Source organism: Diospyros lotus, chromosome 10, assembly GCF_014633365.1.
Source record: "Diospyros lotus cultivar Yz01 chromosome 10, ASM1463336v1, whole genome shotgun sequence".
NCBI lineage: Eukaryota > Viridiplantae > Streptophyta > Magnoliopsida > Ericales > Ebenaceae > Diospyros > Diospyros lotus.
Genome location: NC_068347.1, coordinates 22,599,704 through 22,736,943, shown reverse-complemented (window position 1 = coordinate 22,736,943; position 137,240 = coordinate 22,599,704). Strand labels below are relative to the sequence as shown.

General features: G+C 38.6%; 4 protein-coding genes across 4 annotated transcripts; 3 read left to right on the top strand and 1 right to left on the bottom strand.

Annotated features, from left to right (window-relative positions):
• The first annotated feature begins 8,312 nt into the window (after positions 1-8,312).
• On the top strand, positions 8,313-9,217 carry LOC127811183 (uncharacterized). Its single transcript, XM_052350889.1, has 2 exons — positions 8,313-8,690; positions 8,762-9,217. The coding sequence occupies exons 1-2, from the start codon at positions 8,328-8,330 to the stop codon at positions 9,215-9,217; spliced, it is 819 nt and encodes a 272-aa protein (XP_052206849.1). The 5' UTR covers positions 8,313-8,327.
• Positions 9,218-42,849: 33,632 nt separating this feature from the next.
• LOC127811455 (protein disulfide isomerase-like 5-4) lies at positions 42,850-101,756 on the top strand. Its single transcript, XM_052351340.1, has 15 exons — positions 42,850-43,031; positions 51,960-52,050; positions 52,364-52,458; positions 53,167-53,224; positions 77,617-77,801; positions 77,910-77,967; positions 78,943-78,983; positions 79,083-79,157; positions 93,782-93,838; positions 99,815-99,881; positions 100,010-100,156; positions 100,331-100,555; positions 101,057-101,218; positions 101,314-101,391; positions 101,514-101,756. Exons 1-15 carry the CDS (start codon positions 42,991-42,993, stop codon positions 101,589-101,591), a joined length of 1,458 nt encoding a protein of 485 aa, XP_052207300.1. The 5' UTR covers positions 42,850-42,990; the 3' UTR covers positions 101,592-101,756.
• Positions 101,757-101,801: 45 nt separating this feature from the next.
• On the bottom strand, positions 101,802-103,369 carry LOC127811456 (mavicyanin-like). Its single transcript, XM_052351341.1, has 2 exons — positions 103,105-103,369; positions 101,802-102,418 (listed from the first exon to the last, which is right to left on the bottom strand). The coding sequence occupies exons 1-2, from the start codon at positions 103,298-103,300 to the stop codon at positions 102,102-102,104; spliced, it is 513 nt and encodes a 170-aa protein (XP_052207301.1). The 5' UTR covers positions 103,301-103,369; the 3' UTR covers positions 101,802-102,101.
• A 13,311-nt stretch (positions 103,370-116,680) lies between these two features.
• Positions 116,681-117,271, top strand: LOC127811182 (uncharacterized). Its single transcript, XM_052350888.1, has one exon. It carries the CDS (start codon positions 116,681-116,683, stop codon positions 117,269-117,271), a length of 591 nt encoding a protein of 196 aa, XP_052206848.1.
• Positions 117,272-137,240: the final 19,969 nt, after the last annotated feature.

Genomic DNA, 137,240 nt, shown 5'->3' with positions numbered 1-137,240 from the left:
TTTTCTTCTCTTTCCTTTTCCTTTTTTTTTTCTTTTCTTTCTTCTTCTTATTCTTCCTTTTCTTTTCTTCTTCTTTTCTCTTCTTCTTCCCGCGCACAATTGTCTCAGCGCACCAGCATGGCCGCACGCACCAGCGGCCACCTGCTGCTGCCTCCTCCGGCCAGCAGCACCGCTGGCCAGCCCCGTTTCCAGCTCCGCCTCCCACGGCCACGTGCGCTGCTGCTGCTGCCCGCGTCGCCCCCCCTGGCTGCTGCTTCCTGGCTCGGCTACCATGGCCGAGTGAAGCTTGGCCAGCTTCCATGGTTGTTGCGCCTCTCTCCCTCTTTCTATCTCTCAATCTCTTTCCCTTTCCCTTCATCTCCCCCTCCCTCAATCTCTCGGCTCATTGCTCTTTCTCTCGTTCTCTCACTTTCCTCAGCTTTCTATTTTAATTCTTGAGAAAGGCCACTGTGCCATACTTGGCCCCCAAGCACACGCACACAGCCACACAAATTTAACATATTAATTAATTTAATTTAATTTAAATTAATTTGATTTACTTATTATTATTATTATTATTATTATTATTATTATTATTATTATTATTATTATTATTATTATTATTATTATTATCTTGATACCTTAAATCCTCAAATACCGAAATTAATATTTATTATTATTTCCAAAATTTTGGGATATTATAGCTTTCCTATTTTTTTTGGCATTTTATTTGTTAAAATTTTTGTTTTTTTATTTTGTGTGATTAAATTTAGTTCAATTTTATTTAATTAATTTAATTTAACTTAATTATGGTTTAAGTGACTAAGTTAGTAAAGGAGAGGGTAAGGAAAGAAATATAAACCATAAGCACATTTAAAAACATTTTTGACCACGGGGGTCTCCTTAAATAACTGAAACTACAGGGGATATTGCAATTTACCATTTTTTTAAATGTTCTCAATTCTCTAATTTTTAATGAAATTTTGTAAAAAAATTACTTCGTTAGTTTGAATCTAACAGTATTGTGTAATTGTTACAATTATAAAAATTTAAGTATATATTTGATAAAGATTAAAATTCATTATATAAATAATAAATGGAACAAAATTCAAGAATTTATGATTATCTAACTTTGATATAATAATTGTATATTACTAATACTATCATTTTCATAAATTATTTTGGAATTTTAATTCCCTTGTTGTCTTGTTGTAAAATTTATTTAGCGAAATTATTTAAAATAATGCTATGAGTTATGACTAATGATAGTGTCATCATTCATGTGTTATATCGTCATTGGAGGAAGTGTTAGGCAAAGAAAACAAGATACATGGTCTCCTTAATCTCCTCCAATAAGGAGGCGTCAAATAATTGATGACATTGTCATCAATCATAACTTATAATATTATTTATATAGGGGGCATTTGTTAATCAAGATATGGGGTGAAAAAGCCAAGATATGGGATGCATTCCGAATTTCTATTATTTTCAACATGTTTGTTAAATTTTTCTGACAATTCTTGAAAAAATCATTAATGACCTCTTATATTGATTGTTCAAGATATGCTTATATCCCTCTCCTTAAGATAAGCATATTTTGGTCTTTATAGATAAGAAAAAAATGATGATTTGTGTTCTCTAATATATTTTAAAATATTTAACAAATAGTTTGATAAAAATCTTGCAATGCTTCACAACTTTATCTTAACTATTCTATATCTTAGTCCGAAAAACATTCCGACCTTATCTTGATATTCTCTTATTTTGCCTATTTTAACAAATATTACCTTAAAAAAAATAATACTAACCATTAACTTAAGATACAATAAATGTACCTTAGTTTGAACAAAAACATTAAGGTGCATTTATAATTGATTAATAAGAAAGGTTTGAGATTAAAAACAAAATATAATAAATATATCTTATATAAAAATTATATATATTATACTTTAATCATTATTCTTAAGACAATAAATATTAAAAATTTATCCAAATACAATTACTTTAAAATGCTTGGTGTTTGGGTATGTCATTAATATCAACTATTTTACAATGCCTTAATGTTTAGGTGTGTATTAATAAATGGATAATGATATATAATCTAGTAATTTAAACACGCCCCAACTCCCCAACATAACATTGTCAATAAAATAAAATTAAGACATGTAATTAGAATGATGCATAGAATTGAGTCTAAATAGTAGCCTAATGAAAGGTATATAATTTTAATATGTATTCATTTAAAATATAGCTTTAAAGATATAAAATGTAGGCGTTCAAAATTATATCATCTAAGAAAACACAAATTATATCTAAATAATATAAAATTACAAAAATGCCCTCGCTAACAAGCTAGTCATGAATCTTCTCCTTGTTCTTGCTATTACTAACTTACTAGTCAGCTAGCACTTTTGAGTATGCCATATTAAATGTTAAATTATTTAGTAATGACTCAAAAATATTTTTGTACATGATGTCACTCAACCTAGTCACGCTGATTCAACATATAATATATTAACTTTGATCATGATGTAGTTACGATGATTATCTTATTAATTGTCACTTTGAAAATAATGTAAATAACCTTATAAACTAACTTCATTTTCTTATCATGGTCAAACAATAATATACATGCAATTTAGTCACATTCTTAATGCAAATAACATACATTTTGATGTATCACAACTATTAATAAATACAATAATTAATAATACATAATAAATAAATTGAGTTTTTGAGAAGAGTTACTTAAGTTAATTCGTTAATAAGTAAATAAATCTCACTTTCTTGATTTGTGTCATTCTCAAATGATGTGCCTAAAATACTTCTTGAACCTCAAACTTGCTTGACGCGTCACTTTACTTCAAAAAATTTTTAAGATTTTTTTTATTTCTCATCTTTTTTCTTTATTTTTTTATTTTTTTCTTTTCTATTTTCCTTTTTCTATTCTACATGTGTGCTACATGCGCCAGACCCAACCGTGTTGGCTAGGTGCATCTGATACATGTGCCTAAGAATTGATTATCTTTTATAGTTGTTTTTTCATTGTCGGTTGGTTAATGTTACATTTTTTTTTTGCTTTCTTCTATTTTCATCATCTCTTTATTTATTTCCTATTCTTTATTCTCATTCTTCTAGTTCTGCCCAGAATTTGATCAACCATTGTTGAATTGGCTCAAAGGTCGAGGACTGATAATTTTCCAACAATGATGCAAAAATCACCTAAATCATCACCAAGACTTCCCAAACCTCCCAAATTTCTCCTTATGCTCTCAACTCAAAACCTTCAATTTAATACATAGATGGCTTGATTGAGTCATTTTTCCTTGGTAAACCCATGCCCTATTAATAAGCAAAAATTGATCGACCAACTTCCTTAAATAGTCAAATCAAAGGCTTTGTTTGCTAATCAAGATGTCTAGCCTATCGATGGCCTCGTTCGTAACTATCGTAGGCTTGTCGAATGGCCTTGTTCATAGTTGTTGTAGGCCTATTGAATGAGGTGACTAATGTTGTAGTGTGACAATGACTTATGTTTTGTATTCACACTCCAAATGTTTCAAGTATTTGCATTTTGCCCTTATTCTATTTAATTTGAGTAAGGCCATTTTTTTTATGTTCTTAATTTCTATAAATTTCATAAAAACACAATTTCCCCTAGATTGTTTTTTTTTTTTTTTTTTTGTTGTGCTTGGCTTTTAGAAAAAGTCACTCGCACCCACAAAATATTTTTAAAATTTCATTAATGCCCTAATTTCAAAATTATTGAAATACCTACAAGAGCCTTGTAGACCATTTTTTTTAGATACATCACTATCTCTATTTTTTTTTTTTTGAATTTTTTAAAATCTAGGATATTACATCCAATCCCTTTCAAAAAAAATTTGTCTTCAAATTTTTTTTAAATAAAGCTTCAAATAAATACACCAAAGTTTCTCTATAATTTATTTTAAATTTAAAATATTATAAAGGTAGTTTCAAATAAGATCTCTCTTCTCCCACACCTTTGAAATGTGATTGGACTTTCTAATAATTGATAAGGGATGTGAGATTTGGGCATAATAGTTGAATGTAATTCTTTATAAAGATCGCTGTGTGTGTAAGAGAAAAATGAGAAGAGAACTCAAATCAACAACAATAGTAACAAAAAGAAAAACAAACAAAAAAAGAATAGATAAATAAATAAAAAATTGGAGAGAAAAAAAAAAGAGAACTCAAATCAACAAGAAGAAAAAGACCAAAAAAAATGGATAAATGAAAAAATTATCCATTTTGAACTTTTTATAACAATCTCTCGAACTTAGTTCTTTAATCAATAGTGATGGTAACATTTGCCTTTTTTGGTAGATTTGTAATAGAGGTCAATAGCTATAAAAACTAAAAAACCCACCGAACAAAGACCAAACCTCAAATAATCAAGATATTCAACTAAGATAAGATGATAGAATATAGTGGTATTCCATGAGCTTCTAGGGAAAATGGAAAGGACATGAGTAGTGGAAAGAGAGGATGACGATTGTCCATAATAGAGATAGAAGGATAGAGAACATTATGGAAGTGTTTGAGATGGTGCCATTGGCTATCAAAACCAATAGGATAAGAGTTTTGAATAAAAAAAGAAAAAGAAAACAATGAATGCTATCTAGAGATGGCAAAGACACAATTGGTTGTAGATTTGTGACTTTACTAGCACAAGTATATCTTATTTCTCTCATTTAACTTTACTTTTTTGCGACAAAAGAGAAGTGCAAAAAGATTACCAAAGCACTTACCAAAAAAAAAAAAGATTAATGCAGTAGTGATCTAAAGATAAGAGATAATAGGAGCAAACTATGGTAACACAGGTTTCCCTTGTGTAGCACCCCTACCCCCCAATGGTTAAAAGGGAAAGCTGACCATCATTCTTAAGCAACAACCATAAATAATGTAAATTAACATGTTGAAATGTAACAAACCTGCATCCCCAACCAATATATATCAACATTTGACAAGAATATGGACACCATTCTCTATGCACAGTTGGCCCATGACATATTTCCTTACCCAAACTCGTAACAGTGTCATTACAAATGAAACTTGGTTTGCTTATGTCCTTGGCTATGCTCCTCAATGACGATAAAACATTTTTGAGTGCCCATTATCTACTCAATCTAGAAGCTCTTAGCATTGAATGCCTCCAAACCATAACACTTTCTTATGTTTATCCTTCAAAGACGCAAATTTGCCTTTGTCGAACCCTATGACCACCCAATCCTCACCCCTGTGAGACCACCGAGTTGCCTTTGATACCACTTATCAAGAGATACTAAATTCCCTTGTGTGATACCCCTATCTTCGAGCGTCCAAGAAGAAGGTCGACCATCCTTCTCCAGTAATAAGCACAAATAATGTAAATCAATATCTTGAATGGCTATATACCTCCATCCATAACCAAAATACCAGCACACAATAAGAATATGGAGCCATCCTTGATGGACCCACATTAGGGAATCATGGTCCATGACATAAGAAATAGGTGGACAAGAAGCAGTGCATGGTGCAGTTTCAAATTGAAGATATTGTCATGGTGAAGTCGATACCACTCTAATTTAAAGTCCGTTGAAATATTCATAAAGTGTGGATTTGGAAATATAAAGTTTCATATCCAGTCTTGGCAATGGTGGGTAAGGTTGCTTACCAGCGTGATGATGGTTTTTGGGACCGACCACCACGTGCCACCTCTGCGACTGGACCTCGGGAATGGAACCTCGGACTTGGGGATGTCGGACCTCGGGTGTAGGACCTGCAAGACAATGGAGGGCCGGGGCTTGGATCCCCCGGGGTGGACTCCGACGCTCAAATCAGTAGAGTGAAGCAAGTAGTAGTAAGTGAGAGAGCTATAGAGCTTGTCTATACCTGGCGAGAGTCCTTGTCTTTTATAGGCGAAACCGTTTTGGGGTACCCGAGATGAGCGGGCACGACCCCCGAGAATCCCGGTCAAGCTGGAACGGGTCTTGCGGTTCGGCCCGGATTTCCCGGGCTCCGCTCCGGTGTGTTGAATTGCCACGTGTCGGTCTCTCAGGTGGTCCGCGTGGCAGGTGAGACTATCAGAGCGTAAGGGTATTCTAGTAATTTCAGTTGATGCCACATCACTTGCCCCCCACTCCTTGGACCGAGCTGAAAACCATGCTGGGTCGAGGAGTAGGTTGCCTGACTGTTGATTTTTACCAAGGCGCACGAGAGTATTTTTAAAATTGAGATTAGTGCTTTAAAACCTCATTTACTACCCTGAAATTATAGGGATGAGTTTTGGTTGGAGGGAAGAATTCGTTTGGAGGGAAACATTGTCATTTTGAATTTTTCTTCCTTTGGGTCCCCTCTATATAAGCCCTAAGGCCCCACCCCACACTTATTATTTCAAGACAAGCATTCATCTCCTTGAGGTTAGTCTTTCCCATCCTCCTTTGCTTTTATTTTTTCTTATTTGTTATTTATTTATTTTTTATCTTTTCTTCTCTTTGTTTTTTTTGCTTTTTTTTTTTTTTTTTTTTTTTTTAAAAATTGGGTTTTCCCTCGGCCAGGCGCCCCTGCCTGGCCGAGGTCGACCTGGCCAGGCCGCCTCGGCCATGGCCGAGGTCGGCCTGGCCTGGTCTGGCCCGACCTCGGCCGCGGCCGAGGTCGGCCGCTCTCGGCCTCGCCAAGGCGAGGCCGAGCTTGCTCGGCCATGGCCGAGCTGGCCGAGCTCGGCCATGGCCGACATGGCCGAGCCAGGCCGAGCTCTGGCTCGGCCTCGCCAGATCTCGGCGAGGCCGAGCCCCTCGGCCACGGCCGAGCGCTTGGCTCGGCCTGGCCGAGGTCGGCCAGGGCCGAGGGGTTCGGCCCTGGCCGAATCGGCCATGGCCGAGGTCGGCCATGGCCGCCCCCCTCCTGCTCTCCTTCAGCAGATTTTTTCTTTTTTTTTTTTTTTTTTTTTTTTATAATATATATATATACATATACATATATAATATATATATGTTAGGGGTGTCCTTGGGTCGGCCATGGCCGACCCTTGAGACTTTTCCCCTTTTTTTTTTTTTTTTAATTTAATATATGTATATACATATACATATATAATATATATATGTTAGGGGTGCCCTTGAGTCGGCCATGGCCGACCCTTGAGACTTTGACAAAGTCCTCGGGCTTTTCCTTTGTTAATAATAACAAAAACGATCTTTAAAACAAGACAACTTTACTAACCTGTTTCCTTGGCTCTTCTTTTTTTTGCAGGTGTGACTCAAGGTTTTCCCAAGCTAAATCGCGTCTACTGAGCTCTCCGAGGCTCTAGCCCAGTCGTGGTTGTTTTTTCTTGACCTCGGCCTTTATTCTCCTGGTCAGTGACCTTCTCTTAACTACTTCTGCTCGTTTTTTAGCATGTCTTCTTCTTCTTCTTCTTCCTCCGATTCCGAGAGCTCTAGTACCTGCTCAAGTAGTGAGGAATCACACACCGAGTTATCCAGCCCCCCTCACGGCCCCCTTCGTAGGCCTGGGAAACTTAGGAGGCCTGAGAGAGTTTCACCTCATCCCACTTTGGAGTCTCATGTGAGTAGTGATCCCAACTTAGAAAGCTTACCCGAGGATCTAACCACGGACCATTCTACCATAACCGAGAGGGAGTTGTTTCCCCTCCTCCGAAAATACCGTCTCATTCATGATGAGTATTGGTATAGTGAACCCCGAGGTCTGAAAGCTCACCAGGCCCCCTATGGCTGTATCACCGTCTACGAGCAGGCCTTGGCTGCCGGCCTTAGATTTCCTCTCGCGACTCCTGTAGTTGAGGTGTTTGCTATCGTTGGGTTATGCCCCTCTCAGTTGACTCCCAATGGCTGGAGGTGCCTATCTACCTTCATTCTCTGTTGTCGAGCTCGGGACATTGAGCCCACTGCTCAACTTTTCTTTAGGATGTTCAAAGTAATTTCCATTAGCAAAACTGAACCTCGATTTGCTTTTTCCCCCCTCAACCAGCGTCAGTTCGTAGTCGATAACCCCACATCGGTAAAACGATGGAAGAGTAGATTTTTCTTTGCTGGCTTGAAAGACCGGGGGGTCAGCTTCGGGGTGCCAGTTGAGTGGGCTTTCCAGCCCTCAAAGGTCCGTAGTCGCAAGATCACGCAGGACGAGCTTCACAATATTCAGATTTTGAGAGAGCTGAACCCTATCAGCGCTCGGGTCCTGATATGTGATCGCACCTTGTACTTGGGGGGTTTATCCACTCACACTTGCTTCGAGCCTGATGTCACTTTGGGTAGTCATTTTCCCACTATCTTCATACTTTTCTACCTCGCTTTTCTTGCCCTTAATATCTTGTTTGCACATTTGCAGCTGAAATGGTGAGCACAGCTTTTATCTGGGGGAAGAACAAACGGAGACCCGTGGAGGACGAGGGCGCCCCAGCTCTTACGGGGGGAAAGGCTGCCTTGAATGCTCCTCCTGCTGAGGAAGGAGAGCCTAGTCGTGCTAAAAGGAAGAGGACTTCCCATCCTCCGAGAGAGCTCATGCCAGCCCCGGAGTCTCCTCCCCATAGTCCAGACCATGTTCCCGATTGGGGAGTGAAGGCAAGTGATCTCAGCCGGAACACTCAGGTGGCCAGACGTATGATTCATCACTTTGCCACTCCCGCCGATCGTCAGGTGTTGGCCGAGCAGTCCTCGGAGGCCGTAGAAGCCACATTGTGCAAGTATCTGGCCCAGGTAATCATCTATACTTTATCAACATCCTCCAGTCTCATCTATGTTGTCCTTACTTGCCTTGCCTATTGTAGGTGGTCACACTCGTTTCGGACTTTTCCGGACGTTTCTCTCAAGCTTCCAAGAAGACCTTGGAACTAGACACCCAGCTGCAGGAAAGAGACGAGTTACTGGAGAGCCACAGGAAAAACTTGGATGAGTTGTCCTCCCAGCGGCAGGCTTCAGACCTACGTATTCAGGGGCTAGAGGCAGAGCTGTCTCGGATGAGCTCCAAGCTATCTCGGGCGAACTCAGTCATTCGCCAATACGAGCGCAAGTATGCCGAGCCCATCAAGCTTCCTGAGGTAGAGGAGTTCCTCCAGAAGAACCTACAGGACGCTTGGACAAAGGGATTCCAAGCTCATGAGACAGAGGTATTACGAGCTCATCCAGACTTGGACATGTCCACTGTTCGGTCTGTTGCGGAAATTGTGGCCGGGATGGAGGACTCGGAGATGGCTGACGATGGTGATGCGCCTCCTGATGCTTGAGCTCTTCTTCTTCTTCTTTTTTTTTTAGCTAGGGCCTTTTTGTACTTCCCCTATTATCATGTATTGGATCCTCTGGTTTTTATATAGTACTTCACTTTGACTGTTCATCTTTTGCTTGCGAACATATGGACTGAGACTTGTTGAGCCTCGATCCCTTCCATAGTTGACGAGGGTGAATTTGACTCTTGGTTCTCCCTTGGTCGACTATCATGGGGGTGCTGTGTTGTAATTTTTCCTTGGCCATTAGTCCACCATTGGGGACAGCCTAGGGCTCGTGACCCTTGGATTCTAGAGACTCCCACGCGAAGGAGGGTGTTAGCCAGAGTTTTTCCCTGGCCCTTAGTCCTCTTTTGAGAACGGCCTAGGGCTCGTGACCCTTGGTTTTTAGCCACTCCCACGCGAAGGAGGGTGTTAGCTAGGGTTTTTCCATGGCCCTTAGTCCTCTTTTGAGAACGGCCTAGGGCTCGTGACCCTTGGTTTTTAGCCACTCCCACGCGAAGGAGGGTGTTAGCTAGGGTTTCTCCATGGCCCTTAGTCCTCTTTTGAGAACGGCCTAGGGCTCGTGACCCTTGGTTTTTAGCCACTCCCACGCGAAGGAGGGTGTTAGCTAGGGTTTTTTCCATGGCCCTTAGTCCTCTTTTGAGAACGGCCTAGGGCTCGTGACCCTTGGATTTTTCTTCGACGAAGTATGATCCTTTGGACAATTGCTATTAGATGAAGAGAAGCCTTGCCATTAGTCGTAAAGAAAAAGAGTACAAAGAGATTCAGGGAATTCCCCTACTCATTGATAAAACTTCCTTAAGTTCTGCACATTCCAAGTATGCTTCAGGGGCTTGCCTTCCATGTCTTCTAGTCGATATGCCCCCGGACTTAGGGATTCCACCACCCGGTACGGCCCTTCCCAATTCGGAGTTAGTTTATTCATGTCCCGAGGATGGCTCACGTCGAACCGTCGTAGGACAAGGTCTCCTGGCATGAAGCTCCTAGCGTGGACTCGTCGATTGTAGTACCTAGCAATGCGCCGGTTATATGCGGCTTGTCGAATTCGTGCCAGATCTCGGAGCTCATCCATCAAATCCAAGTTGCACCTTAGCCCTTGCTCGTTAATCTCGGGATCGAAATGCTCCACTCGATAGCTCCTTACCCCAATCTCGACAGGGATGAGAGCCTCCGAGCCATAACACAATGTAAAAGGGCATTCTCCTGTAGCCGTTCGCGGTGTGGTTCGATAAGACCATAGAATACTGGGGAGCTCATCTACCCATTGGCCGTCTGCCTTTTCAACCCGAGCTCGGAGCCCTTGTAGAATGGTCCTGTTCGTAAGCTCTACTTGCCCATTAGCTTGAGGATGGGCGACCGAGGTAAAATGTTGCTTAATCCCCAACTCTCGGCACCATTCTTGCACGGATCGGTCTTCGAATTGGGTGCCGTTGTCAGTTATTAGTACCCTTGGAATACCAAACCGGCAGACGATGGATTTCCAAAGGAACTGTTTTACCCTCCGACCTGTAATAGTCGCCACAGGCTCGGCCTCCACCCACTTAGTGAAGTAGTCGATGGCTGCTATCAAGTATTTGTTCTGTCCAGCCGCTAGTGGAAAAGGCCCGAGGATATCGACTCCCCACCTGGCAAACGGACAAGGTGAAGCCAGGTGGGTGAGTTCGGCTGCCGGGGTGTGAACCAGGTTGGAGGTTTTTTGGCATCTCTCACAAGTCTGGACCAAATGCCCAGCGTCGCTCATCATTGTCGGCCAGTAATACCCCTGCCGAAGTGCCTTCTGGGAGAGAGACCGAGCTCCGATGTGACTGCCGCAAATCCCCTCGTGGATTTCCCTTAGGATGTAGTCGGCTTCGACCGGCCCCACACACTTCAGTAGCGGCTGAGTGAAGGATTTCTTATAAAGGTCTGATCCCACCAGTAGAAACTTGGCAGCCTGGCGCTTGAGTTTTCGACTTTCCAGTTCCTCCTCAGGTAGCCATCCCTTGGTCAGATGTGCTACGATGGGATCCATCCAACTTTCAACCCCTTCTACGCAAAGCTGCTCTGCCTCAGTCTCTATGCTCTTCTGGGGCAACGACTCCATGTAAACAGCTCGGGAATTCCTAGGGAAGGAAGAAGCAGCTATCCTCGAGAGAGCATCCGCCACTGCATTCTGCGCTCGTGGGACATGATTGATTTTCACTATCCGAAATCGTGCCATAAGATCCTTGGCTATCGCCAAGTATTGGGCCATGACGTCCTCTCGAGCCTCGAACTCTCCTGTGACCTGCTGCACAATCAAATTTGAGTCAGAATATACCTCCAGATCCCTAACTCCCATCTGTTCCGCTAGTCTGAGCCCGGCAATGAGCGCCTCATACTCGGCCTCATTGTTAGAGGCATTGAACTCGAAGTGGAGGGCATACGGCCAAGCCTGGCCATCGGGGCCCTGCAGTAGTAATCCAGCGCCACTGCCTCCGACACTTGAGCTGCCATCTACAGAGAGAGTCCAAGTCTGGGAAATCCCCTCGTTTGCTTCATCTGGTAGGGTGCCTTCCACGATAAAGTCGGCAAGAGCCTGTGCCTTGATGGCCGGCCGAGGTCGATAGTCGATGTCGAAAGCACTCAGCTCTACCGCCCATTTGAGCATCCTCCCCGACAAGTCCGGCTTTCCCAGCACATGCCTCAGCGGCTGACTTGATAGGACGATAATGTGGTGTGCCTCAAAGTAGGGTCTCAACTTTCGAGCAGAGATGACTAGGGCATAGGCCAACTTTTCTGTTGGAGTGTAACGAATCTCAGCGCCAGCCAACCTTTTGCTCACATAATAGACCGGCTTTTGGATTTTGTCTTCCTCCCGTACCAAAACCGAACTGACAGCTTCATCTGAAGCAGCTAGGTAAATATATAGTGACTCTCCTGGCTGTGGTTTTGCCAGGACTGGGGGGGAGACTAGACATCGTTTCAGCTGCTCAAATGCCTCCTGGCATTCCTCTGTCCATGCAAAATTCTGGACTCGAGTCAAGGCCTTAAAGAATGGCAACTGTCTTTCCGCAGATCTTGACAAGAACCTCCCTAAAGCTGCTATCCTCCCGGTTAGCCTCTGCACTTCTTTGATACTTCGAGGGGGAGGCATCTCGAGTATGGCTTTTATCTTCGAAGGGTTAGCCTCAATTCCCCGGTAATGCACCATGAACCCCAAGAATTTACCAGCTGTAACCCCGAAGGCACACTTGGCCGGGTTGAGCTTCATCTGATACTGGCGTAAGGTTCTGAGGCACTCCTCCAAGTCGTCCGGATGTTGTTCAGCCAATAGACTCTTGACTAACATGTCATCCACGTAAGCCTCCATGTTTCGACCGAGTTGAGCTTTGAACAATTTGTTGACTAACCTCTGATATGTAGCTCCAGCGTTCTTCAGCCCAAAGGGCATAACTCGGTAACAATAGGTAGCCTTATCCGTGATGAAGGCCGTCTTTTCCTGATCTTCAGGGTGTAGTGGGATTTGGTGGTACCCCTGGAATGCATCCAGGAAGCTCATTAGCTGACACCCCGCTGTTCCGTCAATCAACGCATCAATCCTGGGCAGGGGGTAACTGTCTTTCGGGCAAGCCTTGTTAAGATCTTTAAAATCAATACAAAGCCTCCATTTTCCCGATCCCTTGGAGACAAGAACCACGTTGGCTAACCACTCTGGGTAATTGACTTCCCGAATATGATTAGCCTCCATAAGCTTTTCCACCTCCGCCTCTATAGCTTTAGCCCGCTCCGAGGCAAACTTCCTCTTCCTTTGTCTTACCGGCACACAATCCGAATAGAGCCCCAAGCGGTGTGTCATGATCGCTGGATCTATCCCCGGCATATCTAGGGTAGACCATGCGAACACATCTTGATATCGGCGTAGGAGTGAAAGGATCTCGGACCTCAAGGGCTCTTGTAACTTGGCACTGATTCGCACCGTCCGACCGAGCTCTTCCCCCAGTGGGACTTCCTCGAGCTCATCCACTGGCTCTGAAGTCTTAGGCTCTTCCGGACCTTCCAAGATGAAACTAGTAACCACAGTGGGAGGGGCAGCGGAATTCTGTCCCTCCTCCCTTACTGACCTCTGACCTGCTCCAATACTCGGGTTTCTCACCTGTTCCGTCTCCATCTGACCCTGACCAGCTTGAGGGACCGCCTCCCGATTCGGTCTTGAGTCTAACTCTGACCCCTTGGCCATAGTGGCACTCAAGGAGGCCACGTAGCATTCCCTAGCCTGCCGCTGGTCTCCTCTTACCTTGCCAATCCCTCCCGAAGTAGGGAATTTCAACACCATGTGATACGTACTCGGTACTGCCCTCAGAGCACTAAGCCCAGACCTACCAAGGATCATATTGTACGCCGAGGGCACATCTGCCACTAAAAAATCCAACGTCACTCGGGATTTATGAGAACCACTACCGACCGTCAGGGGCAACCGGATCAAACCTTCAGAATGGATCACCATTCCATCAAAACCCACCAATGGGACACGGACTGGCCTTAGTTGATCGAGTGTGAACCCCATCCCTAGGAATGCCCTCTTGTAGAGAATCTCTGAAGAGCTACCTGGGTCCACGAGGATTCGCCTCATCTCCCACTCTCCCACTTGAGCAGTGATCACCAGAGGATCCGAATAGCTGGGATAACTCGGAAGATCCTCCTCAGAGAATGTGATGACCACCCCTTCCTTTACCGTGCTCTTGGGAGCAGTTGAGTGGGACCCTGGAACTGTCCCTGCCGCCAGCGTGTACAAGATAAACTTCTGTCCTCCCTCCTCGGCGGGCTGCTTTCCTTCTCTCCGGGGGGGCGTTCGACTTCGCTCTCGAAAGCGATCTCGAGTAGGAGACCTCCCTCGATGCTCCGACTTGGGTTCTACCTTGCCCGAACTCGTACCTCCTCGACCCACGAAATCCCGAAGGTATCCTCGGTTGATAAGCTCTTGTATTTCTTCTTTCAGTTGGATGCAATCCTCAGTATCATGGCCGTGGTCGCGGTGAAAACGACAATACTTCTTTTTACTTCGAGTGTTGGGTGGAGATTTCAGCGGGGGAGGACGCCGTAAATAATTCTTATCCTCCAATGCCAGGAGAATCTCTGCTCGACTTGTATTCAGGGGAGTGTAATTCACCGGGCTTCCACGTGCACCCCCAAAACTCGGGCGATCGGGAGCTCGGGAGGGACGATAGTCCGTCTTCTGCTCTGGGGCCGGTTTTTTCTTCTCTTTTTCTCTTTCTTTCCTGTCAGGTTGTTCCGCCCGCTTCACCTTCATCACCTCTTCGGCGTTGATGTACTTATTAGCCCGGGCTAAGGCCTCTGTGAAAGTACGAGGTGGAGTTTTAGCTAAGGACTGAGCAAATGGCCCAGCTCTCAAGCCATTCTGAAGAGCCACCATTGCGATTCGCTGGTCAAACTCATCGATACTTAATGCCTCTTCGTTGAACCTAGCCACGAAATCTCTTAGGGATTCACCCTGGTTCTGCTTGATGTTCACCAGAGCCATGGAAGACTTCCGGTGGCGCTTCAAGGGAGCGTAGTGGGCTAAGAAACAGGTCTTCAACTCTTCCCAGCGGTTGATGGAACGATGGGGAAGGCAGGAGTACCAGGTCCGGGCATGTCCTCCCAGAGTGGCCGAAAATGCCCGGCACCACATCGCGTCCGACCCCGATTGCACCAGCATGTGGGAGGAGAAAAGCTCGACGTGATCATAGGGATCTGTGCTTCCATCATAGAGCTTGATGGAGGGGATACGAAACCTTTCCGGTGGAACCTCTGCCATGATGCCCTTACTCAAGGGTTGGTTAGAGCCGGGGTGGAGCAACTCTTCCTTTCCCTTCTTGAGTTCGTGGACTTGCTTCTCTAAGAAACGCAATCGTCTCTCCTGCGAAGTCCCTCTTTCTCATGGTTTTTGGGACCGACCACCACGTGCCACCTCTGCGACTGGACCTCGGGAATGGAACCTCGGACTTGGGGATGTCGGACCTCGGGTGTAGGACCTGCAAGACAATGGAGGGCCGGGGCTTGGATCCCCCGGGGTGGACTCCGACGCTCAAATCAGTAGAGTGAAGCAAGTAGTAGTAAGTGAGAGAGCTGTAGAGCTTGTCTATACCTGGCGAGAGTCCTTGTCTTTTATAGGCGAAACCGTTTTGGGGTACCCGAGATGAGCGGGCACGACCCCCGAGAATCCCGGTCAAGCTGGAACGGGTCTTGCGGTTCGGCCCGGATTTCCCGGGCTCCGCTCCGGTGTGTTGAATTGCCACGTGTCGGTCTCTCAGGTGGTCCGCGTGGCAGGTGAGACTATCAGAGCGTAAGGGTATTCTAGTAATTTCAGTTGATGCCACATCACAGCGTACCTTATCACTTTCTATAGCACCTTGTTTTTTCAAACGTGTTATAATTTAAGAATTCAAATTTTTTATAATTAAATTTCTAACAAAAAAATTTTCAAAACTCTTTTTTCACCCATTAATGTAAACACTTCAGTAGTAAAATTAAATAAGTCGATACAGTTTTAGCACAAGATATGGTGTAGATCGAACATAAATTTATGGAATAATTACCTTAAATAAAATTCATTATTTTCTCAAATAAACTTGAATGAGTACCAAATTGATTATTTCTCATATAAAACAAAATTCTCAACTTCAAACATAAATTTTATGACGTGAAAGGCTATAACAATTCATAACTAATTCACCTAAATTGGAAATAAATAGTGAAAATCAAACAATAACAATCGTAAAATTGAAATTCCACCACTCGCTCACTTTCTATTAGTACAGCTCAGTTACCTAGCATGTTTAAATATGCTATTTTAAGATATGACCATCTTAATAAAAGTTAGAATAGATTCTTATGCAAATATACAAGAAAATATGATGTGTTTATGTGCTACTAATTATCACTATATGTGATATAAGAGTTCCATCACATGGGTTTTGTTACACAAACAATTATTAGGGTTCCACCACCCAAGTTGTTCCCCTTCATTACCACGCAAGTAACAAATTAACTTAAAAGCTGTCATTAATTAGTACATGTTATCATGTATGGATTTATCACCAAATACAGTTAATTATAAAAAATGATAGAAATTACAATATAAAAAAGAAATATGTTATAAAAACTATCACATAAGGATGATGCATGTTAATTTGTTACTTGCGTGCTAATAAGTTCAACATGAAATAATAAGAAAAGGACAATCGCTCAATTGATTCTTATTTAATTTGGCATCTTGATATGCATGTTATGCCTTGTTTTGCATTCCAGAATATCTCTGAAATCTTGAATTTGATTTTGGTACGAGTCCCAAGTTACAAGATAATTTTATGGAATTTTCTATAATCTTTTTGCATTTTTTGCTATTATTTCTTTATTTTCTTCTCTTTTTTGTTTCTTTTTTATTTATTTTTTTTGTTTGGCATGTGAGAGACACACCCCCGCATGCCTGCCTCCATGCATACTAGCTTGGCATGTTTTCTACATACACTCGTTTTCTTCGGCATTTCCTTGCCATCGACGACCTCGGTTCTCCATTTATTCTTTTTCATTTTTCCTCATTTATTCTTTTTTTTTTTTTCTATTTTTTCTTCACTTTTTTTCAACCAAAAGAAGTTTGAAATTGCTGGTTTTGAGCCCTTATCGATTTTTTTCCCCAGTGAGTGGTTGATTTTCGGATAACCCAAAAATCAATCCAACTCTTATCAAAATCTCCCCTTGAAGCCACCATCAGCATATTTTCGATCTCGTCTACCTTAACATTCCTTTTAAATAACCCCAAATACACCCGAATTTTAGTTGAAAATCAAAGAGAAGTACCAAATTTTTGGCCAAGCCTAAAACTTTTTCACACCTATACCAAACTCTCTCAAACATACCAAAAGAACCCTCTTAAACCCATGAACAATAACCCCATAATCGAAACTCTCAGAAACTATCAAATCCTCATTATAGGGCCTCAAAAACTTGAATTTGTGTCATAAACTCTTGACAAAACACCTTAATTTATAACCAAAATTGAGCCTAATCCACCAATCAAGTCACCAAAGTTTTCTTACTCATTTTTCTTGGAAGAATTTATGACACAAAGTTTTCTTCCTCATTTTGTCATCTACATGAACTAGATGACAAAATCCTAGAATTCGACGTTGTTTTTGGTGGCTTTCAATTTTCAAGCAAGGCTTGAAACTCACCAAAATCCCATAAAAAATCTCTCATAAATCCCTCAATCTTCATTTGACACTCTTAGGAAAAAAAAATTCTCTACTCATAGTTATTGAATCAATTTGAAAATGCGTCAATCGTGTGCTTCAACCTTGGCTTATTTGTAACAAAGATAGATCAACCAACAACCTTAAATTGTCAAATTAAAGGCTTTGTTTGTCAACCAAGTTGCCTAGGCTATCTGTGGCCTTGCTTGTAACCGTTATAGGCCTACCAGAAGAGCTAATTAGTGTTGCAGTATGGTTATAGCTCTTTTGTCACATTCACGTTACAAATATTTCAAACTTGCATTTTAGCCCTTAGTTCTTCTTAATTATATTTTATCACATTTCACTTTTTAAGTCTTAAGGTTTAAGCTTTAGTTCTTATGATAGGCTTTCGTTTGGTGGGCGACTCTAGCTTGCTTATTTAGTGCTCTCTACCATCTATGTGTATTGGGCTTGAATATTTATTCTTCCAAAGCGAGTGACTAAGGACATTGAGCAATTGGTGCAACTTCCTTTGGAATGGCAATGAAGTAGGTTCTCATAAATCTAAAGTAGCTTGGCGGGGGATTTGCTATCCAAATGAGTAAAGGGGTTTGAATCTAAAACCTTTGTATGTTTGGAATCAAACCGTTGTAGCTAACCTGATTTGGGGCCTACTCTTGGGAGAGAATGAGTTTATCTGGGTTAAGTGGGTCCATACCTATTGTGTTAAAGATAAATGTTTTTAATTGCTTCTAATACCATATGCAGTACTAGAGGAAGTTGTTTTCTCTTCTGTGTTTGGTTAAATCCTATTTTGGTTGGCGAATTAGGAATAGTCAAAGTGTATTCCTATGGCATGATCAGTGGCATTCTCTTAGAGTGCTTACAGATCATTTCTCTCTCCAATTACCTCATCAATTAGGCATTTATAGTTTGGCTAGAGTCTTAGATATATATAATCTCAAATGGTTCATGATTTTGGCTTGAGATGGGTCACTTTTTCTCTTTAGACCTTATTCTAGACAATATGCCTACCCTGCTTAGGATCGGGCGGCGTGATGAGCTTTGTTAGCTCCTTACCTCGAGTGGGGTTTTTGTTGTTTGTTTTGCTTATTAGGCTTTTCTGGCACAACAACCCTGCATTCCATGGCATCATCTAGTCTGGTCCCACTATGGTATTCCAGCCCATATGTTCATTTTTTGGTTGGTGATTTAGGAAATGTTATATACTCTTGATCATATTAACTTGTACTTATCTTTTTTGAATAGATGTTTTCTTTGAGGGCGGAGGCAGAGAATCTCAGGCACTTGTTCTTTGATTGCTTCTTTTCTCGTCAGGTGTTGCAGCGCTTCCATAGATAGAAAAAATTCGGATGGCCCTAACATTGCTGGGAGACTGGGGTGGCGGCTAGATGGAGAAGGAAGGGTCCTTAACAAGTGGCTAACCAGTTGACTCTCCATGCATTGGTGTAACACCCTGTGTTACCAGTGTTAGAAAATAAGATAAAATTTCAAAAATGCTCTTTGAGATAGAGGCGAGAAATGAAATGATGGGCCTTGGAGAGGGGCATTTTGGTAATTTTATAGTGAGCGGTCTGGTGGGCCCTAAGGGCAGTTTTGAGAAGTAAAGTAACAAATTGTCAAATCAATGGCAAGAAACGTCTTAAGACTTGGATGTCCAGGAAATTGGGCAAAGAATTATTGAGCGTTTTGAGACGAGACTAATATAATATTGAAAAGAAGTCAGATCGAGAATAGTTTTCAATACAGCTGCTGTATAAGCTTAAATAATTGGCTAAACCGAATGTTCGCAAGGGGCAACCGAGAAATTATCGGTAAGTGAGAGGGGCCTGAAGGGTGGCCCGATTTTATAAATAAGTCAACTCTAAAGTGTTTTCAGGCTGAGAAAAGATCTTGTGTAGGCACAAGGGCAAAAATCAACCTTTATCGAGTAAGCGTTGATAATTAATTTTTTTATAAATCAAGAATTTATATGGCTTGATGGTATTTAAATTAAAGTGGAAGAGGTCCAAGTGTAACTACAAAATCCCCAAATGCAATTATAATTTTATAAGTAGAATTAATGGAGATTTTGAGGATTTAATGAATAATAATTATATATACATAATTATGGCTTGGGACCTAGCTGCATTGGATGCGAAATTGGGTTCTCTCATTTGAGAGACTGGCCGTGAAGCAGAGAGAGCAGAGGAGAATGAGAGATTGCGAGAGTGAGATCGTGAGAGAGAAGTGAGATCGAGAGAAGTATGAGGCCGTGAGGGTGGCCGGCTGAGGTCGAGCAGCAAGCAGCGGCGTCGATCGTGGCCGTGCAGCGGCCATGGCCGATGGAGGCAGTAGCAAGGGAAGCTAGAACGACTGCGATGATGTCATCCGTGGAGGCGCGAGAGGCTGCGGTGGCGCGCGGAGACTTGCAGCGAGGCAGGCGGCCATGGCTGCGGTGGCCGAAGGTGATGCAGGGCGACCGGAAGCGCGGGCGAGCAGTGGTGGCTGCAGCTGATGGAGGCGGTCGCGTGGCGACGGTCGACGACGGCAGTGGCCTAGCGGAGTGGCTGGCGGCGCTGGTGCACGAAGGCAGCTCGTGCGCAGGTGAACAGTGGCCGCGCGGGAGAAGAAGGCAGATGAGGAAGAAGTGAGGAAGGAAGAAAATAAGAAAAGAAAAAAAAAAGAAAAAGAAAATTAAAGAAAATAAGAAATTTTGGAAAAAGGAGAAAATAAGGAAAAAAAATATTAGAAAATTCCAGAAAAATAAGAGAAAATTCTGGAAATTACATTGGGACTCGAGAAGAGTGTCGAAAACTTGAAAAAGAGGTTTTGAGCGTAAGGTGACATCTCATAAGGCGACGCCGGTGCGAGCGTTTAATCGATTTTCTCCTCCAAATTTGATGAGGTAAAATAATTAATTTTATCTAGTTATTTGTATTATGTGAGAGGATGTAATGTGAATTGTTGGTCGGATTAGACCCTCGGTTGGGGTTATTTGAAGTTATTAATGAGTAATTTTGTGGTGTATAGCAAAACTATAGACCCTGGTTTAATTTTTGTTGTTGGGTTTGTGATTGCATCTAGAGTCGACCGATGAGGCGGTCATCCCAGAAGAGTTTGAAGTTCGGGCTAGCATTCTCGCTCGTGGCAGAAATAAGGCTTCGAGCCAGGTAAGGGACGACCTCAATGGTGGCGGCCATGCGAATGTTTGGTAATATGGTTAAATATATGTTGTGTGTTGTGCATGTTCTATAGGTAGTGTAATGGAGTCCTATGGCCATGGGAGAGACTAGATGCAAACTAGGGGTAATATAGGAGGTAAGTGTCTCGAACAAGTAGGTTCGGAGAGCAATGATGCCTCGTCATTCATGCATAATTATTTGTCATTGCATTGCATATATTATCTTGTTTACATTCATTTACACCCTTACTGAGTCTTTATGACTCATGAGATTTTATCTCGTGTTGTAGATGTTGCAAATCCAGATGCAAGCAGGGATTATGTCGGGAGGTTGAAGTGGTGACTAGCGTTGTTGCCGGCATTGTGAATTGTGTTATCTCCTATATGTATTCATGTGGTGGTATGTATATATATATATATATATCCTTGTAGATGAATGTGTATGTTATTGGGCACTGGATTGTATTCAGTTTGTTGTAATCGGTATAATGTAGTATACGATTGTGTAGACTTCTAGTTGATAGTGGCTTGTTTGGTGGAGCCAAATTGAGGATCAGGTAAAGGATCAACGAGGTACTTCCCATAAATCCCAATACTCAGTAGATATTTAATGTGTTAGTTTTGTGCCTGGGTCACCTTTGGTTTATTGTGAGGCGAGCTGAAGAAAGGTGAAGTTCACTCGGGTTTCGGGTCCCGTCCGCTATGTTTCTTTTTATGTTTTGGGACCCACTCCTCGAGTGGAGCAAAGGGAAGGACGAAACCTAACCCTACCTAGGACGTTTCCCGATGAAACATAGTTCATCTCTTCATTAGTTTGGTGTTGAGCATGAGTAATCCGAACGATTATTCACCGATAACGCCTGTAGGTGGGAGCGGGTAGTTACAGTTGGTATCAGAGCATAGCTAGCAATATTAGTGGGGGAAAGCTAGCATGATAACGGTGTCATGTATGGTTGGTTAAGTGATTGATGTGAGTGATTGCCAGAATTTGGAATTGAGGATATCTTGCATGATTTGAATGTAAGTCAGAATGTCCTAGCAGCTGAATTAGGGACGGGAACAGTTTGTTTGTGACTTCAAGATTGCTATGCGTGATTGATCCGATGACCTTGAAAATTGGACATGTGGCCCGAGGACCCTAGGGATTAGGTTGAAATGATGTACCCGTAAGAGATATACAAGTCGAGGCAATGAAGAACCAAAGACCTAAGTATGGGTGTGGTGTTAAAAAAGAAAAAAAATAATTTGGACACGTGTTTCGAGGTAGTACACAAAAATTGAGATGGTGCGCAAGGATTGAGGTGATGCCCGAGAATCGAGGATTTGTATGCATTTCGAGGTGAATTTGGAAGTTGACATGCAAATCGAGATGATGCATGTATTTCAAGGCAAGACGCGAATATCGAGGTAGCCCGATAAGTTTGAGTATATGGAGATTGAAGCATAAACAAAGATAATTGAGGCTAGGTTGGTAATCTTGGCTAAAAAGTTGTTACAATGATGTTGGTGTAACCATGATAGCTTGAGGTGATAGATATGGGACCAAAGGCTATAGCCATGCTGTTGGGAATTAGTGTTGGGACCGAGTGTGTCCTTGTGGGAGCAGCCCAGTTGTGAGACTAGGTGACAACCCACAGGGTGCACAAGGGCAACACAGTGATTGTGCAGGTGGACAGGGACCGAAGACCTGTAGTAAGCACGATAGACATGACGAGGGCTGTGGTTAAAGGTTCCACAACCAGATGGCGAAATGGTGGGACCACTTACTCATTATAGGGCTTGACAACCAAGAAAAAGCCTAGCAAAGTAGAAATGGTGGACCGGATGCAACCTATTTAAGAGGGGTTGCCCAATGGGAATTCTTAGGTAAGGGTAAGTGACCCCAGTTGGCAAGTGGCATCAGCCGATAGAAAAAGCCTTAGTATCTTTGTCAAGCATGGAAAGAATTCCTAGTTAGGAGAGTGGTATGGTATGTACTTCGTTAAGCTCGAGGTGTGGATTCGGATAGTGCACCTTATTAGTTAAAACGTGAAATTACCCATTATGATGAAATATGGGTATGTGGGTTTATGCTTAAGTCATGGCAATAAACAGAGGTCGACTAGTCAAGGTAGCAGACTATGAGTAAAATGGTTGAGTATGGCTAAAGGAGCCAAATGATTGCTTCCCATATAGTACTAGTATAGTGATAGTCAATCGGCAATGAGATGTTGCCATGAGAATCGACTTTAGCTATACATGCATATGATTGATGACAAAATACCATGGGTGAATGGGTGTTAGTGTGCCTAGTGGGGACTAGAAGTAACACTGTTGTGATTGATCAGTGCTAAGACGTTGCCGTGTGTGTGATTGGCGTAAAAATTGTGGCCGTGTGGTTCGGCAAGGGAAACGTTGCCGTGTGCGATCGGTGTAAAATCGTTGCTGACTGATCAGTAATGCAGTGCTGACAAGAATGATTGGTATTATCGTGTTATGGTTTTGGTTTGATGTGGAAAAAAAAAATGGGAAGCTGACTACAAGGTGATGCAAGGAGACAGTTAAAATCCATTAAGAAGATGGGTATTAGTTTAGTAGTCAGTTGTTATGACTAACAGCTAGTTGTGGGTTTCAACAGAAGGCCAAAATGGCATCAGCAGATGAATATCCTTGGGAATTAAAGGATTGGTAACTTAAGCAGAAGCTTGAGTGGTGGTAACTTGAGCGAATGATGAAGCTGTGAGATTCTTAAGTGTAGGAATGAGATAGCAGCTTGAGAACGAGATTGTCTTAGGTAGATGAATTGTGAAAGAGAATTTTGAGGACGAAATTCTTTTTAAGGGGGGTGGAATGTAACACCCTGTGTTACCGGTGTTAGAAAATAAGATAAAATTCCAAAAATGCTCTTTGAGAGAGAGGCGAGAAATGAAATGATGGGGGCCCTAGAGAGGGGCATTTTGATAATTTGGATAGTGAGCGGTCTGATGGCCCTAAGGGCTGTTTTAAGAAGTAAAGTAACAAATTGTCAAATTAATGGCAGGAAACGCCTTAAGACTTGGATGTCCAGGAAATTGGGTAAAGAATTATTGAGCGTTTTGAGACGAGACTAATAATGTTGAAAAGAAGTCAGATCGGGAATAGTTTTCAATACAGCTGATGCATTAGCTTAAATAACTGGCTAAACTGAACGTTCATGAGGGGCAACCGAGAAATTATCGGTAAGTCAGAGAGGCCCGAATGGTGGCCCGGTTTTATAAATAAGTCAACCCTAAAGTGTTTTCAGGCTGAGAAAAGATCCCGTGTAGGTGCAGGGGCAAAAATCAACCTTTATCGAGTAAGCGTCGATAATTAATTTTTTTATAAATCAAGAATTTATATAACTTGATGGTATTTAAATTAAAGTGAAAGAGGTCCGAGTGTAACTACAAAATCCCCGAGTGCAATTATAATTTCATAAGTGGAATTAATGGAGATTTTGAGGATTTAATGAATAATAATTATATATACATAATTATGGCTTGGGACCTAGCTGCATTGGATGCGAAATTGGGTTCTCTAATTTGAGAGAATGGCCGTGAAGAAGAGAGAGCAGAGCAGAATGAGAGATTGCGAGAGTGAGATCGTGAGAGAGAAGTGAGATCGAGAGAAGTGTGAGGCCATGAGGGTGGCCGGCTGAGGTCGAGCAGCAAGCAGCGGCGTCGGTCGCGGCCATGCAGCGACCATGGCCGATGGAGGCAGTAGCAAGGGAAGCTAGAACGACTGCGATGGTGTCATCTGTGGAGGCGCGAGAGGCTGCGGTGGCGTGCGGAGGCGTGCGGAGGCTCGGTGACGGCCAGTGGTGGCCGTGGAGACTTGCAGCGAGGCAGGCAGCCATGGCTGCGGTTGCCGAAGGTGAAGCAGGGCGACCGGAAGCCCGGGCGAGCAGTTGTGGCTGTAGCTGATGGAGGCGGCCGCGTGGCAACGGTCGACGGCGGCAGAGGCCTAGCGGAGTGGCTGGCAGCGTTGGTGCACGAAGGCAGCTCGTGCGCAGGTGAATAGTGGTCGCGCGGGAGAAGAAGGCAAATGAAGAAGAAGAAGAAAATAAGAAAAGAAAAAAAAAAGAAAAAGAAAAATATAGAAAATAAGAAATTTTGGAAAAAGGAGAAAATAAGGAAAAAAATATCAGAAAATTCCAGAAAAATGAGAGAAAATTCTAGAAATTACATTGGGACTCGAGAAGAGTGTCGGAAACTCGAAAAAGAGGTTTTGAGCGTAAGGTGACGCCGGTGCGAGCGTTTGATCGATTTTCTCTTCCAGATTTGATGAGGTAAAATAATTAATTTTATCTAGTTATTTGTATTATGTGAGAAGATGTAATGTGAATTGTTGGTTGGATTAGACCATCGGTTGGGGTTATTCAAAGTTATTAATGGGTAATTTTGTGGTGTATAGCAAAAATATAAACCCTGGTTTAATTTTTGTTGTTGGGTTTGTGATTGCATCTAGAGTCGACCGATGAGGCAGTGATCCCAGAAGAGTTTGAAGTTCGGGCTAGCGTTCTCACTCGTGGTAGAGATAAGACTTCAAGCCAGGTAAGGGACAACCTCAATGGTGGCGGCCATGCAAATGTTTGGTAATATGGTTAAATATATGTTGTGTGCAGTTGTGTGTTGTGCATGTTCTATAGGTAGTCTAGTGGAGTCCTATGGCCATAGGAGAGACTAGATGCATACTAGGGGTAATATGGGAGGTAAGTGCCTCGAAAAAGTAGGTTCGGAGAGCAGTGATGCCTCGTCATTCATGCATAATTATTTGTCATTGCATTACATATATTATCTTGTTTACCTTCATTTGCACCCTTATTGAGTCTTTATGACTCATGAGGTTTTACCTCGTGTTGTAGATGTTGCAAGTCTAGATGCAAGTAGGAATTATGTCGGGAGGTTGAAGTGGTGACTAGCGTTGTTGCCCGCATTGTGAATTGTGTTATCTTTTATATATATTCATGTGGTGGTATGTATATAAATATCCTTGTAGATGAATGTGTATGTTATTGGGCACTGGATTGTATTCAGTTTGTTGTAATCGATATAATGTAGTATACGATTGTGTAGACTTTTAGTTGATAGTGGCTTGTTTGGTGGAGCCAAATTGAAGATTAGGTAAAGGATCAAAGAGGTTCTTCCCATAAATCCCAGTACTCAGTAGATATTTAATGTGTTAGTTTTGTGCTTGGGTCACCTTTGGCTTATTGTGAGGCGAGCTGAAGAAATGTGAAGCTCACTCGGGTTTCGGGTCCCGTCTGCTGTGTTTCTTTTTATGTTTTGGGACCCACTCCTCGAGTCGAGCAAAGGGAATGACGAAGTCTAGCCCCACCTAGGACGTTTCTCGATGAAACATAGTCTTTCTCTTCATTAGTTTGGTGTTGAGCGTGAGTAATCCGAACGATTATTCACCGATAATGCTCGTAGGTGGGAGCGGGCCGTTAAAATTGGTATACTTCATTTGGAGAGAGCGCAACAATAGATGTTTCAGTGATCAAGAGAGGTCTGCGTCACAATTGGAGTATCAGATCCAGTGTGCTGTATAGGCTCGTTTGGCAACTATTTGCTTCAAGCCATTTCTTCAAAGTAGTATTTGTTAGTTCTATATACGGGCAAGTATATCTCAAGAGGGGGGGTGAATTGGGATATAGGTAAATTTTTAATAACTTAAAAAACTTTTATTTGCAGGACACTATTTTTCGAAACCTGAGGGAGTATGTTTCGAAACTAACATTTCTGTTAAGTATGTTTCAAAATATAGATGAGTATGTTTCGAAATCAAACTTATTGTCAAGTATGTTTTAAAACCTACTATGGTGTGTTTCAAAACCTTACTTATTGATTTGCAAATTTTGAAACTCATTTAGATTTTCAAAAACAATTCTTTTTAAAAGCATGAACAAGGATAACAACAAGTAGAAATGAGAAATCAAGTACACATAGGATTTATAGTGGTTCAGCACTTTCCTACTCCACTACCTTCAAGCTTACCCACTTGAAGGATTTGCAAACCACAATCACTTTTCCTAGCCATCAACGACACTAAGAGTTTTACCACGGTTCACCCTAAAACCTTACAGAATGAGTTTTTACGGGCTCAACTCAAACCTTACAACAAGATAAATAACACTTATCTTTTACAACGCAACAATTTGAATGTAATTAAACACCCTACCAAATAGTTATCTCAAAATTATTGGTATGGATTTAGGAGAGCTTGAAAGAATGAGAGATTCGATTTCGGCTTTCTTTTCCTTTTTATACCATAATGCACACCAAGGAATGATTTAAAGGATCTTCTTTGAGAGTTTGTTAGAAGAGCTTCGCTCGCTTGTGCTTGTGGCAAATATCTCTTGTAGATGTGTAAACTTGTGTATGCTTGTGAGAGAGATGCTTCTTGTTTTCAAAGAACTGATATATATATATATCAAAGAGATAGATTTTTGGCTAATTATAACCGTTAGAAAGAAGATAATAAAGTAGGTTTCGAAACACACATTTTAGGTTTCGAAATAACACATTTTTACATAGATGTTTCGAAACATACATACCATGTTTCGAAATATACAACCTTTACAACTGGATATGGACCAAGAGACAGAATGAGTGGAGAATATCTTTTAAAAATAAAATGATTTGGTTTTATTCTTCACTTAAAATATATCTGAAATTTGAACATCAGGGTATGGGGATTATTTCAAAAATAAGCTTTTAAAAATAGCTTTTGAAATAAAGAGCAAAAGCATGATAGATTTTCAAATAGTCTTCTGACAGAGTCAGATGTTTCGAAACATGAAAAGAAAGTTTCGAAACATGTTTCAAAACATGTTAAACAAAGATTGTAAAAACACTACTAACAGAGGTTTCGAAACATACTATATAGGTTTCGAAATATAAGCTTAGATTTCAAACAAGTTTTGAAATACAACATATAGATTTAGCAAAACTCGAAACCTTATTAATATACATTTCGAAATATGTTTATAAACATGACAGACAGATGTTTCGAAACATGGAAACATTGTTTCGAAACATGATGCATAGAAAATTGAATTTATTCAAACATATCAAAGAGTATTTCGAATATGTATAGAAACATAACAGAACTATGTTTCGAAACATAGAAAGATGGTTTCGAAACATGACATAAGAATTTTGATTTTTCAAACATTGGAGCTTTAGCTCCAAAACACTAATCATGCATGTTTCGAAATATGAAAAACTTATTTCGAAATATGAGATTTGCATATAGCTTTTCATCAAACACATTTTCTCATATATTAAAAAATATAATACAATAATATTCTGCGTTATTTCTAGCAACTCCCAGCTGACTAGTCATCTATTTTTCATTGATCCTTTCATTTTATTTTTTTTTTGCTCTATTTTTTGACCCTCGGAGTTGGTGTTATTCTCTTTGTAGTCTTCTTTGAGTCCTGTTGCTTCTCATGTCATTTCATTGCCTTCTAATGCGTTCTGGTTGGTGTTTTATATTATATATTTTTGGTTGGGCTGAATTAGAAGGCATTTGTATTCGGGTGCTTGTGCTTTTATCCGATAGTTTTCTCTTAGTCCGGGGTATGCCTTGATCTTCAGTTGTAGACGATTTGGCGGGGTTTGTTTATATATTTTTCTTATTTATAAAAAAAAGTCTTTATCTTTTGCAAATTTCACAAAAGCCTAATTTACTTTAGATTGTTTCTTTGCACCCTAATCTTTGGAAAATTTATACTTGCATCTCAAAAACTTTTGAAGAATTTTATTACAACCTAGATTTCAACAAGGAAAATTCTATATGTAGCCACCACTTTTACTTTCCACGGCGAATTTCCACAATTGCTCTTCACAACAACCCTTAATTGCTCTTTACAGCTAATATTTTTTCAAAATATCCTCCGACGCATAAAGCCATCGCACAACTATTTTTTCCCTCAAAATACAACAAATTCACTGAGGAAGACGTTCATAAAAAAGGTAGGCATTCATCACAGAAGACAATAAAATCAGACGTAGGCATTCATTGCTGCTGCTGGCGACCGTTTTCATTAGGTGCGATGATGGGCGGTCGCCAAGCACCCGAACCTCAGGGTTCGAGTGTGATGATGGGTAACTACATTTGTCACAACCACCATCATTGATAGCACCCAAACCCTAGGGTTCGGGTGGATTTATCGCACTAGAACTCAATGCACGAACGACGAACTTGGACGCCCATCATCAAACTTGAACCCCGCCCATCATCACACCCAGTGACAGCGATGAACGTGGCCACTCATCAATTGTGTAAGTGGGTGTGGCTGTTGTCTTCTCTATATATTTTTGAATTTATTTTAGGATTTTTTTTGTTCGACCACCTCCAGCACCAATCATAGATCCACCACCTGTCGGTTTAGATCCACACCCACGGGCACCAGCTATTTAGTTAGACACAAGAAAAAGAAAGAACACATAATCATTTTTTTGTTGTCATATGAGAGATTGTATATATTTGGAATAGTTAGACATTTGGTTTTAATCATCACATTGATCTCTATATATCCTTATTACAAGACTACTTTTTCATGTCTATAACATTACTTAAGAATTCAATATGAAAAAAAAAAAAAAAACACAAATGACTTGTCAATTTGCAAAGGGGTTTCATTCTGTAAATTTTCCTGATGATTCCCATATTTAAAAAAATTATTACAAAGAGAAATAGGCAGAGGAACGCAATAGAAGAACCGTAATACGCAAAAAACATTAGAACGAGAGAAAGCATAGGATTTAAGAGTTTTGATATCTCCTGAATCCATGGGTTTGGGAATTTTGATTTCTGTCAAACCCATGGATTCGAGAGTTTTGAATTCTCCCAAATCCTTGGGTTCGGGAGAATTCAATTCTCAAGGTTCGGGTGAGATCAAAACTCCTGAGCCCTAGGATTCAGAAGTTTTGAATTCTCTCGAGTTTTGAGGTTCGGGAAAAGCTAAAACTCTCAAAACGTGTGGAAAGAAACAAACCTCGGATGTAACATTTTGGTATTTTGGGATTAAATAATACTTTTTAATTTATATATTTGAAGTGATTTATGATTTATCGGAGTTTTGTGAATCTGATTAATTTAATGAATGATATTAAATTTATTATATTTTTAAACAAAGATTAAATCGTTGTTAAGTGGTTACGGTTGATAAATAAAAATATTAATATAATAGTCGACATGCAATATATAATATATTAAATAATAATAATAATAATAATAAAGTAATTGAGAGCCCAGAGCATAAGTCAAGTGGCGGACAAGTGATATGCTAGAATTAGTACTAATAAGTTATGAGTTTGATATTCGATTTAGGGAAGAGTCAAAGATCCGCTTGTAATTTATCTCTTTTACTAAAATTGAGGGAACAAGCGATAGAAGAGTGTGCAAGGCCGATAAATTCCAATAAAGTAATTGAGGAATGAAATGGCTATTGGAGTTCAAATTGGGGTGGCTACAATTTGTGAATATATATAAATAATATATTGGTTATTGCAGATAAAATTGGAGACTTATAGTTTCCAAGGCTTCAATTGTATGTTATATACGTGAATATATATATATATATTGTGTCCCATATTATATTAGAAAAATTAAAGAGAAGGAATTGAGGTGTTGCTATAATGTATGTGCACACATGAATATTAAAATAAGAGTCATGCTATTTGTACATTATTTATGTACATTTTAGACTATACAAGGTATATAAATGATATAAATATTTATCGTTTCATTGCGTCTCCTCAACACCTCGGATGAGGGTATTTTAGACATTAATACATCATTATATAACTTAAGATGTATATAATGATATATTAATAATATATTTCTTAAAATAAAATACATATTATGCTAAGAAATTATTTTGTGGTATTGGCTTATATTTATATACAAGATAGTATAATATCATATTAATTTACAAAGGGGATGGAAGAAGCTAGTAGAATTTTCTGCATCATGGGACGTGCAAGGGGGCCTTCTTCTCCACTTTTTTTCTCACTTTCTCTCTCCCACCTACTACTAATCTCAAAATATATATAAATATATTTAAAGCTTCAAAGGTATATATATATATATATATATAAAATAGCAAAGCTGTCAATTGGAATTGGGTGGGGAAGAAAGGGTGAAAGTAATTGGCAGAATTTTGTGGGGATATTGGGCACATTTAAAGGGCTTTCTTCTTCCACTTGTATTTTCTCACCCATGTGTTGGCATGTGAACACACACACACACACACACACACACATATATATTAATGTAAGAGGAATGGGAAGAAGCAACATCGGCGAGGAAGCAACAGCAGCAGCGTGAGGCGGTGGAATCGACAAAAATTCGGCAGAAAAGAGGGAGAAGCAACAGGAGATTCTTGGTGCATGTGGCGTAAGGGGTTTTCCTCTCTTTCTTCTTCCTCTCCTTCTTCCTTTCCTCTCTCTGATTTTCGAAGGTAGCAGTGTGAGGTGGAGGAATTATCAGTAGCAGGGGAGCCGCAAGCAGGAAAAGTGGAAGCAGGCGCGCAACAGGGGTTTCTTCCTTTCTTTCTTTCTTTCTGCCTGAAAATCGAAGCCATGGAGAGTGAGAGGTGCAAACCGACGTTTTGGTTCCTCTGTTCCAGCGATTGTGCATCATCTTCCCTTGCTTTTGTTCTGTTTGCGCAAGCTCCGGTGTTGTTGTTTTTCAATTTCCAGCTGCAGCTTCAACCAATTTCTCCCTGCTGTTCAGGTGGCACTTTCGTTCTTTGTAACAGCTTAAATCAAGCAAGAATTAAAGGAAACCTAAACTGCGAGAGTTGGCCGTTCGTTCGCTCCATTTTCTCCCTTGCCGTTTGAGTAAATTTCTTGAAGGATCTTTATAGCAGCATGGTAGAGCTGCAAATCTTTTGTTTTGCTTCTCTTCTTGGCAGCAAGTTGTGGGATTGGTGGGTCTTCTCGTTGCAGATGGAAGCTTCTGCTCCTTTTATCTTTTCTTAACTGCAAGCTATTAAGTTGTGAATTAACTTCCAGTGAAACTAGTTCCAGCTTAGGGTACCATTGGTAAAAGGCAAGTGCTTCTTTCCTTCATACTTTGATGCAAACACCTATTATTTTTCTATAACTTGTGGGTCTCTTCAAGCTGCAAGATGTAAGCTTCTTTTGATTATCTGGAGTGGGTTTCATACCCCCTAGTTTGTTCGGCCAATTGATTTCTTGTTGGTTTGTGGTTTGCATTTGAATCCCCTTAGTTTCAAATAATTTGGCCATATCTAATTCTTTGGACTGCACATTATTGATTTTAGGGATTCTTGTAAATCATATTCCATCTAAATGCCTATTAGGTCTTGAATCACCCTAAAGTCTCTAAGAAATGATGCTGAACCCTTTTTTGAATTAATATCATATGGGTAGACCAGCTTTAAGTTATGTTTTGGGTATCTTGTATATGAGGTAAAGTGATGGGAATGCACTGGTTGTCGACCTTTTATTCCTATCTATGGATTATCTTTCGCTTTTGGCCTTATTTGTTGGTCGTTGGTGTCATGGCTTACGATCGCTAGATGTATGGGCACTAGCTGTCGACCGTTGTAACAAGTCTGTCGACTGATATTGAGTCTTAGGCTTTGATTGTCGATTGTTAAGGTTGTCTCTCGATAGTATTTGTTAACTCGCTGTTAAATATTTCGGTTAGGAATTGGGGTTTGTACTAACTATTATGGATAATTGTGTCACCAATTTATGAGATCTAGTCGAGAGGTTAACTTGTGAATGAACCGTGTATGGTTGATTATGCTTGGAACCGGCTATGTAATCAGATATGAGTAGGGCATCCAAAAATATAAGAGCATTTACATATACATGACATGGTGGTGTGAGTGGCATGTGTCCATGCATGACATTATAAAAATTATATATGTTATCAATTGAGTTTGTGTATACATGATAAATATGTTCGCACACTTATTATTTTGCACTGCGGCTAAGATCGCGTTGAGGGAAAACATATATCTATTCAATTGATAGGTGATGTGTGAGGGTATTGCTATTGTTGTTGCATGTGACGACTTGACAAGGTAGGTGTGTACTACACAGGCACCAGGACTCCACAATGAGATTGAGATGATTTATTTATAGATGTGATTTGTTATGTATTTGGAGGCCTAAAGACTGTATTCATGATTTGAGCATATTGATATTGTGTGAGCCTAAGGGCCATTTGTATATTGTTGAGTATACGCACATGGTTTACATGATATGGAACAAAACATGTGGCATTCGACATAAAGCATAACGGTTATGTGTATGATAATCTGTAACATGGTGTGGGGACATAGGTTGGGAGTCTTGTTATGGTTATGTTGATATACATGTAACGACCCGTAAATTGCAAATTAATTTAATTATTCGTTATTGGGGTAATTTAATTTAAAAGGAATATTAATATAACTTGTTGTTATAAATAATAATAAATTATGTGGTTTTAAGGAAATAAGAAATTAGGGTAATTAATTATTTATTTTAGAATATTTTCTGGAATAAGAAAAAAATTGAAATAAATTAAATTGTGTGATGTTTGGAAGTTCCGGGTGTTAATGTAAATATTATAGGGGGGTGTGTGTGTAAATTATGGAAGTTGGGAGGGGGCTGGTGTGATTGCCGTAAAAGGGACTAGGGATTCCTTTAAATTTAATGCAGTGCGGTATATGTATGAAGGCGAGTGTGGCGCTGGTGGTTGCGGGCGTGCGTGGGAGGCGGCCGGTCGCGGGTTCGAGCTCGTGGGTGCGCGCCCGAGGCAGGCGATTTTACTGATTTTTAATCAGCTATGGGAGTCCGAAACGACGCTGTTTCGTCAAGGGTGGTGGCCTCTAGCGCTGGCTCTGCGGTTGCCACGTGGTCGCGCGTCAGCCGCTCATTTTTGCTCCTATTTAAGCCCAAATTCAGGCGTTTTTCTTGCAACAGGACAACGATCAACAGCGAAAAAAAGAACAGCGTGCGCGGGAGAGAAATTGGGAAAAATTGGTGAAGAAATCAAGATTAAATCAAGTTTAATCGAAGTTTTAATTAGCCAGGTAAGTAGACAAGCTAGTAATTAATATTCTGCACAGTCAAAATTTCGTTTATAGTCCAATTTTGGCAAATTATTGGGGTGTTGCAGTTTTTATAATTTTTACCGCGTTGGGCCAAAATAACCCTAAGGATATCTTCGTAAAGGCAAGTTCTTTATACCCTCTACAACGTTCCTTTCATTGTCAATTTATTTGACCTCCCTTCGTTTGTTTCGGTCGTTAATCGATTATGGAATTTAGAATGGTTTACTTTAAAATTTAATTTATTAAACTGACCTTGTGGACTTTATTTGTTGGTTGCCTACGGGGGTTTGTGCCACCCCCTATGCCTGTGGGAATGATGTCGTACTTACCCGGGGATAGGTTCTTAGTTGTTCGGGTATTATTGTGAATTTTGGTTGTTCATAGGGCCGAGCGGTTGGGCAGTGGGGGTAAGGGTCGGCTGTTCGGTGACATTGGAGTGACTATTGTACGATCTTTCTTAAGCCATCGGCTGGACACTTCTAGTCACTGACCATTGACCGGTGCCAGGCACTGCTGATCAGCTTTGCCGTTATGTGGTTATAGCATGACTGGTTACATTTTATTCTTGTTGCATGGTTTGGTGTGCACATGGGTACGGGCTACATGTTGGGGTTTTCATGAACTGGTTATGCTTGGACACAGACATTCTAGCTTGGTTATGTTGCATCCAGCACGTGCATATGCATCGCGTGTGGCTTAGTATGTGGGTGGAGCATGGCTTGATGCCTGGATGTATGGGCGCCAGTATATCACGTTGATGCTCACTACGCTATTGCATCTTTATGTGCATTGCATGGTTACTGGTAGTTATCTATTCTCGGACAGAATGACTGTTCCGAGAGAGCCGTGCCGGCAGTGCGGGCAGAGACATTAGGGACAGTGTCGGGACGTGTGTTATCGTTGTGGTCAGCCAGGACATTTGAAGAGAGACTGTCCATAGGGGCCTAGACCAGTTATACCAGCCATACTGGCTACATGGTAGGATATCATTTGCTTTCGCTGTGGACAGAGAGGCTATCGGGCGGACGTGTGCACACAACTAGCGCAGATATGAGGGCTACGGACTGGAGGAGTAGGACCCAGGCCAGCTCAGAGGCAGTCTACTTCGAGGACACAGGGTCCAGTGGCACCATTACCCCTACCAGCAGCACAGCGCCCAGGGCCTACAAAGAGACCACAGATGCAGGGGAAGGCGTTTGCGGTGACAGCAGCCGAGGCAGCTGAGGGTAGCGACACTCTACAAGGTATACTTTCTCTCCATGGTCATGACGTGCGTGCCTTATTTGATACAGGTTCTACACACTCTTTTGTTGCACCCCACATATTGCATAAGATCCGAATCTCGTGCAGCCCCTTGCCATATGATTTGTCTGTTTCAACACCAGGGTGGATGGTATTGTTGGGGAGTGAGATGGTCAAGGATTGCGAGATAGGGATTCACGACCAAATATTTTTAGGGGATCCTATTATTTTGGCTATTCAGGATTTTGATTTATTATTGGGTATGGATTGGCTCTCACGGCACTATGCTCGAGTTGATTGTGGTGATTTCGTTTGAGTACTCGGGGAGATTAGTTGTTACATACCGGGGTGTGAAGCCAGTGGTGACTACGCCGATGATATCAGTTATGCACGTTGAGAGACTTATACAACGTGGGTGTGAAGCTTATTTTGCATTTGTGACCGTGATAGCTGGGGAGAAGAAGGAGTTGGCTGCCTATCCTGTGGTGTGAAACTTTCTAGATGTGTTCCCAAATGAGTTGCCAGGACTATCGCCGCACCGGGAGATTAATTTTGCAGTCGATTTGATACCAGGTACGCAATCCATTTTCAAGACTCCTTACCGTATGGTTGCTAATGAACTGAAGGAACTCAAGGTGCAGTTGCAAGACCTTTTGGATAGAGGTTTTATTCGACCAAGTACATCACCATGGGGGGCCCTAGTATTATTTGTGCGTAAGAAGGATGAATTTATACGATTATGTATCGACTACGGACAGTTTAATCAGGTAACAATTAAGAATAAGTACCCCCTACCTCGTGTGGATGATTTACTAGATCAGTTGCATGGTGCATCGATGTTCTCCAAGATAGACTTGCGGTCAGGTTATCATCAGGTGCGGGTCAGAGATGAGGATATTGCGAAGACCGCATTTCGTACACGTTACGGACATTATGAGTTTGTGGTCATGCCATTTGGGTTGAGCAATGCCCCTGCAGTGTTTATGGATTTGATGAACAAGGTGTTCAAGGAATATCTCGATTCCTTTGTCATAGTTTTCATTGACGACATCATAGTCTACTCACCGAGCCCTGAGATTCATGAGGCGCATCTGAGTATGGTTCTGCAGAAGCTCAGGGAAGAGTAGTTGTATACGAAGTTTTCTAAATGTGAGTTTTGGCAAACTCGAGTTGTATTCTTGGGACACGTAGTCTCAGGTGAGGGTATCTCAATAGATCTAGAGAAGACCAGAGCCGTGATGGATTGGTCGAGACCGATGACAGTGACAGAGATTCGGAGTTTTCTTGGCCTTGCCGGGTATTATCGACGGTTCATAGAAGGCTTTGCATAGCTAGCATCTCCTCTGACGAAGTTGACAAGGAAAGGTGCTAGATTTATTTGGGACGAGTCTTACAAGAGATCATTCCAGGAGTTGAAACAGCGTTTGACTTCGGCACCAGTACTGATGATACCCAAGAGTGGTGAGTTATTTATTATATACAGTGATGCCTCGCATGCAGGGCTAGGATGCGTTTTGATGCAGGATGGCCGAGTGCATGCTTATGCATCCAGACAGTTGAAGAGGCATGAAGAGAATTATCCTACCCATGATCTGAAGTTAGCGGCCGTAGTGCTTGCCTTGAAGATTTGAAGGCATTATCTTTATGGCGAGAGAGTCCAGATATACACTGACCATAAGAGTTTTAAGTACCTCTTTTCGTAGAAAGAACTCAATATGAGACAACGACGTTGGTTAGAGTTGCTCAAAGACTATGACTGTGAGATCCTCTATCACCTAGGTAAAGCTAATATGGTAGCAGATGCTTTAAGTCGCCATGGAGTGTCAGTTGCAGCTATGATGATGCAAGAGTGGTTTTTGCTAGAGCATATTAGTGATCTTACCATCTCAGTGGCACCAGATAATCTTACCCTCTATTGTGCTGTCATGAGTATCCATTTAGATCCAGAGGGTCAAATTCGCGATCGACAGCGATAGGATGTGGAGCTTGGCGAGATCATGGCTGATATAGAGAGATTTAGGCCATTGGGGTATAGCCAGAGAGATGACGGTTTGCTATTATTTCGTGGACGGATATGTGTGCCGAATGACAGTGATACCAGGCAGAGGATCCTAGAGGAAGCTCATCGTTCTCCCTATACTATCCATCATAGAGTGACGAAGATGTATCAAGGCTTACGACGTCAATATTGGTGGAGCGGCATGAAGATGAGCGTAGCAGAATTTGTATCACGATGTTTGGTGTGCCAGCAAGTCAAAGCTGAGCATCAGAGACCCGCGGGATTGTTACAACCTTTAGTTGTTCCAGAGTGGAAATGGGAACGCATAACTATGGATTTTGTCTCGGGATTGCCACAATCTAGTTAGGGATTTGATTCGATATGGGTGATTATCGACCGATTGACTAAATTAGCGCACTTCCTACCCGTCAAGAAGACCTATCCTATTCATCGACTAGCCAAGTTATATATTGACGAGGTGGTGAGACTGCACGGAGTACTAGCCAGTATTGTGTCAGACAGGGATCCTCGGTTCACTTCGCGATTTTGGGAGGCGTTACAGAGTGTTATGGGGACCCAGTTGACTTTTAGTACAGCTTTCCACCCTCAGACTGACGGGCAGTCGGAGCGGACCGTACGGACTTTGGAGGACATGTTCTGCGCTTGTGTATTGGACTTCCATGGGAGCTGGGATGACCATCTGTCGCTAGTAGAGTTTGCCTACAATAATAGCTTCCAAGATAGTATCGGGATGGCACCTTTTGAGGCGTTGTACGGGCGATCGTGTAAATCACCGCTTTCCTGGACTGAGATTGGGGAGCGAGCGTTACTTGGACCGGAGTTCGTAGAGCAGACGATAGAGAAGATCCAGTTGATTCGGGCTAGGATGAAGGCAGCTCAGGACCATCAAAAGAGTTATGTGGACAGACGACGCCGGGATTTGGAGTTTTCTATGGGTGATCATGTGTTCCTTCGAGTCATGCCAATGAGGGGTGTTCGACGCTTTGGAGTATCTGGCAAGTTGAGTCCCTGTTATGTGGGACCGTTCGAGATACTGGAGCGAGTTGGACCGTTGGCTTACCGGTTAGCTTTACCCCCTTAGCTAGCTCACGTACATGATGTCTTTCATGTCTCTATGCTTCGCAAGTATGTGGCAGATCCCGGGCATGTTATTGATTATCATCCGCTCGTGGTGCAAGAGGACGCGTCATACACTGAGTTGCCTATTAGTATTGTGGATCGGAAAGAAAAAGTGTTCCGCAACCGTACGATTCCCTATGTGAAGGTCCAGTGGCAACGACATACCCCTGAGGAGGCTACTTGGGAGCTAGAGGAGGAGATGAAGCAATTTCATCCTCAGTTATTTGCCTAGCCATGTACGAATTTCGAGGACGAAATTCTTTTAAAGGAGGAGGATTTGTAGAGACTCGTAAATTACAAATTAATTTAATTATTCGTTATTGGGGTAATTTAATTTAAAAGGAATATTAATATAATTTGTTGTTATAAATAATAATAAATCATGTGGTTTTAAGGAAATAAGAAATTAAGGTAATTAATTATTTATTTTAGAATATTTTTTAGAATAAGTAAAAAATTGAAATAAATTAAATTGTGTGATTTTTGGAAGTTCCGGGTGTTAATGTAAATATTATAGGGGGTCTGTGTGTAAATTATGGAAGTTGGGAGGGGGCTGGTGCGATTGCTGTAAAAGGGACCAGGGATCCCTTTAAATTTAATGCAGCGCGGTATATGTATGAAGGCGTGTGTGGCGCGGGTGGTTGCGGGCGTGCGTGGGAGGCGGTTGGTCGCGGGTTCGAGCCCGCGGGTGTGCGCGCGAGGCAGGGGATTTTGCTGATTTTTAATCAATTATGGGCGTTCAAAAGGATAACGTTTCGTCAAGGGCGGTGGCCTCCAGGGCTGGCTCCGCGGCTGCCACGTGGCCGCGCCTCAACCGCTCCTTTTTACTCCTATTTAAGCCCAAATTCGGGCGTTTTTCTTGCAATAGAACAGCGAGCGACAGCGGGAAAAAGAACAGCGTGCGTGGGAGAGAAACTGGAAAAAATTAGTGAAGAAATCAAGATTAAATCAAGTTTAATCGAAGTTTTAATTAGCTAGGTAAGTATACAAGCTAGTAATTAATATTGTGTACGGTCGAAATTTTGTTTAGAGTCCAATTTTGGCAAATTATTGGGGTGTTGCAGTTTGTATAATTTTTACCGCATTGGGCTAAAACAAGCCTAAGGATATCTTCGTAAAGGCAAGTTCTTTATACTCTCTACAACGTTTCTTTCGTTGTCAATTTATTTGACCTCCTTTCGTTTATTTCGGCCGTTAATCGATTATGGAATTTAGAATGGTTTACTTTAAAATTTAATTTATTAAACTGACCTTGTGGATTTTATTTGTTGGTTGTCTACGGTGGTTTGTGCCACCCCTTATGCCTGTGGGAATGATGCCGTACTCACCCGGGGATAGGTTCTTAGTTGTTCGAGTATTATTGTAGATTTTGGTTGTTCATAGGCTGGAGCGGTTGGGCAGTGGGGGCAAGGGTCGGCTGTTCGATGACATTGGAGTGATTATTGTACGATTTTTCTTAGGGCGTCGGCTGGACACTCCTAGTCACTGACCATTGACCGGTGCCAGGCACTACTGATCAACTTTGCTGTTATGTGGTTATAGCATGACTGGTTACATTTTATTCTTGTTACATGGTTTGGTGTGCATATGGGTATGGGCTGCATGTTGGGGTTTTCATGATCTGGTTATGCTTGGACATGAACATTCTAGTTTGGTTATGTTGCATCCAATACGGGCATATGCATCGCGTGTGGCTTACTATGTGGGCGGAGCATGGCCTGATGCCTGGATGTATGGGCGCCGGTGTATCACGTTGATGGTCACTATGCCATTGCATCTTTATGTGCATTGCATGGTTACTGGTAGTTATCTGTTCTCGGACAGGAGGACCGTTCTGAGGGAGCTTATGGTTTGGGTGTTGGGAGTACCGACATGGACACACGGGTGACAGGAGTACCGACCCGGGACAGCGCGAGCATGTTTGTTGGAGATTTATGTTGTCTCTTAGGGCAGCGGCAGGTTGGTATAGGACTTGGGTGCCCTATGTCTTGTGTGAGCTCCAAGGACCGGTATGTGCTTTTATTATACTGCACTATTGTATTGTTGCGTCTCATGGCTTGTGTGTACGTTCGGGACTGTGTTTGGGGTGATCTCCTCGTCTGTTTAATTTATAGCCTTCTTTTTCTTATAAACTTGCTGAGTCTTGCGACTCACCTTGTTTTCCATCATTCCAGATAAAGGCAAAGCAAAGTCCGAGAGCGAGGATCATTTTACCTAGCAGCCAGCCGTATCAGTAAGGAGTATAGTTATCTTGCCCCTGTTATTTATGATATTTTGATAGGATTTTTGTCTCTTATTTTTTACTGTGCCGGGTTGTTCCTTGTATCTTCTAGTTGTTGGCATAGGGTCTGTATATATTTATATACTCCGCGACCACTGTTCTAGCGGGGTACCTATATGCGTGCATGTATATAGTTTTGCTTCCATTGTTATATTTCTTATGTATGCATGTCAGGGTATTTTTGTCTTGTGTTTCATTCCTTTCTCCCTTCCGTAGGTGCACCCGTTCGGGTAGTCCGAGTGGTTGGGATATCAGGGCGGGGGTGCTTACAATACATGTGTATTTTATTTTGTGTCCATCTTTTATTATTGCGCCATATTTATTTCTACTATGATTGTTGAGTATCGTGACTCATTTTGCTTTAACATCATTTCAGGTAAGGGAGATGATGTTTGAGGATGAATGATATGGCATTTGTTGTTTTCTAAATAGCTATGTGTATGAGGTTCTTCTGACCGAAAAGATCTTTAGGAGTGAGTTGTGGATAAGAGTTCAAATATTATGTTTTGTTAGATTTAAATGATTGATGCTTTGTTATGTAGGAAAAAGCTCTTGAAATGCATATTTATAATTATTTAGCTTCCGTCGTTGTAAATTAAGTTATTTGTATTTAGAGGTTGGTCAATGTTAATAGAGTTGAAATTTCAAACCTTACATTGTGGTATCAGAGTTTGTATAAAAAAAATTGAAGAAATTTTGGACCTTATATTGCAAACTCTAGAGTTCAAGAGAAAGTGAAAAAACAAGTCTCGCGAAGTCTAGAGTTCGGAAAAAAGGTGAGTAAGCGAAAGAATAAATTGATACAAATGATTTTTTTCTTTAGGTTATTTTAGTCATATTTGAATATTGTTGTGTAGAAAAATGAGTAGTTGTATATAGAATTTTCGTTTCAACCATTACCAATATACCTTTTAGATATGAATCCAAATTATCAAAATGGCCTTATGCATTTTTTTTTAAGAAAAATCACTATTTCTTATTCTTTAAATTTTTGTTAAAAATCTCTTAGTATTACATTAAGATCTTTCAAAAAAAAAAAAAAAAAACCAAAGTTTTAAAGTTATGTGAATAAAAAGGCAAAACACTTAGGCTGCGTTCTATTTGCTTTTCAATTTTCAGTTTTGAGTTTTGAATTCATTTTCAGTTTTCTATTTTGATAGTCTGTTTTTAGAAAATTTAAAACACGTTTTATTTGTCATTTTAAAAAATTATTTCTCAATACAGAAAATTAGAAAACGTGTTTTCTTTGAAATTTTTGAAAATAATCTTTTAATGATATTTTATTCAATAAATTAAAAATATTTAATGTTAATATATTATTAAAAATATATATATATTTTAAAGTTAATGAACTTTGTAATATTTTTTCTATTACAATAATAAAATATGAATAAATAAATAAATATGTTTTAAGTTTAGAGTTCGTTTTGGATGAAAATACTCAAAAGTTGTTTTGAATTTTCTTTATAATTTTTTTTGTTTTCAAAAATACATTTTTAAAACACAACAAAGAGAACGTATTTTTATTATTTTAAAAAATTAAAAATTAAAAATGACTTAAAAATAGTAAAGAGAACGCAGTCTAAGGGTTTAAAATTTTTTGAGTTAAAGAATTGACATGTTGGATTCCTTATTTTATTCTTTTGTTAGAACTTCTATAATTGTTAGGATTTCAACAATTGAACCCTTCAATTATTATTAGGATTTCTTTACAATTTGACAATTAAGTTATGGTATTTTTAAAAATTTTATTGAAATGATAGAGATTGAGAAAAAAATTATAAAGATAAAATACTTACTTTAATTAATTTTTAATTTTAGGGAAGATTTCTATAATTTTTTAGATTAAAGGGGGGAATAGATGTAATTATACCAACTTCAACGCTAGTTAGCCTAATTTAAAAAAAAAAGACAAATAGAAAAAAAACTCATTTTTTTTATAAATTTACGATTTTATCTAATTATTTTAATTTTGATAATTATATCTTAATTGACTTAATTTTGTGTAATTTTATCTAATATTTAAAATTAATTTAGAAGATGTGTGTTAATTCTAATGTGACATGTCATATATCATTTAATAATAATATTTATGTGATTTATATATATACATAAATAAAAAAATGATATAAATAATTAATTGATTTTATGTCTGTAATCTATATAATTAATTATATATATATTATTTATTTATATATATATAAATTTTATAAATATTATTATTAAATAACACATAATATATGAGATCAACATTGATACATGTCTTTTAAATCGATATTACGATAAAATTATATTTAATTAAATTAATTAAAATATAATTATCAAAATTAAAATAATTAGATTAAATTACAACTTCACACAAATTATATTCAAAATTGCGAGGTCAACATTGACACATACCTAAAAAAAAAAAAAAAAAGCTGAGATTTTGGGCTCGCAAGGGTCCCACGCAATCTCTCTTTCTAAGCTTTAAATGGGCGATTTGTTCACTTCAAGGGTCGATTTATAATAAATAAATAAGAGCGAAGGGCAAGTAGTCTCTTCTCTTCTCTCTCACAGAGTCGATCTAGGCAGATCTGTTGAGTCCTCAAACCCTGGGGGTTTGAGCTGCGTTTCCCTCTTCGTTCGAAAATCCCCTTCTCTTCGCAACGATGATATCGACGCACAAGCTCAAATCCGTGGATTTCTACAGGTCAGATCTATGTTTCCGTTTCCAATTTTCATTCTAGTCGGTTTCTAGTAGGAATTGCGCGTTGATAGTGCATTTGTTTATGGGATCGAGAAAGGTAGTCGTGGGTTTATTCATGGACGCGTCTGAAATGTTATCTTTTGATTTATACTTAATGTCTCGGTTGATGTCGAAGTGTTTTGGTTTGGCATGAACATACATAATGCGATTTTACTGAAGCTTTTACGACAAATTTAGATGTTTGTGCAAGGTTTTGCTGGTATTTATTATGTATGAAGTCGAATGAGAAGGTCATTTCTAAAATGGTTCTCGAAATGGGGGTGCCAAGGGGGACAGAGTGAATCCATACCTGACATTTGGTATTTACGCACACGACGTGGCTGCTCTCAAATTTGTAACAGGCCGAGCTTTGGATTACATTGAATATGTACCTAATTTGTTAATTCATCGTGCGATTTTGTTTAAAATATTAGTTCCTATGATGATCAACGTATGAAAGAGACAAAGACTTATGTACCATAGGTAAGAATTTAATAAAGTTCGGATAATTGAATGGTAGAGTGCTTCCAAGTTCACCATCAGTTTCTTTAGTTTTATTTGTTTTTATTTTTTATTAAATGCATAACTTTCAATTTGAATTTGAAAATATTGAAGTTTGGTCTCTTTGTTTGTTTAATCAATCTTTGATGGGAAGTAATTCTGGGGTATGCTTATGATGGATATGTTTTGTACAAACCTTGTGGATGCTAAGCTTAAAGAATCTAGGAGTAGCTAGAGCAAGGATGATGTGGTATGTTTTCATATGGAGTTGGCCTCTTGAATGTATTTCTATGGTGGCAGACTATTGTATGATGATGGTTGTCAATGATGATAAGTATGTGATGGTGGTATACTGTCTTTTGACCTATAGTGATAGGATGGGTGGGAGTAAGTGCCTGCACTGGAGGTTTCTAGGGTTGCTAAGCAGTACCAATTTGAAATTCGCAAAATTCATTTTCTGTTTTGGCATACTCTTAGAGAGAAGGAGGGGGGAAGTTAGTAGGGGCAGAAGTATATAAATCCATCAAAAAATGCTTCTATTGATGCACAACCTATCAAGCAATCACCAATCAGACTGAAATGAGTGGAGGGAAGGGGGGAGTGACTAGGCAAAATGATTTTCTGGGTTCCAGCCTATTGTGAGAGAGAGGGAGAGGGAGGAGGAAGGAAAGGAGTTTGAGGTGGCAGTCAGTTGAGTTTCTTCTACTTCTTCTTCTTCTTGGATGGACCAACATATCTCTTTCTCTCTTGCAAGCTTATATAATACACCATGCCATCTGATGAGAATCATGGAGGGCCAACTAACAATGATGCAATCAAATCAGTCAATCCAATCAACCGTGTTGGAATTGGATGAATACTAATTCCTTTTTGACTAAGATTCTTATTTAACAAGATATTTACTTATTTCCTATATAGTTTAGGATTGAGTTAGTTTTATTATTCCAACTTATAGTTGGATTTGGATTAGCTTAGTTTTATTAATCCAACTTGTAGTTGGATTGGGTTACTATTGTTATTCCTACTTCTATTTGGAGTGGGCTAACTAAAACCCATTATATTTAGGATTTGGATTTTTATTAGTTTTCAAGTAGAATTAGGATTTAATTATTTTGGCCTATTTAAAGGCTTTACCATTGTGAAAAAGGGGAGAGAAGATTATGAATTGAATTTGAGATATTTCTCTTTTCTATATTGTTCTTCAATGAACATAGTTTCGAACTTATCAAAGGAGTGATTTCTTTGTGGCGTTCAAATTTTGAACTTATCAAAGATCTGGGCAGTCTTTGTGGCGTTCAACAACACAATTCTTGGTTCTTGTTTTCGCATATCAACGGGTCTAGATTTTAACATAATCTAGGTTCTTGATTCGTGAATCAACGGGTCGAGAATTATTTGCTTTATATCTGATTTTGGCTTTTCTGGGGTTCGTTTCAATCTTTTGTGGGTTCCTTTGGCTTCATTCCATCGCGGGTTCGCATCAGTTGCTGTCAGAGTTCTGAAGCGCGTATCACCATCCTTCATGTCCACATAGGTAGTCCATGTCATTACTTAACGGTGAAAATGAATAGGAGGTAATGACATTGTAAAATTGAAACACCTTACAAAGATTGGCTTGCAGATCTCTCCTATTCAATCATAGTTTGCTGGAGCATCAGATATCTTAAAGGAGCACAGGAGTTCTAAGTTAGATGGGAGCTCTCAATTGAGGAAAAATGTTGGAGAAAATAACAATAGATAGTATTTTGTGTTGCTGTGTGTTTACTTTGATTAAATTGTTGTTAACTAATATATTTATGTTTGTTAAATTTGTTATCCTTTCTGTTAGTGAGGCTCGGCCTCTTTGTATTAATAGCTGAGTATAAATACCAACTATCTTATGTTTTATCATTCATTTCATAAGCAACTTGATTGAGGCATTCTTCTATCGCTTTCTTTTCCTATTGTTTTCTAATCTTTGAATCTCACATGGTATTAGAGCCTGCTATGGCTTTTAATCCGAATTGTAGTGCTTTATCTTTCTCTCGATCTTCTGCATCTTCTCTTTTTGATTCACAACTAGAATTCTCCTCGGTTGCTAAAGTACTTAATTATAGCCCAACCAAGTTAAGTACAAGTAATTACCTGTTCTAGAAGGCGCAAGTTCTCGCCATAGTTAGGGTGTACGACTTGTCGCAATATCTTAAGAAACATCCGCCTCCTCCTAAGTATCTTTCGAATCCTGAATTGAATTTGAATTCTGAGTTGAATTCAAATGCAGAAGGCTCAGATGTCTCGATTCTTAATCCAACTTACATAAACTAGATCAGATCAGACCAGCTTCTCCTTGGATGGCTGTTTTCAACAATGGAGCAGGAAGTACTCGCTCAGGTGATTCATTGCAAGTCTTCATTGGAGGTATGGATTTCAGTTGAGAATTTGTATTCTTAGGGGGTGTTTGTTAACCAAGATAAGAGGGAGAAAATGTTAGATATGGGAAGCATTCCGGATGTTTGGTCTTTCCAACGTGTTTGTTAACCTTATCTGACCATTTTCGGAAAAGGCCTCACGTGACCTCTTATCTCCCCCTTTCAAGATAAATTTATCCGACCTCCCCCCTCGGATAAATTTATCTGGCTCTTTCAAGATAAGGGTGAATTACTTATCTGCCCCTTGTAAGATAATTAATGCCATTTAGTGCATTTTAAAGAGTTAAATTTATTAAAAAACCTTATTTATTTAACTCTTATAATTAATATTTTTTAATATATTTTTAAATTATTATATGTTTTGACAATTTTTAAAATTTAATGACATTATTCATTTCATTGATTTTTAAAATTTAAATTTCTCTCTCTCTCTATATTTTATTTAACTCTTTTCAACTTTTTTTAAATTTATTTTTGAACATGAATTTGAAAAATAAAATATTATTTTTAATTTTAATCTTAATTTTTTTGACAATTCATATTAATCATAAAATACTATTTTAATTATAAATTTGATAATAGGGATATTTTGGTAAAAAACCCTTATCTTGGTGCTTATCATATGTATTAACAAACACATGGAAAGAAAAAATACAATTATCAGTGAATTCTAAAAAGTTTAACAAACAGTCTGATAGAAATCTTGAAATGTTTCCCGGCCTTATCTTGATCATTCCATATCTTGGTCCGGAAAACATCCCAATCTTATCTTGATACCACCTTATCTTGCTCATTTTAACAAACGCCCCCTTAGCAAATAGTGGCGAAATCCTTTCAGTTGAAACAACAGTTGAGGTCAGTAAAGAAAGACTTTCTTTCTGTTAATGACTACATTTTGAAAATAAAGACAATTGGATATGCTTTGGTTGCTATTGGTGAACCCCTAGTTGATAAAGACCTATTGTTAATTATATTGAATGGATTGGATCATGAGTATGAAACTGTTGTTAGCTTGATTACTTATCAAATGGATGAGATTAATATTGAGAAGGTTCAATATCTCTTGCTTATGCATGAGCAATGACTAGCTACCAAGAATCAATCTGTTCTTTCTTTTGTTAATTTTGATATGGCTAGTTTAATGAATGTTAATGTTGCTTTGTATGTATCAAGATCTGGATTTGGTGATAGATTAGCTAATAGTAGAGGCAATTTTGGTTCTCGAGGGGGTGGTTATATGAATAGAGGGAGTTGTGGTTGTGGTGGCCGGTCTGGTGGTCGATGTGTGTACTGCCAACTTTGTGGGAAACCTGGTCATTTGGTTGACATGTATTATCATCGGTTTGATAGGAGTTTTCAGAGATTATCTCCTCAGAATCAGACTGCTGCTAGATCTAACAATCAATTTCAGCTAGATTATCAAGCCTTTTTGACTAGTCCTAATGAATCTAATGAGACTTACATGGCTGAGGTAGGTTCTTTGTCACCTTATGGACAAACTTTTGAAACTCAGTTCTTTCCTTCTTCTTCTCGTGGAGATGCTCCATGGTTTGTTGACTCTGGAGCAACCAACCATATTACTACCAGTCTCAACAACCTATCTCTTCACTCTCCATATCACGGTAGTGACGAAGTAGTTGTTGGTGATGGTAAGAAATTGCCTATATCTCATGTTGGTTACAACAATCTATATACTAATACTACACCTGTTTCAATTCTTGACCTGCCTAATGTCTTACATGTTCCACATATGAACAAAAATCTGCTTAGTGTTTCTCAATTAGCCAAAGACAATAATGTTGTTGCTGAGTTTAACTCTACTTCATGTGTGATTAAGGATAAGGACTCAGGACTAGTGTTGAATACTTAAGGAAGGTTTATATCAATTGACATCAGCTTTTGGTTCTGCTGAGTCCAAGCTTGTTGTTTCGTTTCATCAATGTCTCCCAAGTCTTTGAGTGTTGCTGTTACAAGTTCTTATTCTTTACACAAATGTAAACAACAGAATCATTTTATTCCTGATCTGTTGTCTAGTAGTGTTGATGTAGCTCAGACTACTTCAAATAATCTTGTACAACAGTGGCATGCCAGGTTGGGGCACCCTGCTTCTCATGTACTGAAATGTGTTTTGAATAAAATTCAAGTTTCTTGTTCAAACTCAGATTTTGCATTTTGTGATTCTTGTAAACTTGGTAAGCTGCATCAGTTACCTTTTTCTCGTTGTCCAATAACAACACATCCTTTAGAGTTGATTTATGTTGATGTATGGGGTCCAGCACCCATTGTTTCCACTGAAGGGTTTAGATACTACCTTATTCTTGTTGATGCTTATTCTTGATATTCTTGGTTGTACCCTTTGAAACTAAAGTTTGATATTCTCTCAACCTTCATTGCTTTTCATAAATTAGCTAAGTTGCAATATAACTTAAAACTTAAAAGTCTACAAACTGACAATGGTGGGGAATTTAAAGCCTTCTTGCCTTATCTTTAATCATGTGGTATATAATCTAGATTTACATGTCCTTATACACACCAACAAAATGGTGTTACTGAAAGAAAACATAGACATGTTGATGAAATGGGGCTTACCCTTCTATCTCACGCACATATGCCTCTTAAATTCTGGGCAGAAGCCTTTCAAGTAGCTGTTTACACCATCAACCTATTACCTTCAGCTCATTTGAAACTTAAATCTCCATTTGAATTGCTACTTCATAAAGAACCTAACTATTTGCACCTTCAACCTTTTGGATGTTCATGCTTTCCCTACCTAAGACCTTACAATCGACATAAGTTTGATTTGCACTTAGCTAAGTGTGTCTTTATTGGACACAGTTCAATTCATACAGGGTACAAGTGTCTACATCCTTCGGGTAGGATTTATGTTTCTAGACATGTTCAGTTTAATCCTATTGAATTTCCTTATCTACTTTTGTTTGCTTCCTCAACAGCTAGTCCTGTCCAATCTTCTTCTTTGTGTCCTTCTATTGCTATTTTTCATTCATTTCCTTCTTTTTAGTTTAAGGTTCCTAAAGTAGCACAATCCTTAGTACCTTCTCCTCAAGTAACTCAGTCTTCATTGCCCTCACCTTCCTTTGATAATTCAATGACTTCCTTTTTACCTGTCTCTCCAAACCAGCAACCATGTACCACTTCTCATTCACATTCCTCTCGACCTAAAATTATACCCTCACCCTCTGTTCTTTCTATGATCACCCAATCTAAATCTAAACGGCTTCTTTCATCTCCTCATGCTCTAATAAGTAACCTAGAACCTAGCTCAGTCAATGAAGCTCTCTCAGATCCTCATTGGACTCTGGCTATAGAGGAAGAGTTTTCTGCTCTTCAACGTAATAACACCTGGGAATTGGTTCCTTTCTCCCAAGATATGAATTTAATTGGCTGTAAATGGGTGTTTCGGACTAAATACAAGTTTGATGGTTCTATCCTTAAACACAAGGCACGTTTGGTTGCTAAAGGGTTTCTTCAAACACCTTGAATAGATTATATGGAAACATTCAGTCTAGTAGTTAAGGTTCCAACCATTAGAGTATTATTTTCTTTGGCAGTTCACTTTGGTTGGGATATTTAGCAAGTGGACATTAATAATGCCTTTTTGAATAGGGAGCTTATGGAGGATGTTTATATGTCTCAACCAGGTAGTTTTGTTGATTCTAGATTTCCTTCTTATCTGTGTAAGTTGAAGAAATCACTGTATGGATTGAAACAAGCTCCACGAGCTTGGTACACTAAATTGAGGTTAGCATTACAAGGTTGGGGTTTTTCAAGAGCTGTTTTTGATGCATCTCTTTTCATTAAATGCACTGATGCTGCAATGCTCTTTCTTTTGGTGTATGTTGATGACATACTTGTCACGGGTTTTGACCCTATTGCTTTAAAGGCACGTATTCAGGATTTGGATGATCATTTTTCTCTCAAAACCTTAGGTTTAATAAGTTATTTTCTAGGTTTTGAAGCATATAGAGATGCTGAAGGTATGTACCTTACACAGTCGAAATATATCTTAGATCTTTTGAAGAAGGCTTCTATGCAAAATTGTAAGCCTTGTGATACACCTCTGACTTCTGGGTTTTCATTTACTGATGAGGGAGAGTTGTTTTCAGATCCTTCGCTATATTGAACTATAATTGGTTCTCTTCAATATTTGACTCATACTCGGCTTGATATTTCCTTTGTGGTGAATAGACTGAGTCAGTTCTTATTTTCCCCTAAAATGGAGCATTGGTTAGCTTGTAAACGTCTACTTCGATATCTTAAGGGCACAATTAGTTTGGGGCTAATGTTTAGACCTATGGTAGGTGCTCTTTCTTTAACTGTGTTCACAGATGTTGACCATGCTGTGTGTAAGATTACACGACAGTCAACTAGTGGTGTTTGTGTGTTTCTTGGTCCAAATTTGATAGCTTGGAGTTCTAGGAAGCAGTCGGTGGTGGCTCAGTCTATTGGTGAAGCAGAATACCGAGCCATGGCTCAGGGAGTTATTGAAATATTGTGGTTACAATCCTTGTTTTCTGAATTGGGGTATCCCCTATGTCATACTCCTGTTTTGTAGTGTGACAATATGGCAACTAAAAGCATAGCAGAAAACCCTATTTTCCATTCCCCACTAGGCACATAGAGGTAGATGTGCATTTTATTCGAGAAAAGTTTAAAAAAGGTGCAGTTGAGATTAGATATGTGCCTACTTTGCATTAGGTGGCTGACATTTTTACTAAGAGTTTGCCTCGTGATCGTCTACATTATCTATGTAACAAGATTGGTCTGCAGATCTCTCCTATTCAGTCACAGTTTGCTGGAGCATCAGATATCTTAAAGGATCACAGGAGTTCTAAGTCAGATGGGAGGTCTAAATTGAGGGGAAATGTTGGAGAAAGTAACAACAGATAGTATTTTGTGTTTTTGTTTGTTTACTTTGATTAAACTGCTGTTAACTGATGTATCTATGTTTGTTAAGTTTGTTATCCTTTGTGTTAGTGAGGCTCGGCCTCTTTATGTTAATAGCTGAGTATAAATACCAGGTATCTTATGTTTTATCATTCATTTCAATAAACAACTTGATCGAGGCATTCTTCTATCGCTTTCTTCTCCTATTGTTTTCTAATCTTTGAATCTCACAGCTCTCACCTACCTTATGCACTCCTCTTTTATCTGAGCTTGGGACCGATTCATTTTGGTAAATGAAGATAAATTATAACTCTAGTTTGTTATGAAAAATGCCATTCAATATAATAATCAAAGTCAACAATCTTATCAAATGTATTAACATTTTGTGGCACATTAAACAAAAGTTAAATAATTAATGAACCTTCTATCAAACAAGTCTTAGGTTGTCATCATCTGATACATAATCACAATGTTAAAAATATCAGCAATGCAAGAAAAAATCTTTGATGTCTTCCAACTTTCAAGTGGCTTGTCCTAAACAAATTCTAGAGTGTTTGATGAGTATCCAAGTTTGATATCATTTCAGTCTGATTGCCTCATAGGTTGTGCATCTATGGAGGCATTTTTGGATGGATTTATATACTTCTGCCTCGCTCGAATACATGTTTGTACAAATTAGCATGCATGTACTTGAGACACCTGACTCCTTGGTCCTTTATTTCTTCATGCATGCCTTATAAAATGAAGATACCTCTTGTATGAAAGAAGAAATATCAAAATGAAATATAAATCCAAGTTTCTTTCCTGTTATCTGCCATCATTTCCCTTTCAGCAGGAAGAATTGTTCTACTTCTAGTTTCATTCTGAAATTAGTAACTGAAGAAAGGAAACAAGGATATTTTACCTGTTATTGCCTTCATCTATCCTTTTCTTCTCTTTTTGTTTTGATGTACTGTTGCAAGTGTAAGTTGTGCTTAACATATTGCATCTTCTTATACTTATCTACTATCTTCTATATCAGTCATTACATTCTTTTGGTGTATCACTTTATATTTACCTATCTATTTTCTTTTCTCAGGAAAATTCCCAGAGATTTGACAGAGGCATCATTATCTGGTGCTGGTCTGTCTATCATAGCTGCCTTATCAATGTTGTTTTTATTTGGAATGGTAGGGAGCTCATTTCTATTTGATTAGAGATTTAGGGAGTTGATATGTTGATCATGATTCATGACTGATCATCCTTTTGGCTATTCAGATATATGTTCATTTGAGTCCTATTTTAAATTCTATTTTTATAATTTTGTTTCTTATTTTCTCCCTACTCTGATTCCTTGACTATCATAATTATTTCTAGGAATTCAGAATGTTTCCTAGATGCATTACATGCACACATGCATTCTCTTTTAGCAAAATATCATGCTTAATTGTTTTGTGATTTTGTTTTCATTAGAGAATTAAGTTTTAATTTTTTATTTGGCAGGAACTAAATGATTATTTGACAGTGAGCACATCTACCTCAGTTATTGTTGACAGGAGTCCAGATGGGGAATTCTTGCGCATAGATTTTAATATCAGGTGTGTCTTTATAATTGCAGCTCTATTCTCATAAGAAAATACATTCTAGTTTTCTCATTTTCATTGGTTGGTTCTTTTCTTGGATAAAGGAAAAAAAAAAAAATGCTAGAAGCAGCTGTAAAAACCTAACTAGTCTTGCTTTGGTAAATAAAGGGATGTAAAGTCATGTTCTTTGACTTGAATGGAGGGTTCTGTGAGCTGCATCCCTTCTAATACATAGCACATCCCTACCCCTTGGGAGGTGAGACCACTTCCTCAATATACAGGACATGTCATAAATGCAGTGAGTGATTGGATTGGACTGGGGAAGACTGAAACTTCTGTTTTTTGGGCTATTACTGATCCCCTCATGAACCCAGTGACGTGTGCAGGCATGGGCTTATGGGTATGGTGATAGTGCCTAACAAACTCGTGCAAATTTAGTTTGTAGCAGCTGTGCCCCATGCTCTTAGTTGATGCTATTTTCTAAATTTTATAAATTTATTTCTAAGTATTTTCTTTGTATGTCATACATTGAATTTCCTACTTGCCTGTATGTTTGATTGCCGGAGAAAAAAATAAAAAAAATATCCGTTGTAGCTCATTCTATAGGGGCTGGGACTGTGTGCTGTGTGTATCATTTTTAGTAAAAATGCTTTACTTTCTTTTCAGCCACGTGAATCCACTTTGGTGTGTCTGCAACTAACATTCCTTAAATTGTTTTTGTAGCTTTCCTGTACTGTCCTGTGAATTTGCATCTGTTGATGTGAGTGATGTCCTGGGAACAGTAAGTTCACTGACCCATTACTTTTTTTCTAATTAGTACTCCTTGAACAATATATTTAGATGATTAAACATGTTCAACCGATTGATTTTAGCAATTGGTCATTTTTCTTATTTAATCTACAAGAATTATTATATTTAAATCACAATATAGATGTTTGTTTAAATTTTAGTATTATTATTATTTCCTTTAGTAGGCTGGAGGTCTAGAGTTCATATAGCCAAACCGGCCTAGTGGGATTAAAACTTATGATTGCTGCTATTGTTATTTTATTCCTTTAGCAGCAAATAAAAAATTTGTTACATTCTTCTATTGTTTATTTCTCTTATAAACCTGCTTTTAATGACAATATATTCACACTACAAATTCAGTTGTACAATGTTTTCATATCCCTAAAAGTTTCTTTGATTGTACACCATTTAATAAAAATCAAGACAACTGGGTAGTTCTCTCCTAACCAAAAAGATGTAGTTTGAGAGAACACAGCACAATCGAAAACTGCATGGTGGCAACATGACAGTGTGTTAAGTGAGAGAAAATGCAGAAACAGAACAGGAGAATTGCAGCAATAACAGAGAGGAAGAAAAGACATAGGAGATAGATAGGGAGGTGAAGCTGCACAAATTAAAGAAAAATATGCAGCAGAGCAGGAGGCAGAGAAGTGAATGGCAAGGAAGAGGGCATTCTGGAACAGGGGCAGCATTGAGATACAAGAACAAAGAAGAAAGAGGATGAACTAGGGAAGAATATGCAGGCACAGAGACCCTACTGTCATGATCCTAGGGTTTGCCTAGGGTTTGAGTAGGAATTTGGAAGAAATCGTGGGAGAATTAGATTGAAAGAGAGGGAGATAACAGCAAGAATTGGGAGAGAATTATAGACAGAATAGAGATAGAGAGAGAATCAGAGGGAAACAAGAGAGATCAGAAAGTTGAGAGAGAAACAAGAAGTTCAATTATCATTCAAAAACATGACTACTACTTGTCATGATCCTAGGGCTTAACCTAGGATCAGTTTGGGAATCAGAAGAATCCGATTCAGCTAAAGCTAGGAATAGAAGGAAATTGAGGAAATTGGAAGCATGAGGGAGAGATTAGAAGAAGTGTTAGGGGGATTAGAAGAACAGAAAAGAGGGAGATGAAGATCAAGAAAGGGGAGAGAATTTGGAAGAGGAGAAAAACAGATTTCAATTCATTAATTTCTTGGATAAGGAAACAAACCATTACAACAACCTTTTATAGGCATATTTGCCTTCTAACAGCCTAGCACATGCTCCATGTGCTTCTAACCACTTGCTAAAATATCCCTAACCAACTATTCTATCCTATTACAATAATACCCTTTTATTGTTCATAGGGTCATGACACTACTCTAGATTACAACCTATTTATAGGCTTTCTAGGTAAAGGTACAAAGTAGCAAAGCAGTAAGTACAACACCTAACAATACATGTAATCTACTATTACTAATATGCCCTTGCAGTTGTGACAATTTCCCCCCTCCTTGAAAGAGTTTTTGTTCCCGAGAACTCACAGCTTCTGGCCCTACTCTTCATCCATTCCCTGTCTTCGCTATTTGATTTATCATTTTTTCTTTCTCCTTCTAGGTCTCTTCCTCCTCATGTTTATGTTCCTTCTCTTTTCTTTTTCCTGCAAATGTAAAATGTAGTCCTCAAAGATATCCATGATAAAGCTCTCTTCTTCTCCAGATGATCTATAAGTGCTAGTAATTTCCTGGACCTTCACACAGAAACTAGCCTTTCCTCAGCCTCCTGCCTCTTTCTTTGGTCTAGCTTCATGCAGTCATATATGGCTTTGGACCTCCTATAATAATTTTTTGGAATGCAAGAGGTCCAAAACTCCTAATCTTAAGACTACGTAAGCCTTATTATCGGTTTCCCTGGGGCCAATGTGAGATTGTGCATGTTCGAATTGGTTAATCAGAACTTTTGTAACTGCATGCGGGCCATCACAAACTAGACCCATCCTAGGGCAGGTGTCATAGGCATAAGAAAGCTATCTTCACTGCAATCCTCCTTTTCCAATGCTATTCCACTAGCTTCTTGCAAATATAAAACGTGATTGTCACCAATCTCCTTGCTCAAACTCTCTTTCTCGTCAGGGTATTGAGTTGCAATTGATGGGTCTACTTTTGATTCTTCCTCAGATTCCTGCACTATGTGATTGGCAGCCATAGAAATACCTTCATTCTGTTGGTTGCTCTTAAACTAACCTTTAGGTGGTAGTCCATGCTTTTTGTAAATGGCTTCCAGTGCTAATTTTTGCAGCCTCCCTTTCGCCGCAACCTGTTTTACAGTGATAGGATGCATCATCTTCATTACAGGCCGCAGCGCATCAAGTCCACTAATGAAACTCGTTACAAAATAAGACTCGGTCAAGGTTGGATGAGAATTGAGCACAAGTGCTTTCAATTTCTCAAATTTGACCATGTACTCCATAACTGAGCCCTCTTGTTTCAGCTTGTTGAGATCCTCTTTGTAACTCTCATCTCCGATCTGATTTAAGGAAACATAATATTTATTAGAAAAACATTCAGTCGGAATATTATCTTGATTTAAGGAAGAATGTGTTGCAATAAGGAAAGAAATCAAGGACCTATTGACGACTTTTTGATACTGTTTTCCCAAATGACTGTGCACTTTCAAGAAGTCATTCGGCCATCTCCACAATTCAATTCTTTGAAAATTCACTGTTGTAATAGCCTCTTGATCAGCTTCTAAGAACCTTTTCGGAAACTTATTTCGACACTCAAATTTAGTAAACTTAAATTCATTGAAACCTAATTTAACAAACCCAAACTGCCGCAATTGTTGCTTCTAGTTCAACAAACCTAATCTACTTTAGAAATTGCCACTAACAGTCACCTAGATCTAAATCATCCTTTAAATTCTAATTGGAATTACGGCTAGGCTATTGAATTGATTCTGTTGGCGAGATTAAGGAAGTTTTGAAGTTAATAAAGATAAGTGACATGGAAGATAAAGAGAAGATTTAAAGAAGTGGATAGTAGGGACAAATAATCCAAAGAGGGCTCGAGAATAAGCCGAAATTTATTCCTACTATTTAGGAGATAAACACTCCTAATTTATAGGAGGTATATAGTCTAACATTTCTCCTATTTTCTAGGAGAAAAGATAGCATGTATTGTATATATATTGATACCCTAGATCATTAAATTATCTAAGTAAGCTTTTGAGATTTTCAAAGCTTGTTTCAGATTCAAACTGAATCGCTTGTTGCAATCAAAATTAGTGCTAGGTTATCGAACTGATTCAACTTCTTGGAATCCGTTCTCCAGCAATTTACTTCAGAATTACCATTTCAATTCAACTGTAAGTATCGCATCTAGATAATTGCCTAAATTAAAACACCTCTAATATGAGTCGCCTTCCTAGATCGCACTCTCTGTTGTTCAGCAATTGTTCAAGATCCGTTTCCGATTGCGCCTTCCTTTTTGCCTCTATCACATGTAGCGACCTAGATTAGTTCCAAGAATTGCTTGCTTGTCACGTAACTAGACTATGAATTCTTATTTTTTACAAGTACAATGGTATTTGTATTTTGGAGGGAATTTGCTTGCTGGAGGAATGTTCTAGCAATGCAAGTTGTATGCAAGTTGATGGCAAGTTGGACAGTTTCTAGAAGGGACTTGGCAATTGCTTTAGCGCCAACTTCCCAGCTGGGGCAGTATAAAAGAGACTGACCCAGCTCATTGTTAGACATGATTTGATACTTGAATCAGTTTATTTTCCCTCCTAATTCTCTCTCTCTCTCTCTCAATTTCCCTCTTAGCTCTCTATCCTTACCCTCTTCTCTTCTTCATTATGCGTAATTCTCTCTCAATTGGAGAGAATTTCCCTTGTCAAATTTTGTATCTGACATCTTGGTATTAGAGCAAGTTCTTGGCCTGTGCATCGAAGGAGACTTCATATTTTTTTTCATGTAAAAAGACGGCAGATGCAGTAGCCACAACCAAACTGTTTTTCAGGGAGGTTGTTAGACTACATGGAGTCCCTAAAACCATTATTTCGGATCATGATACAAGATTCTTGAGTCACTTCTGGATTACTTTGTGGAGGATGTTCGATTTGTCTTTGAATTTCAGTAGCACAGCGCGTCCCCAGACTGATAGACAGATGGAGGTGGTGAATCGTATCTTGGGAAATTTGATTTGTAGCGTTTGCAAAGACAAGCCATGACAATGAGATCTAGTCATCGCTCAAGCGGTGTTTGCCTACAACAACGCTGTGCATAGTTCAACAGGAAGATCACCATTCTCCATCGTATACATGAAAATACCTTATTACTCGTTGGATTTGGTGAAATTGCCAAAGGTACTTGGTTTTAGTGTTGTAGTTAGCGACTTAGCCGAACAAGTTCAAGTGGTTTAGGAAGATGTCAAGCAAAAGTTGCACAAAGTGAATGAGAAGTACAAGGCGACAACTGACAAGTATCGGAAGCACAAAGTATTTGAGGTTGGTGATGAGGTCATGGTATTCTTGAAGAAGGAAAGGATTCCAGCAGGGAAGCAAAACAAGTTCAAGCTAAAGAAGTATGGTCCTTACAAGATTACAAAGAAGATCAATAACAATGCTTATGTTGTGGATTTGCCTACTCATATTGGCATTCCAAAACCTTCAATGTTGCTGATCTCTCTTTGTATTTGCCGGATGTGGAGTTATCATACCCAAATCATAATTTGAGGACAAATTCTTCTCAATTAGAGGTGAATGATGCAGTCACTATTTGAAGATGGAGAGAACTGGCCCGAAAGCATTCAAGACCCGGTCCAAACCGACCCATTCAAGAACCGGCCTAACAAGGGTCGAGACTTCATATTTTTTTTCCATATTCTTTTAGGGTTTTAATTTTCTTCATATCTTCTAGGTTTTTACTTCTATTAGGATTCTAATTAGTTTTATTTACCATAAAGGCATGGGTTGGCTGAACACTATAAATAGTCCTTAGCTAGGGTTTGTAAAGAGTTTTTTTCATTATTCAATATCAGTAGCCTATTTGGTTTTTCTCAGCAAAATAGGTTTGGTTTTGCGCCTACTTGAGGATCAAGTTTTAGCCATTGAATCTTGTTCTTTCAAGAGTCTCCTTCGTGTGTTTATTCTCTACAAACGCGCTAGAGTCTCCTTCATGTGTTTATTCTCTACAGATGTGCTACATGCTGCATCAGTATCAAACCTTGCCCCCAGCACCCCAAAACCAACAATATAGGGACAGGCTAATCGAACAAAGGAGGCAAGCAGGATTGTGCTTCAAGTGCGGTGACAAGGGTATCCTAGGACATTAGTGTAGAAAACAATTGCTATTATTGGAGGGAAAAGAAGAGGAAGATGAAACAATGTTTGGTGATATGGGGGAAGAAGATAATTGGGCCATCTCATTACATGCCATTAAAGGGGTGGCTAGCAGCAAGATAATTAAAGTGGAAGGGAGAGCACAAGAAGGCACTCTAATGGTACTAAGTGATAGTGGGAGTACCCATAGTTTCATTAATGTGGGTACGACCAAGAAGATGAAGTACCCATTGTCCAACACACAACCATTCTCAGTGACTGTGGCTAATGGGAACAAGGTGATAAGCAAGTCAACTTGCTTAGGGTTTTGCTAGGAGATGCAGGTTGAAGTATTTGAAGTAGACTTCAAATACTAGTCCCATAGTATTTGAGATTATTCAAGTTGGGAGGATGTCAATTAGTCCTTGGGGTAGATTGGATGAGGGGGGTGAGTCCCATTAGTTTTGACTTCAATAAGATGGAAGTGTCCCTAGACAAAGAAGGGAGGAGAGTGGTTCTCCAGGGAAATATGGAGATGGGATCTTGTAAAATGATGAAAGGGTAGAAGTTACACCAACTAATTTGAAGGAAAATGTCTTAAGTGGCCTAATTATTCTCAGTTGAGGCTATAGAAGAGTGGGAGGAACAGGAGGAAGCAGAGGGGAATGATTCTAAAATTGGCCACAATCAGTTGTAAGCTACATGGTAGGTATTTGACTTAGCCTTACTTGATTTATTATTGGTTGAACATCAAGACTTATTTGTAGAACCTAGTCTCTACCACCCGAGAGACCCTTCAACCATTCTATACCACTAAAACCAAACACTGAACCTATTAATATCAGATCATATAGATACTCACCTAAACTGAAAAACGAGATTGAGAGATTGGTTAAGGACATGCTCTCTCTATCAATCATCAAGCCTAGCCATAGCCCTTTTGCCTCCCCTGTTCTATTAGTCAGAAAGAGAGATGGGACTTGGCGTTTTTTTGTTGATTATAGATAACTAAATGCCATTGCCATTAAAGATAAATTTCCCATACCTATCATTAAAGACCTATGTGGAAGTATAAATGTTTTGTATTGTTGTACTTGCTGTGCTTAGTTTGTTTCTATTGTGTTTCTGGTAACTTATAGTTATTGTTAGTTAGGTGCTGTTTATTAATAAGAGTGTCGCGCTATATGTATAAATAGCCACGCCTCTTGTTTGTTTGGCATTCCTTAGATCAGTAAAGTTATCGAGAGACTTTTTTTCCCTTCTTCCTCTTGTGTTCTTTGTTCTTTTGTGCCCTAGAATTTCATTACATGGTATCAGAGCCAATGGCTTGCAATTCGAACTCCTCTTCGTCTCCTTGTAATTCCTCTTCCTCAATAGCATTGCAGTTTGATTTTTCTGCGGTGGCTAAAGCGTTTAGTTTCATCCCAATTAAGCTCGACTCGAGCAACTACATCTTTTGAAAAGCACAGATCCTTGCAACTCTTCATGCATTTGATCTCGTGCCATTCGTTAATAAGGTGTCACTGCCACCGAAGTATCTGTCAAGTCCAGATTCAGTGTCAGCGGATGGTGTAGTTGTTGATGCGATCAATCCCGATTATCTGGCCTGGATGCAGTCAGATCAATTATTGCTCAGGTGGCTATTTTCCCCGATTAACAAGGAGGTTTTCGCACAGGTGATTCATTCTGAATCATCTGCTGAGGTATGGAATTCCTTAAAAAATCTTTATTCGCAACAAATGATTGTTAAGTCATTCCAGTTAAAACAACAACTAAGGTCTCTTAAGAAAGGTGCATTGTCAGTGAATGATTATGTCTTGAAGATTAAGACTATAGGCCATTCGTTAACAGCAATTGGAGAACCTCTAGATGATAAGGAATTGCTTCTTGCTATTCTAAATGGACTTGATCATGACTATGAAACAATTGTCAGTTTGATAACCTATCAAATGGATGAGATTAATATAGAAAAGGTGCAATACTTGTTGTTAATGTAACATCCCACATCGAGTGATCGGAAGGATCGTAACAACTTACCCTGATGGACCTACGCGAAGTTCTCAGGAGTTACCCATCCTTGAGCTTACTCAGCTTAAACATGCTTAATCCGGGAGTTCCTTGCCTACATTCAACTCAAAAGGTACCCAGCTGGTGTTGTTTCCTTCTTTACTTATCCTCGATATATACTGCCTTTTTCTGGGCTCTTGGGGTATTACATTCTCCCCCCTCCTTGAGCACATGACATCCTCGTCATGCGACCTTATAACTGATCCCGGATCTTCTCCCCTTTAGAGTTGGGCTCTTAGAAGTCTGCCAGGAACCGCTCCTTGCTCAGGCCCTCGTGCCCGGTGCCACTCCTCACCCTCATCGGACTGCCTTCTCCAAGGGTTGGCACTGATATCACCTGTAACATCCCGCATCGAGTGATAGGAAGGACAGAAACAACTTACCCTAATAGACTTACGCAAACTTCCCAGGGGTCACCCATCCTTGAGCTTTCCCAGCTTAAGCACTTTTAATCCGGGAGTTCCTTGCCTACATTCAGCCCAAAAGGTATCCAGCTGGTGTTGTTTCCTTCCTTATTTATCCTTGATATATACTATCCTTCTCTGGGCTCTTGGGGTATTACAGTTAATGCATGAACAAAGGCTGTCATCTAAGAATTTGCCATCGGTTGCTTCTACTTTTGATTCAGAGTTACATATGTCCCTTGGCATGACTGTTAATATGGCATAGTCAGCAAGAAATGGATTTGGTGATTTTGTTGCTAATAGAGGAAGTTACATGACTAGAGGAGGAAATTTTGTTAATAGAGGAGGAAGAGGACAAGGTAAATCTTCGAATAGAAGAGTTTATTGTCAGCTCTGTGGCAAATCGGGACACTTTGCTGACAAGTGTTACCATAGGTTTGACAAAAATTCTCAAAGAACTACTAATCCAGGGTTTGGTAGTTTTAATAATGGTGGTGGTCAGTCAGAATCCAAGGCATATATGGCTACCTTTAGTGGTTCTAATGGAGCCTACATGAATGATTTAGGATCAGTTCCAGGTGCTCACTATAGCAATTTTCCTTCGCAACCTGATAATCTGTCCCAATCCTCAGCTTCTGTTGCAGATCTTGCCTGGTTTGTTGACTCTAGTGCAACAAACCATATCACATCTAACCTCGGTAATCTTTCCATCCATGTTCCTTATACTGGTGATGACAAAGTGGCCATAAGAAATGTTAAGACCCTACCTATCTCACATGTTGGTTATAGCAATTTATATGCATAACAACAACTTGCTTCTATCATCTCTTTGCCTAATGTTTTGCATGTCCCTAGCATGAAAAAGAACTTAATTAGTGTATCACAACTCACTCGTGATCACAATGTTGTTGCTGAATTTCATGCTACTTCTTGTTTGATTAAGTACAAGGGTTTCAAGAAAGTGCTACTTTAGGGAGGTCTTAAGGATGGACTTTATCGGCTATCACTAGCATTCCAGTCCAATCCAAATCTTCGAGTGTTCATTTGTTGTCAAATAGCTCAGCTGGTTCTCGTTGTAATAAACACAACTCATTTGTTCATGAGCAGTCTCCAAGTGCTAGAATAGCTTAATGTAATAGTGCTAGTTTACAATGGCATGCCAAACTAGGGCATCCATCATCAAATGTATTGAAAGCAATATTGAATAAAATTCATGTTCATTTTTCACAATTTGATTTATCCTTTTGTGACTCGGTAGGCTTGGTAAACTACATCAATTTCCTTTTGCTAATTGTGAAATTAAGGCTACAAAACCATTAGAATTGGTCTATTCTGATTTGTGGTCTCCTGTTTTGTCTATTGAAGGATTTCAATATTAAATTGTTTTTGTGGATGCCTACATTAGGTACTCGTGGCTATATCTTTTGAAACTGAAATCCGATGCCCCGTCTATATTTGTTACTTTCCACAAGTTTGCTGAACTGCAATATAATTCAAAACTTAGGGTTTTGCAAACTGATAATGGGGGTATTCAACCTAGATTTACTTATCCCTATACACACCAACAAAATGGTGTGATCGAGAGGAAACATAGACACATTACTGAAATGGGACTCACTTTATTGGCACATGCTCATATGCCACTAAAGTTTTGAGTAGAAGCATTTCTCACTGCAGTTCATACAATAAACCTCTTACCTGCTTCTCCTCTCAGATTTCAAACTCCTTTTGAACTACTATATCATAAGCCACCAAACTATTTCTTGTTGCAACCTTTTGATTGTGCTTGTTTTCCTTACCTTAGACCCTATAACAAGCACAAATTTGATTTTCATACCTCCAAATGTGTTTTCATTCGATATAGTCACACTCAAGCTGGTTATAAGTGTTTGCATTTATTTGGAAAGGTGTATGTATCCCGTCATGTCCAATTCAATCCTCTTGAGTTTCCTTATTCAGCTTTGTTCTCTATGTCTTCTTCTTCTGTGTCTAAGTCTACTTCCAGTGAGCTTCAATGTGGCGGATCTACCACAGTGTTTCCTTCTTTTCAATTTCCTTTTTCTTCATCTTCTTCTTCACCTCCTCAAGTAGCACTGCCTCATAGTCCCTCCTAATCTTGTTCTGGCTCCATCTCCTTCTGCACCTCAAACCAGCTCCAGTCCTTCAGTTTCTTCTTCCTTCTCTTCTTCACTGCCCATTGCAACTGCTCCCTTACCTAGATCTAAAGCTGCCCCTGCACCTTCTATTCATCCTATGGTCACTAGATCCAAAGCCAAAATTGCTCCTACCTCACCCTATGCTTTAGTTAGCACTCTTGAACTTGATTTAGTTCATGAGGCTATCTTAGACCCATGATGGGTTCAAGCTATGGAGGAGGAGATTTATGCTTTGCACCTTAATCATACTTGGGTTCTTGTGCCATTTTCTAAGGATATGAATTTGATTGGATGTAAATGGATGTTTCAAGTCAAGTATAAGACTGATGGTTCAATTCTTAAATACAAGGCCAGATTAGTTGCGAAGGGTTTCCTTTAAAACCCTGGAGTGGATTATGGTATACTTGATGAACTTAAACATGCCTCAGTTTTTTCTAAATTGGACCTTCAATCCGGTTACCATCCGATAAGAATGAATCCACCTGATATCCCTAAAACTGCTTTTAGAACACACCATGACCACTATGAATTTACAGTAATGCCTTTTGGTCTTATTAATGCCCCTGCTATATTTCAGGCACTAATGAACTGGATCTTTGAACCCTACCTTAGAAAATTTGTCCTGGTTTTCTTTGATGATATTCTAATATACAACTCTTCCTTTGAACAACACCTAGAGCACCTTGGGACAATTTTTAAGGTCTTGCAATTCAAGCGGTTGTATCTCAAAAGGTCTAAGTGTGCATTCGCACATACTCAAATTGAATACTTGGGGCATGTTATATCTAAGGGAGGAGTGGGAACTGACCCTAAAAAGATTGAGGCTATTACTGCTTGGCCCAAGCCCACTAACATCAGAGCATTGAGAGTATTTTTAGGGCTTACAGGGTACTATAAGAAGTTTGTGAAGAATTATGGCCTTATCAGTACGCCACTGACTGATCAACTTAAGGAGGAGGGATTTAAATGGGACCAAAAAGCAGATGAGCGTTTGAATAGCTCAAAAGGGCCACGAGTGAAGTACCAGTGCTAGGCCTGTCGGATTTTAGCAAGCCCTTTACACTTGAGACATATGCCAATGGAGTAGGAATTGGGGCAGTCCTATCTCAGGATGGGAGGCCTTTAGCTTTCCTTAACTAGACTTTGAGTCCTAGACAATAAGGCCTCAGCAATTATGACAAGGAATATTAATGGTGGTGGAAAAGTGGAGACACTATTTGGAAGGTGGGAGATTCATCATAAAAACAGATTATGAGAGTCTCAAATTTTTGTTACAACAGAAATTACATTCCCATTTGTTGAATAAGGGGATGGCAAAGCTAATGAGGCTAGATTACGTGATACAATTTAGAAGAGGGAAGGAGAATGTGGCTACAGATGCCTTATCACGCTGACAAGAAGGAAGTGAGTTGGTTGCTATTACCTCAGTGGTACCTTTTTGGTTCCAAGAGGTCACTGGTAGTTATCAGCAAAGAGCATGGGCCAATGAATTATTGGAGCAACTTAGTGTTTGTGGGAGCTGTAGATCGAGCTATACTCTTACAAATGGAGTGACTAGATACAAGGGAAGATTGGTGATTGGGGAGAATGTGACATCGAGGAACTAGATCTTACAGACATAGCTCCCCTTTGGGTGGTCACTCGGGGATCCAAAATAGTTAATAGGCAAGTTCGAAAAGTTTTTTATTGGCCATAGCTTAAGAAATTCGTGATGAACTATGTAATGAGTTGTGATGTATGCAAAAGATGCAAGCACGAGATAGTGGCCTAGCCTGGTTTACTGCAACCCTTGGCCATTCCAGAGGAGGCCTGGACAAATGTGACGATGGATTTCATTGAAGGGCTGCTAAGATCTGAGGGTAGGGAATGCGTCCTAGTGGTTGTAGAGAGGTTTACCAAATTTAGCCACTTCTTTGGCCTATCCCATCCTTTTACAGCTTAGGAGGTTGCTAGGGTCTTCTTGGGTAATGTGGTGAAAATACATGGGGTACCTTGGTCCATTGTTTTAGATAGGGACAAGGTCTTTACTAACTTGTTTTGGAAGGAGTTATTAAGCTCCCTAGGTACTAAATTATATATGTCTACTGCCTATCATCCAGAGACAGATGGGTAGTCTGAAAGAGTGAATCAGTGCCTTGAATCATACCTAAGGTGCTTATGCTTCTTGCAGCCAAGGGCATGGCACAAATGGTTATCAGTGGCTCAATGGTGATACAATTCAAGCCATCATAGCTCCATAAATATGACCCCCTTTGAGGCCCTATATGGTTATAGGACAACACTACTACCTGCAATAGGGGAGCCAACAACAGTGGTAGCAGTAGGTGCTTATATGCACCGGAGGCAGGAGATCCTTAAAACATTAAAGACTGAGTTGGCTAAGGCACAAAAAAGAATGAAGCAAATGGCTGATAGAAGGAGTGAGAGAGAATTTTTAGTAGGAGAGGAGGTGTATCTGAAGCTATGCCACCAACATCTCTAGGCTTTTTCCAGGCAACTGGTGTCTAAATTGAGCCCTAAGTTCTATGGGCCGTACCTAGTGCTAGCAAAGGTAGGACCAGTGGCCTACTGCTTGCAGCTTCCAGAGGGATCCCAGGTACACTCGATTTTCCATGTTTCCCTGCTTAAGAAAGGGGTGGGATCCGAAGGGGTCAACCCATCCCCTCCTCTTAGCATTAGGGACGAAGCAGAGCCACTAGTCCCTATGGCCATTGTTGACAGAAGATTCCTCTACAAGCAAGGAGCACCTATCACCCAAGTACTCGTCAGATGGTCCTCTCTCCATAATGACAACAATACCTGGGAGTATCTATCAGACTTGCTGAAGCAGTTTCTTAACTCAGCAAGCCTACTGAAGATTTCTTGAGGATAAGAAATAATTGAAGGATGGGGGAAACTGTCACGTAATTAGACTATGAATTCTTATTTTTTTGCAAGTACAATTGTATTTGTATTTTGGAGGAAATTTGCTTGCTGGAGGAATGTTCTAGCAATGCAAGTTGTATGCAAGTTGATGGCAAGTTGCACGGTTTCTAGAAGGGACTTGGGCAACTGCTTTGGCACCAACTTCCCAGCTGGGGCAATATAAAAGAGACCGACCCAGTTCATTGTTAGACATGATTTGATAATTGAATCAGTCTATTTTCCCGCTTAATTCTCTCTCTCTCAATTTCTCTCTTAGCTCTCTATCCTTACCCTCTTCTCTGCTACATTATGCGTAATTCTCTCTCAATTGGAGAGAATTTCCCTTGTCAGATTTCGGATTTGACATTGCTCTGCTTCACTATCAAAGAATCAATTGCTTTGCTCAGTTATGATGTTGGATTGGAATTACTGTATTGCCTCTACATCCACAATTTCCATGACTCGATGGCTCGTTCGAGCTTTTTTTAGAATCGACTCTCTTGTCGCAACTTCCGCTTCAACTTCAAACTCAACCTTGATCAATTCCGCAGAGAGTCGTTGGCTTTTCTGCAATCTTCTTGGAATCACTGTCAGAACTCACCTGGCTTGCTTCGCCTCCAATTCTGAGCTAAGCTCATCAGAATTCGCATGAATGTTAACCGAAAAACTACTTTGCTCACAGTTGAGGAACGATCGACTTTGATACCATTTGTTATGATCCTAGGGTTTGAGTAGGAATTTGGAAAAAAAATCGTGGGGGAATTAGACTGAAAGAGAGGGAGATAACAACAAGACTTGGGGGAGAATTACATACAGAACAGAGAAAGAGAGAGAATAAGAGGGAAACGAGAGAGATCAGAAAGTTGATAGAGAAACAGTAAGTTCAATTATCATTCAAAAACATGACTACATCTCTAGATTACAGCCTATTTATAGGCTTTCTAGGTAAATGTACAAACTAGAAAAGCAGTAAAGTATAACACCTAACAATACATGTAATCTACTATTACTAATTGGCCCTTGGGGTCGTGACACCTACCTGTGGAGAGGGGTTGAGATTGATTGGTAAGAACATAGACAAAGAGAGGACTCTGCAACAACATTGAGACGTGCAGGGGAGCATAAGAGGGAGAGGAGAAGACAATAAGAATAGAATATAACAAGGAGGGGGAAGGGCATCTCAGTGCAATGAGGCTCCCTGCTTTGATAGGGTCATTTTTGTACGCAATCTTACTTTTGCTTTGCTAAGAAGTTGTTTCAATAGCTTCATCCTGTGACCTTCTAGTCATAAAAAAACAACCTTACTGTTGCTACCAGCGGTTTTCCATAGGGCTGGGTGGGGGTGGTGGGAAGAGAGAGCTCACAAAACTCTCCAAGTTTGAAAAATTGAAATTTTATTTTTGTTCACCAATCTATTTTCATTTTGCAAATACATTTCACTTGTGGGACAGTATTCTCAAACTAATCCTACTTGATCTAATACCAGTTAGATTATAACTATGTAATTCACTATAATATATTACGATAGAATCAAGCGTTCCTAATCAAATAAGACTGATAATTTATTATCTCATGGCCGTAGTTGTTGTGAATGCATACATGAGCTGATAGGACCCTATGATCAGAAATGCCTCCTTTGGTAGCTTTCCAAATTTCAGCGTTTGGTTGTATCCATAGTTACCTAGAATGCAGTGCATTCAGTATAGTGATGTGGGTACAGCTTTTTAACTTACTTTATGGAAGAAGAGGGGTACACTTAGTTGGGTTGCCATTTTGGATTTTGGTATGCTTTAAAGTAGTACTTGGTTGACTACTTGGAAAACTACAGTTTATTGTAAGTGGAAAGAAATTATGGAAATAAAATTTCATGATTTATTGCAATTTTTTCCAATAAGAACTAAATAGTTCATTATGTTCGTGAAACTAACTGGTAAAACAAACAAATGGGTGTCTCCAGTGCACGGGTAGGGGAGGGTCATTTTCATATGCGGCCTTCCTATTGCTTTTTTTGCAAAGAGTTTGTTCCACAACTCGAACCCATTACCTCTTCTAGTCACAAAGGAGCTACCTTAACTATATTCCACTCATAGATGCTAGGGTCATGGTACCACCCTTGGTACTGCAGATTGGTTTGAATGTCCCAATTTTGTGGATTGAAAATCACCCGGGCCCTTTGGGTCTTGAACTGAATTCCAAAAATGACATGTTTCAGAGTTTAAAGCAACTGAAAGGACTTGGTTAAAGGGGTTAGGGGTTTGATCGAAGGACAAAACAACCCATATATCCAAGAGAGAGGGAGGAGAGAGATGCTCAATGAGCAAACAAAGAAGACTGTTAAGATTAGGAGCTCTTTAGATAATCAATCAATACTTCTATTTGCCAATTCTCTCAACACTTCTCACCCGAAATCAATCAACAACAGAAATATACAAACTATAAATACAAGAACAGAATTTAACAAAAGAAAATAATGAAAAGATACAACCAAACCAACACAAGAGGTGCGCGATGTATCCTGGTTCAGGCTGCAAATACAGCCCTACATCCAGCCACAAGTCTGAGAGCAATCCACTAGAAATCCGGTGAAAACAGTTACAAGATCCCTATTATCTATCACACGAGTACACTGCACACTCACAGAGATTACAAAGAACTCTCCTTATCACAAAAGCCTTTCCTCTCTTTACAGCAATATCACTCCATTCAGAGACAAAAATGATAGTTTGTTATGTCCGACTGCCTTGCCAAAGCCTGCTATTTATAGAGGATAGAAGGCAGTAATTGCAGGGTCTTTTAATTTTAGCCTACACAATGACTAAACTAACCCTTATAATAAAACACCTAAGTTAGCCTCTCCCTAACTTAGAATTTCCAGCTGCTTTCATTCCCTAGGGGATCTGCTGTTCTCTTATTCTAGACAGATTTCTCAATGCAAAACATCAAGTCCTCAACAAAGACAATGACCGTTTAATGCTTAAGATGAAGAAGATGACACCATGATTCTCCCACTCTCTTCACCGATTGGATGGGAGTTCTCTTAACTGATCAGAAACTTTTCGGCTTCCCTCTGCTTGTTTGCACACTGTTTTGTCTCTTCCTCTTTATCAACCTTCACACGTTTGCATACTGTTTTATCTCATCTTTTCCCCCCTTTTTTCGCTCAGAAAAATATGTATTTGTCTTATATGATTAATGTTGCATCTAAAAAAGAGTATACATATACATATATTTTAAGCCATTTTTTCCTAGGCCTAATAAGTATATTAAATAAATTTATACCTGTTTCCAAAAAAAAAAAAAGACTTTAAAACATCAATGAAAGTATTAATTTTTATTAAAAAACAACATATATAATTTGGTTGGTATGAATTTAATATCAACCTACGTAAATATTCAAATGTACCACGACTCCAAATAGCATACCAATTAAGCATACCCCCATGTATCGCCTATCGTACTAAGTCACATACCTTGTCTTTGACCCTGTATGACCACCCCTAGTGTACTACAATCCTGGCAACAATGTTCCACTATTCCCTGCTTGGTAATATTCCTGGATGCGCTTGAAATGGTGGTTCCTTAAATAGAATGACCATGATCCAATATCTAATTGCTTAGCAAGGTCGTTTTTTTTTCTTCTATCTGTTTTGTGGAGTTGCCATTTCTTGTATTTAGTTTGGGGATCTAATTTGCACACTGCATGCTCCTAGAGGTATGAAAGAATCATGTTTTGGCTTGTGCATATTGGATTGCAGTTACAGGGGGGGGAACTGAACTTGATAACTGTGTTTGTAAGCATATTTGCACATCAACTAGTGTTAATTCCTGTGAGAAATTCAAGAGAAAGAGAAAAGGAAAGCAGCTGTGGATGGCTGGAAGCTAATCTAGAATGTTATGTTTTTAGAAATTTCTAAATTCAATTTAGGATAGTTTCTAAATTCCAGTTTAGGATACTTTCCTAAATTGTATTGTTGGAATCTTTCCTAAGTTGTAAATACGCAACCCTATAACTAGGGCTGTATGATAATGCGAAGAATAGATGAAAAATTTCGGTCTCACATGGTATCAGAGCTGTGTTTCTAAAATTTTTCTGGCCTTCATTGCATTCTTTGACTCCAGCACTCTGTGTTTTTCCTTGGCCTTCATTGGCATCCTTTGGCCGTTAGTGCCATCAACTTCTCCTTATTGTTCTGCCTTCAATGCACCATCTTACTCCGCTTATCCCACCAAATATGTCAGAAATCTCCGAGATTGCTCCATCTGTGACATCAGGGGAGACTAACTTGTTTGATCAATCAACGGGAAGTCTTCCTACCAGTGATCTACTCAGGATGCACCATTCCTATTGCTTGGATGGTCGAAATTACCTACAGTTGGCACAATTGGTGAGGACCTTCCTAAAGGGAAAGAGGAAATATAGCACCAGACCCCAAGGCATCAAATCTTCGATTCCCAACTTGGGATATAGAGGACTCCATGATCATGTCATGGCTGTGGAGTGCTATGCATCCCTTGAGGTAAGTAGAAACTATATGTTATGGTCCATTGTTAAAGATATCGGGGAGACAATTAGGCGTAAATGCTCTAAGGTTCAGGATGCCTCAGTGATTTTTGAGATTAAAATGAAGTTGAGTAGTACTAAGCATGGGGCCTTAACAATAACTGAATACTACAACAAAATGAATGGATATTGGCTTGAACTTGACCACTACCAAGATATTAAAATGGTGTGTAGTGAAGATGCAACCACCCTTAATATTATTATTGAGAGGGATAGAATTGTGGAGTTCTTGGTAGGTCTCAATGCAGAGTATGATCAGGTTAGGGTGCAAGTCCTTGGAAGGGAAAAACTTCCATCCCTTAATGAAGTTTTTTTTGTTGTCCGAAGTGAGGAGAATAGGAGGATAACTATGCTTGGTGAGACTAGTTCTGAAGGGTCAACTATGCTGACGAATAAGGGAGAAGGAACTAAATTCAAACCTCAGCAAGGGAAGCTTGATGGGCCATCCAAGTCACAAGGGCAAGAAGGTTTATGGTGTACCTATTATAAGAAACCAAAACACACTAGGGAGACCTATTTTAAACTACATGGAAAAAGGGCTGTGTTGCCAAAGATAGGGGGTTTAAGAAATTTACCCTCTAGAAATCAAGCCTACCTTTCTGGCAAGCAAGAGGAGGTCATGGATAAGGTAGAATCTGTTGCTGGAGCTGACCTCAACCAACTAAATGCAGATGAAATCAACAAACTCAAGAGTTTTTTGAAAATTATTCAAGATGGGTCATGCTCTCTTACTCAACAAGGTACTTGCTTTTACTGTAATTCTCTTATTGCCTCAAAGACCAATAGGGATGACTTGTGGATTCTAGATTCAGGGGCTACAAACCATGTCTCTTGATCTCACTATTTTTGACACTTATAAGCCTCTGGAAATTCCTAAACATATTACCATAGCCAATGGAACTTCCATTCCTATAAAAGGTTAGGGAAGGGTCATTCTTAGCTCTATTCTTCCTGTCAAATAGGTTTTGCATGTTCCTATCCTATCTACCAACTTGATTTTTGTCCATCAACTTATTAAGGAACTCAACTGTCGTGTTGTTTTTTCCCCCCCATGCTTATGAATTTCAGGAAATGGACATGGGGAGGATAATTTGTGCTGCTAAGGAGTGGAATGGGCTATATGTCTTGAAGAAGGAGAGTGTTTTGCCAAAAGGGACTCAACCTAAGCTAGCTTTCTCATCACAGTCTTTTACTGCTCTCACTCACATTTGGCTTCACCATTATCACATGGGGGACCCTCATTTTCCATTACTGAAAACCATGTTTCCTACTTTATTCAAGAATTTAGATACTAGTACTTTACATTGTGATGTATGTGAGATATCAAAACATCATCGAGTGTTCTATTCCATTTGTAATAAACTGTCTTCCCATCTTTTTTCATTAATTCATTCTGTTGTTTGGGGGCTATCTAGGATTTCCAATTGTTTTGGGGCTAGATGGTTCATCTCTTGTATAGACGATGGCATTAGAATGACTTGGGTGTATCTTCTAAAGGACAAGGCTACTATTAGTACTATTTTTCCTCATTTTTGTAAGATAATCTTGATTTAATTTTGCTCTCCTATTCGGAAATTTCGAATTGATAATGCGATGGATTACTTCAATCAACACTTGCATCAATTTTTCCAGCAAGTAGGGGTTGTCCATGAATCTTCTTGCATCAACACTCCACAATAGAATGGAGTGGTCGAGAGGAAGATGAAAGATCTTCTAAATGTCATTAGAACCCTTCTCCACCATCATCATGTCCCTAAACATTTATGGGGAGAGGCTGTCCTCACAGCAGCCTACCTAATTAATAGAGTACCTTCTAAACTCCTCAGTCATCAGAGTCCTTTCTAGTGTCTTTCATCCTACTTTCTTGACATCAGCCTACATAACTCTCTTCCTCTTAAAGTCTCCGAGTGTGTAGCCTTTGTTCACATTCCCAAGCAAAACCGAGACAAACTTGATCCTAGGGCCCTCAGATGTCTCTTTCTTGGCTATTCTCCAACCCAGAAAGGTTACAAATGTTACCATCCTTCCATTAGAAAATTCTTTGTCTCTAAGGATGTTACATTTGTTGAATCTCAACCATTTTTTGTCTCTTCTCACCTTGGTCCCGCGGCGGGGGGGGGGGAGAATCAGCAGATGGGTGACCAAGGGAGTTTTCTTCCTAGCTTGGACTTAGCTCCTATTGAGATAGAAGAAATCACTAAGCCAAACCCTGCTCACTCTCCTGCTTACTCTCCTATTACCAGTGAACAGAACACTCCTGACCAAGCAGGTAAGCCTGAGGTTCCATCCCCAGTAAGGTTTAAAGGCTCTCCTTTTGTGTACAAAAGAAGAACTCAGCCTATTTTGTAGTCTCATTAAGGATCAACATTTGATTCCCATCTAGCTACTGAAGTTACTCATCCCTCAATTCCTTCTAATTTTATCCCTAATGATTTGGATATCCCTATTGCTATCAGAAAGGGGGTCAAAAGTTACACCTAACATCCTCTAGCCAACTATATCTCTTATCATAGACTTTCCCAAAGGCATAAAAGCCTCTTGAGTTCACTAGACGCCATTGTCATCCCTAAAACGGTGGATGGGGCTTTAAAAGATTAGAAATGGAAGCAAGCTATGTAGGAGGAAATGAGAGCATTGGAGAAAAATCAAACATGGGATCTGGTGCCTAGGGGGTGGTTCTAGTGGGTTATAGATGGATTTTTAACTTGAAGTATAATGCAGATGGGTCTTTGGAGATATAGAAGCATTGTTGTCAAACTTGCGAGTCAACTCGTACGAGTTTATGAGTCACGTAGTTTTAAACAAGTTAAACTCGCTTATAAACTCGGATTTTCATAGAATCGAAGTTGACTCGCGATTCAATACTCTAAACTCGGTTTGTAAACTTGTAAACTCGCATACTTTTGTTAGATGTTTAACAATGTGTGTTGTTTTTATTTATATTAGATTATGATTGACTTATGAGAATTTATATTATATAAATTAATATTTGAAAATTTGATTATGGATGAATGGTGACAAAAGATGGACTTAATATTTTGAAATTTCATATTATTTAGTATTTTTGAAATTAATAGATGAATTTATTTTGAAATAGGTACATATATGTACTTTATTCATAAGGAATACAGTTATGCATTGTAATCAGTGTTCTAAAATGCAGCCAAGGCAGCCGCCTAGGCGCCACCCAGGTGCTAGGCAGCCCTTGGCCGCTGCGATTAAGCCCTAACCGACACCCTAGGCGTTGGGCCGATTAATCCAGCCCGATCGGCATTTAGGCGGCTCCTAGTCGCCTGGGTCGGGCGCGACATGGGCCGCCTACCTACCTGGGTTGCACGCGGCCTGACTGCTACGATTTGTAAGAGCCGTGTAAAGATGGTGGACAAAGTGTCCTCACTGATCCATTCTGTCACTGCTCCGAGAAGTGGAAGAGGAAGAGGAGGAGGACGAAGTGTTCTCGATGTTCCATTTTGTCGCTGCTTCGAGAAGCGGAAGAGGAAGAGGAGGAGGACGAAGTGTCCTTGCTGTTCCATTCTGTCATTGAACAGAGGGAGTAGAGAAGAATGGAACTCGTTTGGGAGACGAGAGATTTAGGGAGGGGGGGGGGGAGGGAGAGAGAGAGACCAAACACCAAAAGTAAACAAAAGTTAGAAAGCACATGTTGAATGGGCAACAACTAGGAAATTTGGAAAAAAATTGTGGGAAAAAAAATCAAGAAAAATATATTTTATGAGTTAAATTATTGTTAATATATAATTTAATTTGTGTGTGATTTACTATTAGATGAAAGCACAAAATAATGCAAGAAAGCAACAAATGTTACAAAATAATGCAGGTTTATGTGTTGAAAATAACAATTTTCCTAGGCTTTGCCTAGGCCCTGGTTTGGCGCCCTATTAGTGCCTAGCGCCTTTTAGAACACTGATTGTAATAATCACATTATTAAACAATATCAATTCATTTTTTATAAAATTATGTCATTCTGAACATATATTTACACACATTAAAGAATATTTTTAATTGCCTCTAAAATTTTACGATTTGATATTATGGACCTTCATTCGATCCCATCTCGAGTTTAACAACCTTGGATATAAGGCTCGGCTAATAGCTAAAGGCTATACTCAAACTTATGGGATTGACTATTTGGAGGCTTTTGCTCCAGTTGCAAAAATGACAACTGTGAGGATTCTTTTATCTCTAGTAGCCTACTATGGATGACAATTACAATAACTAGATGTGAAGAATGCATTTCTTCATGGTGATTTAGAAGAGGTGTTCATGGAACCACCACTAGGTTTCAAGAAGGGAAATTCAGATGAAGTATGCAAGCTTAAAAAGGCACTCGATGGCCTCAAGCAGTTACCAAGAGCTTGGTTTGATAGGTTCTCCAAGGCCATGAGGCACATGGAATATCATCAAAGTAGGGGGGACCATACTCTCTTTATTAAGCACCTATTAAAGGGAAATGTGATAGTTTTGTTAGTCTATGTGGATGACATCATTGTCACAGTGAATGATATTGAAGAACAGAAGGTCTTGAAGAACAATTTGGCTTAGAATTTTGAAATCAAAGACCTTGGCCCGCTCAAATACTTCTTGGGAATAGAAGTAGCCTACTCTAAAGTAAGTATTTGTCTATCCCAATGCAAGTATATTCTAGACTTACTAAAAGAAACAAGTCTACTAGGAGGAAAAGGAGCTTGCACTCTAGTGGAACCTAACACTAAATTGGGAGGAGATGCTAGCAGTCCACCGGTGGACAAGGGGAGGTATCAAAGGTTGGTGGGCCAGTTGATCTACTTGTCACACACCAGACTAGATATTGCCTATGCAGTTAGCTTGATAAGCCAATTTATGCATAGTCCAACTAAGGATCATATGCAGGCTGTAAGAAGAATATTGTGTTATCTGAAAACAACACCAGGCAAGGGAATTTTGTTCAGATCAGGTGATACTTTGGACATTCAAGGCTATACAGATGCAGATTATGTTGGATCCTTAATTGATAGAAGGTCTACTACTGGGTATTGTGTGTTCCTAGGTGGAAACTTGGTCTCTTGGCGAAGTAAGAAGCAGAGTATTTTGGCAAGATCAAGTGCTGAAGCAAAATTCAGGGTTATGGCACTTGGTTTATGTGAGTTGTTACTTGTTACGGCTAAGGATTGTTCTAGAGGATCTGAAAATTTCTGTTGATGGTCCAATCAGATTATTTTGTGATAATCAATTAGGTGTTAGCATTGTTTATAATCCTGTACAGCATGATAGGACAAAGCACATAGAGATTGACCGGCATTTTATAAAGGAGAAGCTTGAGAAAGGTTTGATTCAGATACCCTTTGTTCCATCTGAGAAACAGGTGGTGGCTGATCTTCTAACAAAGGGGCTGGCTACTAGAACATTTGAAGACCTTGTATGCAAGCTAGGAATGATTGAGACATTCATTCACCAGTTTGTGGGGAAATGTTGATTCCCGTGAGAAATTCAAGAGGAAGAGAAAAGGAAAGCAGTTGTGGATGGCTGGAAGCTAATCTAGAATGTTATGTTTTTAGAAATGTCTAAATTCAGTTTAGGATAGTTTCTTAATTCAAGTCTAGGATACTTTCCTAAATTGTGTTGTTGTAATCTTTCCTAAGTTATAAATATACAACCCTATAACTAGGGCTGTATGATAATGAGAAGAATAGACGGAAAATTCCATTCTCATTGGAGCCTTCGTTTTAAAGTTTTCAACACCTTATGGTGGATTATAATTCCTTTGCCAGAGTTGGAGACTTGGACTTTGGTAACTACACTCTAGTGGTATAGTTCTTTTTGATGCCTGGAATCTGGAGCAACAGATATATCAGGAAAAAATTATAGTGGATGCTCAGGTTTGCAAAAGAGAGAGCTTATTTGTTGGACAGGAGAGGGCACTTCCCTCAAGAACAACCCGTTGGGTTAACCAGTAGTAGACAACTTAAGCACTTTCAAATTTGTTTTTGGCATTTTCCCAATCAATCTGCTTATTGTTTAAATAATTCCCTGTTATTTTTTATGCAATAACTTTAACTTTTGAAACACAACAAAGTTCACTTCCCAAACTCCTATAGGAGCCCTACTCCAACAAGGCAATATTCCTGTAAATGACGTTGGCAGTCAAATAGACTCGAGAAAAAGGAAATAGAAGACTCTACAGCTTTATTGCATGCTCACCATGTAAGGTGATAATTGATTAACTCCCATATTCACCTTCTCATGGGTGCAGACACCACAATAAGAATAAATGTGTAGAATACCAATAGGTGGAATCCATCTGACCATAACTCTGAGACTGAACAAGCAACCTTTAGAGGAGCATTGAATCATTGATGCCCCACATACCTTTAACAAAGGATCCCACCTTGCAAAGGTTCTACTTGGACTTCATAATGAGAATTTCTTCATTATTGGTGTGGGTGCAAGTCTTTTGATGGTTATTGATGTGGGTTGGACAGGATTTGACTTCCCTAGAGCTGGAGATTGTGTGGGATCCCCAATTTTGGAGAGATTCAATTGATACAAAATTGGAGACAGCAAAAGCTTACTCGGGATAACCATCTCTCTGCTATGTGTATTGTTTTTGCCAATTTGATGCCTGTTTATAATATTGGGTACAGTTTGGATGGGTTATAATCACTTATAGCAGAAACCCATAGCCCTGCTCAGAACCATACATCCAACACCACCCCCTTCAATCTGTCTGAGAGTATATGAATATGAAGATAAAGAGGTTACACTGAATGCAGGCCCATGTGTATGTAACTATACATTTATATGATTACCGTCTGTTTAAAGCACTCATTTTTCATTGTTCCATGTTATTGTTAGATACACTGTTCTGTCAGTTAAGCAAGGCTCCGTCTCTTTGCTTTCTCTGAGTGTGAATTCTTTGCGCTTTTCTTTGTTAATCCAATTTCTTTCTGGTAGCTGTGCTCCATGTGGTCTGACTTGAACTTGTGTGAAATTATTTGCAGAACAGATTGAATATAACAAAAACAATTCGCAAGTATCCAATAAGTGCTGATTTGAGACCTACTGGCTCTGAGTTCCATTCAGGGCCAATTTCAAGAAATATTAAGCATGATGAAGAAGTTGATGAGGAGTATGCTGAAGGTTCTATTGCATTAGGTGAACGCAATTTTGATAGAATTTCACACAAGTAAGTGAAACAAATTTAATTTCCAAACTATCATATTATTGTTCTTTGATGTTTACTGTGGGAGATTTCTTTATTTTGTGGCAATAATGCACTTGCCATTTTCTGCAGGCATCAAATTTTGGCTGTCAATTTCTATGCTCCTTGGTGCTATTGGAGTAATCGCCTGGTATGCCTTATCTTATTTTGCTATTTTATGTTCCAAAGATTTGCTTATAGTTTGTGGACCTCATTCCTCTAAGTGAAGTTGGCGTAACTCCTGTATATTTGCTGAAAGTTTTTGGTTGATGTTGCTGTCTTGTGGACTTTATTTATTTATTTTTTTACCGAGTCATACGTTATTTACTTATCTATTCGCTTTATGATTACAGACTTCTTCTGAATCCCTTTTACTCCCTTCTTATGCCACATAACAACACAAGTATCCCTAATCCTAGGACCTTCTTCCTAGAAGGATAAAGTTAGAGGTATTTGGTAGGATCTGCGTATCTCTCAGGCTTCCAGCTTTTATCAAGTTTAGAGCAGGAGTTACTACATGGAACCATCCAGAGGCAATGGAAGAAAATATGGCCTTAACAGGAAAATATCAGGAGTCAGAGGATTTTTTTTTCTCTCTTCTTATTTTGGTGCTAGGAGTGTTCAACTTTGCTTGAGCTTTCTAGTTATGCTTCTCTCAAAATTTTGTTATTTGTAAGATCTTTACAGAATCAAGATCTTACTTTGGCTGTGTTTGCCATGCCAGAAAATAGCCTAGGAGACTGAGCAGTTGGTTCCATCTGTCAGACAGTGCCTGTATTATTATCATGTTTGTTTAAGATTCATTGTGACAGATGGGAACTATGATAGGCGAGCTGTTGCTGACTTATCTTGTAGGTTATTCTAGCACGGAACTATCTTCTAAGTTAGAAAGTTCATTTGATGTATCTTCCTTGGGACTTATCTTGCTCTCATCCGTACTCAATGTACCTGAGCTGAAAGGATTCACCATTACCATTTCATGTTCATTTTCCAAGAGTTATTGACCTCTTACTTACAAATTGTTTGGAAATATATATCTCCAAAATCCAGATCTTTAATGAATGTTGTTACAAACTTTGGTGAAGTTCTGCTGCCCTTTATCTCATCCTTGTTTCTTTCCCCCCAGAAACCTTCATGGGAGAAAGCAGCCAATATTATAAAAGGAAGGTATGGTTGCATCTTTTGTCATAGTTTTTAGTCTTTAATGCTTCTTGTAGAATTATTTTAACTAGGTTCCATAGAAAATGATATCGAACTTATCTTCAGATATGACCCAGAAACGGATGGGCGAATTGTTTTAGGAAAGGTTGATTGCACTGAAGAAGCAGATTTGTGTAGAAGGTATTTCTTAAACTAATATCTTTTCTGATGTTACTTATTAGTAAATATATATTTACACATACATATATCCTTCCTGGATTTAATTGCTTTTACACATATATGATAATAGATACTGAGTTATAAGTTCACGTTGGAATATCAAGAAAAAGAGATAAGAATTGGGAAGTCAAAATTTTGAATTTGGGTGAGACTAAGAGATAAGGTTGGTTGGAGATAGGGAAAGATTACAAAAGATTAAATTGATAAAAGAGATAAGGTTCCTCAGTAAAAGGAGGCAGTTGATTACAAATGATAATTCCAGTTTTAGTAATAAACTTTATCCTTTAAAGATATTCAAATTTTCCTCTTTTTTTAGGAGATGTTGTAGAAGAATTATTGTATATATTATCCCATTCATAAATTCAATAATGTATTGAAGCAGTTTTCCATTTAATCAAGTATACATTTTCTTCCTCTCTGTTAAGCCTCGGATCAGAGGCTTGGATAATTTTGGAAAGTCGTAGATCAAGAAGAATTGGAGGGAGAATTTGAAAGGAGAGAAAGAGAGAAGAGAGGGAAAGAACCAAATACTTCATTAATTGTTCCTATCCTCTTTACAATGCCTTTTATAGGCTATCACCCTCAGTTTGTTAGACGTAACCGAATAGGTACAAGCATCTTAAGCGGTAACCGCTAAGTACACTAGCTAATGCATCTATAGAGTTTATTATAGAAATGTCCTCAAGCTCGTGACAATTCCCTTCTCTTAGAATCTTCCTTGTCCCTAAGGAAGAGTTGAGCAGCTCACGAGAATTGTTTCAACAGTTGTGGGAGATATTCCCAGGTGGTATTATTCGAGTGCAAGTGAGACCCTGCTACACCAAAACTTGAATGAGGGGTAGGGGCCCCTGATGAATCACCCTTCTATCCACAATGGCTTGTGGTTCCACTTCCACTTCCACATCCTCATACACTGGCGGCAGGTCAGGGCTAGTGATAGCATTAGGTTCTGCATACTTCTGCAAGAGGGACACATGGAACACAAGGTGGCTCTCTACTCTTGGTAACTGTAGCTTGTAGGCCACTTTGCCCACCCTTTCAATTATAGGAAAAGGTCCAAAATATTTTGGACTTAGCTTGGATAGGGCTGTTGCAGAAAAAGAATGTTGTAGGAATCTTTTTACCTTCAAGAACACTTGGTCTCCCACATTGAAACTCCGATCACCTCTCCTGTGGTCTGTTTCATTCTGTTGCATTTTGTTTCTAGCTATAGGCAACTCCTTCTTGAGTAGGGTCAGCATCTTTTGCCTACTTTTTAGATACTCCCTTGCAGTGGTCTGTGTTTCAAGGCAGTCCATCATTGCTGGTAGTGTGGGGGTCTTGTACCCGAACAACGCTTCAAAGGGGGCCTTCTTGATTTAGCTGTGGCAGCTCATGTTATACCACCACTGTGTTAGGGATAGCCATCTACTCCAGCTCTTAGGCCTTGCAAAACACATACATCTCAAATATGATTCTAAGCATTAGTTAACCCTCTCGATCTTCCCATTTGTCTCAAGATGGTATGCCGTTGACATATGAAGCCCTACCCCTAGGCTGTTGAATACTTCCTGCCAGAAGTGACTCGTGAATACCTTATCTCAATTTGATACAATGTATTTAGGGATTCCATGTATCTTGGCCACTAAATCTAAGAATACCTGAGCAACCTCCTGAGCTGTAAAGGGGCGTGTGAGACTGATGAAGTGAGCAAACTTCGTCAGCTTGTCAACCACTTCAGACTTTGGAAGGCCTTCAATGAAGTCCATAGAAATCTCCTCCCAGGCTTGTTTAGGGATAGCAAGTGGCTCTAGCAATCCTGGGTATGCCAGTTGCTCATGCTTGTAATGTTGGCAAGTCATGTAGGCTACCACAAAATCCATCACCTCTTTTTTAAGCCCTGGCTAGTAAAACAACTGCCTTGCCCTGTAGTAAGTTGCCCTGGTGCCCGAGTGTCCTCCCGGGGGGAGTTGTGTAGTGCTTGTAGTATCTTGAATCTCAATTCCTTATCATCTCCCACAACTAATCTTCCTTTAAATTTGATCAAATCGTTGGAGATTTTGTATCCTTGTGCATTATTTGTTCTGACTGCCAATTGAGCCTGCAAGGACTTAATCCATTCTGATTTATCATAGCTGTCAATTAGGTCTTTTACCCAATTGGGCACCACTGCTGTGATAGCCTGACAAGCCCCCTCTTCTTCTCTTCTCGATAGGGCACTTGCCACTATGTTTTCCTTGCCCTTCCTGTACTGTATTATGTAGTCCAAGCCCAACAATTTGGACACCCCTTTCCTTTGAAGTTGGGTATGCAATCTTTGCTGTAGTAGATGCCTTAGGCTCTCACGATTTGTCTTAATGATGAATTGGGTTCCCTTCAAGTAATGCCTCCACTTATCTATAGCCACTATCATAGCCATCAGCTTCTTCTCATATACACTCATTCCCAGATGCCTAGCAACCAGTGCTTGACTAATATAGGCTATAGGCCTCCCCTCTTGTACTAATATTGTTCCCACCCCATCGTCACATGCATCAGTTTCAATCATGAAGGGCTTAGAGAAATCAGGTAGGGCCAGAATCGGGGCTTGTGTCATAGCCTTCTTAAGTGTGAGAAAGGCAACCTCTGCTTGGGGATTCCACTTAAAGTTATCTTTCTTGAGTAACTCGGTCAAGGGCTTATTGGTTACTCCATAGTGTTGTATAAACCTTCTGTAGTACCTGGTCAGCCTTAGGAATCCCCTAATTCCCTAATGGATGAGGTCCTATGCCATTCCAACATGGCTGAAATTTTCTTCGGGTCTGTGCTAACTCCTTGACTTGAGATTATATGCCCTAAATATTCCACCTCTTTCTTTGCAAAGGTACACTTTGAAAGTTTCACATATAGCTGTTTTTTTTTTAAATATTTCAAGGGTAGTTTTAAGGTGGGACAAGTGCTGTTTCAAATTAGGGTTGTAGACCAGGATGTCATCAAAGAAAACATGTAGGAAATTTCCTTAGGTAAGGGGCAAACAAGTGGTTCATCAGGGCCTGGAAAGTGGTTGGAGCATTGGTGAGCCCAAAGGGTATCACCTTGAACTCATATAAGCCCTGGTGGGTTCTAAAGGCCATCTTTGGGATATTTGAAAGTTCATTCTATTAGAGTATCTCACAGCTCTCCACTCTATTCTCTCAACTCAACCAGCTTCCTATCTAACCCAAGAATACACTGATAACAGAAAACACAAAGGAATAACACAATCACACAACAAACAGCAAGATTTATCCTGGTTCGGTCTTGAAATCCAAGACCTACATCCAGATTGCTAGGCACCATTGAAATCCACTATCTTGAAACACCCAAGGGATGATTACAACGAGAACTTAATCCCTCCTGCCCATATACACTGAAAGCTATAGGGAAACTAGGGAATACAAGCTAAGAACCAGCCACTCCCAACCTCTCGCACTCAAAACCCCAAAACAAGACAGTAAACCGGAAGCAACACTTCGCGATTTCTGGCGCACTAAGACTTCTCTGAAGACTCCTGTCACGGTCCTAAGTCACCGTGACAATGAACTAACTAGGGCTCGGTGGTTTAGAAGGGAAATGAGTAGGAAGTTGAGTAAGAGAGTAGAAAGATCAGAGGGTTAGCGAGAGAATTGGAGAAGGCGAGAGAGATAGAGAGAAACAGAGTAATTGTTTGTATTCAATCTTTTTCATATCATCTCCCGTGGAATGAGAGTATTACATATAGGCGCAAAAGGTGGGAGAAGATGCAACGGATCCGTCCCTCCCCAGCGGTTACAACAAAATGTTTGTCTCTTCCTAAGGCCTTTACACGTGGCCTCCTAAAGCTAACAGAATCTGGTAGCTAGAATATATCTACTAGCTGGAATATAAATGTAATAAAGGAAATACAACAGAATATATTTAAGCAAGAAATGGAAATAATACTGGAATTAAACGTAGAAGTAGCCACAGCCGTGACAATTTCCCCCTCTGTGGAAAATTTCTTGTCCTCAAGAAATGCTAAGTAGGCTTGCTGTCCTTGGAAAATGTTGGAGTAGGGCGGGTAGATATTCCCACGACTTGTCCTTGTTACTTCCCTGTGCCCATTTCACCAACACTTCAATTAGAGGGGCCCCTTGGTTGTGGACCACCCTTCTGTCTATAATCGCCTCTGGTTCCATAGGACCTTCCGTACCCCTACACGGTGCTGGCAAGGCCGCGTCTACCCACTCTACTTTGGTTGATCGTTTCAACAAGGATACATGGAAGACAAGGTGTATGTGGGTGCCTTCGGGTAGTTGGAGTCTGTAGGCCACCTTACCTATTTTCTCTGCTATGTTGAATGGTCCAAAGTATCGTGGGCTCAACTTGGATACTGCCCCTTGGCTGAAGGCCTTCAGGTGAGGGTATCTTAGCTTGAGATACACCCGTTCTCCCACTTCAAATTCTCGGTCACTTCTTCTTTTGTCCGCATACTGTTTCATCCTATTCCGGGCCGATGCCAAATCTTGCTTTAGCTGCTGCAAGACCATCTTCCTTTGTTGTAGGTATTCTTCCACCGATATCTCTATTGCATGCCCTCCAGTGGCAGGTAATAGCGGCGGTGGGCATCCATACAGTGCCTCAAAGGGGGACATTTTTAAGGATGTATGGTTGGTGGTATTATACCACCATTGTGCCAATGCCAACCACCTATGCCAATGTTTGGGCTGCTGTATACACATGCATCTTAGGTAGGTTTCCAGCACCTGATTGACTCTCTCCGTTTGCCCATCTGATTGGGGATGATTTGCTGTTGACATATTGAGCTTAATCCCTATAGAGCTCATCAATTCTTGCCAAAAGTGGCTTGTGAACACCTTATCGCGGTCTGATATGATGGTGCTTGGCACTCCATGCTGCGATACTACTCTGTCCATAAACATTCTAGCCACTTCCTTGGCTGTGTAAGGGTGAGCCAGCCCTAAAAACTATGCAAACTTTGTGAACCGATCCACTACAACCAAGATACTATCCCTCCCTTCTGATTTAGGTAGCCCCTCGATGAAGTCCATAGATACACTAACCCAAGCTCGATCGGGTACTGGTAAAGGCTGTAAGAGACCCGGGTAAGCCACATTCTCCAGTTTACATCTCTTGCATATATCACATGCCAACACAAAGTTCTTTACTTCCGCCTTCATCTTGGGCCAATAAAACAACTGCTTAACTCGGAGGTAAGTATTTTGGATCCCCGAGTGCCCTCCCACGGGTGAGTCGTGCAATGAATGTAAAATTTTCTGCTTAAGGTCTCCCTTGCTCCCTATGACAAGCCTACCTTTAAACCTCAACATACCTTCCTTTAGAGTATAGTTTCCAGCCCCATTAGATTCCATCACCAGCCTCTCCATTAGCTCCCTAATCTGCTAATCGTCGGCATAGCTGTCCACCACTTCCTGAAACCATTCGGGCACTATTGTGGTAATAGTTGCCAAGCTGCCTTCCTCTTGGCACCTTGATAGTGCATCTGCAGCTATATTTTCCTTGCCCCGCCTGTATTGTATGGAATAATTGAGTCCCATCAGCTTGGCCATGCCTCTCTTTTGTAGTTGAGTTTGTAGCTTCTGTTGTAGTAAAAATTTAAGGCTTTCATGATCTGTTTTGATGATGAATCTACCCCCTTCTAAGTAGTGTCTCCACCTCTCGACTGCCATCAATACTGCCAGAAATTCCTTCTCATATATGCTCAAACCCAAGTGCCTGGTGCTCAAAGCCTGGCTTAAGAATGCTAGAGGTCTACCCTTCTGCATTAGGACTGCCCCTACTCCAACTCCACAAGCTTCTGTCTCCAGCACAAAGGGTTCATTAAAATCTGGTAACCCTAAAGCTGGCACTGTGCTCACCGCCTCCTTAAGCTTCTCGAAGGCTGCTTTGGCCTCCTCACCCCATTTAAAATTTCCCTTCTTCAGCAAATCGGTTAGGGGCCGGCTGATGATGCCGTACCCTTTGACAAACCGTCTATAATATCCTGTGAGGCCGAGGAACCCTCTTAGAGCCTTCAAGTTCGCGGGTTTGGGCCAGCTGATCATGGCCTCCACTTTCTTTGGGTCTGTCCTCACTCCCTCCTCTGATATTATATGGCCCAAGTATTCCACCTGATCTTGGCCAAAGCAACACTTAGACCTTTTTATGAAAAGTTGGTTGGATTTGAGGACTTCTAAAGTGGTTCTGAGATGGGATAGGTGCTGTTCAAGGTTTGGGCTGTAGACAAGGATGTCATCAAAGAAGACTAATACAAATTTTCTCAAATAAGGTTCAAATATTCAGTTCATGAGGGATTGAAAGGTAGCTGGTGCATTGGTGAGTCCAAAAGGCATCACCCTAAATTCGAAATGCCCATGGTGAGTTCTAAAGGCAGTTTTGTGGACATCTTCAGCTTTCATTTTGATTTGGTGATAGCCCGACCTAAGGTCTAGCTTGGAAAAAATGGTGGCATTATGTAGTTCATCCATTAGGTCTTCTATCAAGGGTATGAGAAACTTGTCTTTTACGGTGAGGGCATTCAATTGGCGGTAGTCTACACAAAAACGCCAAGATCCATCCTTCTTCTTGACTAGAAGAACCGGTGAGGCAAAGGGGCTGTGGCTAGGCTGTATGAAGGATTGGTTTAGCATTTCTTTAACCATCTTTTCAATCTCCGTCTTCTGTATGGGTGAATATCGGTAAGCCCTGATATTTATTGGTTTGGACCCTGGTTTGAGGTTGATGGAGTGGTCTAAGTCTCGGTTGGGCAGTAAGGTATTCGGCTCAACAAATAAGTCCCCAAATTCTACCAACAATTCATTAATAAGGTGGCTAGAGTGTACCTGGCCAACGTCTTTGTGATGGTTGCTGAAGGACAAGGTGAGCTCCCCGGTCCTCATTGTCTCATGTCCTTCCTCCACTGCTATAATTGAAAACAACTGAGTCAGTTTACTCTAGTTGTGCCGAAGGACTCGCTGTAGGCTCCTTCCAGTCATCATCTTGCAGGTTCCAGTTTCTCTACCTCCTTTGAGTGTCATCTTTTTCCCTCCTTTTTCAAAAGATACTTCCATACGATTAAAGTCGAAGCTGATGGGGCTAACTTCCTTCATCTAGTCAACTCCTAGAACCACATCACAGCCCCCCAATTGCAGAAGTCTGAGGTCGGCTTCAAACTCTTCCCCCTGCATCTCCCAATTAAACCTTGGGCAGGCCGAGTTGCTCATCACTCTACCCCCATTAGTCACTGTCACACTAAGAGGTGGAGTATCCGAAAGCGGGCTTCTCAATCTTCTCGCAGTGCCCTCATCAAGGAAGCTATGGGTGCTTCCACTATCTATCAAGATCATCAGGTTCTTGTCCTTCACCTTTCCCTCGACTTTAATTATCTTGTTGTTAGTCATCCCTTTTAACGCGTGGAGTGATATTTCCCCATTGTCTTCCTTCCCCACTTCTTCACACTCATCAACTCCCTCTACCTCTTCTATTGTTTCTTCTAAATCTCCTTCTAGTAGGAGAATTTGTCTCCTACACTGGTGCCTTGGGAAGTACTTATCCCCGCACTTATAACACATACCTGGTTGCCTCCTTTGTTTGTTAAACCTCCCCATCGTATGTGGTACACCCGGTTGTTTAGCTCCGAAATTACTAGCTGCCCACTCTCGGTTAATTCCTCTGCCTCCCTGATGAGAGGTCCCTGCTGCCAGAGCCTTACTTTGCTGCCTTTGCTTCTTCATCAAGGCCTCTACCACCATCTCTTGCAGTCTCGCGCACTCTACCGCTTGCTCCACTGTTCGGGGTCTAATCATTTTGACCATATGCCTTAGGTCCTCACTTAGTCCACTCAAGAAACTGGACACGAAGTAGGCCTCCGAGAGATGTGGGTCATGGCTGCTCATAATAGATCTAAGCTCCTCAAACCTTTTCAAGTAAGATGTCAACTCCCCCACTTGTCTGAGTTTGTTGAATTCTTCAACAATATCAGACATACTTCTTTCCTCGAATCTCTCACATAATTTCTCCGTGAACTCTCCCCATGTAGGATGGTTCCTTACACTAGTCCACCCTTGATACCATGCATCTACCGCATCATTAAAGTAAGCGGCAGCTAAGGACACCCTTCTACCCTCCGGAATGTCATATCATTCGAACATTCTTTCGCATTTCCTTACCCACCAGCGCGGGTTATCCCCTTCAAAGATGGGTATCTCCATTCGAGGCAAGGGAAATCCCGGCTGTTGTCGAGGTGCCTGCTCCATGCGACCTCTGTGCAACATCGTCTCCCCCTCTTCATCGGGTTCTCCTTCTATATCGGGAGTCACTGGACGATGTACTATTCTATTATTCCTTAAGAGGGGTTCGGTTCTATCTCTAGGAGGGAATTCAGGGGCCATGCTCACTGAATTTTGGCGAGTGAACATCAGCATGAACTGCTGAAGTTGCGTCCCGAGTTCCTCTCGCATTTGTGTCATTTCTTCTCGCATCTGGACTAGCGTTCCATCCAGCCTTCTCTCCAAGCCGTCTATTGCTCCTTCCAGCTTGTGGTCCAGTGCCATTATTGCCTCATGGTTGCGACCATTGCCCAGCTCCAGCTGGTCAACACGTCGCTAGACCTCGGTCATGGACGAGTTGGCTTGTTGCAACTGTGATTCCATATTCTTCATGCGGGTTCCGTCAGCCATAGCTTCTACAAATCTCGGCCAGAATCGATTCTCTGATACCAAATTGTCACGGTCCTAAGTCACCGTGACAATGAACTAACCAGGGCTTAGTGGTTTAGAAGGGAAATGAGTAGGAAGTTGAGTAAGAGAGTAGAAAGATCAGAGGGTTAGCGAGAGAATTGGAGAAGGCGAGAGAGATAGAGAGAAACAGAGTAATTGTTTGTATTCAATCTTTTTCATATCATCTCCCGTGGAATGGGAGTATTACATATAGGCGCAAAAGGTGGGAGAAGATGCAACGGATCCGTCCCTCCCCAGCGGTTACAACAGAATGTTTTGTCTCTTCCTAAGGCCTTTACACATGGCCTCCTAAAGCTAACAGAATCTGGTAGCTAGAATATATCTACTAGCTGGAATATAAATGCAATAAAGGAAATAGAGCAGAATATATTTAAGCAAGAAATGGAAATAATACTGGAATTAAACGTAGAAGTAGCCATAGCCGTGACAACTCCTAACCACGACCCCTATTTATAGGATATAGGGGAGCGGATTACATGAACTTAAAGATAAAACTAACTAACAGCTGCCTAACAGACTAACAAACTTTAAAACCGGCTGCCACCTTCTAGAAACATACCTTCTAGAAGAATAATTAAATCTAACACTATATCAGGAAATAAAATATGCAGCAATACAAAGTACATGATTTACATTTAATCTAATCTAATACAAATGTTACAACACATTCTAATTTGGTGGTACCCTGCACGTAGGTCTAGCTTGGAAAAGATGGTAGCCTCTTTTAAGTTCATCTAGTAGGTCCTCAATTAAGGGGATAGGAAATTTGTTTCTCACAATAAGGTCATTAAGCTGCCTATAGTCTATGCAAAAATGCTAGGATCTGTCCTTCTTAACAAGAAGCACGGGGGATGCAAAGAGACTCTGGTTAGGCTGTATTATTGAAGCATTAAGCATGCTTTTTACTTGTTTTTCAATTTCAGCCTTATGGATATGTGGGTAACGATTGGCTCGGATGTTAACTGGCTCTGACTTGGGTTTCATGGGGATGGAATGGTTAAAGGGTCTGTTTGGGGTTAGGGTTTGGGGTTAGGGTTTGGGGTTTAACAAACAAATCTTTGTATTCCAAATGTAAGGGATGTAGAGGGGTACGTTACCTTTGCAAAGAGGTCATTGGCAGTAGGGCTCCCCTGTTGTTCCTCATTCACCTCCACAGCTTAGATGGAAAACATTTGGGATATCTGTCCCTTCCCTTTAGATATGAGTTTTTGTATCCCTTTGCCAGTGATTACTTTACATTCCCTTGCTTCCAAGCTGCTACTCAATGTTAGCTTCCTCCCTTCAATGTCCAAAGTGACTTCAATTTGTTGAAGTCAAAGGTCAGGGGGCTCACTGTCCTCATCCAGTCCACCCCAAAGACCACATCACAACCCCCTAGTTCCAAAATTCTTAGGTCAGTAGAGAATTCCTGCCCTTGCATCGTTTTTCTGAAACCCACACCCTTATAGTGGCTATACATCTTGCTTTCATTAGCCACTGTTATTGATAAGGGGGTAGTGGCTGTGAGCTTGCACCCTAATTCAGTGGCAATTGCTTCATTTAGGAAGTTGTGAGTACTGCCACTGTCAATCAATACCATGATCTTCGTCTTCCCTACCTGTCCTTTTACTTTGATAATTTTTCCTACAGGTCCCCCCTTGAGTGCATGAAATGAAATTTCTCCCCCTTCATCTTCGTGGTCCTCCTCAGGGGTTTCCTTCACAATCTCCCCACTCTCCTCTTCCTCATCTTCTGCTACCTTGCTCTTTATCGTCCCCTTCCATGTTCAACAATTGCCTTCGACATTGATGGCCTGGGCTATAGCGGTCCCCATACTTGTAACATAGCCCAAGCTGCCTCCTCTGCTCCATAGTTGGATTCCTAATTGTTAAGGCCTATTGGTTCCTTTTTTGTAGGCTTGAAGGCATCCCTGTTCCCATAGCCTTAGAATTTCCTCCAGCAGATAGGCTAATAAGGGGGATTGCTCGATTTTGGACCTTCTTCTTCCTGTAAATAGCTTGCAAAGTTAACTCTTATAGCCTGGCCTTCTCTTTTGCTTGCTTGACAGTAGTAGGCATCATCATATTTACCATTGATCTCAACTCGTTCTTAAGTCCATTGAGAAAGCTGGATACAAAGTATTGCTCAGTGAGAGTTGGCTGAGCATTTCACATTAAGGCTTCTAACTCTTCAAACTTCTCTAAATACTATGTGACAGTCTCCTCCTGCTTGAGTTTATTGAATTCTCCTATTACATCGGCTATGTTCTTCTCCTCAAACCTCTTACACAATTCCTCTGCAAAGTCAATCCATCGTTCCCCAATCCCTCTAGATCTAAACCATCCTTGGAACCATTAGTCAGCCATATCATTGAGATAGGCTATGGCTAAGGTAATTCTCTGTGGTTTGGTCACATTATAGAATTGGAAAATCGCTCACACTGCCAGATTCACCACCTTAGCCTAGATCCGTCAAACAGCGGTATCTCCAATCTTGGCATCGAGGTGTGATTACTGACTTAGGGGTTTAGATCTATTACCTGGTCACCTGGCCCGATGTCTTGCAATCCCTCAGTATTCGTTCCTCCTTGAGGCCTCGTAAGTATGCCTAGTCCCGCCAAATCCAGATTAGCTATAGACTTGGGAGGAAATTCCGGTGGCAATCGGAATTGTGGTAGGGACGACAACATGTTGAACATGCAGTGTTCTAAAACGCGCTAGGCACTAGTCGGGCGCTAGGCTAGGGCCTAGCGCCTAGGCAGGGCCTAGAAAAATTGTTGTTTTTTTTATTTTTTTGAACTTTTTTGATGTAATATCATGTTATTTTCAAGTAAATCAAAGTAGAAAATCAACAATAATGCAAGATAAACCAATAATCTATATCTTATACATATTGCTACAGCATACATACTGCTATATAGTATATATATAATCTATAACTATTAGTAATATATGTATGTACATAGCAATAGCATATTATATTATATATACACTATATAGCAATACATATAGGCATATAGCAATAGCATTCTGTGAAAGTGTGAGTAATATTGTAATAATATATATTATATATACTATATAGTATACAACAAGATATCTATTGCAAATCGGGAAGAACAGTGAGAGAGAGAGAGAGAGAGATATACCAGTGGTCAGACTATCGGAGGAAGAACAGCGTCAGCGAGCGAGAGAGATGATTGGTGGAGGCCAAGGGAAATTGAAAAATCGAGGCCAAGAGAGACGATGGTTGGCGGCGGAGGAGGCGTCGGTGGCGGTGGAGGTGGCGGCGGCGATGAGGATGAGCTTTCGAAGAGAGAGGTGGTCGCGATTGGGAGAGAGCAATCCGGGCAGACGAAGCAGAAATACGTTATGTTTTGTCTCCTCTTTAAAACCCTAAACATTTAAAAGTAGGTGGCCCAGGCGGTTAGGCGCCGCCGACGGCCGATTAGGCCGACCGGCACCTAGGGGGGCTAACTAGATGAAAAGCGCGGCGGCCGGCAGTCGCTTAACGCCTCGGCGGCCCCTAGGCAGCCGCTTAGGCCAATTTTTCGAACACTGTGAACATGCTGTTGATCCTTTAGCCATACTGATCCATAGCCTCCCTGTGCCTTTCCAATTTCACGTTGCGTATTCTCACGAGAGGTCGTCAATTCCTCCCGCATTCCTTCTCTGATTGCAACTACATCTTGTTTGCTTTGGGTAATAGCTTCGTGCGTCTGCATCATTCCAAAATCCAATGCTTCCATCCTAGACTCCAATTGCTTGAGTCTTGTTCCTTCAGCCATCACTCGATGAAATCACCCCCTACTGCACTGGTCGATCACAATTCACCTTGTCTCAATTGCGGATGCGTCGTTGGGGATCGCCGGCTCTAATACCAGAATGTTAAGCCTTGGATCAGAGGCTTGGATAATTTTAGAAAGTTGTAGATCAGGAAGAATTGGAGCGAGAATTTGGAAAGAGAGAGGGGGGGGGGGGAAGTGTCATGACCCAAGGATCCATAGAGGGACAATAGGGTAATATGCCTATAATAGTTGTTAAGAGGATATTTTAACAATTAGTTAGAAGTACATGGGTGTGTTGTGCACGCTGTTAGGAGCCAGATATGGCTATATAAGGCTACTGTAAACGGATGGGATTCTCACGCTTGAATTGATTGAATGAATTCTTAATTTTCTCTCTCTACAATTCTCTCCCAATCTCCCTCTTATTTCTTCTACACTTCCTCATTTATCTCTACATTCTTTCCCCCATTTCTGTCCAATTTCCCTCTTCAATCATTCTGTTCTTGGTTCTATTCCATCAGATTCTTCCAATTGCCAATCCAATCCTAGGCTAAACCCTAGGTACTTTTTAGAGGGAAAGAACCAAATACCTCATTGATTTTTTCCATCCTCTTTACAATGCCTTTTTTAGGCTATCACCCTCGGTTTGTTAGACATAACCAAATAGGTACAAGCATCTTAAGCGGTAACCACTAAGTACACTAACTAATGCATCTATAGAGTTTATTGCAGAAATGCCCTCAGGCTTGTGACACTCTCTAATTGAGTATTCATCCTAAGTTGCTTCAATCAGCTGTTTTTCTGTTTTGTTCAGTTCATAACCTATCATGCTAATCTATTTCAGCCGTCTTTTCATGTATACTTTTAGAAGTTCTATTATTCTTTTCTTTGTTTTCATATTGTCATTAGGACATCATATGATGTAGCTAGGACTGTGTGGACTTTTTGTTGTGTACCAATAAAATTTTATGTGATTTCATCTTGTCCCTTCTTTTGATCTTCTGTTTTTTCCCCCTTGTTCTTTGACATGATCTAGGTCTGTAGTTTGTAGCTTTTCCTTTTGACATTGTAGAAATTGTAATGCTGAATCTTGGATCGGTTTCCTCACAATAATAGTCACTCTCTCACACCCAAACCACACCTGATAGAAATAGAAACAAAGAAATGTAAGCAGAACATGTAACAAAGCAATAATAGAAATAAAAGAGTCAAGAACTTATCCTGGTTCAGGCATGAAAATGCCCTACATCCAGACTGCCGAAGCCTTCAGAAAATCCACTAGAAAGCGTTCAAGATTACAGCAATTTCTTCTCTCTTACACCTAGATATGAATCAATAGACTCACCTCTCGAGAATACAAGGACCGAGCCTTTGCTCTCTCTCAACTCTCTAGAACTCGTGCAAGACAGAAAACAAGTGAATGAATGCTGAAAATCTCTCCCTACCCGAGAACCTATCTGCCTCTATTTATAGGATATAGAGGCGGTTACAACTTAAGGACAAAACTGAAGTATTAGGGAATACAAGGCCTATCTGGAAATAACTTAAAGATAGATATTTCCGTTATATTCTAAACACAAAATATAAGTATACAATCATTCCCCAACTGAGAACACAGCCCTTCACCGAGACTTAACAACTAGACTAATACAAATTCTAACATGTAAAGATTCAATATCTTGGTCTAGGTCTAGGTCTATCAGTACTTTTGACATTTCTTCACTCTATGGTGCTTAACTTCCCAAATAGGTTGCTCTGTGCTGTATATTGATCCTTGTAGAAATTGTAAAGATTCAAGCATTTGCCCTCATTTAAATTTTCAACTTCATTAACTTTCTAACTCCATTGACCAGTTATTTCTTTCTTTGTTTTAAGCTTATACTTTTTAACTGCTTAGATATATGATGTTTTCTTGCATATGAATGTACGTTAAAATGGTGGTAAATCTTTTAAATGGCATACATCTATTGCAATTTCCCTTGTAATGCACATCTTTTTTTTTCTTTTTCCATTTTTTTATTAACCATATTTCTGTTGCAGTATTGATTGCTCATAATTTCTATTGTTGTTTTTCATTGTCATGTACCCCATACCAAATGAATGTTCAGGCATCACATACAGGCATATCCATCTATTCGCGTTTTCCGTAAAGGAAGTGATGTCAGGTATCTCAGGCTATTTTGTAAAATATATTATTGGTTTTGAATTTTGTGTGTAATCCTTTCAAACTTATGCTTGAAAATAGCATGAGATGAAATTCTGTTCTAGAATTTCCTCATATTTTAAGTGATCAGATTTTCTGATGAATGCATTATCCCATGGTGTTTACTCCTTTCTATACCTTCAGCGAATGATTAAGAACTTTTCTTCCTACTAATTACCTCTGTGTGGTCATTTGCTATATGGAAGCAAAGATAGTTGTTAACTGTGGGATGCATCCTCCTGGATGCTGGTATTTATTTCTGATTTTAATATCTTGGGCATTTACTATTACACTGAGCACTCACCTGCATGTATTCATTATGGATTTCGTTATATGAAATATTGGTCATTTCATGCATTTCTCTGTATGGGATGTTGGTCACGTCATGTGCTTCTTCATATGAGATGTGGTATTATATTAAAGAGGTGAAGGAGGGTATTCTCTGTTATTGACAGACATGGACTCTAAAATTGTGAATTGTCAATGTGGGATCCTTCACAATTGTGATAAGACATGAACTCAGACTCAGTAAATGTGCTAGATATGTTTGTTTCTGTGAAATTATGCATGACATTCTTATTTATGCATAAAAAGTTCCGTATGAATTTATAATATTTTACCTTAGATGAGTAAATCTAATTTTAGAAGTATGAAGCTTAGGTTTATCCTTGTGTCCTTGGACATGAGAACTAGATAGGTTTGATACTTGGCATACTCCCACCTCACACTTGTACTCAGGAGTCTGAGTAACAACCCAATCCAGAACCCAAAATTGTGTCAAGTCATCAATTATGTAATGCAAGGATTATGAATATTGTTAATACATAACTACCACAAATTGGGTTAGGAGAAGAGATGTGGACAATAGGAATATCATTTTTATTTGTGTGTGTGTTTTTTTTTGGGGGGGGGGGGCGGTTGTCCTTAAATGATTTTGTGGGTACAGAAGTTAAAAGATAATAGAGAGAGACATGGAGCTTATGACATTAGAGTGAAGAAAGACTTTTTAGTGAAAAAAGGGAGAGGAAGACCAAAGAAATTTGATGGGAAACTCTTAAAGATGATGTAGAATATAATGGCTTTATAGAGGATATGACAACAAATAGAGATGGATGGAGGTCCGAATTCATGTAGCTAAACTTTTTTTTTTTAAGTAAAAAAGATATGTATAGATAGAGAAAACGCCTGTACAGAACCCAATCAGGGCATATCTTAGTGTACAATATCACAGAGAACAAGTTAAATAGAACACTCAAGATCCATACACAGGCAGGATCTAAACAACATAGAAGAAACAAGGGAGCAACACGAAAGAAATCCTAAGTAACAGCTTTAGATCAAAATGTTAGCTCCAGAACCAAAGGCACACTTAACACGTCATCCAAACCAGTGAAGCTCTGCGAAGACCAGGATCATGCGGCGAAACGTGGAGGTAGCCACAGACAAAGCCACTAAACTAACAATGTGTAAGTGACAAACTAGGACCTGAGGGATGAACCAATAAGCGTCACCAAAGAATGTTGTTGAGCAACCAACCCTGGGACACAAACTAGAACAACCAATCAGGGCCACGACCATCAATTTGAGACCCATTTAGGAGTTACCGTTTTACTATGGAGACGCACAGGGACTCCGACCATTTCAAATTACTAAGTAGGCCGACCTATCGTTTGACTATGGAGACGTATAAGGGGTTTTTCCCACTCCAAGTTACTAAGTAGGCAACAACCTGAGCAGGCAAGATCAAGAGGTAGCAAACCCACTCTACATGACATCATGTACAAAGTTAAAGCTAGGATTGAGGGAGAGTATCAACTTTGGTCACCAGAGTATCATGGGTTATCATGCATTTCTCTTTATGGGATGTTGGTCATGTCATGTGCTTCTTCATATGAGATGTGGTATTATATTAAAGAGGTGAAGGAGGGTATTCTCTGTTATTGACAAACATGGACTCTAAAATTGTGAATTGTCAATGTGGGATCCTTCACAGTTGTGATAAGACATGAACTCAGACTTAGGAAATGTGCTAGATATGTTTGTTTCTGTGAAATTATGCATGACATTCTTATTTATGCATAAAAAGTTCCATATGAATTTATAATATTTTACCTTAGATGAGTAAATCTAATTTTAGAAGTATATAGCTTAGGTTTATCCTTGTGTCCTTGGACATGAGAACTAGATAGGTTTGATACTTGGCATACTCCCACCTCACACTTGTACTTAGGAGTCTGAGTAACAACCCAATCCAGAACCCAAAATTGTGTCAAGTCATCAATTATGTAATGCAAGGATTATGAACATTGTTAATACATTACCACAAATTGGGTTAGGAGAAGAGATGTGGACAATAGGATGAATAGATAATAGAGAGACACATGGAGCTTATGATGTTAGAGTGAAGAAAGACATTTTAGTGAAAAAAGGGAGAGGAAGACCAAAGAAATTTGATGGGAAACTCTTAAAGATGACGTAAAATATAATGACTTTATAGAGGATATGACAACAAATAGAGATGGATGGAGGTTCGAATTCATGTAGCTAAATTTTTTTTTTTTTTATCTTAAAGTAAAAAAGATATGTATAGATAGAGAAAACATTTGTACAGAATCCAATCAGGGCATATCCTGGTGCACAATATCACAGAAAACAAGCTAAATAGAACACTCAAGATCCATACACAGGCGGGATCTAAACAACATAGAAGAAACAAGGGAGCAATACAAAAGAATTCCTAAGTAACAACTCTAGATCAAAATGTCAACTCCAAAACCAAAGGCACACTGTACACATCATCCAAACTAGTGAAGCTCCGCCAAGACCAGGATCATGTGGTGAAACGTGGAGGTAGCCACAGACAAAGCCACTAAACTAACAATGTGTAAGTGACAAACTAGGACTAGAGAGATGAACTAATAAGCACCACCAAAGAATGCTATTGAGCAACCAACCCCGGGACACAAACTGGAACAACCAATCAGGGCCACGACCATCAATTCGAGACCCATTTAGGAGTTATCGTTTTACTATGGAGACACACAGGGGCTCTGACCACTTCAAATTACTAAGTAGGCCAACATACCGTTTGACTATGGAGACGTATAGGGGTTTTGCCCGCTCCAAGTTACTAAATTGGCGACAACCTGAGTAGGCAAGATCAAGAGGCAACAAAGCCACTCTACATGACATCATGTATAAAGTAAAAGCTAGTATCGAGGGAGAGTATTAGCTTTGGTCACCAGAGTTTTGCAACTCCAGGATACTCACTAACATAATCCAAAGATCCAACACCGTCAATTCATAGCCAGCATTAGGAGCCATCTACCATTTGACTATGGAGACACACAGGGGTTCTGACTGCTCCAATTTACTAAGCAGAATGGTTTACCTAAGCCAGGAGTGCTGGTCGGTTGGAAGCCACTAGAAATGTCGCAATGCACGGCTCTAAAGTGAATGGGGAAAATGGATGGTGACCAACCGTGCCCACATGGCACACTATACCTGATGGGCAAGTTGGTCCGTAGACCGCTCAATACCTCACCAGCACTGGTTGTTGTGCTCACACCACAAGAAGTAGACCATCGCTTGCAAAACCAATCAGTTAGCCACATCCCACGGGCTCTTACCCTTTCATCGAGCCACCGACCATAGAACTCTTGTCCTCCATTGTCGTCGGGGCCATCCAAGTTTCTTTGAACGCCGGAAGGACAACACCTGCTTAGAATAGGAACACTCAAAAAACAGATGGTTGTGCCGCTCAGAATTTGCCCTGCAAAGAAAGCATCTATTGGGGAAAGGAAGAAACAGGTTAACATGGTCAAGAGTATATAATCGCTCTCTAACTACCAACCATAAAATAAAAGAATGGGCAGGGACTCCATACCCAAACCAAACCAATCAATGCCATGGAACCTGGTGCTGTTGCTCCAACAAACCCTGCAGTACAAACCTAACAGAGAAGGCACCATCTGAAGCTGAAGTCCAACTCAGCACATCATGACTCCCAACTCTAGGGGGTCCCGACAATAGTTGACTTTACCTGGTAGGATTAAGGCTTGTGGTTATTGTTGTAAGGTGTTCATGATTTTTTCCATTTGAAAAATAGGTTAAAAAACAATCTCACAGTGCATTGAACATTGGACAATGTGGTAATGGTTAAATATCATAGGTCGCATGACGTTTTAAAGAGAAGTCTACTTATTGGTGCAATCAATTTGTATTCTTTCGTAGGTCACCTTTCTACATGGCTTCTTATTCTTCCTTTATCAAACGCGTGGCCCTTTTTCTTTGTTCTCATGATTTATACTTAAAAGATGTAGGATCTTCTTAATAGCCAAGAGGGCTGTGAAACAGAGCAACTCTGCCCAGTTAGTTTATTACTGTAAAGAATGGGAACATGAGCTGGATTATAGTTGATAATTGTTTTTATAGTTTATTGACATTTTTATATATTTTGGTCAAATTCCTAGTTAAGTTTCCTGATTTTACTGGGATAACTCATTAATAATTTAGGTCTTGATATAAGGTGTGACTTCCCAGGGAGGGAGTTGGTTTGAGTATTATGAATCTAAAGATCTTGCTAAAGTCCTTTTAGGTAGGTGGCTTATGGAGATTCAGGACTGAGAATGGTTTTTCTTTCGAGAAAAGGTTATTGAATCAAACATGGCTTTATTTATTTGTTTATATTTTAAGCAGGGGAGCGTTGTTGGGGTATGAGTTTGATTAATTCACCCTATTGTATTGGTCTTTGGAGAGGCACTACGAGAGTCTGGAATGATTTCTTTAAATTTATGTTCTTTAAAGTGTGTTATGGAAAAGGGATTAGGTTTCTAATAGACTGTTGGTGTAGTCCTTGTTTGAGTTATTTCTGTATTTGTACAAGGTTGCTAGTAATAAATTAGCTTCTGTGAATAATTACTTTGTCAACTTTGGTAGAATAGAATAGGTTGCTTTTTCTCTTTTCAGGCGCAATCTTCATGGCTAGGAGTTTGATTCTAATTTCTACTATTTTACTAATTTTCCTTTGGATTCATTCAAAGGTTGGGCAGGGAAGGACAAATTGGTTTGGGATATGCCGAATATGGGAACTTTTTCAGTTCATTCTTTTTTATGGAGCTCTTTTTGATATCACCATCATTATTAGTATTGCAAGCCTTAATTCCTGTAGGTGAAAAATTTTAGGATTTCAATCATCTATATCCATGATTTTACCTTTTGTAGAGCTATTATATCCCATGTCATGTCTAAAGATTTTTTACTCCCTTTTTTTTTGGGGGGGGGGCGGGGGAGCGTATTCTTCTACCACTTTTTTTTTTTTTTCCCCTTGGTATCTTCTACCACTTTTCATACAAACTTCTTTCATCTCATCAATCATCTTACAAAAGCAACAATTCATTCATTCAAAGTCGATAAGAAATCCTGCAATTGTGTAGAGCTTTGATTGGAAAAAAAAAGTTCATGAATAATACATATATATATATAGAGAGAGAGAGGAAAAATTCTTGTGTAGACTTAGTCTACCTACACAAGGTACACTAAGCCAATAAAAAACAAGATAAATTTAAATTTTAAAATTTTAACTTTGCAATTTCTTGAATTATGAGATTCCACCATTTCAAAATTTTAAATTTATTTTGTCTTTGATTGGCTCAGTTTACCTTGCATAGGTAGACTCAGTATATACAAGAATTTCTAGGGAGGGAGGGAGGGCTATTTTGAATATTGGAGTTAAACCAGGAAAGGAATCTTGAATTCTGTTCCTTTAATTATTACTTGAATTTTCTGTTTTAAATTTCCTTATTTGTTTTTAGAATGCCTCTGTAGTTTCCAGTTTGTTAAAACAATTGCTTCCAGGGTAGCACATTGATTGGTGAAATTATGGGTCTCATATTTATATTCTGCTGCCTAATCAACTGTCTTATCTGACTCACATTAGGGATGACCACGGGCACCACGATCATGAATCATATTATGGCGATCGGGATACAGACAGCCTGGTCAAAGTAAGTGCAAATATGAAGTTTGAGACTAATGCATTCACCTGTTAACTTGTTAATACTTGGAAATGCAACTTTTAACTTCACTTCCAGTTAGGATGAGTGCAACCCACCTTGATTTTGACCTTTTGCAGACATTTGAAAACTTGGTTGCGTCTATTCCATTGGAGACTGAGCCACTGGCTTTGGAGAATAAAAGCAATAATGTGGCAGATGATGCAAAAAGACCTGCACCATTAGCTGGAGGATGTAGAATTGAAGGCTTTGTGCGTGTTAAGAAGGTTGGATCTTGATATGACATCATATATTTTCATTCTGGAATAATTTTTTGGCTGTCATTCTCACTCTATTTTGAGCCCAAAGCAAATACTTAAGTGCACTCCTTTTCTGTGTGCACGTGCGTGTAATATTTATCAGAGCATAATATGCCCTTGACCACTGGTTGCCTTCTGCAGGTTCCTGGCAACCTTGTCATCTCTGCTCATTCAGTAGCCCACTCATTTGATGCTTCTAAGATGAACATGTCACACATTATTTCTCATTTTTCCTTTGGTAAACAAATCTCTCCAGCAGTGATGAGTGACATGAAAAGAATACTACCTTATCTTGGCAGAAGTCATGACAAACTGAATGGCCGAGAGTATATCATCAGGCCTGGTGATTCAATTGCAAATGTTACTGTAAGATTTTCAGTTCTCATTCACTTTATTACATTTGAAGGTTCTTTTTCCTCGTGCTTGGCCATCTCATGTCATTGTGAGGGCATACACTATGGTGATAGGGGACATGAGAAGGAAGAGACCTTTAAATATATGTTCCTGCTCATCCAAGTGTGTTCAAGAAATTTAGGTGAATGTTAGCAAGGGAATGGCTAAGGGAAAAAAGTTTGTTCTAATCCCACCCAACCTTTCTTAGCAATAGGCCTTATGTCCTAGAGATCTCTTCTAGTTTTCTGTGTTTACTTGAGACTTTGGTATAACCTTACAGTCACCTGAACATGTGTTGGATAATGGAACTGTTATACTGATGAAATTTCCAGTCAACATAATTAGACCGGTCTTTATTTTGACTAAATGAGCTGTTAAATTGGATCTTCAATTATTTGAACCTTGAAGAATTTATCAATTTTGAACGACTCAGCTCTGGTCCTTGAGCTCATACTTCAAATTTTCACTGTGCAGATAGAGCATTATCTTCAAGTTGTAAAGACGGAGGTGATAACTAGGAGATCCTACCGTGAAAGGAAATTAGTTGAAGAGTATGAGTACACAGCCCACAGCAGCCTCATACACAGTTTAAATATCCCTGTCACAAAATTTCATTTTGAACCATCTGCGATGCAGGTTCATGATAACCCATTTAGTCTTCATTTCTTGTGAATGGACCCGATTGATCTATTTCCTTCTGTTTTTCGTAACACATCTCCTTTCGTGCATAGGTATTAATAACAGAGAATTCAAAGTCTTTTTCGCACTTCATAACAAATGTCTGTGCCATTATTGGTGGTGTTTTTACGGTTGGTTTACTACTCCCTGTTTTTTAATTTGCTTTGGTTTTCCCTCTTTTTTGGCCCTTCAATCTGTCAACTGTCTTATTGTTGTGTTTCTAACAATCTTCAATCTTGCTTGGTCTTTTCAGGTTGCTGGGATATTGGATTCGATTCTGCACAACACCATAAGGCTAATGAAAAAGGTTGAACTAGGAAAGAATTTTTGATAGAAATATGGAATTAATCAGTGTACAAAGAACATCTCATTTCCCCCCCTTCCCCCCAACAATTTGGGAATTTTTGCTCTGATGATGCAATTGTAGTATTTTCAAAATTTTAAAGTGAACGGTGAAGTTAGTATATATAGAATCCAAACTGTCTGGTCCTAACTATTCGGTTTTACCTAAATCCCTTACTGCAGTCTTCTTGAGTGTCTTTTATATGCAGTCTTACTCTTGTTTTGCAAAATGGCTGATTTTTTATCTCATCTGTTTGTAACTAGTTTGCAGCAACGTGGGCACCTTCCTTGCATATTAAACAAGTAATTCTTGTATGCATATATACCCGCAAAATTAAAAAAAAAAAACAATATATTGCTCTTTGTACGTGGTTCACACATTGGTGGAAAAACAAGCAAACCCAGAGAAGTTGAACATAACAAAAAAAAAAAAAAAAAAATCATGTACACTTGACGAAAACATACAGAGGCAGAGCAATCATCAAACCAACTCCTCGCTTCAGATCTTTGCTAGTAAAAGAAGAGATGAACCCAGAAAGGCTCCACCAATGGAGCCGATAAAGCTTTTGGAAATGGAAGAAGTGGCAGCATTCTCAGAGCCCTTGCTTCTATCCGCCATGACCACCACCACCATCTTCTCATTATGGAGGCAATTCTGTCGGACTCCGCTGATGAAGTAGTAGGCCCCAGACTGACTGAACGGGAACACTGTGTGCCCATCCGTGTGCTTGTTAAGGGGTGCTTCTGTGTTGCAATTAGTGTAGTCATCCTTTATCACTTGGAGGACTGAGTCCTTGTGGGCTGAATAGTCGAAGACTGCAGTTAAAAGAGGGAGGGACAAGACAACCAACCATTAGATGTCCATTCCATACGGAATACAATAGGGATATGAATGTTGAATTGGGTAAGTCGTCAACTCAGCAAATCGATTGTCAGAAGCCTCAGTCATCTTTTTCTGATTGTCAAATGCCCCCATTGGCTCAGCGAACTTAAATCAACATTATTAATATCATTATCTATAAAAACAAATAATTGTTTTATTGGTCAGTTCAGTTGTTTTGCCAAAATTAGTTAGTAAAATAAACATTGACCCACTTGATATTTTTATTAGAAAATGATTCTTGGGCAGACCCAATTAGCAGATCTAGTTAGCTAAAAGAGTAAAATATCATTTTGTCCTTGTTTACTTTCTCTATTGAAAAGTAAATCAGGACAAAATGGTCCTTTTATTTCGTGACTCACCTAATTCACTAAATCAGCCCAAGAATCATGGTCCATTTTGTTTAAAGAAGTTGATTAAATCCAAACAAAAGTTGGTTACATTTCACACAAGGTATTGTCCAATTTATTAGTCAAAAACACATGAACTTGACTTACATGACTTTTTCTTGAAAACGAGTCTCAAGAGAAATGACAATACTTTGATTATATAAAATCCTTTTTGAGAATAAAACTATATAACAAACAAAATAACCAACTTTTAACCTAATGAGAAATTTTACCTAGGCTGTCTCCGACTTGAAATCTGTTGGTTTCTGCCCAGTGATTGTAGCTGGCTGCTTTGGAATCAGAAGGGACAGTCCAGCCCCTGGAACCACCAACCTTGAACTCATAGGCACCACCTTTCTGCATCATTAGCAGAAGACTAAGCAGCCCCAAAATATCAAACACTTTGTGAAACGAGATGGGCTTAGCCATTAATGCTACACACAGAGAAGCAATGGGTAATTGAGAAGAGTAGCGGTTTCCGATCGAGGAGGGTTTTTGTAGGCCAAGCTGCCTGTCAACTTTTGAAGCTGCTGTGTCCGCCAAGCTGCTTTAATTAGCCTCCTTTTTGTTATTCCCTTTCTTTGGATTTCTTTCTTGCCCTCCAATGCAAAGCTAGCCTGCGGTTCGAAAGCATACCCACCAAGAAATATTCCAATAATATTTTACTGTTGTTGTAACGTTTCTTTTAATTTTTTGTTTCCATTAAGTTTTTTAGTGCGATTCTTACTGTTGATTTTCTCGAGATATATATATATATATATATTCTTCTTTAGAGTTATGGTTCATTTCCAGTTCCCTTCAGTTACACCTACAGAGGCAACAATAATTCAAATCTAAGGTTGCTCTCTCCTCCTAAACCTTTCCAAGTACTTATTCTGGGTGTTATACTTTGCTTGGCCTGTATCCAGAATATTCATATCTTGTGGCTTTGCATTTAGAAGCCTATGTTTCTAAATGTGTATGTGTGTGTGTGTGTGTGTGTAGAGAAAAGGATATAGATGATTCAGTTGAAACATTCTCCTTTAATTTTTCTTAAAGCAGAGATGAGAGCTACCTCATTAAAGCAGGAGTTTAGTTTCTCTAACTTTTTATTTATTTATATATATTTTTGGACTTTGTGAGACTTGATTGGTGTTATTTTATTATTATTATTGAAAATGATGACGATTTACAAAATAAGAATAAAATTAGGTAAAAAAATCATTCACTCCTAATTCTTGCAAAGGAAGAACCTAAATTGTCTTTTAATCCATTGATGAGTTGATGGGATGAGTTTGCAATTAGTTAACTTCATGTTGCATATGGCTGACAGATTTAATCACTCCCTTTGAAAACATATTTTAATTTATAATTATAAAAATGTTACTTATTTTATTAGTTTATAGATTAAATTACAACTTATACCCTTAAAAAATACACTATGCAAAAATTGCTTATCAAGACAAATATTTGTTTTGTCTTTAAAATATAATTATTAGAGATAAAAATAAAAGATAGTTCTAAATGTAATATTATACGTCTTTAAATTATTTAATGTCTACCCCTAATATTTTGCCATAGATTTATCAATTGATGTATATGCATATCATTTATGACACATAAGAAACTACCACTAAATGTACAATTAGAAATAGGGACATAAGAAAGCATGATGGAATGTTTCAATTGCTACTAGCTACTTAAGATAGGTAACTTCATAACTATTCTAAAAGTCATAACATTTCATAAATTTGGTAGTTAAATTGATGACTGGTCAAATAGTCACATACTATTCATAAAATGTATCAAGGTAGGTGATATGACTATTGCTAAAACACTACCGCGTGGCATCTTGCATTACCGCGATCTATTTAGATAGGAGCTACATTGCCATCTCTTTACACCAAAAGGTTAATTCCAATAGGGACCACTTGAAAATACTTAAAGAAGACCAATCAAGACAAGATTATTAAACACCATTCTTATAAGGAGGGTGAAAATCCCTTCCCATGGTTGAAGTCTTGTTGAGATATCAAGATCTACACCTCCACTAATTGATAGGAAATTGAGCAATGTTCAAAATATTAACTTTTCGGTTGATGATGTTTTGGAATCGATCACCACTCGATTCATCTAGTAGCCATGCTCATGATTGGCTTCTTTTGTGAAAGAACATGTAGGAGTGTCCATCTAAGAGGGGTGAATTGGTTGTATAAAAAGTTTTTGCTATTTTTGAAATACATGAATAAAGTTTGTTTTTAAATAATCATCTTTCCAAACGTCTAGTTACCAAAAATAAGATTGTTAATGAAACAATTGTGTGATTGCAAAAATTCTTATTTCATGAGGAAGCATTTGTGTTTGAAGATGTAAGTTAAAATTTTATGACATGATATAAAAAAATGTTTCAAGAAATAACTTTAATCAAAGAAAAATAAAAACCATTCACAAGATGTAACATTTAAAGTGGTTCAGCCAATAAACTTAATCTACTACTTTAACTTCTTACTAAGGATTTCACAAACATCAACTAAATAGGTTAGCTTTTAAGCACTCAACTACAACCCACATAGTTTTTTTTTTTTTTAAACTCAACTGAAACCTCCACTTTTCACAGGTTAAGTAGGAACCCTTGTTTTTTAAGACTAAACTAAAATCTCAACTTTTTAAGAATAAGTTGGAATCTTAACTTTTCAAGATTGAGTTGGAACATATGTTTTTATAGGTTCAACAATAATCTATATTTTTAAGGACAAAGTAGTAACTATACATACTAAAGTAGAACCCTTAAAATTACTTGTTGGAAGATGAAATAGAAAGTAAGCTCACAATAAGCATTTCCCTCAAATGATAAGAAACAAAGCACATGATGGTGTACACAAGAGAAATAAAAAAAAAAATAGAAATCAAAACACTCCACTTTCTTGTGGTTAATTTCTAGTTCTAGATGATTTTCATGAAAAGTAACCAGATGTCTGCTTAGTAGACATTTTTTTCTAGAATTGCAATATCTCAAGAAATATAATTTAGCCTAAAAATGAATTCAACTTGGTTGTCTAGGCTCAGGTTAGCTTGACATTATCTTAGAATGACTTGACCACAACAGCTTGTTTTCGTGCAACACTTGGCCTTTTATAGAAACTTTGAGACTTGAATTAATCACCTATTATCTGTACATACTTAGCAGCTTCTTTGATTCGATTGATAATAGCCAAAATAATAATGCAAAATATGCATATATAAAAGAAGAATGCATTTTGCACAACATATATATAAGCATATTTTTCATTCTGCATAAAGATACAACAATTGGAGCACAAAAAATAAAGAGTTAGAGCTGAAACAGTCAAAAATGTTATTTTTTATCTATGCGTAACAACTAGATAACGACTATTTTTCAAAATTGTTACAAAGATACTCGAGTGAAAAATAGGGATAATCGATTGATTTTAGTGCATACTCGAGTTGTCAAAATAGGCAATCAATTTTGCATATATTTCACTCGATTGACTAATTTCAGGTATTCAATTTTTTCATGTCATCACTCGAGTATATGAATCCTAATAGTCGATTTAATAAAGAGATACAAAAACCTACTCTCTGTTATGTTCTAAGTATTTGAATGGCATATAACTTACTTGATTGCTATCTAAATTAAGAACTTAATATCTTACAACAAATCTATCACTCAATTGAGAAAATCCTAACTCGATTTAAGATATAAGCATAAGAACTTGATATTTTAGAATTTTTTCTTCACTTGATTCGTTAAGAGGTTCACTCGATTGATGATACGAGCACAAAGGCTTGATATTTTATCACTTTAACTCTAATGATTTGTGAATAAAATTAACTCGATTGCTCACCATTATTGGAAAGCTATTTGAGCACTTGATTGGATGATTTGCATTACTATTTGAGATTCACAATCTAATACTCGATTGAGCCTTGCTAAGCTTGTTGTAATACTCAATTAAGTAAGCTTTAAGTTAGCCCATATCTATTCTACTTGATATCTAACATAAGTTCACTCGAGTGGTTGATTGAAAGATGGCTGAAACTACTTGCTTATTTCATTCACTCGAATATTTGTGAAACTCCTACTCAAGTAGTTATGGATTCACTTGAAGCATGCATAAGGGCTCACATGAATATTTGAGTTATAATTAAAGTTTTGCATTAATATTCTATTATCAACATCATCATCAAATAAAACATTATCGATATATGAACACAACATATTGGTCTAGAGGCGCTCCTAGCTATCCTCGAGCTCGACCTTATCCTGGACTTGCTCGACCTACAAAAGAAGGGTAGGGCTTGGTCCCCCGGTGGATCCTCTAACAATCAATTCAATAACTAGACTTGAAGTTGAATGATGCAATAATGATGTAATTAATATGCAATTAATGAGGTACATGACTCTTGAAAGGTAGCACCTTTATATAGATGCATTGTGAGGTTGGCAAAGAACCATGATCATACTACATGGCTGATCGGATGTTGAACTAGTGTTTAGCTAGGATTGCATCTTGTGGATGGTTGGACCTTGGACCCATGAATCGACTTAGACAAGAGGCAGTATGTTAGGGCTTGGGATTGTGTACAAGCCTAATTCTTTGGGTAAAATTTGCCACCCTACCTTAAAGAGTTTCTAGCTAGATTTGGGCCTTAGGCTTAGATTGACCCCATTGAGGGGCATTCTTGTCTTTTAACTAAGAGTTGAGACTTCCTCTCATCACTTTCCCCCTACTCCCCAGGTTAGTTCCTTAAAGGCCAAGTTAGGGAGTAACACATGAGATCTTTTTTCACTTTTGACCATTGCCTTCCTTGCATTTAATACCTTTCTGATTATAGTAGGACTTCTCCCATTCGTGGGTAGTGGTATTATTCTCGTATTTTTATGCTTGTTTGTGGGCATATGAGTATCCATGTTTCTCATGTGTAAACACAAGTGCTAGTTGGTATTCTTTGGGTGCTTATAAAAGGTAAACTTAGCCCAAAGCTTTTTACAGTTTGCATTTGAGCCTTTTATCCTTCTTTTATTATCAACTCTAGAATCCTCAGTTATCTTCCTTAGAGTTTAGTTTTTTCACTTCCCAATATTCACTAGACATACCTTCTTTTAAGAAAGTAGACATAGAAAGAATGAGCTCTAGAAATAGGGTAAGCTTGAGCTAGAGCTCTAGCTTCTCTAACTCTAAAGTTAGGTTCAATGTTAACATTCATAGGGAAATGGGGTATTATTGTTTTCCCAAGCAAGTTGTAAGGAACTTGAGGAGCCTGACATGGATCTAAATGTTTTTCTTATCAAGGAGGTTACCTACCTCAATAAGGACGTAGTTGAGGCTTTCATGCCTAGGTTTGAATTGTTAAAGGATAAGTATTGTTATACTTGCTTGAAGTTTCACCGAGTCCATGAGGCTCCCAAGGGCTCCTTGGTAATCTATGTTGATGCCTTGGAGGCTGGTATTCACATACCCCTTCACCCATTAGTTGTTGAGGTATTAATTTTCCCTCCCAGAGATGAAAACCTAACAACTAGTTCCCAATGGGTTGGGAATTTTTTTTGCCTTCTTCATTTGCTACATAGTTAAACATATCTCTCCCATGGCTTGGATTTTCCTTTTCTTATTCTGAGTCACTTTTTGTGATCAAGGGTGATACTCTTTTAGCGCTATCGCTTATTGACATTTCATAGTTAGCACATATTCTTCCATCAAAGGGTGGAAGAGTTAATTTTTGTTCATTCATCCTTAAAAGGGTTAGTTCCTGTTCTATCTTTCCAAAGAAAGGGAAAGTTTAATGCCCCAATCATTAAGCTAATCAAGGAGGAGTAAATCATCCTCAAGTACGTAGTATGCCTAGAGCATGTTAATGTTGGGAAGCTTGTAAGAAACCAATCCTTGAGATTAAATAGCCCATCTTATCAAATTTTCTCAAAACTGGGCTTGCTCTAGGTTATCCCATTCCTTTTTTCTAGTTATTTTATGCTTAATGTGTGCTTTCCTAACACTTCTTCAGTTCCTTATGATAGTAGATTAAATCCTAGACAAGTTATGGGTTTTCCAGGAGGGGGGGGGGGCAGGGGAAGATATGATCAATAAAGAGAAAAAATTATATTGTAAGAGGTGCCAACAAAAGGGATCCAAAGTGACCCTTGTGCCCCTTCTTGAGTAAAAGGACTCCCTCAGGGGCCACATCCTAGTCTCTGCGAGCCCTCAAGCACTTTGTACTATTGACCTTTAGTCCAAGAAGGAAGGGGAAGGAGGCTGCTCCTAAAGGGGCTACCAGGGATCAAACTTGGGTCCTTCTTTATATGCTAAAGTGGTCAGTTTGGCAGAAAGACAGTTTTAAGAGTAGGGTTGTAGCTCAATAATTAGTTCTCAAATATGTCACCTTGGTTAATCGATCAGGCATGGCAGAGCTACTTCTTAGACAATATCATTAATTTGGGCTACAAAGGTGTTTTTAAGGTGAGTCCAACGTCTCGACACTTTTTCTTTTTTTAACTTTGATTGGATCTTTTAACAATTTTATCCTCGTGCAAATGTTCCTCTACTTCTCAAAGCTCACCAAGTGACTAATGAAGGTTTCCAAGAAGCTTATCAGGCTCGAGGAGACCCTAATGAGCAAAGACAACCGAATGGTCAAAGGTGTAGATATGCTAAAGGCCCTCCAAGTTAAAGTAGATAACACCTTGGAGATTAGACGTCGAGACCAACTTTGAGAATGTTTGCTTGAAGATTGAGTTAGATGTAGTCCAAGAGAGAAATGGGTGCTAGAGGAGCCCAATTGATCAATTAAGGGCAGATAACTTAGCCTTTGTTAAGTAATTGAAAAAAAGACCCAAAAGGCATTCCTAAGGTAGTTGAAGTTCTTAGTTCTAACTTGGTGAAGAGTTAGGAGATAGGCCACAATTGATGTAAAATAGAGGTTACTTAAGTTCCTCTCTCATTTAATTAGAGCCAGTTTCAGTCCATGATGGAGATTACTACTAATCTTCGTAGAGCTCACATTATGATAACCACCACCCTTTCTCTACTAAGTCAAAGGCTACCAGTATTAGATAGGGTTGAGTAGGCAGGCATAGAGGTAAAGACTGCTTGAGTAGGCTCCCGAGGAAAGGAAAACTCTTCTTAGCCTTGACGTTCCAAGCATCTCAAGCACGAGGGCGTGGGACTTAGATTGCAAATGGGTGTCCCCTTGCTTAGCCTCGTAATCTCAAGCACAAGGGTTTAAGACATAGATTATGAGTGGGGTGGTCCCCTTCTTGTCTTTGGTGTCTCAAGCATTAGTGCTCGGAACTTTAATTGTGAGTAAGAGTGGTCACTTTCTCATCTTTGATGTACCAAGCACAAGTGTTCGAGACTTGGATTGTGAGTGGGTTGGTCTCTTTCTCGTCTACAATTTTCCAATCATGAGTGCTTGGGATTTAGATTGCAAATGGGGTGGTCCCTTACTCAACTATAGCATCATGAGCATCAATGCTTAGGATTTAGATTGTGAGTGAGGTGGTCATTTTCTCATCTTTGGCATCCCATGCATAAGTGCTTAGAACTTAGATTGTGAATGGATGGCCCCTTTCTCGTTCTTAGTGTCTTAAGCATGAGTGAATAGGACTTAGATTGTTAATAGAGTTATCCCCTTCTTGTCTTTGGCGTCTTAAGAAATAGTGCTTTGGTAAGAATGGTGTAAATCCAATAAACATCTTTTATTAACAAAGTTTTCCTAAGTGGCATGGCCTTTTTCCTAGTGGCCTTCTACACGAACAAGTAGGGTGGTCCCTTTCTCAACTTTTGGTAGAACCTTCTTAGATTTTGTACATTCTAGGTCTTCATGATAGGCTCACCTATGAGATCTTCTAACCGCTATGCACTCGAGCTTAATACCCTAGTGACTCGAAAAGGACTTTCCCAATTTATTGTAAGCTTATTATATGCTTTTTGCATGACCAAGCTCAGTCTTGGTGTTTTTCCAATAGATCTAAGCCCACTCGATATGCTTCTTCATTTTCTTCACCCTTGAAATGTCACAACTTGAAGCTTGGGGATGTTGTTTTACTTTTGTATATTTAGTTTTAATGATGAAAAATAATATTTTATTTAATCTCTAAGTCATGAATCAAGGTTGTGATTTTCAACATAAATCAATTTCAATATCAAGTATTACTTTGTGAGAATGAAAACCAAATGAATTTCAAGTATCGAGATTTCAAAGTCATATTTTTCTAAGTCTGGAAGGTTAGCACCTTATAAGTAGACATATATGAAAATATTTTTTTTTTAGAAAACTAACTCCCGGTAATTCAATAGCTAACATTCATTAGTGATAAAATTATTTTTAGCGAATTTTTCAAGAAATAAAAAGTGTATATCTTGGAGGTGGTAAAATCGCAAAATCCTAAATTTCTACTAAAACCCAAATTCTACTTTCTTATTCTTATGAATTTTGATTTTTTAGATATTTTTATTAAATCTAAATGGGGGGTACTTTCTTATTTACATTTATGTATTAAAGTAAATGGAAGGTAAAATATAAATTAAACAAAATGAGGACATTTACTTAAACTAAAGAAATGTAAAAATGTTGTGATGTTTTGTATCAATCAAGTGTGCTTCTACATGTTATCAGTTGAGTTTTCAATTTTTCATAATGGATAGTCGACTATGTAGTTCTGTGCTGTCGACTATGCCCTAGGATAGTCGACTATGCTTGAATGATCTATCGACTATGAGTGGCTTCTGTCGACTATATTTCATTCTATCGACTATTGTGTAAGGATAGTCGACTATGAGTAGTTTTTGTTAAACAATAGTCGACTATGCCTTTTTGTCTGTCGACTATACCTTGTTTTATTTGAAAATATAGTCGATTATACATTATTTTCTGTCGACTATCTCTTTTGCAGAAAGCTTCCAACGGTCACAAACGGCTAGTTTCTTCTTCAATTTTTATGGATGCCTATATATACAATTCAAGGAGGATCAAGAGATGGCTAATGGACGGAAACGAATTGATAGAGATTGTAAATCATTTTATTCGAGCTTACAGTGTTTGTGCTTTCGTTGTTATATTTTTCTCTCCAAGGCTTCGTTGTTCTATCATTGTAAATTTATTGTTAAGGCTTGTTTTCATTGTGAGAGAACTTGTAACTAAGAGTGTTAACTCTTAGTTTCTCTATTTCATTTGTATCATTTTTATTTTCCTAACTTATTATGCTAGAGGACTTGCTGTTTGAAGCAAGGGGTTGAAATTCCTACCTTGTGTAGTTAGAGGGCCCATTTGAGTGGGAGGTTTTGTAATTCCTAGTCTTGGACTAGAGGACCTACTTGGTTTAAGTAGAGGGTTTTAATGGATGGTTTAAAAAATTCTTAGTGAAGAGTTAAGGTAGTGGCACTACAAAAAAACTGGTATTTAGCGGCAGTTTTTTTTGCATTTAGAAACCGTCGCTAAGTGATTTAGCGGCGGTTTTCAAAACCACCCGCCGTTAATCACATTTTTTGCGACGATTTTAAAACCGCCGCAAAATTACTGATTTAGCGGCGATTTTTCAACCGCCATGAAAATTATAAAAAAATTAAAATTTTTAATTTTAGCGGCGGTTTTTCAACCGCTGCAAAAATAAAAATAAAAATTTTAGCGGCAGTTTTTGAAACCGCCGCAAAAATAAAAAAAATTAAAAATTTTAATTTTAGCGACGGTTTCTGAAACCACCGCAAAAATAAAAAAAAAATAAAAAATTCTAATTTTAGCGGTGGTTTCTAAAACCGCCGCTAAAATTAAAACAAAATTAAAAATTTTAATTTCTCCCACCCGCTGACCCGCCCACCCGCCCGCTTGGACCACCCGCCTGTGCCACGCAGCCACGTGGCCCCATGTCCGCGCGCCACGTGGCGCACGCGACCGTCTGATCTGCCAAGCTCCCTTGTTATATAATCGCATATATAAGTTATATACCAAAAAAACCACTATTTTCCATAATTATATTTTATATTTTTTAATACAAATTAAAAAATATTAATTAATTTATTATTTTTTAAAAGAGTAAAGGAATAAATTATAAATAAATTAATTGAATTAAATTAACTAAATTAATTGATTAAAAATAAAAAAATTATTTATTTTTTAAAATTATTAAAATTTTGTTAAATTTATTTTTATTTTAATTTTTTAAATTAAATTTTTAATTAACTAGTGGTGAACCCATGTGATATATCGGAGAGTTTAATTTAAAAATAAAAAAATAAATTTATTATTTTAAATAATTTTAACAGAAATAATAATTATAATGTTTTTTTAATCTTTAATCATGTTGAAAAAATTTAAGTTTGCTTAATTATTCACTATTCAATATACTAATGGAGAACACTTTTAATTCAATATACTGTCATTCAATTAATGTATTAAAGAATAATTAACATATTAAATAGGTCACTTGAGAAAATACTTATAATTTTTTTTATTATATTATATTTATTTATAAATAAATATTTTCACTTAAAAACGTTCGTTATTTTCTATTTATTATATTATAATTATAAATATAAATTAAAACTCTTAAATATGAGTAAGAATAAGTTTTTTCAATAATAACAAAATTTAAAAAAAATTAATTTTGATTTCTTTCATAGTCTTAAAAATGTGATACCTTAAATATTAATTAGCATTGAAAAACCCTAGCGTTTGATAACCTTAAATATTTTTTTATGAATTTGTTAAAACATCACATTTTCAAGACTATAATATAATTATTAAAGTAATTAATAATTAATTAATCACTACCTTTGATTTAATACGAGTTTTTGAGGGAAAAAATTCACAATTGATTGACACTTGGCAAAATACTTTATTTGACTATCATATTTTAATATTATATAAATATACATAGAATAAAGATATAAAAATAATATTTTAAATAAATGGATAATTTTCTATGACTTAATTAATAGTTTAAGTTGTCTATTAATATTTCTCATAAAACTCATGCAAATTTAATCCAAAACAATTAGCATTGAAAAACTCGTATATTTAATGCAAATTACAAAATACAAATTATTAATGCAATAAGTATTAATTGTAAATCATTAATACAAGTTTAGGAGGAAAATTTCTTTTTTCAAGACTATCCTACTTTTATATATATAAAGATGCAAATTACAAAATATAAATTATTAATGCAATAAATACTAAATGCAAATCATTAATGCAAGTTTTGAGGGAAAATTTTATTACTACTTATTATTTCAAAGCAATTGAAAATTTTAAATTATTAATGCGAATTACAAAATGTAAATTATTAATACAATAAGTATTAATTATAAATCATTAATGCAAGTTTTGGGGAGAAATTTCTTTTTCAAACTATCCTACTTTTATATATATAAATATGCAAATTACAAAATGTAAATTATTAATGCAATAAGTACTAAATGCAAATCATTAATGCAAGTTTTGGGGGAAAATTTTATTACTATTTATTATTTCAAAGCAATTGAAAATTTTAAATTATTAATGCAAATTACAAAATGCAAATTATTAATGCAATAAGTATTAATTGTAAATCATTAATGCAAGTTTCGGAGGAAAATTTCTTTTTTCAAGACTATCCTACTTTAATATATATATAAAGATGCAAATTATAAAATGTAAATTATTAATGCAATAAGTACTAAATGCAAATCATTAATGCAAGTTTTGGGAGAAAATTTTATTACTACTTATTATTTCAAAGCAATTGAAAATTTTAAATTATTAATGCAATAAGTATTAAATGTAAATAATTAATGCAACTTTTGGAGGAAAATTTCTTTTTTCAAGACTATCCTACTTTTATATATATAAAAATGCAAATTACAAAATGTAAATTATTAATACAATAAATACTAAATGCAAATCATTAATGCAAGTTTTGGGGGAAAGTTTTATTACTACTTATTATTTCAAAGCAATTGAAAATTTTAAATTATTAATGCAAATTACAAAATGTAAATTATTAATACAATAAATGTTAATTGCAAATCATTAATTAATGCAAGTTTTGGGAGGAAATTTCTTTTTTCAAGAATATCCTATTTTTATATATATAAAGATTTTGCAATTAATTTAAATTAAAATTTCAATTTCTTTTTAAGATTTTATATTTCTTTTTATTAATTTAATTTAATTTAATTTTAATTTTGAATTATTTAATTATTTTTAAATTTAGCCACGGTTAATAACCGCCGCTAAATTAAAATTTTTAATAAATTTTGCGGCGATTTTTGGAAACCGTTGCAAATGTTAATTTAAATTTAATTATAAATTATTTAATTATTTTTTTAATTTAGCGGCGATTTTTGAAAACCGCCGCTAAATTAAATCTTTCATGAATTTTGCGACGGTTTTTCAAAATCGCCGTTAAATTCAATTTTAGGTTTTAGTTATCTAATTATTTTCTAAAATTAGCGACGATTTCTTAAAAACCGTCGCAAAATTGAATGTTTTAATGAATTTTGCGACGGTTTTTAAAAACCGTCGCAAAATGTTAAAAAAACTGCCGCTAAAATAGTATTTTGCGGCGGTTAACAAACTGCCGCAAAATTTCATTTTTGCGGCGGTTTTAAAAATCGTCGCTAAAAATCAATTTTTTTGTAGTGTGGATTAAGTTTGGATTAAGCTGAACCACTATAAATTATTGTGTTTTCTTGTGCTTGTGTTCTTTGATATATTTATCTTTCTAAGCATTTCATTATTCCTCACTCGGTTCACATATTTATCTTTGTTGATTTGTCATTTTTATGCTTTACGTTTTAAAACTCTAAAACCTCAATCTGTATCAAAAAGTTTTTCAAGTTCTATCAATTAAGTTTTTAAAATAACCAATTCACTCCCCCTCTTGGTGTGTGCCATAGCACCTCCCGTTCTAACAGGGGACCCAATCTCCACTAGAATGATGCCCTCAAACCTATAACATAGACTAAAAGGTGTTCTCTGATTGAGGTTCAAGTATTGTTTGATAGGTTAAAAGGATGCTTGAGAGCTCCTCTACCTAACATCCATTAGTCTTCTCTATTTGAGCCTTAAGCCCTTATAGGAAGATTTGATTGGCAAGCTTTACCTGGCCATTGTCTTAAGGATATCCCATTAAGGTGAAATGATGTTGGATTTTCAAGTCCTAGCACCAAACTTGGATTGTTGGGTCTTTAAACTACATTCCATTGTCTAATACGATGGCTAGAGGAATCTTGAACCTATAAATGGTGTTTTTCCATGGAAACAATCTGATCTTTTGAGCCGAGATTGTGGCTAGGGGATCACCTTTTACCCACTTTGTAAAGTAGTTAATGACAACAATGATATATTTGTTTTGCCTTTCTACCAAAAGAAATGGCTTGAGGATGTCCAGTCTCCATTACGCAAATGGGTAGGATGGATCCAAGTGGAAGATGGTTGTGGTTGGCACATGGGTTAAGTTACCACAAACCTTTTATGGATCTCCTTTAAGGTATGGTCAGCTTTAGTAGATGTTGATAATTATGCTTTAGTTGCTGAGTCATCCATGAGTTTAGGAGGTTGTTATTTTTTTCTTCTGTTGCTGATTTTTTAGGAGTTTGTTATGTGCTTATCAAGTCAAGTATAGTTGCTTAAATTTAGCTTTCTGTTGAAAAACTATAGTTGATTATGGGATTTGTAGCAGGTTTTCAGGATTAGCAGCTGATTTAGTTACAAATCTCTTGTATTTAAGCTTCTGTGAATTTAATAAAAATGTGTGAGTGATTTTAGCTTCTCATCAGTTTCAACAGTGGCATCAGAGCCGTCATATCTTGAGGGACCTTGTGAGTGTAAAAAATGCAATCTGAGACATCCTTTACAGCTGCAACACCTCCTGTGTTCGACGGAGAAAACTATCAAATGTGGGTAGTGAGGATGGAAGCCTACTTGGAAGCCAATGATCTTTGGGAAACAATGGAAGAAGACTATGAAGTTCCACCGTTACCAGAAAATCCAACAATGGCACAGATCAAAAATCACAAAGAGAAGAAGCAGAAGAAATCTAAGGGAAAAGCTTGCCTTTTTACAGCAATTTCATCAACTATCTTTACTAGGATTATGACTCTCAAGTCAGCAAAGGCAATTTGGGATTTTCTCAAGAAAGAGTATGATGGAAATGAGAAGATCAAAGGGATGCAAATGCTGAACCTAATCAGAGAGTTTGAGATGCAAAGAATGAAAAACTCAGAAACTGTGAAAGAGTATTCTGATAAGCTTCTTTGCATAGAAAATAAGGTAAGGATACTTGGTGGTGAGTTTCTTGACTCTAGAATTGTCCAAAAGATTCTGGTTACTCTTCCAGAACGTTTTGAATCAACAATTTCTGCTTTGGAGAACTCAAAGGATTTGTCCAACATCTCTTTGGCAGAATTGTTGAATGCTTTTTAGGCACAAGAGCAGAGAAGACTTATGAGGCAAGAAGGAGTCGTTGAAGGGGCTTTATAGGCCAAATTGCAGATCAAGGGCAAGAAGAAGTAGGGGAAGAAAGGAAGTGTTGATCAGCCTTGCAATTCAATCACACTTGGGGGAGCAGATAAATCAAATTATCCTCCATGTCAGCACTGTGGAAAAAAAGGTCATTCTCCTTTTAAGTGTTGGAGGAGACTGTTGGAACGGGTAGGTGCTATGGCACACACCAAGAGGGGGGGTGAATTGGTTATATAAAAAAATTCTTTTGAGAAACAAAGATATCAACCGTGTAAAAACAATCTTGTTTTGTGAAAAGTAAATATGAAATCTTATGAATGAATGAATGAATTAAGTAGAGATAAAAATGCTAACATGAACAAATAAAAACAGGAAGCACAGAAGACAAAAGATTTATAGTGGTTAGGCTTTCCAAGCCTAGTCCACTACCTTAGCTACCCACTAAGGATTTTCAAGCAAATTCACTATCAACCCCCTACTCAACCCGAGTAAGTCCTTTAGTCCGTGACTATGAAAAAACTTACAAACCTCCCAATATAATGGGCCCTCTAGCTTACGCTAGGACAATTACAGTAATCGTGAAAATGAGAGTCTAAGAGTACAAACTCTTAGTTACAAGCTCTCTCCAACTGATAAATTTAGGCTTACAATGAATGTAACAGTGTATACAAAGCCTCAGAAATGTAAATACAGTGAGAGAAGATATTGATCGCTCGATGTAAAAATGAAAGCTCAGTGGTTGAAGATATTAAATGTTTTCCAACAACCTTCAATCGGTTCTCCCAACCCATATTTATAGTAGATGGTAGATAGATCCAAAAATCCGACCGTTGTGGTGGTTGGGCGAGCATTAAATGAGCTAAAAACTAGCCGTTATAAGTTTCTGCAAAAGATATAGTCGACAGAAGAAAATGCATAGTTGACTATTTTTACAAGTAAAACAAAACATAGTCGACAGACAAGAAAGCATAGTCGACTATCTTCTAACACAAATTTTCCATAATTGACATACACATAAACATAGTTGACAGATGCAAAAATATGAAGAGGATTTTGAATTTTATGAACAAAAATAGTCGACAGATGAAAAGTCATAGTCGACTATCCTTACCCGATAGTCGACAGATGCAAAAATAGTCGACAGAAGTCTTAAATAGTCGACTATTCTTATGCATAGTCGACTATCCTTAACAGCATAGTCGACTAGTTTCAGGCATAGTCAACAGAATGAACCACATAGTCGACTATCCATTTTGAAAAAATGAAAACTTAACAAATCCTCATTTCAATTCTTTTGAAAGCAAGTTGAGATTATCAAATATATATTTTGAAACAAATCACACTCAACCATACTCAATATTTCTTTTATAGGTTTTCATACCTTGCTTCAAAACTCATATATTAAAAATTCATTTTCTCATTCACAAAATCCATATAGTAGAGATTGATTTTCATATAGTCATTATCAAAACCACTATTTTATTATCCAAGAGTAAAATATCAGAGACCTGATGTGAAGTGCTAGCAATTAGGTCATATTGCTAAGATCTACAAGAACAAAAATCAACAGCAGCAGGCAAGTGCACAAGTAGCAGATCAATAAGAGCAAGAGCAGGAACAATTGTTTGTAGCTACCTGTTTTTCCACTGTCAGTTCTGGAGAAAGTTGGTTGGTGGACAGTGGTTGTACTAATCACATGACAAATGATGAGGAGCTGTTTCAAGAACTAAGCAAGTCAACTACCACTAAAGTCAGAATAGGAAATGGAGAGTGTATTGAAGTCAAAGGAAAATGAACAGTTTCCATTGAAACCTATTCAGGTACTAAGCTTATACCTGATGTTTATTATGTTCGTGACATTAATCAAAATCTTTTAAGTGTTGGACAGCTGCTTGAAAAAGGATACAAAGTCCTATTTGAAAATAGGATGTGTTTGATTAAGGATGCAGAAGGAAATGAACTATTTCGAGTAAAGATGAAGAAGAAAAGTTTCTCTTTGGATCTTATGAAAGAGGAACATGATGCATGCCTACAATATTTTAGAACAGACAACTGAGTTATGGCACAAGAAGTTGGGACATTTCAATCAAGAAGCACTGTTGTTGACGAGGACAAAAGAAATGGTGCAGGGATTGCCACCTCTGGTTGAGCATTTACCAAATTGTAGAGCTTGCCAATTTGGTAAGCAAAGAAGGTTGTCATTTCCACAACAGGCTTGGAGGGAAACAAAAAAATTGTAGCTCATTCACACTAATTTGAGTGGACCAAAGATAGAACCATCACTGAAAGGGAGTAGATATTATATAGCTTTCATTGATGATTTTACAAGGATGAGCTGGATTTATTTTCTCAGGTTTAAGTCTAAAGTTGCAGGTATTTTTTGGAGATACAAGGCTTGGATTGAGAATCAAAGTGGATGCAAGATCAAAGCCATTCGATCTGACAATGGGATAGAGTACATCTCAAACCAGTTTACTCAGTTTTGTGAAGAGGCTGGTATAGAGCATCAATTCACTGCTCCTTACTCTCCACAGTAGAATGGAGTAAGTGAAAGGAAAAACAGAACTATTGGTGAGATGGTGAGGTGCCTCCTTCATGAGAAGGATCTTCCTAAAAGTTTTTGGGCAGAGGCAGCTAGCACTGCTATATTTCTCCTCAACAGACTGCCTACAAAGGCAGTAGAAGGAAAAACACCATATGAGGCTTGGTTTGGCAGTAAGCCTCAAGTTATGAATCTTAAGGTGTTTGGTTGTCTTTGTTTTACTTATATTCCACAGGCAAAGAGGGATAAACTGGACAGGAAGGCAAAACCTAATATTTTCATTGGCTACAGCTCACAATCAAAGGCATATAAAGTCTTTCAACCTGAGACTGGAAAGATTCTAATTAGTAGGGATGTTCATTTTGTTGAGGATGAGAAATGGTGTTGGAAAAAAAAGGAAGCAAAACAAACTATTCTACCTGAGCTAATTCCGGATGAAATTGTGGATGATCCACTAGTTAGAGGAACTAGATTGCTCACTAATATTTACCAAAGATGCAGTGTTGCAATACTAGTACCAACAACTTTCAGTGAAGCGAAAAATGACCCCAAATGGAAGGCTGCAATGAAGGAGGAGATGTCAATGATAGAGAAAAATCAAACATGGGAGCTGGTAGACAGACCTCAAAATAGAAATGTTATTGGTGTGAAATGGGTTTTTAGAACCAAGTTGAATGCAGATGGTTCCATCAATAAACATAAGGCCAGGTTAGTAGTTAAAGGCTTTGCACAAGTACCAGGAGTTGAGTTTTCAAAAACTTTTGCTCCTGTTGCAAGGCTAGACACCATTAGATTGCTTTTGGCCATGGTAGCTTAGAAACAATGGAAGGTATGCCAATTACATGTCAAATCTGCCTTCCTAAATGGCTACCTACAGGAGGAGATTTTCGTTGAACAACCAGAAGGCTTTGCAAAGAAGGGGCAGGAGGATAAAGTATGTCTACTGAAAAGGGCATTGTATGGTTTAAAACAGGCCCCTAGGGCTTGGTACAGCAGAATTGATGACTATCTCAAAAAGCTTGGGTTTGCTAAAAGTCTAAGTGAATCCACATTATATGCTAAGAGTTCGAATGCTGACATCTTGATTGTGTCCCTATATGTTGATGATCTTTTAGTAACAGGAAGCAATGTCAAGCTTGTTGAAGAGTTCAAAGAAGATATAAGGAAGGTTTTTGAGATGACAGACCTTGGAGTGATGACCTACTTCCTGGGAATGGAGGTTAAACAAGATTAGCAAGGAATCTTTGTGAGCCAACAAAAATATGCTAAGGAGATTCTGTGTAAGTTTAAGTTGGAAGATTGCAAACCCATGGCCACTCCTATGAATCAAATGGAAAAGTTATGCAAAGAAGATGGAGCTGAGAAAGATGATGAACATAGCTATAGAAGTCTGATAGGCTACCTAATGTACTTGTCTGTAACACGTCCTGATATTATTCAGGCGGTCAATGTTTTATCCAAGTTCCTACATTGTGCAAAAGAGTCTCATCTCAAGGCTGCAAAGTGTGTGCTAAGGTATGTCAAGGGAACTCTAGATTATGGAATTCAATACAGTCATAATCAGGAGCTCAAGCTACTAGGGTATACTGATTCAGATTGGGGAGGATCTGTGGATGACATGAAGAATACTTCTGGGTATTGTTTCACACTTAGCTCAGGGATTTTCTCATGGTGCTCAAAGAAGCAAGATATAGTTGCACAGTCTACTGCTGAAGCTGAGTTCATAGCAGCTACATCAGCAGTGAATCAAGCTTTGTGGCTAAGAAAGCTTCTAGTTGATTTACAGCTGGAACAAAAGGAGAGGACAGAGATTTATGTTGACAATCAAGCAGCCATATCTATCTCAAACAACCCAGTGTTTCATGGAAAGACAAAACATTTCAATATTAAACTTTATTTCATTCGAGAAGTGCAGAAGCTAGAAGAAGTTATTCTGCTACATTGCAGAACCAATGATTAGTTAGCTGATATCTTCACTAAAGCTTTGCCCAGGGATAAATTTGAAACTCTAAGGACTAGGCTTGGTGTGTGCAGCCACCAAAGCAAGGAAGAGTGTTGATAATTATGCTTTAGTTGCTGAGTCATCCATGAGTTTAGGAGGTTGTTATTTTTTCTTCTGTTGCAGATTTTTTAGGAGTTTGTTATGTGCTTATCAAGTCAAGTTTAGTTGCTGAAATTTAGCTTTATGTTGAAAGACTATAGCTGATTATGGGATTTATAGCAGGTTTTCAGTATTAGCAACTGATTTAGTTACAAATGTAACACCCTACCTTACACGGGCGCGTCACTATAAGGGAATCCTGGGAATCTTTTTTTTTTTTTCAACTCTGTCACATGCGGCGCCATGAGATCAATCTTCACATGAAAATGAAACACTCGTCGCATACAATAGCTGGCACCTGCGATAGAACAATCTTCACATGCAGGTGAAAATCCCAAGAACCCCAGTCTTACTCGTTTAACTAACAAGATCAATAGACTTAAAACTAAACGAGATATAATATAACACAGCGAAATCATTAACATCAAAATGTCGTGGCCTACCATGAGTTTCATACAAGGTGTTCCCACATCGAAATACGTGTTACAACGTTACAAAATGATAATAGCAGTATCATACAACCGTTCGTACATATACCAAAATAAATACTAACACCTCCAAAATGGTACAACGACTATCAACTAAACACCGTTGGCCCCACCGACCATGTTCTTGACCTCGCAGCAGTCTCTGGCTAGAATGTTAATGTTCCAAGGGCATAACCCATGTTAGATAATAAAACATCTAGGTGATGGCACGAAACAGTTTACATAATGCATGAAAGACATATAAGTATGGCATATACAGACAAACGACAATATGCAACATGTCTAACTTGAGAAATTTCCTTACATACTCAACCTCCTGTGGAAAATCCATTCCACACACCATTGGGGTTGACCTTGCCGCGACATACTTAATCCCTCGAGTGCCTTACCGTGTCACTCGTTCATCAGGATTAACCTTGTCCCATTCTCAATAAGACCCCATCACGTCCCATATGGACCCAACAACTACACGAAAATCGACACGCCAATGATATGAAAATCACACGCCATGCACCGACTCTTTTATAAGTTTAAAACACTTGATGCAATATACCACATGTTCAATATGCATATGATGCCACAAGTACATACGATAAAACATCTTTGAAAAATAACCTAACTTCTGGAGGGTATAACCGCTCACTGGAACTGGTCTAATCACGAGTATCCTAAGCTCGGGAGGGTGAAATCGCTCGCCAGAACCCACTACACACACTCCAACACATATTCAAGATAAGGTAAAGTTAGAATCAAACCACTCACCTCAATTCGGAAAAATTCAATTTTCGCCTCGAAAAATATGTCGCATATCGAAAAACGTGCAATCCTTCTTTCCAACACACCAACCATTTCCTATTCACCATTAGGACCTTAGAAATCAATATTTCTATTTTTTTATTAATTTTTCCTATTTTCTCCTATTTTTCAAACATTTCTCTCTCTCGAAAAATTATAATAAATACTAAACACCCATTTTTCCCAAATATTTTTGCATAAACCATCCTAAAATAATTTTATAAAAATTATAAAATTAAAATCAAGGAAAACCTGGGCTTCACATGCCCTTACGCACTGGCGCGTGTGTGCGGCTGGAGTCCGCGCGTGCAGCCACGCGCATCGTCTTCTCCGGCCTTCTTCTCCGTATCCGGTGATCTGCAACAACCTCCGATGATCAAAATGACTATAGGGCCTGAAAGAGCTCGTCGAGGCGACCACAGTGGTGCCTTCAAACCTCGAAAAAAGTTACCGAAAAAGTCTTTAAAAGCTAGTTACAGGCCTCGGCTCCGGCGAGCCCCTATCAAATGCACACCAAACTCTCCGAAACTCTCCAGAAATGATCCTTATGACTCAAAGAACAAAAGTCCTCTAATCTCTTTGCTCGATTCTTGCCAAAATGAGAGAAATTTTGATCGATTTTTTTTTTTGAAACCCTCGACTTTCTTCCTTTATTTATACCCGTTCTCGACCCGATTCCCCACCATATCTTGCTCGTTCTTATCCCTTAAGCCCAAATCTAGCCTCCAAACCAATCAAATAGCACCAAATCACGAGCTATAGCCTTCGAAAAATCCAGCCAAATCGACGGTCACCTCCGCCATTAATACCGATCATTTCGCTGCATTTTTCAACCAATAGCATGCTCCCATGGTTCCATCATCGCCTGGAGACTACCCTAGAGTCTCCGGGAGACCTTCCCAATGCCTCAGAGGCGGTTTTCGATGACCACAGGCGGCAGGTCGGATTCACACCATGCAATTTTTAAAATTTGCAGTTTAGCCCCTTAGAAATTTCTAATTGCATTTTCTCCCTATCCATGGCACCCCTATATTTTCTAACACTTCCATTACTGCCCACAAGTTCTAAACTATTCATTTCCCTCAAGAATTTCTTGAAAATTCATCATTTCGACCTCTCTCAGATAGTTTGCAAAATGTGCACTTTTGCCCGAATTCTCCCAATCGCGTGTTTTTGACTTTAAACTTTCGCGAATCTCTTAATTTTGACAAATATCGCTTATTTGGACAATTTTACCTTTATTGACTTGCTTTAACATAGTCCCTTACCTTTCATTTACGTTTTGAATATTACACGTAGACCCAAAACTATAATAATTACCATTTTAACCTCGTAATTTCTGAAAATTCTCTTAATATTAAATACTGGGTATTACAGCAAATCTCTTGTATTTAAGCTTCTATGAATTTAATAAAAATGTGTGAGTGATTTCAACTTCTCATCAGTTTCAACAGTAGAACCCAGGTATTTTAGGAGTGGGTAAGTGTGACATCTCGGCCCCACTACCAGGTGTCACCGTATCCCATGGTTACAACCCTAGCCTATCTCAAAGGACAACTATGCCCCGTCATCATAAAGAATTAAAATAATATGGGTGCCCTGGGTGGGGCCCAGGCTTCGTTGCCTCCGACTGTCGAGTATTCTGGTTCAAGAACATAGGCAGCGTAAATTTTCCTGACTAAGCCTTTAAAATACAAATCAAATTGATTATCAACATGCTCAATAAAATACTTTAACAGTTAAACATAACTAGATTACACTCACTGAGTTACTCATAGTGGGAACCTTAACTTGGTCCAAAACAAGTTTTATTTAAATCCTAACCATCTTCCGTGGCCAAGTACAGAGCACACATAATTTACATTAAAGACACATACATGACTAACATTCTCATTGCCCGCAATCACTGTTAACCGGCGACTCTTCCACCACTACCGCTTTCCCTTTCTTAGACCCCGAGCCATCTGTTGGGTTTGTGGGAGTGAAGGGGGTGAGTCCGGGGACTTAGTAAAAGTAATATGCAATGCAGTAAATTAATAAGCATGACATTATAGGTAAAAATGAAGTGCAACGTGCATGCAATCCTATCCATTGCACCTATCTCAGGCTCTAGGTGACTCCTAGTGGTTTCATCTATGACCTCGTCCTAGGACTCTCACAGTCTGAAACCCACTATTCCATGCTTAGGCACTTCCTCAACATCTTAAGCAAGTCATGACAAAAGAAATTTACACACAAAACATATTAAACCCTTACCTTAATTTGTTTGCTGCTCGGTGACCAACTCTATTTCGTTGTACAAACTGATAGCGTACCTGCAATGCCCTTACTACAATTATACATATACATGTGGCTAAGTAATTAATTAATTAGCCACTGTCTAAATTCATTAGTTTAACTAATTTACCAATCCATCTAATTATCTTAACTAATTAACTTACGAAACTAATTAATTAAAATAAACTTCAACTTAACTACTAATTTAATTTAACTGACTAACTAATTAATTAACTAATCAAAATAAACTTTATTAATCTAATAAATCAGAACTCTTAAATATTCATACCTTTTTGATGAGCTCTTCTTCTTCACGGATTGTTCATTTGCTTATGCCTTCTTCCCATGGCCGAGTTGCCTATTTATAGGCTTGGCCACCCCCTGATTTCTCCCTCAAACCATGGTTTTAATCCATAGATTTACAGCCTTGGACACTGCCCATTTACATGGCTGAAATTTAGCAAAATTGCAAGCTAAATTGAAGGCAAAGCACCAGAACGCGCCATGTGGCGCGGCTGGGTTGCGCAAGGCCCGTAGCTGGCCTCCCCAAAACGACGCCGTTTTGGGGCGCTTTGGCTAATTAAAAATCAGCCCTTTTCCTCCCAGCGCGCGTGCCTCCCCCGCGAATCAAACTCGTGCCTCGCCCACAAACGCCCTCGCTCGCGACCGCTCGCGCCTGCGCTCACCCTCAACCTATATATGCATGCCATTATATTTAAACAATCTCCTAGCCTCTTTCCAGAATTATCCTAGCGCCCCAAGCTTCCAGAAATTACACATACACCCTCGTACCTCATTTCCTGATCTTATTACACTTTTACCCCGAATATTCCAAAAATCCACCAAATTAATTTTATCATTATTTCCATAATTATTCTCAAATAATTTACTTAATTACCTTAATTTCCCATTTCCTCCAAAATATCATAAATAAATATTTTCTCCAAAATATCCAAATATTCTAAAATATCCTCAAATACCAAAATTAATTACTTGTCTGCAAATTTCGGGATGTTACAGTGAGTAAATGACTTTTGTTAGAGCCTAATCTTAATAAAAAAAGTTTTTTGTTGCCTACCTTTTCAAGATACAACACTCTTTATCATGCTTTGGGAGATCCCCTCTAACCAAATATGCCACTCTCAAGTTCATCTAGTTGGGCTCATTTTAAAAATATAAGTGTTTGACCACTTTCTTGATGCTCCTATGTTGCAAGGACTTGACGAGTACTACATGGGAGTTACTCAGGAAGGGCAAAGAAGCAATCATGAAAGTGCATCCGCCACTGCATTTTGAGACCAAGGAATATGGTCAATATTAAGAGTTTTGAACTTCATAGTTAGTTCATTTACCAATGCCAAATATTGGGTCATTCCTCCTCTCGAACTCTGAATTCACCTGTTACCTATTAAACCACCAAATTAGAATAAAAACACACTTGTAAATATTTCACTCCTATTTTCTTGACAAACCTAAGTCTGGTGATAAAAGCTTTATACTCCACCTTGTTGTTAGAAGCCTTAAACTCAAAGCGTAATGCGTATGGCTAAGTTTGGCCCTTATAATTCTTCAAGATCAAACTCATCCATTGCTCCTGAGTTTGAGCTTTAACCAATCTCTAAGGTCCACAATTCCTTAGTTGATGTCTTTAAGGGCTTAGTCCACGTTATCTTAGCAACTTGCCTAGATCGGTATTCAATATTGTTGTTGGTCAATTCCACGAACTACTTCAACATCCTCCAAGAGATATTAAGCTTTCCTAAGATCTACTTAAAAGGGTGGCTTATTAAAACAATCACAAGGTGGACTTGAAAGGTCTTAACTTCTAAGATGAGGTTATGAGGGCATGAGCTAGCTTCTCCATTGGAATGCATTGAACCTTAACCCCTATGGGTCCCTTGCTTGTGTAGTATATCAATTTTTATTTTTATCTTCCTTGAGGATCAAGATCAAGTTGATTGCTTCTTCGACCATAATAAGGTAAAGGTACAGAAGCTTGTGTGGTTTGGGGTGTAAAAGGCCTCTTGACACTCTTAGGTCTAGATAAATTCTCGAGTTTGAGAAAGGGCTCGAAAGAAAAGAGTCCTTTGTTTTCCAATCGAGAAAGGAACTAGTCAAGGGCCGTCATTTTTACAATCAATCTTTGCATCTCTTTCAAGCTCCTCAGTGCGGCCATATCAAGGATGGCTTGTATCTTTTTAAGGTTGGCCTCGATTCCTTGGTAATGGATAGTAAACTAAGGAACCTTCCCGCTATAATTCCAAAAGCACATTTGGTTGAGTTGAACTTCTTCAAAATTTGGAAGCATTTATTGAGGTTTTCCTTGTGTCGCTTTGCTTTGTAGCTTTTGATAAGCTTACCATCGATATATGCCTTCATATTCTAGTAGAGATAAACCTTGAAGATCTTATTTAAAAGCCAGTAGTAAGTGGCCTTGACATTCTTAAGGCTAAAGGGCATAACTTGCACTACAAAAAAATCGATATTTTGCAGCAATTTTTTTGCTGTGGTTTTAAAAATCATCGCAAAACATGGTATTTGCAACGGTTTATAAATTTTCACAAAATACAATTTTTGTGGCGGTTTCTTTAACATTTTATGACGGTTTTAAAAAATCATCACAAAATTTAAAATTTTAAAATTAAATTTTGTGGTAGTTTTTGAAAAAATGTGGTTAAATTTAGAAAATAATTTAATAATTAAAACATAAAATTAAATTAACATTTGCGACGATTTTGAAGAACTGTTACAAAATTTTAGAAAATAATCTAATATTCATATTAGAAATATATAAAATTTTGATAATTTATAAAAAAGAAATTTTAAAAAAAATGTTTAACTCCTTTTTTATTTTTTAACCAATTAATTTATTCCATTATTCTTTTAAAAAATATATTTTTAATTTAATCAATTAATTAATTTTTATTTATATTAAAAAAATATAAAATATAATTTTGAAAAATAGTAGTTGGATTAGTATATAATTAATATGCGCGAGTATATAACAAGGAGTTTTTGCAAATCGACTGGCTTCGCATGTATACACGCGTACGGGAGGTCTTGGGATCGAAACTGGGGAAGGCAGTAGCTAAAATAAAATTCTAGCATTGCCATGTGGTGCACAGGAGCGGGAACATGGGCGGCCAGGCGAGTGGCATGGCCCGCCCACGTAGGTGCGCAGTAGAGGGTGGCCAAAAGCGATGCACACGCGCACGCTTAGAAAATAGCAACGATTTCAAAACCTTTGCTAAAGTTCAATCATTTTAGCGAATTTTAGAGACAATTCAGAACTGTCGCTAAATGTTACCAACCACCACAAAAAATATAACTTTGCAGTTGTTACTCTAGTGATTGCTGAAAACTGCCGCCAAATGCTTCGTGACGGGTGTATTTGCGACTTTTTTGAAAACCGTCGCAAAATCACTTTGCAGCGGTAACCGCTGCAAAATGACAAAAAAAATGGCTGCTAAAATCCAATTTTTTTGTAGTGTTGGTAGTAGTAGGTGGTTTTCTCAATGATGAAAGTCATCTTCTCCTGGTTATCAGGATGGAATGGAATCTGATGATATCCTTAAAAAACGTCTAGAAAAGTCATCAGCTTGCATTCAACTATGCCATCTATAAAAGCATCTATGCTAGATAGAGGGTAGCCATCCTTTGAACGAGCCTTAAATTCAAATATGTGAAGTCAATGTAGAGTCTTCAATTAGTTGATCCTTTGGAGTTAAGCACTACTGTTGCTAACCACTTAAGATAATCAATTTCTTGGATGTATCCAGCTTTTAAAAGCTTATTCACTTTTTCATTGATAGCTCGAACCCTCTTTGAAGTAAACTTCATTTTTCTCTGCCTTACCTACTTGTAGCCTAATGTTCAGCTTATGGGTTATGATGGTAGGATTAATCTTAACATTTTATCGGCTAACTAGGGAACTCATTCTTATAATTCCTCAATAAAGATAACTATTTGGTTTTTGATAGGATTCATCAACTGAGAATTGATCCTTACTATACGATTAGGTCAATTTGTTCATAATTGAATTTTCATCAATTCATTCACTAACCTTGTGAACTTAGTCTCTTTAGAATTCCTAACAAATAGCTAGTTGCTCTTGGGGGTGTTGTTGTCAACCTCGATCTAGGATGATTGGGTGCAACAGTCTCTAGGTTAGTTAGTAAGGATCCAACCTACTCCCTAAGCCTCTCTCAGCACTCAAGGGAGCTAGCGAGCGATCCTAACTAGCTTCCTCATGTCATTATTCAATTAGTTAAAACCTCTCTCATCCTATTAGGGGGTGGGAAATTTTCTTACTATCCTATAGGTACACAGAGTGGCTCAAAAAGCCATCAGTTTGAATCTCTCGAGAGTCTTATTATAGGAAGAAGGTAGTCAACCACAATAATATCAAGGTTTGTTGTTATCTTTCTTGACCCAAAGTCTATTGTCACCGAGATCTTGATGGTTCCATCTACCTCACTATTCTTCTATTAAAGCCAATCCAAGGGATTCTAACAGGATTAAGTTGCTCCATTTTGTACCCCATATCGAGCAAAACCCTTTTATATAAGACTTAGAGGAGCTTCTAGTGTCCATTAGGATTTTCCTAAGGTCCCATCTTCCAACCATTGTCGAGATGAAAAATGGGTTGTTAAAATTTAGTTGAGGGGGGAGATCTTTATCCAAGGTCATTGTCCCACTTGACTTCGTTCTTTTGCAGGACTCACGATGCTAGTGATGGATGCTACTTGATCTCTTTACTTCAAGTCTCTCTAAAGGATTGGGCTTTACAACTAAGGTGTAAAACATTAGTGGGGGATTTCATCTGTCTTTTGCTTTCCTTCTCGACGGGGGAGTGTGAGTCTTGTTCCATTGGAGTAGACTATGCACTTTGGATGGACTCCTCCCCTCTCAGTTTCTTAGACTAATTCTTTCCACCTCTCAAGCCATGAACTGTCAAATATAGACTCAATTAAGTAGGTCTTGAATTTCTTCCCCCAGTTGCTTGCATTCCTCTGTGTCATAATCGTGATCCTTATGGAATCGATAATATTTTGTATAATCCTACTCTTGAGTCGATGTTTTCATCTTGTTTTTTTCTAAGTACTCCTTGTCATCAATAACTATAACCATTTCAATTCTTGGGGTGTTTAGGGAAGTATACCTCATCGAACTCCTTCAGGGGTTGGGTTGACCGACTTAGTCAAACACTCTCCCCTTGCAAGGATTCAATTGGCTTTTTTACTTTCAATCTTTCTTTTCTTTCTCCTTCATCTTGACCTATTTGACCCTTCTTGTGTTGTGTACCTCTTCCATGCTGATGTATTTGGCCACTCAATTAGGGACATTTGAAAAGTAGGTAGGAGGACTATTAACTAAGGAGTTAAGCAGTTGACCTTCTTTCAATTCGTTTTGAAATGTGACCATTGTAATATGGTCTTTAATCTCGAGGGGTTTTTTTTATTAATTTGGGCTACATAATCCCTTAACGACTAACCATTCACCTATTGGATGTTGACTAAGGCCATTATGGTCTTCTACATTTATATTAACAAAGCAAAATGAGGAAAGAAACTAACCTTAAGCTCTTTAAAGGAATGGATAAACATGTTGGGATAGCCTAAGTACTAATACCAAGCATTCTCATCTAGGGTTGCTGGAAAGGCCTAACACTACATAGCATTTGAGGTGGGCAGGATAAGCACATGTAAAGTGAAAAGTTTCACATGGTCCGACGAATAACTGGTCCCATTATAGATCTTGATATAGCCTGGCTAAATAGCTTTGAAGGGCCTCTACCACGTGGTTTTTTCTTTTTCCTCCATCATCTCCAATTCCTTTTCAAAGCATCGGAGGCATAGAAAAGGTTAAACCCTCGTTTTCTTAATGTTGATGGTCATGCCATTCTCCTTAAGATTTCCAAATTTTGATAGTGATGCTCTTCCTTTTGGGAGTAATGCTAACTATCCTGAGAATGGATGTGATTTTCCCTCAAATGCCGATCATTATGCCGAGAGTGATCATTCTCGCTTTGGGATCCTCTTCCTTCTTGTTCAAGAAGGTTAGTTAGTAACTCAATCAAATCTTTCACTTGGTTCTCAAGCCGTGCGAAGTGATCAAGTGTTGAGTTTTACTGTAAGCTTTCGAGTGCCCTTAATCAAGAAGGGCGGGGTTTTGAGTTTTTGTATGGCTTGAATTTAGTTGCTCATGTTTGATATGAATTGATGCTCAATGAGGAGCCATGATAAGTAAATGTGAGCTAGGCAACAACTTGGTGGACAATTGTGTTACTAGAAAAGACGAGCACGTGTGAATAGAGGCTGTTGAAGTTAGCCCCACAATGGATGCCAAAATGATGATGTTTCAAAGCCAATCCACCACCTAATCCATTTAGTCTCCATGCCCGTGATTTGTTTCTCTAGATCTAGAGGTGTTCTTAGTTATCCTCAATCCAGAACTTGTTCGAGACTTGTTTAACCTACAAAAGAATGGCAGGGCTTGTTTCCTTAGTAGATCCTCTGATACTTAAGTTAGTCTCTAAACCTGATATTGAATAATGCAATAATGATGTAATCAACATGTGATTAATAAGGTACATGACTTTTAGAAAGTAGTGCCTTTATATAGGCGCATTGTGGGGCTAGTGAAGGAACATAATCGTGTCGTGTGAGAAATTAGATATTAGCCAGTGTTTGACTATGATTGCACCATGTGGAACAATTGGATCTTGGGCCCATGGATTGACCTAGCTAGCAAGTAGTATGGTTGGGGCTTGGGCTTGGGTTCGGGTTCAGGTCCAATTCTTTGGGTTGGATTTGTCACTCTGCCTTAAAAGAGCTTTCTAGCTAGATTTTGACCTCAAGCTCAAATTCAACCCCTTAAGGGGCATTTTGTCTTTTCACTAGGAGTTGTGACTTCTCGCTTCATCAATTATATAAGCTAAATAGTAAGAGGTGAAAGTACTAAGTCTTTTTTTTTTTTTTTTTCTCATTCTCCATTCACATATCCATCATTCAGTAAATTCTATTTTATGGATTTGAAAGTTACTATCTTAAATATCAAAAAACTTATCTCAAAAATGTTGTTGTAGTTCTTGAATTGTGTTGTAAGTATGTTAATTATAATCCGTCTCGTTACTAGAAAAGGAGGTCAACTTTACTTGCAGACTTAACGTAATCCACCTTAGGCACATCCTAGTCTTCATATTATTGGTCTAGCTCATTTTTTTCTTGAAGGTGATTTTGCACCATTAGTGGGTACTTAAATACAAAAGGTTGTCAATGTTTGTGATTATTCAAAAAGTTACAAGTTTTTACAAAAGGTATAAAATTTATAAATAAAGTTACAAATTTTTACAAGTTCAAAGTATAAAGTTTTTAATTAAGGTTTTATTTAGTTCAAAATATGCACACAAAAAAAAGTAGACTTTTGAATCATCCTTATATTGTGTCACTAATTGCTTAATGATTTTTATAATTAAAAGTTCTACTCGAATTATAGTTTTAGTGTATAAATGGTGGTTGTTAGGGTTTTATCTGAAGCTGTAGCTAGTCTCTAATGTCTTGTTTTTGTGGGATTTCGCTCACCGTGTGTCCCTTAGGTCTTTGACATGTTTTTTCCGGTACATTAGTCTCTTTTAAATACTATCTTACTTTTTAAGAAAAAATGATAGTTATGTCTTATTGTAACTAACTAATATTTAGAGGTGAATACATTTTATACAAAATATATTTAAGCATAGGCTTTTTTGTATCTTAGGCATCATATCGATTACATAAGTTCTAAGTCTTAAACTTTTTGTATTTATGACTATATTTTTTATAAGATTATTTATTTTATATTATGTTGAATAGAACTATTTCTTAATTTAATCATCCAACAATTATGTAGATTACCAAATTTTTAGAAATATCCAAGATAAGAAAAAAGAGTTGCACTTCTTAAAATATAGTATCAAGAATTCTTCTTTTTTTTTTTAGACGAAAAGTTACTAAACTCCATCAAAGTTTATAATTTTAAACACTTATCTTTTATTATATAGGTGAGATGCACTAAAAATACTATAAGCCAAACGCGTCAAGGTGGGGTATGTAGGCATTGTCCACGCAAACCGGTTGAGGAGCTTAGTCAGGTCAAGAGCAAGCTAGGGCGACATGTAACGAGGGTGTTGTGAGTTTGGATGATGGAGCATATCATGTTTCGACTGTAAGTACAAGAGACAATTGTACATTGAGAATAATTTTTATTATCTTATATTAGTGTTAATAATATATTTTCTTGTGGACATAGGCATGTTTTATTATCAAAAAATCTATTTATTATGAATATTATTTCACCCAAAAATATAAGAACGAACTAGGGTTGCAATTGAGCTAAACTGAGCTGAACTAAGCTAAGCTCAACAAACTCGAGCTCGATTAACACTGAGCTTGAGTTCACTACAATAAACCAAGTTGAAGGATGTTGCGACAGTTAGCAGCAAAAGGTGAGGTGGCAGCAAAAGGAGGGGCGACGAGAAGCAAGGCGACAATGAGAGATGAGCTGGCAAAAGGAAGAAAGCTGGAGAAGAAGAGCAATAGATGCCTAAAGGAAGGGAAGGAGAGAGGAGATAGAGGAAAAGAAGAGAAAAAATGAGTTTGAGAAAAAATGGGTTTCTTGGGAAGATAGAGTGGATTTCTTGGGAGGAGCAAAAAGTAGGGGAAAAATATATAGACCATGCTATAAGTAATGCATCATAAATAACAAAAATACCCCTTGCACCTCACCACCAGACATGGCAATTGCAACTAAAACAGTGGGGAATCAAACCGAAATCGAACCGGTCAATGTGATTAAAAATTGTTTGACTGGGTAATGGTTTGATTTGGGGAAAAATCGAACACTATTTCAATGGGTATGGTTTGGTTATAGTTTTCATTAAATCCAAACCAAAATCTGAACCGAATGTGTCGGTAACCGAACTAAACCGAACCAAACCGAATCGAATATACATATATATAATATATATATTTATTTAATATATTATATATACACATAATATATATATTGACTAATGTATTTTTTTACAAGTATTTTAACTAATGCATTATAAATATATAAAATATTTAACATTTATAAAGTAATTAACAAATAAAAATAAAGCTTAATCTTAAATTATTTTATTTTTATCAATCAAATAATTATATCTAAGAAGTTTTAAGTTAATTTGTAACTTTATGCAAAAAGAAGATAACTTTATTAGAGTTTATCTTTGTTTATTGTGGAGTTATCAAAATTTTTTATAAATGTTATTTGGAAGAGTTTGTCTTTGTTTGTTGGTATGAATCAAACTAAAAAAACTATGATTAAAACCGAAACCGAATGGTTTGGTTATGATTTTTAATTTTTAAAATCAATTGGTAATGATTTGGTTTTGCTAGTTTAAGTTTTGTTTGGTTATGATTTTGGCAAAAACTGAAACCAAATCGAACCATTGCTAACCCTACTCACCACCTCACCTCACTGTGCCTCACCACCTTGGGTAAGGGTATTTTAATCATGCGCCTCATTCCTTTACGTCACCTCACCGCCTCACTTCATTACCTTGGGTGAGGGGTAGTTTGGACATTTTAGGTACATTATGTAGTTGATGGTGTAACCCATGGAGTACCAATAGTATTTTCCAAAATATATATGGTGATGATATGCCTGTATATATATATATATATGTTAAATAGTATATTTATAAAATTATAAATAAATTTATTAATACATTTATAAATGAGTCTATTTTCACGAGCTAATCACGAAATTCTAATCGGGACTACCCACGAGTCTCTAATCGAGTCAGTTTGTGAGTTAACGAGTTGAGTTTTACTGAGTTTAAACTCGACTTGTGATGATACAGAGCCGATCACCTTCTTCTGTCTCGAACCAAGTACCTGCAAAAAATGGGGGGACTTGCTCCCCGTGATCCCTCCGACGCTCAAGTCAATTCACGGATTTTCGATGAGTATAATAGTAATGAAAGATAATAAAAAGAGTTCCTTAGGAGTCAGATCCCCATACCTGTAGAGGTTGTCCTCTATTTATAGATGTCTCTTGGCCTTTTTAGGAGATAAGATATCTTTCAAAAATAGAGATCGATCCCCTTTCCATGGGGAGAAAAGATAATATTCCTTAATAGAGATAATTTTTGGGATGTTGGAGATATTATTGGTTGACTGAATGTTCTTCTCTATCTCTTTCCAATTCAAAATCATAATAGAGATTATAAAGACACGTGGAGCTCCTACGACTTGACACGTGGCGATTGCATATTGGCCTTTACTGGCACGCATGGCTCCAAGTTAATGGTAACTTCCCAGGGGTAGTACAGTAAAATTGCCCCCTGTAAATATTCCATCATCACTTGCCCCCCATTCCTTGAACTGATCGAGTGAGGAGGTTGGATAGTTGAAGGAGTAGTCGTCTTTGTTTTTCTGAGCCTCTATAAAAAAGTTCTACTAAAAATTAGGTTAGCAATCTCAGATGCTGAATTCACTTTTCAAGTCTTTCAATGCCCTTTCACTCTTCCCATGCAAAGGGTGATTAGGTCGCTCGAGATGATAGAGACGTTCGGGGATTTTCCTATAGTAGAAAGGGGCCAGCTCTCAAATTAGTACATATATATATATTTATTATTATTTTTGGCCTAGGGACGAGGCTATGTTGGTTGAGGCCTCGTGCCTCATTTTCGGGGGCCGCTGACGAGGTTGTGGTGGCCGAGGCTGCATGCCTCGTCTTCGAAGTCACTAGCCGAAGTTGTGGTGGCTGAGATTTCTTTATTTCGCTTGCTTTCCAAAGCTCATAATATCTTGGCCCTTAACCATTTAGGTGTATTAAGATAAGCTCTACTATCTTGATGAGGCAACTTTTCATGTAGCGCTGCTTGCTTTAGCGAGAATCTTGATCCTTCGACTTTCGTGGGAGGTTCTTTCCGAACTGAGACCAAGGAGGGGTTACATCGAACCTTTTTTTTGTTTTGGGAGTGATTCCTGGAATTGATTCCTCAATTGCTAGGGGTGGTCCCTTTGAGCCTTCGATGGTCGAGGTTCGTAGCACCAAACTCGTTCCTTAATTATTAAGAGTGGTCCCCTTTTAGTCTTCATTTGACGGAGGTTCATAGCCTCCGAACTGGTGCCTTAATTAGTAGGGGTGGTCCCCTTTGGTCTTCGGTGGTCGAGGTTCAAAGCCTCGAACTCGTTCCTTAATTATTAGGGGTGGTCCCCTTTGAAGATCATGTTTGATCTTATTCTTCTTTGATTTTGAGTTGTCAGGAGTTCAAGGATCATAAGTGATCCTTTTGTCTTGAGTTGTCGGGGGTTCGGGGCCTCCGAGGATCACATATGATCCTTTGTTTTTGAGTGTTCGAGGGTTCGGGGCCCCACGAGGATCACATTTGATCCTTTGTTTTTGAGTGTTCGGGGGTTCGGGGCCCCCCGAGGATCACATCTGATCCTTTGTTTTTGCGTTGTCAAGGCTTTCGGAGCCTCAGTCTTTGTGCGCACATGCTGGCTTGGATTTGCAGTTGATGGCGAGATTTTCAGGAATATCCATATTTTATTTTCGCGGTTTGGCGAAATGCCTACGTCTGCAATTAAAGAATAATAATATTTTGTCTTCGCGGTTCGACGTAACGCCTACATCCGCAATTAAAGAATAACAATATTTTATTTTCGTGGTTCGACATAAAATCTACACCCGCAATCT

Coding starts and splice junctions, on each gene's coding strand:
- LOC127811183 (XM_052350889.1), top strand. CDS start 8,328: ATGGTGAGCACAGCTTTTATCTGGGGGAAGAACAAACGGAGACCCGTG. Junction 8,691..8,761: donor TGTGCAAGTATCTGGCCCAG/GTAATCATCTAT, acceptor TGCCTATTGTAG/GTGGTCACACTCGTTTCGGA.
- LOC127811455 (XM_052351340.1), top strand. CDS start 42,991: ATGATATCGACGCACAAGCTCAAATCCGTGGATTTCTACAG. Junction 93,839..99,814: donor CGTAAAGGAAGTGATGTCAG/GTATCTCAGGCT, acceptor GACTCACATTAG/GGATGACCACGGGCACCACG. Junction 100,556..101,056: donor ATTCAATTGCAAATGTTACT/GTAAGATTTTCA, acceptor TTCACTGTGCAG/ATAGAGCATTATCTTCAAGT.
- LOC127811182 (XM_052350888.1), top strand. CDS start 116,681: ATGCAATCTGAGACATCCTTTACAGCTGCAACACCTCCTGTGTTCGAC.
- LOC127811456 (XM_052351341.1), bottom strand. CDS start 103,300: ATGGCTAAGCCCATCTCGTTTCACAAAGTGTTTGATATTTTGGGGCTG. Junction 102,419..103,104: donor TCAAGTCGGAGACAGCCTAG/GTAAAATTTCTC, acceptor TTTTAACTGCAG/TCTTCGACTATTCAGCCCAC.